This window comes from Lipophrys pholis (genome assembly GCF_963383615.2).
Source record: "Lipophrys pholis genome assembly, chromosome: 4".
Lineage (NCBI taxonomy): Eukaryota > Metazoa > Chordata > Actinopteri > Blenniiformes > Blenniidae > Lipophrys > Lipophrys pholis.
In genome coordinates this window covers 18,120,124-18,243,085 of record NC_137637.1, presented here as the reverse complement: position 1 = coordinate 18,243,085, position 122,962 = coordinate 18,120,124, and the positions used below count along the sequence as shown (strand labels likewise).

Sequence of the window (122,962 nt, the reverse complement as noted above, 5' to 3'; positions counted from 1 at the left end):
CAGATCTAGAGAACCTAAATAACAAAGCCTCAACTTATGCAAGCTGTATAAACACTGAGAAGAAGAAAACGGAGTGGGAATAGTCAGAGGAAACATTTGCAAAGCTACACAAGTCAACCTCACTGTTCATCAAAGCCATTTTCCTGACAGTTGAATAGAAATCTGCCATACAAACTTTACAAGACAGACATCTGCGCAATGTATACATGTAGATTTTTTTGGGGCCAGAAACAGACCCGATTCTTACGTTATCTATCACTGTAACTCATAAATGACTCCTTTTGTTTCAGGCATAATGCAGGATAGAGGTTAACTTGTGAATCAATCACACTGAGGTCGTTAAACAAAGCCTGGCCTCCCACTCCTCCACATACCATCATGATATGGCACATGCGTGCAGAGGAGTCATGTTTGATGAGTGGTAGCAGGACCCCACCCAGGGTCAGGACGCTGAATAGGAAAGTTGTAAAGAAGGGAATTCAGCCACAGTTGGGGAAACAGTGACACATTGTGTTGAGGTGCTGCACTGTGGGCTGACACTTAGAGGAGTAATTGATGTGACATTCAGACGTCACCGGAGAATGGAGAGGTACAATTAGTCATTTTTCTTTCTGCCTTGTTGTCCATCGACAAACAGAAGTTCATACTGTTTGAGTCATTATTACCACATGCATAGTGTCAATGATCACCTTCTCCAGATGTTACGGATTTCAATAATGATGCAAAAACCAAAAGCTCAAAATTGCTGAGTTGTCAATCAAGCAACGGTGCCCTATTCACTTAAATTGTTTGTCATTATTTATGAAATTATTTGCTTTTTCCAGGTACGCTTCCTCGAACAGCAGAACAAAATGCTTGAAACCAAGTGGAAACTCCTGCAGGAGCAGACCCCATCCCGCTCCAACATCGATTCCATGTTCGAAGCTTACATTGCCAACCTGCGTAAGCAGCTGGACAATTTGGGCCACGAAAAAATCAAACTGGAATCTGACCTGCATCACATGACAGGGCTGGTCGAGGACTTCAAAAACAAGTGAGTGGGGAGGAGGTTTGACTTGAAAGTACCTGTCAGTAACCCACTTTTCTAATTAAGTCACTACCGTTTAAATTCAAGTTAGGAGCACTGGGTGTCATCCTTCCAAAAAATGTAGGAAATGAACAAAACAATACAGAACATGCAATATTTGTAGTATTTGCAACATAGCAATTGTTGACATGACATGACAACCTTATAAAGTTAGATGATGCACATTTCTTTAGATTAAAGGTACATTTGATGGCACACAGCAAGATTTTAAATTTTTAAAATACATTTTTATTTCCCCAGGTATGAAGAAGAGATCACCAAGCGCAACGAGTGTGAGAACAACTTTGTCCTCCTAAAGAAGGTCTGTGCACATTTGCCAAGCAAATCTGAGATCTTGAAGCTATAATTACTGTTCTGAGCACAACGAGTCTACACAATGCCGTGTTTTATTATCCTCAGGGTTGGGCCTGTATATTCAACAGTAAGTGTTTTCAATGTTATCTTTTCACTGAAGGACACAGATGCAGCTTATATGGTCAAAGTGGAGTTGGAGGCCAAAGTGGATGGGCTCTCAGACGAAATTGAGTTCTTGAGGCAGCTCTACGACACGGTAATAACCTCATTTTGCTCATTGTGACATCAAAGCATCATGTTGATGAAAGAAGGCTCAACAACTTCATGATTTATTCTGCATTATCCTGCGTAGGAAATCAACGAGATCCAGAGCCAGATCAAGGACACTTCTGTTGTAGTTGAGATGGACAACAGCCGTGACCTTGACATGGACGCCATTGTTGCTGAAGTACGTGCCCAGTATGAAGACATCGCCAACAGGAGCAGAGCAGAAGCTGAGTCGTGGTATCAGAACAAGGTAGGTTGGGTTTTTGTTTCAATTGATACTGAAGTCTACTGAACTCCACTTTATTATCTGGCAAAACCATGACCTGTTTCATTACATTTAAAACAAACAATTTAGTGCATTTTCCCCACTCCCTGCATGTAATAATCTACCATCGTCTATCATCTGCTCTCTACTACAGACTCTTCCAGAATATTCCTTTTTACCGCCATTCTGTGTCAAAGTGAATATGGTTATTGTGAATCATCTGTTTTTTTTTTGTTTGGGTTATTTTCTTTTGCCATTTTTGTGATGCAAACAAATAAAATTAACCTGCCCAAAGTGCATAGCAAATAATATAGGTCAGCCACAGTATGTAAGAGAGAAGAAACAACTGAACATTACCTGCACTGTAATTTCTCATGTGAGTCTTCACTTTGCTTGTTCCAGTATGAAGAGATGCAGCAGTCAGCAGGGAGATATGGAGATGACCTGAAGTCAACCCGAGCTGAGATTGCTGACATGAATCGCAGAATAATGAGACTCCAGTCTGAAATTGACATGGTTAAAGCACAGGTGAGGATAAACGTTTAATTTTAACTAATCAAATATTTCCTCTTTCATTTGCTTGACTTGGATCGGGTATTCTGTGGGTACGCCTCCTCACTTCCTCTGCTTGTCTTCCTCCACTGTCAGAGAAACAGTCTGGAGGCTCAGATCACAGAGGCAGAGGAACGTGGTGAGCTGGCGGTGAAGGATGCCAAACTTCGCGTCAGAGACCTGGAGGAAGCTCTTCAGAGAGCCAAGCAGGACATGGCACTGCAAGTCCGCCAGTACCAGGAACTGATGAACGTGAAGCTGGCTCTGGACATTGAGATTGCGACTTACAAGAAACTGCTTGAAGGAGAGGAGAGCAGGTATACTGTCACTGTGAGAGCACGTGTGAGAGCACGTGTGCTGTCACACGTAACTTCAGTTTACACAACAATTCTTCATTTGCTTGTCCTTGCTTCCCTCTGTCGCCATCTGCAGGCTCGCCATTGGAATTAAGACCAATGTGACAAAGCATACTTGTAAGTTTTTGCTCCATCCATCCATCCATCCATCCATCCATCCATCCATCCATCCATCCATCCATCCATCCATCCATCCATCCATCCATCCATCCATCCTGAATCACCAGAGACAATCTGAACACGTACACGTGCACAGGGAGAACATTCAAACTCCTCATAAGACCTGCAAGTTGAGAAACAAACCACAGACAATCTCACAATGAGGTAATAGGACGGACCAATAAAGCACCAAGCCAGCCACTATAAACTTTAAAACTACCATTGGCAAGTTATTTAAAGCAGTACAAGACTTTGAGATGTTGTAGCTCATGCAAGATTTTATATACATAACAGTATATATAATAACAAAAATAGATACAATTGCTTCAGATTTCTCATAATAACTTTATGGTGTATCCCAGTGTGTCCAAAAATGACATGTTTGGGCCCCTCAAATAACAATAAATATATTGTTTAAGTATTTCCTTGAATGACATATGAAGGGTTAATGGGGATGTTTTCTCATAAAATATAAATAAATAATTTTGATCAACTTTGGAATACACACAGTTAGGGAACGGGCCCCTGACCTCATTAGATCATTGCGAGTTGTGTACACCTTCTTGTCATTCAGGAAAAATATAAAGGTCATTGATAAAACATTGTCTCCAGAAACCCGATTTATCACAATTTCCAGCCCACCGCTGCATGTCTAATTGTTAACTTCTTCCTCTGACTGTACAGCGATGAACTACAACACCTACGCCATGGAGAGCTCCCGCACCCCTGCTTTAATCAGCTGCACCTTTGATGGATACAAGGCTGGCAGTGGATCTATGTCTATTGTTGATGGACCGGCAGCGAAGAGCACCACTGTCACCAAGACCGAAACTGTGGTGATCAAGACCGAGGAGACGAAGGGGGATAAAGAGGAGGTGGAGAAGAAGGAGGGGCAGCAAGTAGCGACTGAGGATGCTGCTGGTGCTGCTGACAAGAAGGAGCAGGAGCAGGAGCAGGTGGAGGCCGAAGCTGTGGCTGAAGAGTGAGGGCCTCATCCTGCTCTTCTAATGAATGAAATAGTCCACCCTCTCACCATTATCCACTTCAAACTCGTGTTATTCATTCACAAGAGCTGTGAACACCTTTCCTGTTGAAGTGATGCTCATGTGTTTCTATAAAGTTAATGATCTCAAGAAAAAAACCCATGTGGACGTTGTCTGAGTCACTGCCAGCAAATTACCAATCAGTGCACCACACTTACTTGGCCAACAGATGGCAATGTTGTGTTGTATCTTTTTTCCTCTCATCGTACACGATTGACTGCAGCCCCATCCAATGAAGTGACCCTTTGAAGAAGAAAACTACTGCCATGCTGAACCTATTATGCTAAACATGCTGTATTTCATTAATGAATGGGAAGCAGTCACAAAAATCTTGCACCAGGAGAAACCTTGTTGTCGAGCCGCTGTTGGCAAACCGAGTGTGTTTGCGCAAGAATAAATCTTCAAACAGAAAATCACACAAGGACTCTGTTGTAGTTGATTGTGTAATGCTGTATTTTTATTTGAGTTTCTGGGTGTATTTCAGAAAAAGAATATATTTTTAACTTAATAGAAAAAAAACAATGATAGAAGATGACAGAAGAAAACATACAACAATGGAAGCGGTGGTAAAATAGAAAGTCACCTGAAGCTGCGAAAAATCCATTTCTTAGAGATTGTTTACATGCATACACAGAGAAGCTCTGTTTTTAGCAACGTTCAACAGAGCCTACATAATCAGCAGGCATGGATCTGGGCAAGAATAAAGTATGAAGGGGCAGCATGAACACACAAAGTCTCTAGGAATTTCTTTTTTTTGCTGATAACACTGTTTTCACTGTCACTTACTGGAGCTGGGTTGTTAGCTTTCTTTTCAAATTCAAGTGCACACATGCACGCACGCACGCACGCACACACACACACACACACACACATACACACACACACAAACACACACAGATGCAATCCTTTAGTGGGGAAACTGAATGAATTCAAAAAAAATATTTAAACTGGAGAGGGGTGAATGACTTTGGGGTGTTTCTTTTACATATTAATATTTTATTACAACAATAGGTGTAAGGACAGAGAAAAGACTAAGCTTATGTTTTTCAACCTTTGCGGTTCTGTAATATACACTGAACAAAAATATAAACACATTTGTTTTTGGTGTCATTTTTCATTTTCAACTCAAACATCTAAGCCTTTTTATCTGTACACAAAAGGCATATTTCTCTCACATATTGTTAACAAATGTGTCTAAATCTGTGTAAGTGGTCACTTCTCCTTGTTTGTGGCATATCGAGATACTGATTGGACAGCAAGTTTATTGCACAGGCGTGCACAAGGCTGGACACCATAATACTTCACACTAAAGTCTGAGGTGCCCCACCTATTAGGTGGATTGGTTATCTCAACAAAGTGCTCACCAACACAGATTTAGACATATTGGTGAACAATATTTGAGAGGAATAGGCCTTTTGTGTACGTAGAAAGGTTCTTAGATCTTTATAGCTCATGAAAAATGGGAGCAAAGACAAAAGTGTTGATTTTATTGGAAATCTATCAGAATGCGTTTTGGTTTTACCTCCTTTTGTTGCTTCACGAAACCGAAAGTCATGTAAATGGAATCACATATAAATGTAAGTCCGTTCAAACAAAATGTGAATAAGATTCAGATACAAAAGAAAAAATAATTTGACACTGGTTTAAAGATGGGAATGTGAATGTGTTAAAGTAAGATTTGAAAAGTGCCTGAGAAACAGGGGTTCTTTTTCTTTTTCTTTTTTTTTTTTCCGTGCTCTCAGTGGTTACTTAAGAGGCCTTTTGGGCCCATCCAGGCACAAGTTTGAACATGAGTTAAGCCTTGGGGGCGCCCCGCCCAGGGCCACCCAACCTTTCTACTTTTCTAGAAGTTGAAGACTGAAAAAAGTCACAAATACCACAATCCCACTCCACTTTAAATGTGTTGCTCTGACATACACGGGGACAAACTGGGACATGTTCAGGTTTAAAAGCTCCATCAGCCGACTGCGAGTAAACGATATTTCAGAGAGCACTTACAGTACGTACACAAAATTATGCTCACAGCACTATTTACTGTTAACAGCTGACTTGAAATGAATGAAAACTCTGGCTTATGAACTCCAGATGCTGGTGCTTCAGTCTAACTTTGCTGTAAGTCGATGCAGTAATCTCCTAGTCCAGACATATTGGATATTTTGGGATTTCGAAGCAAAGAGTTTGATAAAAGTTAAAAAGCCGTCAGTGGGCAAGTATTTTTCAAGTTTTGGAAATTTTGTACTTGATTAGAGTTACAGCCAATCTCTTGAAAAAAATAACCACGTGACACTCTGTTTGGGTTAATCAGAGCTCCTGCAAGCGGGATACAATTGTCAGCATGATGCAGAACCCGGTAAAACACTGGTCTTTAAAGAAACACATCTATTAACTAATGACATGAAGAATGCAGGTATTAATGGTAAATAGATTTACACTGTAAATCACTTTCACACACCGATGGAGGCGGCCGACATGGAAGATCCTCAATACAAGTGACCGCTCGACCAACTGAGCCACACCTGCTAACATTTATTTGGGGCCAAAAATAATTCAGGCTCACGTCAGCTAACACTAAAATAAACTGTTGGTAAATCTCATCAGATGCCTTACTTTCTAATGCAGTAATGGAAAATTCAGTGTTTGAAAATGTGTCATGATTTTTTTTTTATTGTAATCAAAGGAGAACTATTGGGAATGTCCTGAAAAATTGCAAAATACAATATTTCCTGTTTATCTGGAAATGAAAATAATGACAATTTGGCTTGTGATTGGAAGTTTTTATTTATGGGAAACAATGATTTTTGAGTTGTTTGTGGCAACTTCTCTGAAAACAATTTTTGCTTAACTTAAACAGAGGCGTGACATCAGACATGTAATTGACTTATGTCTGGGAACTAATGTGCCAGACCAAATGAAAAGGATCAATAATATATATAACAGAAAAATTGTAGAATCAAAACTGAAATGTACATAAAATGTATTATTTCATGCTTCGACTACAGTGGGTTGTGTCTGAAGTTACACAGTGAACATAGAGTTGATATAAGAGCCCAGTTCAAGCACCCATCACAACAAAAGCTGCCATTTATTACAGCTGAGACTTCTGAAGTGGCTTAAATTGCTCCTACCATTTGAAACCAAGATGCACCATGCATGCTGCCAAATTAGAAAAACATATATTGTTTCGTTTTGGCTTTTATTAATCAGATATGATTGCATTGTTTAGTTTGCATGCTCTGTTGTTATAGCGACAGTCTTCAAACAGCTTTATGTCACGTTTTCAGTATCTCATTGACTGGAGCTTGAACCTTTGGTGGTTGATTTAAATGATTTCTCCGTGCACAAACGTGACTGATTTTGAGGTCGAGATACTCCACTGAGACATCCCCATATTTGTCTTATGTTGTGTTAGGAATAGCCTTGCTTTTACCATTTCACACAGTTGTGTGAGGGCTTTCTGTGGAGTCCTCTGGCACCAGCAGCACCGCGCAGGCCCCAACCACCTGGTAGGACTATTGAACTTTTGCATCTTTGTTCCTGTTGGAACAGGACTCACTCTCTGTGCAAGGAGGCCACACTCATGCGGGCTACGGTCCTGAAGTGAGGCTGACACCCAATTTAGTCGTCCACTCTTATGTCGGGTTTGCTGCCGCAACAAATGCAGATATGTACCCGTGCCGGATTTTACCAGTGAATAGAGTGACAAGAAATATTCTCAACAAAAACAACACTATCAATACACAATGCATTTTCCACATGTGTGAGTGTGAGGAATGGGGCAAGAGGAAAAGAGAGCGAGAGAAAAAGAAACGCGGGTTGTTTTAACTGTGACTGATTGATAGCTCAGGGCTGACGCCAGGGTATGTACCCACAAGCACTAGTGTTATTTTCACGTTACGCAAGATCGACATTATACCTCTGTCTACCAGCGAGTGCTTTGATTCTCTGTTGAGTACATATGCTCGCACCTTAATGCAAAAAAAGAAAAGAAAAAAAAAGGAGTGAATAGTTTTGTCTTTGATTCATCCGGACCGGATGCCTGCAGGTAATTCTTTTAACACGGCGGCACCAGTAGCTTGTTGATCAAACAAAACAAAAAAAAAAAACAAAGAACAAAAATGGATTTGCACTACAAAATGAGAATAATGTGCACATACTGTACATGCCAGCCTGTTTCGAAGACTTATACATGTTTGCTGGCATTCCTTCACAACGTTTCACACAGGTCCATATTTTAATGTTGCTCTCCAATTTCCATGCAATATTGTCACACTTGCAGAAGAAACTTAAGTTGTGAGTTTTGCGTCGTCTTATGCATGCTCGCACAGATTTGAGCTTAACCTGCCTTTGGTGCACAACGGCATTAAAACTCATCTGACATCTATCCCGAGGTGGTGATTAATCGCCGTATAGTAAATGCCAAAAGAGACAAATGATGACTCCCTTAATGTCCCTCCAGTTGTTTCATGATTTAGTTTTGTAAACTGTCACATTTATTAGTTTTAGTAAAACTCTGCCGGTGGCAATAAAAAATATTGCTACATTAAGTAGTCTTATCCAGAATTAGTCTACACATGAAAAAGACAAGATTGACATGTGTTTTACACGGTGGGAAAAAAAAAAAAAAAAGGTCTTGTTTAACAGGTCTGAATTCCTCTGAGAGCTTTAGGTGGAGTTCACGGAGAGACTGGTGAAAAGAAAAGGTGTTAAAATTTTTAGATTCCTGGTGCAGGAGTGCCCTATTTCTTTTGTTAAAACCAAAGAATGCAACAAAAGCCATTGCTTCCCCAGGACGTCAGACTTGTCAGAAGTAACTTGCTGGGTTCAGTCTTTGACCAGTGCATCCGTCCATCTGTCCGTCCATAGACACCAACTAATATAGGCAATGGCAGGGTGCATCTGGTCACCGGTCCATCGTCACGCAGCAAAATACCCTCGACAGTTGAGGAATAAAATTATATTTTCTAAGCTCTGCACAGATTTAGTAGCCAAAGCTTCTTAGTTGCTCTGAATTGCAAGCAAGGGACTTTACTCAAAATGGGGCCATATTGGGTACAAAACCACTAGTTGCAGCAACTTTGATAAAGGTCAAGTTTTCCCTCTGACACACACACGCACGCACTTAACTAAGGATGTCCTGTACGCTATAGCACCTCTCTGAATCCTTCAAAGCATCTCCTGTCAGGTTTTTGACACGTCAACATAGCTAACTAGAGGTTTAACAATACTGCCATTTTCCACTCAAGCTGACTGACAAGGTTGTCAAGCCCTGCAGGGCGTCTGTCGAATAACTTTGAGGCACCCACCGGCTCGACCAATCAGGTGGCCAACATTTATCTAAGTTATGATCAGACAGAAAAAAAGCTGCCTAGCCCAAAGGCGAGACCGTCACAGCAACGGGTGTGTAGCTTTAAATTCTAAATGTCAAGCATCGTAGCTCCTGAGATCACTGATGATAGCAGCACAGTCTCATTACATTGTTTGTTTAATCTCATAATTAATCACCAATTAAAGATGTAACTTCTGTTATGATAAAGTTCAGCGCCCACCATTGGATGACACACGTGTAATACATGTGTGATTAGCTCTCAGGGTATGCCAGAGTTCTCTGTATTACTTATCGTGAGACACTTCAGGTGTGTGATTGTCCTGCAACTTTAATCTTTGATGGCCAGCGCTGATAGAAGGGCTGGTCCGTGTGCACTTTGCACTTTTTCACTGTCTGTGTTTGCAATTTTCACTACAAAGAATGTGTGGGTGTGTCACTAAATACTCATGGTCTGGGAGAAACTTTGGAATGGAAAAACACTTTAACATTCAGTGTTAGGTTTCGCCTTTCAAATTCAAACCTCCACATTTGTGATGCATTTAACAATGCATGTATAATACATGGCCACTGAGCATTCAACTATTGATTATTTCAGGAACATTTGTGCACCCCTAAAAATGTGGGAATTATCTTAACTTATAGTTTGGTGATCCCATTATGTTTTCTCTGACAATATTGTGAAAATAGCATGAAAATCAAACTGAAGATTTGTGACTTTCCTTGGAAAATTTGCAGGGTTCACATATTTTTACTTTGACAAGCATGTGTTAAAACTGAAGTTCAAAATGTCTGTACCTGAAAAAATGATTTAAAGCATGTTGTACATGAAGATTAACATCCAATAATTTTCCATACTGCTTTATCTGACTCAGGGCAGCAGGGGTCTGGAGCCGATCCCACCTGACAGTCTATCACAGGCAGTCGGACGGTCACGCACTGACATGGATGCCAACATGCCCTTTTACCTGCATCGTTATCGTCTCGCCTCCATAAAGGGCCAAACCATGTAAACCTCGTCGCTCACCTTTCCCACCAAACATTTATAGAGGTGAAATCATACAACATAGCTATTCTGAGCACCGTCCTGTGGACCTTCTACTTAGCAGCTATTCTTTTTCCTTTGACCAACCAGTCCACCTTTACATCTCCCACTGCTGATGATGGCCCTAAATAATTAAACTCCTCCTTTCCTTTCCGTCCATCGCACTATTACACTGCCCATCCCATTGACACCACACACACACACACACACACACACACACACACACACACACACACACACACACACACACACACACACACACACACACACACACACACAAAGTGTATATATTCCATCATTACCCTATTTGTGAATCAAGGCCCGACATCTGACTGAGCAGACTCAGCGGCTGATAAGCATCAAGCATCCTGTTGGCAGAATGTGTTTTATGAACACTTGGTTAATAATTTCCTACTATCAGAGGTTTCCTTCTCAAGGCGTGAGGTGAGCAACGTCTGTTGTTTTAATGACACATTCTTACTTTTCTCTCATTTGTTCAAACATGTCAGGATGCTGGTATGTGCCAAAACACCAGAACTGAAGAATAAATTAAGACACACACACACACACACACACACACACACACACACACACACACACACACACACACACACACACACACACACACACACACACACACACACACACACACACACACACACACACTCACACACAGAGTACAGTACAAGTGTCAATATGGTGGTTGCTAGGCATTGCTTTCATAATAACAGGAAACGGCTACATAAGAGTCTGAGAAAAAAAAAAGTATGTCAGCTGTCCTGAAATTCAATACTGTTTTTCAAATGTCAATTGTTTGAATCCGTAAAATGCCGCTTTGAATGTTAAAATATCCAAATAATGCATTCAGCGGTCAGTCAAACCTTAATAATATGCATGATAGGGATTCATCAACATATATTGTAAAACTGAGCTGCAAAGTCAAACAGGTTTCATCCCCTATAGAAGCCTTTCAGCAGTGAGTGTTGACTGAGCAGACAGTATGTCGCCGCACCCATTACAACTTCACCTGACAAATTCAGTTGGTTCTATTCCATTAAAGTGCACTTAAAAACAGATTCAGTTCTTATTTAAAAGCACATAAATAATGTTTGAGTTGGCCAAAGATCAGTGCATGACCTCTCTGGCATGCTGTGTAAAGTCACCATGAGGCCAGTGACAGCAGCACTGACTGATTGGGTGGGTGGTTTGCTAAGAATGTGTAAGAAACAGGCCTGCTTCAACAAGTTGTCTGTGTGACTGCCCAACACAACAGCCATATACTGCTCAGGATGAGAAGGTTGTACATGCGCGCACAAAATGCACTCTTTAAAAGAAGATGCTAGATCTGGGAGGATGTTGAGGGTATTGTTAAAATATGATCCTGCAGACTGGGGCAACAGTTGTTAAGCACAAAATAGAATTGGCATGCTCTCAGTATTAAAATGTGGCTGACCATAATGCAATTGTTGCAGAAAAGACTGAGCCAGATAGTTGCTCTTTTGCAGGACACATTGGGGGAGCCTGTGGCTCCGTTGGTAGAGTGGTCGTCTCTCAATCGAAAGTTTGCAGGTTCGATTCCCCATCTCCCCCTGTCCACATGTAGAAGTGTCCTTGAGCAAGACATTGAACCCCAAACTGCTCCCAATGGATGGATGGATTCGGCACCTTACATGTCGGCCGCCTCCGTTGGTATGTGAATGGATGAATGTGATTAACAGTGTAAAAGTGCTGTGGGGACTGCTCAAGCGGTGGAAAGGTGCTATATAAGTAAAACCCATTTCCATGTTATGTTTCCACTGCAGTGGAGCTGAAGTGCTTACAACCAAATACGATCCTGTTTACTCAGCGTTATTTCCAAGTGAAAACAGTTAACTTTCGTTAGGTTTAGGCTGTTTATTTACATAACAGTACTTTAAAACTGAGATCGTGGCACAGTTTTTAAAGGCTTCAAACACCATAATTTTTCTAGTAGGGAAAATGATTTACATGGGAAACTTTTCTGAAATGTGGGATTCTGCACGAGAGCACATTGGATGTAGTTGATTTTCTGCAAACACACTCGTAGAGCGGCAATCATAACAATGAGTAGCACAAACATGGGGCTGTTTGTGCTACTCAAATCTTGTATTTACCTTCTCTGCCTAAGTGTACATGCACTAAAACTGATCACACCCACAACATTGTCTGCTCGAATGCACTTGTAGTTTCATCACAAGGACACAAAATGAACTTGTGGCCTGGCAAGCATCTACAGCATTTGTAAATGTTTCTATTGTTCATGTGCATACCGTGATTGTTATCAAAACATTGCAGTGTGCGTGTGGGATTTTTCTGAAATGAAAAACCATTACTGTTTCACACACGTTGCTCTTCAAAGCTACACTGGAAATGCTATAATGCTGTTTTTTTTAGAGGAAATGAAGAAAAACCTTGGAGATGAACAATAAACTATGCAAAAGTGAGTTATACATTGTGGTGTACAGCTCAGCTTTATACTGAAAAACGTTAAAAAAAAAAAAAGCTGTGCTAGTTCCTCTGCAAGGAGTTCTTTGTTAGTTAACAGAGAATGTTTTAAATGCGGCAAAAGTCTTTGCTGGTATTCCATACCGTGACACACCATGATAGCTACAGATCTATGGATCAAAGCAGCTTCCTAATGTGTCACCTTAACATAACTGTGTGTCACTAGAGGAGGGATCTTGTGAAATTGTTATGGCACTTCAGTTGAGCTTTCAGATATTTGTGCTTTCACATCTCCTTATGAATGACTTGTATATTTGGACTTAAAAGATCAATACTTGCTTTAGCTTTGGTGTTGGATTTAGTTTGCATTCAAGAGCAAACATGCTTTTTTTGTGGCATGTTTGTATGCCTTCCAATTGTCAATGTTTCCACCTTAAACAGAATGGAAAATAGAAGCACCATTTTTTATGCAGAAGGTGTATAAAGGTGTAACTCCAGGAACAAAAAAATGAGTCTTGACCACAATCCACACCGATAAGAACCACAGACACACAACAATCTGAACTACAGCCCCATTTCAAATAAATGTTCACAGATCATTACATTTTCCAACTTGCACCTTTTTTCTAATTTTACCTGCGTAAAACTATTGAACTTCTATGGCTTTACCCAATTTTTCCCATTGATATATTCAATTTAGAATGTGTTTTCCTGTAGCGCCTCAATCTGTTTCAGAAATCCACTCACTCGTCACACGTCGTACAACCTGATCATTTAACGTCATAGACACAATTGCAGACGATCACTGCAGCACAACTGTTAATACAAACTCAGTAAACAGAGCAACTGTGGATGACATGATACTCTAGATGATATCATGGGAAAGCAGGTGTTTTCAAATAGAAAACTCTGTTGCTAAGTTTTTATTTGGCTAGACACCTTAGATGATCTTCCCTGTCTGACAATGAGTGAGTCATCCAGTCAGACTGTAGGCTGTACCAATGATCCCAAGGCTGATTATAGCTGTAGTCTCTCTCTCTCTCTCTCTCTCTCTCTCTCTCTCTCTCTCTCTCTCTCTCTCTCTCTCTCTCTCTCTCTCTCTCTCTGTGTGTGCAGACGCACATTACAAACAAGATACATCCCGTATGAACTGCAATTCATGTTGATTACTTTAACTGTGCAATGCAGCTGAGCTTGTTCGCTGCTCATAGATGTTCAGCAGATACTCTGTGAACATCTTCCTTACTAAATCATATTTATTGCAGGTTAACTGCATCCTCTATATCTGGCACTGACCAAACATTTCCTCCCGACTTGTCACAGCTGTTTTTTAAGGGCGGGTACCTTCTGCTGGTTTTAAAACTGTGAGGCCTTGAATAAGATCCAAAGCGACAACCCTTCCCTTTCCAGAAACAGACCTAAAACCTTATGGTGATGCCAAAACAACCATGGCAGGGGTGTGATGCTGTGTCCAAAGGCTTGGGATTTTATCTTTAGTGATCAATAGTCTCTTGATGACTAGTAAATAAGCTTAATAATACTCACCTGGGGTAGATTTAACTATACTGTAATCATGACCTGTTGATGATTACTATGGGAATAATTCAGGTGAGGGGTAATGCGTTGGTATGAGTTCTGGGTTTTTTTTTGTGCAGAGTTTGCATTATCTAAATGTGAATGTGTAGGTGACCTGTGTAGGAATGCTGTTTCCCTGAGAGAACAGTCCAAAAACATGCATCTGAGTTTAATTGTTGACTGTAAAATTGATTATAGGTATAAATGTGATATTGTTGGTTTTCTGTCTCTTTGTGTTCGCCCTGGAATCACAAAAAAGGATGGATGGATGGATGGATGGATGGATGGATGGATGGATGGATGGATGGATGGATGGATGGATGGATGGATAGATGCATGTAAGGATTCTTGAGATGAAAATACATGCTTATGAACTGATTAAGAGCACAGAAGCTAAATATTTGAGAGGTTCTGTGATTTTTCTCCATTGAGGTTTCAGAGTAATCCGTTTTTGTACTATTCTGTTTTGTTTGCATGTCTGTCCTTGTGTGCAGTATCAACTCATTGGATGACATTGTCTTTCTAACCTTTAAACTATCACATGCCAGAAATGTTTTTCCATGAAACCTAATGCGAGGGTGGATATCGAGACCATCGTAAAAGAAAAAGACAAAACAAAACACAAATTGTAGCACTGAAAATATAACTTGTTGGTGTATGCTGTGGTTTCTCAGTGATTGTGAAAAATAAGCAACTAGTTTTACAATCGCTCAAAGCCTGGGATGTTTTTTTTTTAGTTTTTTTTTTATGAGTGACAGTCACTATCTGCCTGCATGCTTGCAATGATTCATGACCAGCACACCAACAACACCTGCCTATTTTGACAAGAATGTGCCCCACCCAAAAACACAACAGTTATGAAGGGTCAACAATTTAACAGGATTGAGGAAAAAGAAAATGAAAAAAAAAGACCACAGGCATGTTGCATATAAAGTGGATGTACTGGGAGTGGCATTAACCCTTTAATTTGGAAAATAATCAATTGGCTAATGTTCGCTGACCACCCCAGTGGTATCAACTAAACTGGATGCTGTGAGTTAACTAATCAAGTAAATTTAAAACAAGCAACTAAAATAAGAGTAAATGCCCTAAAGGCAAAGGGAACTGGAGCTGTTGGTCGAGTTTTGTTCACCCAGAGGCAAAGATATAAAAACAGCAATGAAACTTGTGAAAAAAACCTGTTTTTGGTAAAAAACCTGCTTCAGTGGCCGCTGGGCGTTGTTACCACCACTCAACAACCACCTTCATTCTTCACCTGATGTGTTTAACAACCGGAAAGGTGTGTGACTTTTTGTGGTGAAAAAATCACCAGGATATTAAAAACATGTAAAGTCATAAATATTCAGATTGATTTTCTGACAGAGAATTCTTTCATCGTCTGCACTGCTTTAAGCCAATCAGGACCCTGGACGCACAGGTGCTGATTCCAGTTGACTGACGGCGATGGCAGGGTATATACTCCCTGTGCAAGTCTCCAGTCCATCACAGGGGAAACAGATCAGACAGACAACAACACGCACTCACATTTAGGTTTCTGTTTTAACTCCAGGAGAGAGACACAATAAGTTTAAGGTCACTGAATAACCTCAAACACTCGGTGGGTCTTCAGGGACACACACTGACAAACAAGCAAACAGCGCACTGAAACATCACAGACTGGACTCAAATCAGAGATTTTCCATTGTGAAACAAGACAATTAAAAAAAAAAAATATTTATTTGACACCTTAGTTTCACATTACCATCTCGCCAAGCTCTCAGAGAATCAGTGATCATTATAGGGGTCTTTTTTTTTGCATTTTAGTGACTATTGCCAGCCCTCCCTGAAGGTGAATGGTTGCACTGTATTATTGCTTACTCTGGACCAGGCAGGGTCGTGTCACAGCACAGATTGTATGGGTGTGTGTGTGTGTGCGTGTGTGTGTGTGTTTGCTGGGGCAGTGACATTCAAATGACATGGTTCTCAGCGCTTCATAGTTTATTGCCTCTTATAAAGATGTCACGAGAACGGACATGTGAATACTTGCTTCACTTTCATGCCATCAAAGGACCCCTTACCTGCAAAATAACATCCTCCAGTCTGAAGTCACACCTTTATTCATTTTCATACACTGGTTCTGAGAAAAATAATATAACTCAAGATGTCACGGTGTTGTGTACATGAAATAAACTTTCGATATTCACAGTCCATGCACAGACTGGCTTTCTTTCACCGTGTGCTCTCTGCATCAATGGATACGTTTAGTCTTCTACATGACTGCACAATTCAAATATTCAAGGTAAAGAAGAGCCTGACCAACCACACCTCAGACATTGTAAAGTGACCACACCCAGTTTACACATACTGCAGACGAATCAAAGGAAAATCAACATAGTAGTTTACACTGTTCCAGTGAATTCTTTTAATAAATCCACTCTCTTCTTTATCGTGGATCTTGTATTTGTCATCGTGTGTTCAAATTGTACTTCCTATGAGCTGATTAAACAGTCAGGTTTCCAAACGGTAACTAACCTGACTTTCACATTAAAAATGTCCTCTGATATTAATCTCTGATATGATTTGTTACTCTGTGAAGTATACAAAGTATTTATGAGAAGCCCTGACAAAGTGAATGATGATGGGATGGGTGAGCAATCAGAGAGCAAAGACTGGAGAATGTCAAAAGTAGTGTGGGGGGGGGGGGGGGGGGGGGGGGGGCTGGACACTTTATGCAGCTTTCACTCTTATGAGAATTATTTGTTTTATTCAGAAAAAAAAGTCTCCTTTAGGGCAGTCCACTTACACAACTTTCCCCAAACTGAAAAATAAATTAGAAGAGCTGTCAACCAAGTATCTGCAGCTTGCATTTCAAACAAAAACTTTTCAATGACAGTACCTCAAGGTATAAACTAGTTTTCTTCACCTAATTATTGAGCAACACACTGAGAATTTCATTGACATTCTGTGTGTTTTAGTGTTCAACTAGTATGTGCATATAAGTGCCAACGATTTGTAATAATTAACATTCCCATTAGAAATAATGCAAGTACATTAACAACTGGATGCAGCATTGTTCCTCACCGCATGAACTATTAACCCTAACCCATCCTGCATACTGACCCACATTGTCACATTTTCAAATTATAACTCAGAGACATATGCGTCACCATTCAACAACAGCAGCCTGATATAAAGTACACGTTTTCTCATAGGGAGTTGCTCCAGATTAGTCAGACTTGACCAAGCTGGAGCTTTTGAATTATGAGAGCAGTCGCCAATGCCTTTTCAAACAAGCACAGACAAAGCTTGTAACGATAGTGATCTATGTCAAGCCTTTTAGTCTTGTCATAGCAGCAGCAAGATTCTCATCTTTGCAGCGCCACAAAAACCACACTGCTCCTAATCCGTGTTTATGGAGCTTCTCAGTAATACTACTGTTTAAACCAAGTGCCAGTGCCTCGCCCTGCTTGCCTATCACCATTGTGTGGTCTGATTTATAACCCTCGTGTGGCAACCAACTATGCACACTGAGCTTTGCTGTTGAAATATGCCATGGCAAGAGACACATCCATGTGAAGGGCATAAATGTGTACATACATGACAGGTTAAAGGCATATTAAAAGGAGAAAATTTATGAGCTTCGTTGCTTTATGTCAGGTCATCTGTTCGAACTTCCCAGTCAGTGTTACTGGAACATAAATTTTGTCCAAATAGCTGCTGGACAGTGCAGATTGGAGCTTTAGAGTAAAGTTCCACACCAGGGTAGAAATTAAAGGCATGTCCATGTGAAAAGTTGGCGAAGAATGAAAAAGAATGCCGGCCTCACCTACACCAAAGGTGCAGAGGGGAGAAGACAAGTGTGTTAGTGTTTGGCTATGGAGAGAAGTGGGTGTGGTGTAGTGTGTCATGTACGAAAGGAGCCACTAAATCTGCAGTGAAAATCAGTGATTCATGCGTAAGATCATTTTCACCAGTGCAAGGTTAAAAATGGGGAAGCTTTATACCGTAAGTCTGCAGCACAAAAGTTGGTGAGACAACTTTCTGGCAGCATGGAAGCCTCTTTTAATATCTGTTATAACAAGATTTTAATGAGACGGCTCTGCCTGAGGCATTCACTTTGGTTGCTTTTGATAATACGCATTACTGATCATTTATCTCCGTGCGTTAAATCATGCTTGGCTCTTTAATGTTGACTTCCATACGAGTCATAAAGTACTAAAAGCTTCATATTCCGCTTGATATGCACAGCAGTGCACAAGTTGAAGTAAAAACATGTCAAAAATAAACTGTTATGTGACTCTATTAACACTGCAATAAAAAAAAAAAGGTTTATTATTGTCTCCTTGCTGGGCCTCATGTTGTTCTATGAAGCTGGCCCACTGGTAGATGCCTTGTTAATTAGGGTGGTCCAGATAGTCACCAACAGCATTCTAGCACAAAAACACAATGTATAGAGGTTTGGCTGGTGTCACCACCTTAATGCATTTTATCAAAAATGTTTTTACATTAACAGATGAATTCTTGTTAGGTTGGAAGCTCTCAGGCGGTCTGATTGGCCTCCTACCAATGGTGAGTTGAGTTAAATTATCATTTTGAGTGTGTGAGACCTGGGTTTCAATCCTGGTTGTTAAAGTTAAGGCAATCTGGCATAAGAACTAATCAAGGCCATGGGGATCTCTGCACAAAAAGAAAAGCTAGCAGCTACATATCATCAACATCTGAGCTGCCTGATTGGTTTTATCGGTAATGATAATTATGTTGGTTATTTTAGGCATATTTGGAATAGACAGTCGCTGCATTACTGAGTTTTTTTCACATCAACATCATGATTGCTCATTGAAAATTTAAAACATATAGTCAATTTCATTAAATTAACTGCAATAAGTCTCATAAATCCTTGGAGTTAGATGTGCACGACCACACCGTGGGCCACCAGTCCAGAGAATGAAGTTTGTGGCTCTCAAAACGATCATGGTTGAACATCCCTACTTATCGTGTCGTTTGAGCACAGTCCTGATCCCAGCATAAAGCCTCACAACGCCAACTAATGGTGTTGGCAACTAGATGGCAACTATTTATAAATGTAGATGATGACATCCTTCTCTGAATTGTACCTATTAGTTCGGCATAGTCAAGGATTCAGGATTAATGCGTTTCACTTAGAAACCAACGGACGAAAGTATTCAACTTTAGAGATACGATATCCTTATCCTAAAAGCAGGCAGTGGAGTTGCAGGTGCACTAATGCTGAATGCAAAGTCAGAGCATTTGCATATCAGACCATTTCAACCAGTTGTGGTAAAACTTGGTCAGTGTTTTTTTTTTTTTTCTTCCGGCTCTTAGGCTCGCATTTTATGGTTGATGACATTTCTTTATGTGCTTTCTAAAGTAGGATTTTAAAAAAGGAAGACAGAAATATGTAGATATATAATAAAATGTGTTGTAGAGATGAACAAGATTGAAAAGCTTAATGCAAGGCCTTAGATACATAACGTATTGACTGGTTTAAAATGAGAATGTTTGTCAGTGATGCTGATCCTGCTTTTTAATAGAAATGCACGTTATAATTGAGTGCCATATAGTCAAAAGGAAGCAGTATGTTGGTGACTTGTGCTGGGATAAAGAGCATTTTGAGACCACATCATAAATGCTTTCATAAGAATATAGCAACATACACAATGCACCTGAAAATTTTATGAAGAACATATTGGTTGAGCTGATCATAATCTAATCATTTTGAAAATTAAAATAAAACACCTGCAGAACTGCAAAAATAGTGCTGTGTTCCTTGCAGAAAAACTGATACCTTAGGGCCAATATAAAACTGGGAGTGTCTTATTATCCACCGCGGATTTAACTGCACCATTATAAATTTGAGGCGAGTCCTGCAGATTAAGTGGCATTTAGAAACAATATCAGGAAGTCCATGTAGTGAATGGCAGTTTGTTCAACAATAAAAACAACACTGTTATTATCCACTTGCTCAGTATTTGTCATGTCAAGCACAACACATTCTTTTTTGTTTCTGTTTTCATAATTTTCCACTGAATGTAGTTTTTGAGAAATATAATGTAGAATAACTTGCATAAAAAGTGCGACTTAAACGATAGTTTCCTTTAGAGTTTTTATTCATTTTTTGGCATTTAACAGTTTGAATACAAAAATACTCAGAAGTTAAGAAAGATTCAACAAAAGAAATGAATGTTTCAAGTAATTCTCTGAAAAGCCGTATGACTTAAAATTGTAGATTAATTCTGATTTAAGGTTTTAAGATGTTGGTTTTGAATGAGCTTTGTTTTCTTTTCCGAAATAAAAGTCAAGTAATTTGTTTTCTTATGTCAATGATTGCATAACATTGGGCTGAATACTTTTCTTTTCCTACTAATTTTCACTTCACTTCTTTGCTTTCTCTCACCACTTTCCTTGAGCCTGTCCTGTTGCAGGGTGTGTCAGGGCTTATCTGCTGACAATCCCTCCCTACCTGTTTTACAGGGTTGGCCACTCCTGTCATTCAGGCCCAGAGGCGTGTGGGCTGGGACGGAGGGGGCCAGCTTGACAGCAAAAGTGAGAGGACAGGTTCCTGCGGGTGAGGAAGATCCTCCCCCCTGCTCGGCCATAAAAGCAGGCAGAGTCGTCCAGTCAGACACTCAGAGGGACTCGGCTCTCCTTTTGAAGCTCACCTTCAGCTCTCTCCTGTTCTGCACACTCAACAATCCTCACCGCCACAAACAAAATGGAGAGAAAGGCAATGTCTGTGTCATACTCCGGCAGCCGCAGGTCTACTGGCCCAACATCCAGCTACGCCGTGAAGCGATCTGTCGGCTCCAGTGGTTTCGGTGCTGGTTTCGGTGCTGGTTTCAGCTCCGGTGCTGGCTACGGCTCTGGTTCCGTCTCTACCACTTACCGCCAGAGTGTTGGTAGTGGGTTCGGCGGTGGTTTTTCATCAGCCAGCCAAGGAGGCATGATGATGGGAGCACCCATCACAGCAGTCCAAGTCAACCAGAGCCTTCTGGCCCCTCTGAACCTGGAGATCGACCCATCCATCCAGGTCATCCGCACCCACGAGAAGGACCAGATCAAGACCCTCAACAACCGTTTCGCCTCATTCATTGACAAGGTTGGTTCCTGTGAGCTCTGCGTGACTCTCTGTCCAGTTTATTGCAGGCCTCTTTGTTATACGACACTAGCTGCACACACCTTCAGAAACTGTCATGAGTGTTCTCATCTGGGTTTGTGGTCGACAAAATCTACGTGTTGCTTTCGGGGAAAAAGCATTGCACAACACAGCAGTTTGCTTTGGAGTTAAATGAAAATGCTGATCAACGCCTACTGTATGAAGACACGTCTGTTTTATTGAGCTCAGCTGACACAGCAAAGCACTTGTGGCTCTTATCTCAGTGTGTTACACCAATTGAGAATAGAGAAGTTAAGCATGCAGCCAAACATAACAGCATCTTTACAGCACTCTCTCAGCTTGTATTTCACCCCAATATTAACCATACATGGCATTATTCCCACAGTGACTTTCAGATGCCTCACTTAGTAGACAGATGGAGTACAGGGAACTATCTGCTCTGTGCCCACACAGTCCAAAGTCTTACATTTGCACATTGCACCTATCACCTGGTGGTTAGAGGCAACATTGTGAAATACAGAGCTGTAAATCACCTTTTTTGGCTTGTAATTCTATAATTACAGTCTGCGCCAAACTATTCCGTGATTTCCTTTATGTGGAGCCTTATGTGGAGACTCTCAATACTATAACTTGGCACACAGACATACTCAACAAAGTACTCGTTTCATTATACTCCATTGCTTTGTCTCCTGTGGTTTATCTGCCACACCTAGTTTTTTTTTCTTTATGGCTGGAGAGACTGTGGCTTTCATAGCTCTAAAGAGCACACAGGATGAGTCATATCTAAATAGGAGACACAATAAATGAAAACGTTAACTCCACATCTGTATAGAGCAGGCTGTATAATCAAATTACAATGATATCTATTGTGCCATTAAAGGCAAAAAGGATGTATATTTCACATTTCAGTTTTACAACTGCTTTAGCATTTTGTCTGCGAAGAATTGATCATGAGTTGCATTTTTTTGTTCCTTGGGTGTGGCAGTTCAGAGAGATATGGAGCCATATACTCATCATGAAGCTAAGGTCGAGAGAAACCTAAAACCTGATAGCAGGAATGGCACACCCTTCAACTACTCTTTATATCAATTCTTCCCAGTTTCAAAAAGCTGATTTCTTTTTTTTAAAATAACACCTGAGATTAAGATGAGATCTTCCAAAATAAAAGGAAGTTTTATGGTCCATTTACTGAAGAACAACAACAAAAAAACAAACATTGTAAGTATACCATCTGACTCTTCTTTGACTTTGTTCCTCCTCAGGTTCGTTTCCTGGAGCAGCAGAACAAGATGCTGGAGACCAAATGGAATCTTCTGCAGGAACAGACCACCACCCGCTCCAACATCGACAGCATGTTCGAGGCTTACATCTCCAACCTCCGCAGACAGCTCGATGGGCTGGGTAATGAGAAGGTGAAGCTGGAGGGAGAGCTGAAGAACATGCAGGGCCTGGTGGAGGACTTCAAGATGAAGTAAGTCTTGTGGCACACAATGACTACTTTTAACAAATGCTGGAACATCTGTTGAGCATAATTTAAAAAAATAGAGCTGTGCTGATGTGTTGCTTGGGTTTTCAACAGATACGAAGATGAAATCAACAAGCGTGCAGGTGCCGAGAATGAGTTTGTGCTCCTGAAGAAGGTAAGACATTGCCAGAAAAGGCTCTTAAAAAAGATACCTGTATTTATTGTGGCAGGTTGTAACTTTTCTCAATGTTCCTTCCAGGATGTTGATGCTGCCTACATGAACAAGGTGGAGCTGGAGGCCAGGGTTGATGCGCTTCAGGATGAGATCAACTTCCTCAGGGCCATCTATGAGACTGTGAGTACACCGTTTAATGAGTGTACAGATTTTCTCAAATCATGAGAATAATGTGACTCAAACATGCATATCATCCAGACAATGTAGAATTCAGCTACCAAGCATGAATTGTAACCTGTTTAATATCAAACATTGGTTATGTAGGAGCTTCGTGAGCTGCAGGGCCAGATCAAAGATACTTCTGTCATCGTGGAGATGGACAACAGCCGTAACCTCGACATGGACTCCATCGTGGCTGAAGTGCGTGCTCAGTATGAAGACATTGCTGCCCGCAGCAAGGCCGAAGCAGAGGGCTGGTACAAACAGAAGGTGAGTACACCATGCTTCTCTGCACATCAGAAACACCTTTTCCAATCATGTTCTCAAAACACCATGTATTTTCCACGCAGTATGAGGAGATGCAGAGCTCTGCTGGACAGTACGGTGAAGACCTGCGCACTACCAAGGCTGAGATATCTGAGCTGAACCGTATGATTGCCCGTCTTCAGAATGAGATCGAGGCTGTTAAGGGACAGGTATATGTGAAAATCTCCTGACATGAAGCATATAACTGTTTGAAAGATGTTGAGATATTAAATCCTTCCTTATTCTCCACAGAGGGCCAACCTTGAATCCCAAATCGCAGAGGCCGAGGAGCGCGGTGAGATGGCAGTGAGGGACGCCAAGCTTCGCATCAAGGATCTGGAGGAGGCCCTGCAGAGAGCGAAGCAGGACATGGCCCGCCAGGTCCGCGAATACCAGGAGCTGATGAATGTCAAGCTGGCCCTGGACATTGAGATCGCCACCTACAGGAAACTGCTGGAAGGAGAAGAGTCCAGGTAAAAAAAGACTAAACACCCTGATGTCTTCATGCTGCAGTATTATTTGTCTGTAGTTTGAGCACTGATGTTTATCATTGCACATTTAGACTGGCCAGTGGAGGCGCCAACGCAACCATTCACGTGCAGCAGTCCAGTTGTAAGTTTTTACAATCGTCATCAAACACGATGCATTTAACCACGAGGGACTCAAAGACAAATGATAATCAATGTGTTTGTTTCTCAGCAGCGGGATTATCCAGCTCAGGTGGATACGGCTCCGGTGGATTCGGCTACGGTGGCGGCTTTTCTAGTGGTTCAATGACCAAGACTTCATTCTCAACATCCAGTTCCAGGAGAGGGTTTTAAGAAGGAGAGCCGTCCCTCTTTCCCTTCAGAAACTCTTGCATTTTGTCTGAATCTGATCCCTTTCATGGTGCTACACAAAACACTGTTCAAGAAGAGAGCTGAAAGTAATAATAAGACAAATGGAAATGTTTCTGTTTGTTCTGTGTAACAATTTATGAAGAGTTTCTGAAGGTAAGTGGCCTTAAACACATCAGGGCCAGGTCAGTTAGCGAGTCAAAATATATATATTTTCTCTGCACTGACATTCAACAATAAAAAATACAAAACAAAGGTTAAGACAGAGTGCTCAAACTTAACAGGGAACGTATTTGAAAGCCTGAGCTGTTGTTAACTTTTTTGCACTGTAGTCAGCAATTGAAGATGGTTTTGTTTGCATGGTCAGAATAATGCCACCCTGTGGAAGGCTGTGTTTTTACATTTGATTGCTGATGAGACTAAAAAAAGAGCAAGTCAGTGACCATATTGGATCACAGGAAATACAGACTATGGAGAAGTCTTTACATGTTTACAGTTGACATTTGAACTGATTGGCAATTGATTTGCTCTTTTGGATGTTCTGTTGAGTGCTTCCCTGTTTCGTTTAGCCTCCATTACCCTTGAAGCTGAAGCCAGATTTATTTTGACACATGAGAGTTGCAGCAGAGCACACAAAATAACTCTGAATAAAATGAACCTGAGAACCAAAATGATTGTGTCTCTGCCTCATTATTATTAGGTAAATGAAAAAAGTGAAGTCTTTGGAGGAATATTAACAGGAACATTTCCTGTCAGGCTTTCACATGGGGGCAGTGCTGTGCCACGATAGATACCCAGAGACATTCTCTTGCACCATGGTAGTGAATGTGACAGAAATGTGTTAATGATCAAAAGTAGATCATTAAAAAAAACAATATAAATCCTTTTTTGGACTACTTGTGTAACTTGTGTTTGGAAGGTTACTATCTCGGTTTGACACACCACATTCCCAGCATTGTGAGCTTGGCAGGGCTTATTTACACGGCAGCGGAGACTTACATCAGGACAAGCACAACGGCACAGGCATGCTTAACAAAGCTTCTGCAACCTGACTGCAAGTGTCTTTCATTAATTTGGATGCTAGAAGTCTTGACAGAAAAAGGGAGAATCATCTTAAGTGAGCATTTTGCTCAAAATAAAACCCCTGTTGGTCAGGTGAGGTATGACAGTAGTCATTTTTGTAATCAAAAAGCTCTCAAAGACAAATTAGGAGGAGTTTGTTAAGCCACATGTTAAGGAAATATAAGTCAAATTGTTAGACCTGTTTTATCCACGGAATCATGTCTGTGGGTCACTCTAACTGTAAATGACCCACAAGGAGAAGAATTAAACCCAATGAACTGAACAAACAAGGTCTGATCATTCAGCTAAACTATGACAACTCCAGATTGTACTTTGACTTGTTGTGTTAATAAGGTATGGCATAATAATAATAATCGTAAGTGAGCTTTACAAATTTAATAATAGATAGTTTGTATTGGCAGATGAAGAGGAAACTCCCTTTGTTCATTTTTGCCTGTGGCACAAAGTGCTGGCACAGTTCATACATTTAATAGGTATCTTGCTGACAGCGGGATTAAAGAGAGACAACCTCATGACAACAGCCACATTCCAAATGTTAAACTCATAATCATTCATGTTTTCTTCACACCAGTGGCGCTACTACTACTACTACTATTCAAACTATTACAGCGGATGCATCTCTTTGCCCTGAGGATGTCAGATGGAAATACCTCACCCTGTGGTTGTAAATGTGGCATTTGTTTTGCAGACAAGCAAGTCTCGACTGAAACACCACCCTATTATCAGTTGTACAAATCCAACACCTGTCTGCTCAGTCATCTTCTCCCCACTGAAACACAATGTCTGCCAGTGTGTAGCAGAACAACGAGCAGTAAATGTCACTGAGGACAATTAAGACACCTCTGACACAGGATGGTAGGCAGTAATGAAGATGTATCCACCACTGAGTGGGATTACATCTGTAATGTTCAGCTTGACAGCCCACCAGGGGCTCAAAGAATGGAAAAGAACTGGTTATTACATTCTTCAGAGAGATCGTACAGGTTGTGAGCGGTCTGTCTTTGAAGAGCACCAATGCCTCTATTGTTCTACAATTGTTCTTGCATGTGAGCATCACCAGACATTAAGCAAGTAAAACGCCTCTTTTATTCAAAACAACCACCTCACAAGCATAAGGAGCTACATTTATATATGATACAAAACTTTAAACTTTGTTATTATCAAAGTATCATATAGAAATAACAAAGATAAAAATTACCAAACCCATAGTAATGCACTAATAACTGATTACAAATCTCACAAAAGTGTATTTGCTGGCGCTTTTTATTCTCAACAGTAGCTATGAAGCTATTTGCAGGCCCCAATAAATATTAGTCTACCTTCATAAAACATGTTGGTAGTTTATGTCAAACTGACCAGAATAAGATAAAAGCACAACCATTTGATTTGTAACTTCCCATGTAACTTCAAGTGACCCCGATGAAAGAAATATTAACATTAGCCGAACACACTCAGTGCAAACAGCTCAGCTCACGAGTCATAATAACAGTACAGTAATAAAACTGTGCGTTCTTTATTGAGACATTCATAAGTGTTATGGCAGATGGATGAAATCAAACTAAGTTTTATCCACTAAGTTTTCAACAAATAATTGAAAATTGTATCAATCAAATATCAACATCAGTAACTTGCACAACACAGGTTATGAATATTGAACATATCCCTGCAGTTTATGGTTTAAAAGGTTATTTAGAGTTTAAAAGAAACTAACTGCAATGCGAGGAGCAGCAAAAACTCACCACAGACAACACAATCCCCAAAAATCCATCATTATTTTGCTCTGTAATGAAACACATTCAAATATTATTACCTCTGTCACATTCAGAGTGTTATTCGGGGCATTCGTTTAAATTTCACATATTGAAAGCAGCTTTCTTTGACAGTTGATGAGCACCTCTGAAATTACGTATAGCTTTCATTACCACAAGCAAATGTTTAATAATGACAAGGTCACTAAAATCAAAGTACCAATTGTTGGCACATACCATATAACTTGCAAAAGTTCAGATAAATCACAATAATTACGTGTCACTTGTGACACATGTAATTATGTACTTAGAAATTTAAAAAAAAATGCTGAAAAAGGACATCGTTTTACCACGAGGACAAAAGACAACTCCCTTCTGCTAACAGGAGGCTACTCCTTCAATGGAGAATAACCTTTGTTTTGATTTTCCTCCTGTGTGAGCAAGCATATTAATGAGCCATTGATTCCCCAACACTCCTGAGAAATTCTCAGGAGTGATTGAAAAGATTGACCTCAGTCTTAACCTGAGCTTGGCACCACAATCAATATACATTACACCTTCCACAAACCCCAACACCTCAGTCAATACGAATGAACAGAAGCAGCCACCGCTGGAAGCAGTGATGTGCGAGGTGCTGCATGTGATGTTGTACGGGTCAAATTACTTAGTGTCTCTGTCAGGTGGTAATGGAGGGGGAGTATTTTGTGTGTGTGTCATATACAGTGTCTGCTCTGGGGCCTTTTTGCTGTTTTTCGTTGAGGAAAGGTCACAATTAAAGTCAAAGCTTCCAAATTTGGACACAACTTTTGCATTACTTTGCTCCTTCTGTTATCATGTTGGATTTTTTTTTTATTGTGAAAAACATCAAATTGTGCTTGATTGGGAGTGTTCCGTTAAAGATGTGCATGTTTAACATTGTGTGGAAACTTAATATTGTCCACACGTGCAGTGAAAGCTGATCTACCAATGAGACCTACTGGGGATTTAGTCCATGAGACAGAAGATCACACACACTAACCATTCCGTGCATTTGCTTTCATGTATATGTAATATTAGGTGTGTGTACCACACCATGTGCAATGAGATATACTATGTCAGGAAATACTTGTGTTGTTTATTATTGTGTCAGTTTTTCATGTGTATGGACAAAGTGGTGCAAATCAGCCGAGCCTTTCGTAGAGATGCTGCTTTAACTGTGGTCAGACAAATTCAGCTGGCCAGTCTTTGTTTGGATATTTTATTATAAGATATTTTCGGTGTTGTTATTCAAACTTGGACTTTGTAGTCATTTATCTCTAAGATTTCTAAAAAATGTTGCCAAAGTCAGAAATAAAAAATTTTTTAATATAATTTTTGATAGCTTTTTCCACCAACACGTCAACGTCCACATTTTTGTGCTGGATGGGGCTCAACGCTCCAACCAGTCACTCCATCGTGAACTCAAGCAAACCAACACATGTGTGATAATGTTTCTTGTATAAACAGTGTGTAAAACAAACTAATTTAAATACTCCTGTTTGCGTGTCATGTAACTTGTTGAAAACACACCCAAACTGGAAGAACAAGTGCAGTGTGCAGTTTAGCTAAATTAGAGCCAAAGTAGAAGTAGTGATAATAAATGTAGGTTTTCTGTGTTTACACCCAGAGTTGTATGAATATGAAACCTGTAGCTCCTGAGACATATGTCAAGCCATTGCTCAATGCCAATATAGGGATTTTGCTGTTCCAATAGATAGGTAATCAAACATTAAATTATTCAGCATAATTGCTACAACTTACCACACCGAGAGTGCTCTATACAAGTGTTGAGTGTTGATAGTCACAGGAGAGGAAGATGTGGGCATTGACTCTTTCATATATCTTCTTAACTGTTGGTGATTTCTCAAATGACAAAAAACCACTGGATTAACTCCAGCATGGGCCACGCCACGCCACGCCACGCCACGCCACGCCATCTGATAGATTCTTCAGAAAATGTTGATGTCTGAACCCTGCAGTCTGGGGAATAGATGTCTTAACTGAGCTGGAGCTAACGAATTAGCTGAAGCAAAAACATTTGGAGTTGGTACCCCGGAGCCTGACCTCTGAAAAACTACCGTGTGAACCATCCAACAATCTCTCTCTACCTCTCTCTCTCTTTCTACCTCTACCTCGCTACCTCTATCTACCTCTCAGCCTCTCTACCTCTCTCTCGTCCCCTCCAAAAACCTCTCTTACAGCCTCTCTCAACCTTTCTCTCTCCAGGGTCTGTATCCCTACCCTCTATCTGAACCAGGGTCTGTATCCCTACCCTCTATCTGAACCAGGGCCTGTATCCCTACCCTCTATCTGAACCAGGGTCTGTATCCCTATCCTCTATCTGAACCAGGGCCTGTATCCCTACCCTCTATCTGAAGCAGGGTCTGCATCCCTACCCTGATCTGTCTGTCTGTCCCATCCTTTTCTCTCCTTTATCCTCACCCCAATTGGAATAGCAGAAAGCCGCCACCTCTGACTCTGGTTCTGCAAAGGTTTCTTCCTGTTATAGGGAGTTTTTCCTTTCCACTGTCGCTCATTTGAATTTGTCTCTTAAAAAACAAATAGAAATGACTGTGTTGTATTTGATGCTATATAAATAAAGTTGAATTGAATGTAAACTATTGCTTTTACCAAACTCCACTCATTACAAAAGCATTCAGTTTTCACACATGTCAAGAATGTCTTCTGTCACAATTATTTAGTTCTCGTATGATTGTGAAGAATCTATTCAGGTGGTACAGGAAAGTGGTACAGGTCAGGTAATACAGCTAATATGACATTTTGGACTAGATTCAAATTCTTGGATTCGCTCATATGAATTGAATATTACAGAGTTGCAAGAACTCTTTTAAACAAACTGAAATCAGTCTAATATCTTGCTAGTATATTATGATGAACTTCCTGAATCAGACTTTGTTTCTGGTACACAGACTTGAGCGAATAACCACAATTTTCTACAACATTATTCTGAGAAATAACTGAGAACATGGTTAAAAAGCCAAAATGCTTTTCAGAACGATCGTCTTTATTCTATCCAACTATTTTCTTCTTTATAGCAGGGTAAATAGAATAGAAATAGACAGCTTCAAAAACTCACATTCACACCTAGGAGCAATTTAGGATCACCAATGATGCTCAAATATATGAGATTGGACTGCGGCAGAAAACTGGAATACCCGAAGAATAAACAAACGTGGAAACTCCACACAGCATGCCCTGTCTTAAACCAAGGACCTTCTTGCTACAACACCACGTTACAGCTTGTCTTCAATCATATCTTATTTTGTAAATTAACTATATCTGGCCATCAGATGGGTCTAAATCAGCATATATGCAGTCTTCATTGTTTGTGTATTGTTTATTTGCATTATGTACAGTCCACTGCAGCTCATTGTGCACACAGATTGACCTTCACAAGGCAAACAATGCTGTCGATGTAAATCCGAATTTGCTTGTTAGTCATTATTCACTCATCGCATTTAATTAGTGCTAAATCATGCAATCAGTGACTCTGATTGTTTTGGTATTATGCTGTGTAACGCTTACAGTGAAGATTAAAGGTCGCATATTTGTCCCATCAGCACTGACAAAACAAAATCAAAACGAATTGCAAGGGGACCACAGCTATTATTCCTGGGAATTTTCAGCATCCCGAAGTAACTTAGTGAACACAATTGTTATTTCAATGTACCAAAAGCAAGGAAATATTTCAAATCTAGAAAGAAACAAATGCAAGAATGTCACATGGGAAATCTAAATTGAGTTGAGAGGAAGGCGTGATTAAATTGAAATTGATTTTTTGCTTCTAAATCTGTGACCTTAGGCATGTTATTCTGCTGTGTAGTTACAACAAGATGAGGTACGTGTGTAATGCCACAGTATATTTGCCCATGTTGTCCACAGCAGCTGATAAACGGGCAGCCTGGTGTGAGTGCTGCTGCAGCACGCCCTCCGGCTGATGTGTTGTAGCTCTTGTTCAGTGTTCAGACACTTCAGCACTTAAACAGGGGGACGATTTATAGTGATGTCAGCTGTGCTCCTGCAGCTTTGCCTTCACAAGAAATTTTTTTTTTTTTTTTTGAGGGACGCTGTTGTTATAGATATCCTTTGTTTCAAGTCAAGTTTGATAGATTTGCGCCACATTTGCATTTAAAACAATAAAATTAATCCCACCAACATGTTTTTGTTTTTTGTAATGGACATTTAAACAGTGGCAATCAATTCACACCACTTTCCATTCAGCTCTGTTTTGTTGCATGCTGAAAAAGGCTTACTCATTGCTTTATTGAGGCTTACCACAGAGCGTGCATTAAAGTAACTCAGTGAGTGTTTGCTTATGTGGCCTATAGAAATATTTCTTTTCTCCGCAGGCAATGCCTGGGTCCTTGGTGACAAGACGCTGCTGTGTTTGAGCGATGGTGCTGTGAGGCGGGACGGACTGACATGCGGAGACAGATTGCCTGTGCCAGGATGCCTACACCAACCTATTCAGCCGGCGGGAAATGATAGATGCCCGGACTAATTTTAAACTCTGTGAGCTAAATTTTTCTTACCGGATGCAGTGATGGGTAACTGGAGCACAGCTGGAGGGTCTTGATAAGACCTGCACTCACCTGCCTTTAATGCCCTTTCAACTGCAACACACTGAAGAAATGTGTAATAATGATCGATTGGTCGGCGAGTAAAGACTTGTTGGGGGCTGGATGGGTAGTTGTACACATCACCCGAGTTGTCCAGAAGTCAAGTTTTAACCTATATCAAAATTAATTACCGTTCTACTGTGTCCGTCTGTGCTGGGCTTGCATGTCTGCTGTGCATGGGATTTCTTTAGTACGCCAGTTTCCTGCCACTGTCTAGGGACATAATATTAGAGGGTTATTGGTGACTAAAAATAGCCCCTGGCTGGGAATGTGAGTTTGTGGTTGTCTGCTGCTTTGTGTCTGACCTGTGGAGGATACACCGTGCTTTCACTCATAAATCTCTACGATAGAGTACAGACCCCAAAGAGATTATGAGTGAATGGATGGATGGTTAAATAAATTCCTTCTTTTAATGCTCTTTTGAATTGTTTATCTGCAATACTTGAATTAATGAATTTTGTTGGATCCGTTTTAACCACATAAATTTACTGGGTTTTTTAAAACAGAAATTCTAATACAATATTGAAAAATTAATGGATTTTTCGACAGTTGGATTTGTGAATGGCCGCATTGTATCATTATTTACTCTAGACCAGGGAGGGTAGTGTCACACCTTTGTGTGTGTGTGTGTGTGTGTGTGTGTGTGTGTGTGTGTGTTTGGGGGGGGGGGGGGGGGGGGGGGGGGGGGATTGTAGAAGTAGTTTATGACCAACAGAAATGACTTTGTGCTTTAGTGACATTTTTTCTCGGATCAAAAACATCAATTGAAAACTGCACATTCTCTCTGATTTCAATTACCCTGTCTTCTGTTTTTTTTTTTAATGCACTGTTGTAAATATAAATGTATGACTGTACAGTGTCCTCGAGTGCCGAAAAAGGTACCTTCAAATAAAATTCATTACACTTATTACAAAAGATTTTTCTATATAAATGAACACAGAGTTTAGAATAAAAGACTGAAACACATTAAAGCGGGGTTATTTCAATCGTCTACACAGTGAAGGAGACAAGGACAGGAAGTGAAGACACCTGAAAGGAGATGTGACTTGTCAGGCGCAAAGCATAAACTAACCTCATACAGCTCATCTTAAAATTCATGCTTTCCAACAATGTGGTTTTATTCAAGAGGAAAATAAATCGGTTTTCAGAAAGTAACGTGTGTAGTTATGTGCAAGTTCAAAAGAAATTTTACATGAACTTTGTAAAACAACCCACAGATTATTTCTACTTCTGAAGATGATGTACTTATTTTCTAGAAAAGTTTACTTTTGCGTGTATTGCTATCAGCATCAGATTTCACTTCCATCAAGGATTTCCCAATACAAGTTTGTGTAGGAAAAAAGTTTTCAAAAGCAGTATCGACGTGATGGGCCTCGGGGCCTTGTGGAAAGTGGCTAAATGGGCTCATTTTCAGACAGATCAATGGGCTTACTGCTGCTGATTGGTGTCTTTGACTTTGCAATCTATTGCATGAAAATCTCTATTAGGACCTAAAGCAATAGTGGTAACAGCCTGTGCATAAGAATTGGACTTAGATGAAAGTAGTCAAGGAATGTATGCACTTCAAGCTTTTTGTCGGCTTTTAGTAGCTTTGCAAAATTGGGCACAAGAACTTACAAAAAGCAAAAGACTATAGGGACAAAAACAACAAACAGATAAATACACAACACAGTTTTGAATTGTAATTTTTTTTATTATTTGAGGTTTTATTTCTGGTACATTGGTACATATTCTGAGTTTGTCAATACTGTGAAACAACAGAAATAGTGAAGGTTAAGTAAAGTTTTTTACTGAGCAAAACCCTGAGCGCTACTCTCTGTGGCTGCTACCGATGGATCATTCTGTCAAAATTCCCCCAAGGGGGTTAATACAGTTGTTGAGATAAGAAAATAAAAATAAAAACCAAAGAAAACAGACGAGAACAAAATGCAATCAAATTATTTTTGTTGTACACTTTATTTGGTTGTCCTGAACACCTTATTTTCTGAAGGTATAATAATGTTTAAGATGCTTACTATTGTTGAGTCAAGTGATTTCACAGTGGAAGCATCTTGCGATTACTTTTTTTTTTAAATACTTAAACTTGTTACAATAGCATCTAGTGGTAAATGGGGATTTAGCCAATTCAACATTCAATGTGAAGCACTCAGGATCCTGTTAAATAGTTGTAGGAAGGGGTTACATTCAGATATGCCACTATTATCAATCCTCATTCCTGCTGGGGATTTCTTTCTTGGTTAAAATTAGTTACCCCCAGACTGGATTTTTAAAAAAATGATTCAATATAAGAAAAAGAGTCACAAACACAGTCTTTAGAACTGGAAATAAGGATTTTTGTGCATTTTGTGTGTTAATTACAATCACGATCATTCAGAGTTGCCGTTATTATTATTATTTTTTCAATTGATTCAGACCTTTGCATTATAGTTAAACTGTACAAAACCTTGTTGAAACCAAAGTCCTCAGTGTAGTTTATTGTGGTGATGGGGGATTCGCCCCACAGTGTGTGAGCAAAAACAGTCCCCACTGTTCATTGATTCACCCTGGTGATCAAGCTCTGCACTGCTCCTACCGTGTGTCTGATAACCACAGCTCAGCCTCCTGGCTAACCCACCCGCCAACAGCTGACGGGGAGTTTAAAAGAGACAAACGAGCGGTGACCTTATCAGGTAATTGATGTCCCATAGTGGATGTTGGGGAATGTTCCTGGGTTTTCATTTTCCCATCTGGCCACAGCAGAGCTGTTTTATGGCAGTGTATTGGAAAACCAATACATTAACACACCAATACACCAATAGCATTCATAATATTTTGGCGGAGCCGCTTCCTCCTTGGTTTATCCGTGACATCAGTCACACGTCAATGACGAGGTAGTCGATGTAGGAAAATATCCGAATTGGTACCACATACGATTGAGGCTTTGGCCATGGAATGGCGCTTTCAACAAACCACAAAACAGGTCGGACGTGGGTCACTTGTGAGTAAAAAAATCGGAATTAGGTCGCCTTTCCCTGCAGTGTGAACGAGGCCTTAGTATGCGCTGGTTTTCATAAGAACTCAGAGTATCAAAGTCTGTGTTCTTAAAGATGAGCTACTACAGTGGCTTGCAAAAATATTTATACCCCTTGACACTTTTTTCAGTTTTTCATGCGTAAACAAATTTGAAAAACATAATTTTCCTTTCACTTCAAAGTTAATCGGCAGGTTGTGTTGGTTTATCACATAAAATCCCAATAAAACACATTTACTTTTGTGTTTGGAATGTGACAAAACATGGAAAAGTTCAAAAGGTATGAATACTTTTGCAGTCCACTGTATAATCAATGCAAAACCAATAGAAACAAAGTTTTCAATATATTCTGTTTTTAGTGTCGGGTTCTATGTCATCTGCAAAAAGGATGAGAGTCACCCTAAAGGAGGACTTAAACAGTTGAAATTGAGTGATTGCTTTCTTTCTGTTCAAACAGAGAGACTCACACATGACTGATGGACTGAATGCAGCAACAAGACAAATTGTGATGGCCTAAATAACAAATTGTTTGTATAGTGAATAAGAGTGCCTGTTGCCTTGCGGTTTTATGTTTTATAGGGAGATTTTTTGGGTTTTCCTGCATTCAAAAATGCAATCATGCTATACATAGTCGCAGAGTGTATATTTGCACGTACTGAGCAAAATCAGCAGCATGTCAATTAGGATTAGGATGTCAATACATTTCATCAAATCAGATCAAATGGCTGTAATTGAGCTGCAGTATATTTAAATGCAAAGTGCTCAGGCAACTGGACAAAACATCTCACATTACCAGGACCATCTGGTATGGAGTATGGTAATCAATACGGAAATACAGAAGAAAGATTTTGTTTATGATAAGGTTTGGCAACAAAGTCTGGTTCCGTTCAGCCAAATTAGTTTTACCGTGTCATTGATGGATATTTGTCTTTGGGAAATGTAGTTGGTATTGTTTTGGTGACAGATGAATCTCCAACTTAAGTCATTTCCTCTTCTGCATTCTGAATATTACTATGAAAAATCTGCTGCAGTTTTCAATGTCTGCATTTTTTTTCTGTGTTTGCTTTTTAGGGATCTCAAGGGATCAATTCACCCACCTCTGGTAGCCCTATATGATCACATGAGCAGAAAATGGGGGAAAGCCCCTACAGGTTCCAAGTCCATCACAGAAACCAGAGTACTAAACAGTAGGACAAAGTAATGCCAAGTGCAGGACAGGCTTTGGCCAACAGTGGGAGGGGTCAATCATCAGGCACGCATCGCACAACCCCTAACCCACTGGAAGTGTGGCAAGCACAGCAAGACAACTGCATGTACCAGGTGAAAAACCATTTGTCCCCACAGGAGCACCCAAAGGGCAGCAAAGACTGCAGTGTGACTGACAAGTGGGAAAAGTAATAAGCACAACAATCTACCTGTGTGTCCTCTTAGAAATCCCTGAACGTGTCATTGCTCTGAGTGCCCAGCCAGAGCAGCCCTGACACCCTCTATCCTGGATGGCCTTGTTATGTGTGGCACTTGTGAATGCAGGAAAAAATTCTGGAAAACTTTGCCCTCAGTTAGCACTGTCTGCTTTTTGAGGACGGATCTTACCGGAGAAAATGAGAAAAACGACATCACATTGTGTGGTGCGAGTGGGGTTATGCACGACTAATAGGTTGTCAGTGTCGATCATATCAGCCCTGCTCCTGACCCTGGGTCAAACTCGAAAGCTTTACACAAAATATTGTCACCAAAGCTTTCACTGCAAGCTTTTAAGATTTACTCCGCTGCTGTCTGTAAGAAGCATTCTGGTTTTAACAATCTAAATTGAAAACTGCTGGAGGGGAAAATGATAGTGTGTCACAGGTGGGGAGGTGCCAGCGATGTAGGCGACCGTAAAGAGGCAGTGACAGGCCGATGTGTTGGAACCCATGAAGGAGAAATGATTGCCACGGTTAGGAGGAGACACACAAGGGGGGGGGGGGGGGGCACACAGCCTAAAACTTAACTATTCATGCTGATAAGACTTTTCGATAAGCTGATGCAGTTTCAGGAACAGACGATGCAGATGGACTATAAGGTTGTTTCGTGGTCATTGGTTCAAGTGAATGCCTTTAAGACCATGAAGAATGAGTAATCAAAGAGTGACAAAGGTAGGAGTTAAAGGAGTGCAGGGAATTCTTAGAAACCGTCAGGTGACTCGCTGTGTTATATAGGTAGGAGGACACCTAGTGGACAGGTGTTATATAACCCAGCAGCCAATTACAACACTTCTACTGCAGCAAATTCCATCCATTCGTTCCTGTTCTGTACTGCTTTATCCGACGAAAGCTCGCATCAATTCACTTCATATGCATGTTTTTAAACTCTGGAAGAAGACCTGGGAGAGACCTGGGTGGAATGCAAAATTGGATCCCTGCATGATAAGCTCAAAGCTTTTTTGGGTGTCCATTTTTCACAGTATTCACATATTCACTTTCAGCGGGTTATGGGTTGTGCGATGCTTGCACAAGTCTTAATCCCTGATGTATGTGTGAAATTGTGGTAATAAATGATTAAATAAATAAATAAATAAACTTCACATAAACTTTCTTTCTTTTTTGCTATGAGGAGAAAATGCTAACCACAGTTTCAGTCTTATTACAACACTGCTAATGGTGGACGGATGTTTCTTTTGTCTGGAAAGACATATTTGTGAATTAATGATTTATAAATGAAGCTCCTTCTACAATGACTTCTAGTCAGTTCAGTTAATGTGATCATTGTCAAAGAAAACCGACTGAGACTAAACACAATAAATATTGCATAGTGATGTTTAATTCTCGCTAAATATTGCATGAAGAACATAATTCTTTTTTGTCCGGCCTGCTTCTTCATGTCTACTACTACAAACAACACTCACATAATGCATGTATTCATTCAACTTTGTCTTGTAGTCATTACGAGAATTAGACAGTATATCAATATGTTTAAATTAAAGGGTTCTCAGTAAATTGTTCAACCATAGTTCAGATTATTTTGGCACTCCTTTCTTGGCTTTAGGGCTCACTGTGTGCATCCTGTCCTGGGAGTACACTGACCATCGGTGTTGGAGGGGATAGGCCAGAGTCTTCGATGATCCCAATGAGCTGAAACTGATTGAAGTGGGTAGAGAAGATGTGGAGGTTGTTTTAAGGGAAAAGGGGAATTCAGTGTTAAATTTTACACGTTACATTGATTTATTCTTCAACAGGGATGGGAATCAAAAACCGGATCTTGTTGAGAACCGGTTCTGACCGTTTCAATTCCTTGGAATCGTTTGCCAAATTTGCCAAACGATTCCCTCATTGACTGCAGTGGGCATGATTGATGTCGCCACACACCTTTGCAATAGCCGACGCAAGCTACACAACAGGAGAATTGAAAATGGAATCGGAATCCTAAAAACCTTATCAATTCCGATCCTTCATGTTCAACGATTAGATAAGTTTGAGCGATTTAACTGGCGTGTACCCATAGTACAACAAGGAAGAACAAAAGATTCAAGGGAACACATATCAATTATATATATTTTAATTTCACATGAAGTAGCGATGGTTATTTATGAAGGCGGTGCAGCTTGTGCCATTGATCAGAGGACGACAATCATGAATCTCTGTGACAAACCTTTGGTACCAGTAGTTCCAAATACTCTCATTAGAAGCTTGTTGATAAGACAAAAAAGATGAAGAAACAAAACAGAAAAAAAAGCATCACTGGAACAAAATAGTGTTGTCTCAGACGAGTTTTTCAGATCCACTGAGCTGCAGCGACCTGAGAGAACTGAAGGCTGCTCTGTGATCGGCTACAAATATAGAAAATCCATTTGTTCTCTGCCAACCACAGAACATCAGTCATACAGACATCCCAGTCTACCAGGAGTTCACAAGCCTCTGGCCAACTTTCACGGGGAGGTCTCGGATCAACGAAAGGTGTAAAAATAATTGCCCTTTTCTCCCCACTTGCTCTGTGCGCGCAGGCTTATGAGTGTGTGTATGAACTTGACCGTGGCCGTGAGTTGTTTTTGAAAATTTTAAAAAACTGAAAAAGTTGTTCAACAAGAAAATAATTTCACCTGAAGGGCAGCAGCTGGGTTAACTGTAGCAGCGGAATGGCCTCACTGCCCAGCAACTTTCTCTTCATTTCAAACCAAACCTTGTGGAGGCAACTTATATGGAGAAACGGCTCGTATATCAAATTATACCAGTACACAACATCGGGGAGCACTTAGATTACATCCCAAGTTTTACACAGGTTCTTCTTGCGTATTCATCGATTACTCCACCTTGCTGATGTATAATGACAGATGATTTGACTCACTTTATTCGCAATCTCAGGATTTCACCTTCACCACAATCTTTCTGATTGATAACGAATGTGTATTTCTTCATGGGTGAGTTCATTTTCATTAGCCTGAAAGCCGATACTGCATTCCAGAGGATGTGGGTCTGAAGGTCGGAGAAATCTGAATTGAACTATATTCACTTGCTCAGGTTGGGTGAACATGCTAAATGCACGCTGACACTCTCAGAGCATTCACGAGAATATTTTTGAAAGTGGCGGTGATATCTGAACTCCAGGGTCGGCCAAAAACTCAATGGAAGCAAGGTTTTTGTTCCCGTTCACTATCCGCTGTCGAACCTAATTATCCCGGCCAGGCAGGGTAAAGGTAATTTTTGCCCTGACTGATTTAGATTAATGCTGCTCTCCTTGCACGCCAGCTGCACACACTGGACTGCTGCTCGCCTGAATCCACCTCCTGCCACTTCGCATTGTACTGACAGCCGGAGAGCTCCCTCAATATTCAACAAATGGCAGCGTGACCAGGGGCTCATCTCTGAGGCTTATTAACAGGGGCAACACAGAGCACCCAAAGAATACAGTGCGTCTGATAAATAACCTTTAACTGAAAAAGACATCATTTTAATTGCCAGAGGATCGCTGTCCTTGACAAAAGGCCTCCTGCGGAATACAAATATCATGACATACTTCACAGTATCCCCGGCAAGCTGCTGTGATTTCAGAGCAATATTTATCATAGACAGGGAAGCTGTGGTTATATCTACTTGAAATCAAGTTACTGATATTGCTGACTCTATAAGATTTTGAGGATTAATTTGACATTTGAGGAAAAATGAGGAAAGTTTCTCTCTATGTATTGATTCAATGCACAGGCAATATCATTCATATGAACTGAATTCTTTTTCTTTTATATAAAGAGATAAAATCGGGGTGCAATCGTTAGATTTAATGTTACTACAGAAGGAAACCAGATGATCCTGCTGATAACCACCTGGGTAGTTTTGTTCTGAGGTGCTAAAATGATAAATTGACGTTACTTATAAAGCACAGTTTTAGCACTTCATTGAGCTTTATATGATCCATTACGTTCTACACACATTCTCATGCACACATTGTTAGTGATGCTGTCACACTTTTACACCACTGAACAACTTGGGGTTCAACGTCTTCCATGGAAAACTACCACATGTGGAGTACTGAACTACCAAGACAACCCACTTTACAACTGAGCACTACGGTTCAGTTGGTGGAAATCAAGCCACAGCTGAACTTGCATTTACTTAAACTTCCTTTTCAAATCAGTTTTGAGTCTGATTTCATATTTATTTCTGGCGCTCCATAAAAATGTATTAATGTGCTCAATTGGCGATACACACTGTTATGTTGACATAAGGTGAAATTGAAATTATTTCTTTCAGATCAACTGTTTTAGCTGTTCAGTCTACCATTTAATTAAATTTTATTTTCCCTTTCCTTCGATGAGAGATACCTTATTTAAATTCCATCAGACTGCACAATCCTACACCCTATGATCCCTTCTTCCACTCGTAATGGCCTTGTCTCCAGGCGGCTCAGCCTCCATTAGTGACACTGATTAACCCCGCGGTGACTGCCTGTTCCCGGCTTGATGGAGGAGGGCAGGCGATAGATCTGAGAACAGGCCAGCCAAGGAGAGAGGTACCTTGACTGGTCTTGTTAAAATGTATGAGGTTTATCACCTCTCGCTGAGGCTACTTCATCTGCTGGTTGAAACCAAGATGTACGGGAAAGCAACTGAATGAGATCTGATATTGGATTTTCACCAAGGAGCTCACTGGTTCGCCAATTAGATGTAATTTGAATGGGGGGCCTCTAATTTGTTCCCTCTGCAGCTGGAAGCAAGCACAAGTTGAACAGAAAATACAAAGAAGGTTGGGCTCTGGGGAAAGAGAAGCAGTCATTTTGATGGCTCTCCTTCAGAAAACATTCATGAGCGTGTGTATGCTTTTCATGCACAGGAAGATGAGAGTGCATTTGCTTTTATCTTGTTCCCACTAAGGCAAATATACTGATATAAATAACTTGAAATTCTGCCGTAGGCTTCTTTATTGCTGTCACAAGAATGCAAAATATAATTATAGGGATTACATTCATGTTTTGATAAAAACAGATGTGTTACTGGATTGTTTTGTTGGTTTTGGTGAATCATTTCCAGTGAGGGCTGCTGATAACATGCATGTGAAGTTAACTGGTGACTCTAAATTGTCCATTGCTATGAATGCATCTTTCACACTGCAACTCTGAGTTGGCTAAAGCAGTATAAAAAATGAATAGTATTTCCAGTGGGAACCATCATGTTTTGTATTGAAGCTCCAACCATGTGTGTGATTTTAGCAGTCTTACACTGACTGCACCATGTTGCTCTCTGAATTGGAGTTGATAACAACTATGTATTACTGTACACACGAATAACAGTGTTATCTTGTATATCATGTGTGCACCCTAGTGATGCCTTCAAGAAATGAATATACAAGGTGAACTGAAAATCAAGCAATAGTTTTGGAATAGGGGTCTGCTGTTTTTACCACTTTCAACCAAATTAAAATTCATCTGAAGCTGCAGAACCTTTTACCATAAAAAGCAATGATAACATAGCCTATAACGTTATTTATACAGTTTGGTTATATGTACAGAAACTGTATCTTACATTGCAAGTTTCATAACTATATTTATGATGGTAGACAATTTTTGTTTCTTTCTTTCGCCTTTGAAGCTATTTTCACTGATTTTAACCTTCTTTTGTGCCAAATTTAAGTTAAGTTGTTTTAGCCCTTATTTTTTTCTAGTTGTAGCCAATTTAACTCTTTGACTTATTTTTTAGCTGATATTAGCTTTTTCTTGTCTTTTTACTTTTTATTTTCTTGCTGTTACAATCTTTTTGATGGTTTTAAACTTGTTTTTAATATTTTTTTTTAAATTTCTTGCAATTCTAACCAAATCCTATGTTTTTCCTTGTACCATTAAAAAAAAAAAAAAGCTTTTAAAAGCTTTCACCCCTGAAAGCTTTTGACATATGGTTAAATCTGCCAAACGTTAGTTCACAAAAATGTGACAAATACAAAAAGTAGAGAACGAGACTAATACTCTGGTGAGAAGGAACTGAAACTGAAACACAAGGCTTACTACCTTTGAACTGAGGCTTTAAAACATGACTGGGTTAACAAAACCTCACAATACCTCACAGCTTATAAAAACAAATACAGTCTGGGGAGTCCTCTCCCACTGGTTTGCATTTTATAGCTTTTTGTTTGATGTCATTATCTTAAAAAAGTGAAGTGGTTGCTTTTTACATTTAGAAACGACTGCCTTGATCGAGGAGAGCAATTTATATCTCCCAAAAAGATTGAATTAGGTTGATCATTGAATTTGAACTTGTAAAGACTCTTTCAGTGAGAAGTCAGCGGTACACTCCTCAATTCTCAACAAAAACAGGATCCTCGGAGAGTGATCTGTCAATGTGATAATTTACATTTAGTACATTTATTCCAACTATTAAGAGAATGTTGCATTATTACACTTTTTTTTTAAATTCAGGTCAATTGAAGAAGAGTATATTTTATAGCTTGTTGTATAAAGATTCTTGTACACAGAGGTCAGAAGTCATGGTACCTGCTGCTTGGTAATACGTGAAATGGATTAGATAATTTATTTCATATGGTAAATGTGTTATATAGCAGAAGCAAGCATTCAGGATTTGCACAAATGCTACTGAATGACATGGCTGACATTACGACTCTGACCTCATATTTTATTTAAATTGGAAATGACACATCCAAGAAATCGGAAATTAAAGCAAAACTAATTTGTACAGCAAAATTAGTTTGTCCCCCGTTGTGTGGGTGACTCCTGCGCTTTTGGAAAACTATGTCATGAGACATTCAAAAGGAAGCTGTAATGAAAAAGTGGGAATTGTATCAGACAGAACAACACACCAGCAGGTACAGGGCAGCAGCATTGTCCTTTTTCATGCATCGTACAAATATCAAATTATTTTCTAATTTCACAGTTTGTGGAGGAGGGTTGAGCGTACAATAATTAAACAGTAAAAGGTGTTTCTACAGATATTATGTCTCTTTCACAAAGTTATTAAACAACAAGGGACTGTCATGGTCTCTAATACTGAAAGTAACCGTGGTACAGGTAACAAAAAACAAGAGAAGACAGTGATCTTGTGGCTTGGATCATTTGAATTAAAAACTTTGATGGTGTCATAATGTAAACTTTCCTTCTTATTCACTGAAACACTGCATGCTTGAAATACTCCAGTTGTGTGTCATTGATAAAGACAATGGCAGCAAGAGTGACCTGTTCGCTTGGGCTCAATCGGACATTACCGACAGTGTGAAATCCATCTACCGCCTGCTTCAGGTGATTGTTTTGCTCTCACATACGTCTCCTGTGGGGGATGTCTCAATAAGTTCAAGGTTGCGGCATAGGTGGACGCAGCACAGGCTTCTGCTTTCATCCGTCTTCGTCTTTCTTCACTCTCAAGGTTAAGTGGAGCAGGAATTTTGCATGACTCACCGAGGGTGACAGCCACAGCAGGTACTGTCTCCCCACTCTCATAAACATTAGACATGCTTGATGAAAAAAGGGATGATATGCCTGTCTGACAGCGCTCGTTCTACACCTGCAAATGACAGAGTTCGGATAAGACAGTGCATGTAGAGGTCACAGAGATCACTCAGGTAAGAGACCTTTAAAACTCTTCGGTCGTTCATTTCCATCAAAACTGTTGGACTCTTTAAAATCGAACACATTGGCCAGAATAAAGTAGTCCTCATGAGGGAGGGGTCAAGCGGGTAACACAATCTGAAAGTGGTTTAGTTGTTGCCATTTTATTGTATTTTTTTGTTGTTGTTGTATTTTTTATCGGTTTTTTTTTACTCATCACACCTCATGTTCATTATGTGTATTCATGTGAAGCATGTTGGTTCAGCTGTGGTTGTTTTTGAAGTGCTCTAGAAATAAAGTTGAGTTGAGTTGAGTTGAGAACATTCCAACTGGCCAAACTCGTTTTTCCAAACTATAGTAAATCATCCTTCAGGCTGGTACACTTCAATATTGAAATGTTATGAATTATTTTACCCCATTCATATTAACAAATTGTTTCCATGTGGCTAAACACACATGTGTTATAAGATTATAGTTTCTTTCATTATCTATTTATTTATTTGTTCAGAATGGTTTTTTCTTCCTTTCTCAACTTCTCATTTAAAAGACATGATACCTTGAGATAAGATGTTTTGATGTATAAAGAAAATCTAATTGAATTGCTTGTTCTCATTGTATGTTCCAGCTTTGCCATTTTTTTTAAAGGGAAACATCTCATGCTGGCCTGTGTTCGGTGTAGTATATTTGTCTTGTATTTTCTGAGATGCACTCACAGGAATTACATGCGGGGGAATTGAGAGGTGGAAGGTGTTGAAGCTCTCGAGAACTAGCCTGACTTTATTTTTATTTTTTTTATCTCAAATGAGCAGATCAGAGGACTGCTGATGGATTGCTGACTGTGTGTGAGAGATTTCAAATGTGCAGGGTGTATGCTTGGTAACGTGCTGTGGATGAGCACTTAACAAAAGAAAATCAGTCTGGTCTTTATGAGCAGGTTTTGGGTAATAATATTTAATTGACTCATAAATCTTTTTCAAAGCTCAGATTTTTTTTTAGCTTTTACAGATCTACTTTATACTAATGTAACATCTAATAACAATTACGGTACCTTTCTGCAAACTCAAGACTACGTGTGTGTGCGTGTGTGTGTGTGTGTGTGTGTGTGTGTGTGTGTGTGTGTGTGTGTGTGTGTGTGTGTGTGTGTGTGTGTGTGTGTGTCTTAATTTATTCTTCAGGTCTGGTGTTTTTCTTTTTGTGTTTTCTTGAATCTGCAGTTTACCTTTACTATGTTTTCTTTGTTTCTTTTTTTTGACTCAGCACTGTCTCCAGGATGTGAGTAGTCAATGAAACACAGCACCACAATGTGTATTAGCTATGAAATAGCAACACAAAACACAAAATCGAGTTTGGTGAAAGCTATCCAGTGGCACTGGATAATAGAAGACAAAAAAACAACAACCTGTAAGCAATACCAGGGGAAGATCCAAAGAACTTTATGGTGGAGTTCGGGAGTACCAGGGATTGAATTTGGCAGGTTACCAAAGATTCATAAAAAATGAAGGCTGCCATGTGGGTCCTTTCTTCAGAATTTGCAGAATAATTTGATTCTTTCTCTTTGTAAAGGGGGCGCACACGTCCTCTTAGTGTCATTGTTCACTTCCACATGTGGCCTTTCAGGGAATTACTGAGATTATTATTTCACAGTAATGGCAACGTTTCTTTTTCTATAGTGACGTATCTTATTATGCAACATTTGTTTTTCTTTTTCTTTCTTTCTTTCTTTCTTACTTTCTTTCCCAGACAATAAATCATACAGAAACATCCTCAAGGACATGGTAGGTTCCTCCTCAAATGACAAAAGTGTATTTTTTTTCTTGTATTCTCCTACGACAGCTAATTAAAATGTTTTTTTTTTAAAAGAAACAAGTTGAGTTTAAAGCTAGAGATTTATTGGAGATAAACTTTACATGAAAACTAATTAAAATTATAGAATAAACTATATTACAGGCACAGCACCATTGGGCCTATATATAATACCAACCACCTTACTTACACCTTTCTGTATTTTATATATTGCCTTGGTATAAAATGTGTTACTTGCCATGTGAACTGGTATGCTGTTTGTTAACCTCCTGCTTAGTTGAATGCATTTCACCTTGAACATATGAGAGCTGTCCGCTCTACTTTACGTGTGTTTTAAAATAAGATTATTTATTGTATTTTGTTTGAGCTACTGGTGAATTAGCGGCAATCGCACACTATACACAATATTTGTTCTCTCCAGTTTTCCCTCTCTCTTGCCTCCGTATTGCTGGGACTGAAGTGTATTGCTCCCTACAGTTTCAGAATTATTCATTTGCTGTTAGTTTCTCTTGTTAACAGTCAACACCTTTTTACATGAGAAGTTGTAACAATGCCTACAGATCGACCTGTGATTGAAGCCTTCATGTGAGAGAAGCAGAAACCTAAGAATTAGCTGTTTGGTATGCAGACAGACAGACTGTATTCCAATTGAAGTGTCACACTGTGATCCTCTGCGTCTAATCCGTGTTGTTCATGGTCACGACTGTGCAGGAATGTGCTTCTCATAGCAACCCAGTGATTAGGCTTTCTGAAACATCTTTGAATTGTATTCTTTGTCACGGTCTGACAAAGTCTCCAATTTAATCACACTTCGACTCAGGTCTGTGTTCTCACCTGTGGAATTCCTGAATGCTATCAGTACAGCACGGCTCCCACAACATGTCCGGAGACAATGAGCTACATCGGCAGGCGGAGCGCAGTCAGATTGTTAGTCATCTAACTGTCATTAATACCTTCATTTAATTTACTGGTTGTGTATTCATGCAGAGTATTGTCCCAGTGTGTATCATATTAACTGTAAAAACACAGTAGAACCAGATGTATTGCTTATTTAAACATATTCTAATGATAGCTGCTTTTTTTAATTTCAGAAAGTCAACAACTTTGCAAACTCTGCTCATGACCAGATGCTCTTTTTTTGTTCTTATGTTACACTTGAATTATATATAACTCCCTATTAATTACAAAACCTCAGTTCAAGTTTGGGGTTAGCAGCACCATTAAAGAGCCACAGTTGTTTAATTATGTATTTATTGTATCATAAAAGCAAAACCCATCGAAATGGTGTTTGTCATGATCATAAGATAAACTTCAGGTGGAACAACACTCATGGAGGAGAGTTGATTAAAGCTTGATTAAAGGTTTCAAGTGACTGAGCTCAATCAGTCTGTTTGAATTGAGTTGCTATTTAAATTTAAAATAATGATTGATTTTTTCCCCCCAAACACCATTCATACACCACTATATGGTTGTCTGGAGCTTGAACAACATTGACGTTATTCATCGAGGCCAGAGTTATGTGCAGAGTAATGCAATGTTGTAGTCCTAAACTTCTTTCGATTTTCTTGAGAAGTTTCCATAAGAACAAATGCTTCTTAATGCTCAAAAAACAAGCACACATACATTCAAAATGCAGTCAGGGATATTGAGTCAGTATCTCACCATACAGTTAGAGTCATACAGAACATGAAAATGAAGCTCTCCTCAGGTGCGATGCACCCTTCAGTGATTCCCAGCATTTCATCAATTTCCCCTGCTTTTTGTATGTTTGTCTGTATTTGTACCGCAGCACCATTTGTCACCATCATCTCTGTATCTGCTTTCTCTCAACCTTCTCCTCTCTCTCTTTCTCCAGCACCTCATCAATCTCTATTTTCCCGGATTATCACTGCCGTGCTGCGGCCCTCTCTTCGTTTGACCTCCCTCCTCTCTTTCAGCTTTGAGGCGCTCTGGTGTTCCCTGGAGAAAACAATTAGCGTGATGTTGTTTTAGAACTTTCAATGAACCAACCCTCCAATTCCTTACAGCATATTTGAGCATTTTATGGAAATAAACTAGTCACTCTTAATTGCACAAGAAAGAATACAGACTGTGTATTTTATTCTAAAGGTCTGTATAATGCAATTTCAGTATTCTCTATAGGAAGGAAACCTGTTTCAGCCCCTCAAATACATCTTGCAGATGTGCAGATTTGTACATAGACAGTAAGCAGTGACCTCCACATCATTCTCAGTCAACTTGAACATATGTTTAATCCAAACCAGGGTTTTGAGTTTAGGAGGAGGAGGGTTTTCCCCAGCCACCACCGTGCGATGGATCAGTAGCAGTGGCAGGTCATTACATACCTGGAAGTAGAGGCTAAACATAGAGTCAGCGCAGCAGCAGGCCTTTTGAAATGATTTCCCCCTCTGTTTTACCTCTCAACGCTCTTCATCTGTGCTAATGGTGTTGTCACAATGCTGGCGTTTTTATGGCCACCTATAGCACATTTCCAATGCATACATGCCGAGAAGGTCCTCATAACTCAGGCGCTGTGAGGTTCTTGCATACGGGGAGCATACATTAAGCACACAAGGATTGGAAGAGCAAGAGCAAATCCTTCAAGCAAAAGGGATTTTTCGTCAGCAGGTGACCCGAGGAGTATATTGCTGAGCTTCGTAGCATTGGGGGGATTGAAATGTATGGAGTTAAATGCATTAAGGTCTCCTGTAGAATTATGGACATGTGTATAGATAGATAGAGTTGCACATGCAGAATCCTGCCAATGCTTTCAGATGAGCACGAGAAGTATATTTTAGGAGAATCCTGAGGATAATATGAATGCAAAAATATATTTAGATTTTTCATAGAAATATCTTCACCTGAGCTGATGGTTTTTTTTTTCCCCTTTTACTTTCTTATCAGTATCTTTTTATATCTAGTTTGTCTTTTATTTATCCTTCATTCAGTCAGGAGAACCACACTGAGAATAATAATCTCTTTTACAAGTGTGTGATGAGGAGCTGGGGGGGGGGCTCAGGGTCTTGCTCAGGGACCCCCGGTGCATGTTTTTTGGACTGTGGGGGAAACCAGAGTACCCGGAGGAAACCTACACACACACGGGGGGAACATGCAAACTCCATAACATATTTATGCAATTACTGTAATAAAATTATATCTTATAAGTGCAATAGAATGGGGTAAAATTATGAAAAGGAGCTAAATTGATTAACATTTTGTAGGATGAATTTCTAACAAGCATCAGAAATTTGGTTTTAAATAAAAACTGACAGGAATCCATTTATCAGTCTTCTGTCTCTGAATATTCTCAAGAGCTTCTGTCAGACTTTTTATTTTTAAAGAATGTTGAAAGCAAAGATTTCCATCTCTGAAATCTATCCACCTTGTTGTCTATCTAAAGATCCTCCAGACCTTATGGGCCCACTGGTATGTAATCTTCCCAGTAGATGGTTGGTCTTTCTCCAGGTTGTGGTTGTCTGTGACCTGTGAAATTGTAACGGCATGTCCCCAAACTAGCGTCCTCATGAGGCAGCTCAAAATAGCTTTTATTGTTTTGAATCTCTGCTCTGCTCTGTTCTCCCTGATGGTCGAAGCCTCCTCTGATCCATCTTCATACTTACTGGGATGAAAAGTAAATGAAAGTGTTGTAAACTCCCTTCCATCTACCATCTGTGGTCCAAATCACAGTCGCTGGACACTGAGGTCATCCCCAACTGACTAGAGATGAAGGGAAGGTACAGCCTCTCAGGGCAAACACAAAGAGATAGACGACATTACACACGCTCACACTGGAAATTTAGAATTGTCGATTATTAATTGTGGCTTTGGAAGAAGTCACAGTTAATTTGGTGAAGCTGATCCTTTTAGCATTCACAATTTTCCTGATTTGCTTTGTTTGTTCTTTTGGAAAGTTTCTGTAAACCGTTCTCGGTTCCACAGAACATAGTTTATTCCTTTACATAGAAATCAAACAAACAAGTGATATATGTGTGTGTTTACTTTTTTCATCCGATCTTGGCGTGAAATGGTCCCACTGCAAGCTTAACACACCATTTATGTATTACAAAAAAGATTTCACTGTCTGGATGCTTGCTGTTCTCCTTCCTTCTATTCCCAGTGGTTCCACTTAGCAAATAGTGCACTATTTATTTTCATTATGCCCAGAAACTATTGTCTAAAATAAGTATCTTATTTCCGCTCCTATTTCTTTGTTTTCAATGTCTCCAAAACTGTGGTGAAATTGTTATTCATGTAATATTCTATCATCACTATATGTATAAAACCAAGTATGTAATATCCCTCTAAGGGTTCAAACCTGATAGTAAAGGAGAAACTACAGAATCACAGAAATTTGTATCTTTATTCATACTAATGCTTAAATCAGTTTTTTGGAGTAAATTAACCTCTGTTCTAAGCAGCCGTTGTGCTTTCATAGCTTACCAAATATAACTGAGCAGAGCTGGCTTGCTTGGCATATTAAGTGTTGTTGTCGTCACCTCTCAACAAGCTTGCAGATTGACCTGCTTTGTGGAATTTGCGTGTTAGGAGAACATGTTTGTTTGATTTTCTGCTGGTACCTTGGATTCCTCTCACAGTGCAAAACACTTGTTGAATTAATGTTTTATATAGACTGTGTGTGTGTGTGTGTGTGTGTGTGTGTGTGTGTGTGTGTGTGTGTGTGTGTGTGTGTGTGTGTGGTTGGTTGGTTGACTCTCTCTGTTTGCATTGTGACGGACTGCCGACATGTTCAGGATGTACCCTGTCAGATTGACTTCAGCCTCCAGCCACCTTAACATGCATAAAGCAGGTATGGATGGATGGATAATCATTAACATTCACCCTGAAGCACTTGGTTGTATTCCCCCGTTGTTGAATTTGAAGTCATTATATGAGTTTCGTTTTCTCAAGAGGTTGTCCTGCAGCTCAGTTCAATAATGTTGCATTACAGACACTTGGTTTTTTTGTTTGTTGGGAGAAAGGCAGATTTCAAATGAGGCAATGCCCTGCCTCTTTTCAGTTGTATCCTCGCTATAACGTTGAAATCATATTGATGGCTTCTCAGCCCTGCTGTTAAGCTGAATTCTTGATGGCTCGGTGGTCCACAGCAAAGCCCTTGTTGTTCATAAGATGCATTAATTTGCCAGAGGTGGTTTGGAGCAAGTGAGCGTGGCACATCGGCACAAACTGTAATAAAAATCCATCTGTTCGATTGACACTCTGCACTAATTTGCCTGAAGTGAAGCTCAACGTAAGCTCTTCTGGATGTGTCTATGAGTCTATGTACTTAGGTGGTTTTTGTGTGTGTGTGTGCATGTGTGTGTGTGTCTCTTTTGGGTCTCTTATACGGAGGTTCTACTTGTGTTTCTGTGAAATCAGAAGTATATACTTGTATTTTACCATTTCATCGCTGCTTCACATAAAAATTCAAGTGTTTCCATGAAGACTTTATATAAGAGAAACCCGCTGTAATGCTTCACATTGTGCTCACACTGTCATGTCAATCTACCAATAGGATTTCAGCTACTGTTAACACTCAGCGATGGGCCTCTCATCTCCTTTTTTGAGGCAGCAGCACTGTATAATGATGTTGTCATGACAACAGGGTACAGTGATGGAATTAAGTAGCTGGAGACACAAGCAAGTGCAAAATTGATTGACTCTGCATAATTCGCCCTGATCATGCGCTTTGTCTTTGGGAATGCTGATGAACATGGGAAAAGTCTCATCAGAATGCTGCAGGATCCTGCAGCCCCCTGAAAATCCTATCAACCAGCGGATTAACAACAGCATTTTTCTGCTGACCAAAGGCAGGTGCAACGCTATTATTCTTCACGTGCCTCATCGTACACTGCGATCCTCAAACATTCTCATAACGCAACAGTCACAGTTTGACATCTTAAATTAAAATAGAATAGATAGTATGTGATAGTAGCAAAAATGTATAGACATTAAGCTTATTGTGGGTGACTGTGAAAGTTGATACCATTGATTCGTAGGAGTGGTTTATGGTGAACTCTATATACAACACATGCAATGAATCATGCTCATGTGGTTAGACGCTGTCAGGACTTTACATTTCTTATGGTTTGTGGTTTGCTTTATGAGTGAAGCTGCGCTGAACAAGAAATATTTCCTTCCTGGTGAACAATTTCAAGTAACTTTACATTGTTTTTCTTTTCTTTTCTGTGAAATATGAAAAGAGTAGTATCCGCAATAGGCACACACTGCATCAAATTGTCTGAAAACAGACTACGTTATAACTGGCAACCCAGTGAAGCTAAAACAAATATCTTCCAGATGAAATATTGTCTTTCAGACAACTGACTTTATTAGGTTTTCTTCAAAGGTAATCCTCCCAGGAAAGTAACCACAGGAAAATAGGTTTAGAGTTGTGAGCTTCACTTGATTTGTTTGAGCAGCATGGCGATGGACATGATATTCCTAATTTTTTATTACGCGCCAACAAAGCAAAACCTGGCTTGATGATGAGACTGAAAGAAACAAACAACAGCAAATTTTGATGTTTTGAAAGAAAAACAAGCAACTATACTCCATTGTTTGCATTTTGTTTTAATGGAAAAAAATTTTTTAGCTTCTTATGAAGCCTATTTGGCATTAGAGCTGAATCAGTTTCCACATACAAAGTTTAGTATGTTTTCCTTAACAGTTTACATTTAATATAAAAGTATGATACCCTCAACACTTTTATAAAGTGTGGTTTCCTTGTTGATATTGTGCACACCGTGTATTTTACAAAATGTCGGCTCTTTTTTCAAGAGCTGACATTTGACATGGCAGATTGATATAACCAAATAAATTATTCTGATGTGGAATTATTGACTGCCTATGGTAATGCTGGGGGCTTTGAATTATTCCCAGAGGGGTCTTAATACCTTGTCAACGTTGCTTTGCTTGGCTGAACAAAACACTGGTCAGTCAGTTGGCTGCCAGTGAGCTGAAGTGGACTCTGAAAAAAAACAGACCCTGTGGTACTGATGAAAATTGGGAGAAGATTAAAAAGCAGTTGACTGCAATCTGTGCTCGCTCTTCTGAAATGCCAAAGGCTGCTGAGAGCGAGAGCTCGACTATTGCATCACCTCCTGTGTAAAATGCCGGCTCTAATGAGAGTGTATTAACACTGCACCGTTTAATAGCCAGAATAGATCTTGCTTGTCTTGCTCCCCACAGACCTGGAGGCATTGTGAGTCTCCTAAAGTCACATTTAGAGTAAGTGATCACAATGCTATTGACTGCTAAGTTATTCGCAGATAAAAAGCACTTATTAATCTGAACCAAACTGTAAATCATGTTCACATGGTACTATTCTTACTGATCGACACTCATTCATTTGCAGCAAAATTATTTGGACAACATTTTGCAGAGAATCTTCATCACCGCATTCGTCACCGGCAGACCCTGAACCATCTTTATGTGTTGCATGTCTCTGTCAAGCCACATTAGCCTCAGGAGGAAGGCGGTAAACAGAAAGGTGGTTAATGTGCTGCACCTGCTGCTGCTGCTGCCGGGATGCGAGCTGACATCTTTGCTTCTCAGCGCCAGCCACTTAAAGTTGTACCAGAAATGAACAGCAAAGATTTACTGGAGCGCAACGCCGCATCCGCTGAACCAAGAAATGGTGGCGAGATTCTTGCCATCGTATAATTTTTCCTGAACGGTCAGCGAGATGACAGGAAGAGACAGAGGAGGGAGGCTCGCCAACAATCTGCCTGGCTGGTGATGAATTCTGCAGAGTGTGAAAACACTTTCCTCCTATTGAGAACCAGCGTCATGGTGTAATGTTCGTGAAGGGCCTTGTCGAGACAAATCACATCGAGGCGGTTGGAGCGACAAACGATGTGTTTGACAGTTTCCAGTCTGCTGAGTTCGACAGCTGTAATGAGAAATGATTTGACCGCATAAAAACTCTGTGTTTCAAGTGATGGTAGTTTTCTGCTGAACATAGTCCACCTATAGGGCCAGGGAAGTTCAAGGTGAACGACACTCACATTAATGTATTCAACTTGTATTATTAAGTACTTTTCTGAGTACTCTTTCAGGTATGTACATTCACTACAGTTGAATCACGGGTATACGCCAACCATTTCAATTGATATCAAACTTAAGCAAACGTCCTACTTTATAGCGACTTGTTTCCAAAAACAAATAGCTATATTGCAATTTCAACATGATTTATAGTTTGATATGTATTTTAAACACAGATTTTTCAAACAGGTAAATAGATTCCAAAAACTGCTGTTGGCAATGAAATAAAACATGCAACAGTGAAACATTAACCAGCCAATTCTGAGTAGTAACATGAAAAGCTTTTTGTTTGTTTTATTGGATATCTTTTAAACAGTAACTCTATAACTGGATGCATTTTTCTGAACAATGTGTTAGAAGTTGTACTTTAGCACAAATGCTTATTTCTCTTTCCCCCTCTGATTATCATCAGGACACAAGAGTCCTACAACCGTTTTAGTAAAGTACATCCTGCACTTTCAATGCTGGGTAATGATTAGAGCACAAGGGTTCAGCCTTTTTCCCCTAAGTCAGTTTTCTCCTCCACTTGACCCCTGAGAAAGACGTTTCACTGAATGTAAGCTCCGCACGTCTTCATCAGCAACATTTGACTCTCAAATCAGCCTTCCATTTGAAAGCAGCGCTTGCACCACCTACATGCTGAAAAGCTTTTCCACCACAAAAGTGAGCGAGGAGAAGAAACCTTAGAAGTCAGGTCCCTGTACACTGTACGCTGTAAAGTCAGGGCTGCTCCTCGGTCAAAGGGAGGCCCTGACTTTAAATTTTCATCTCGAGTGTCTAATACGCTGATACATAGTTTCCAAGTGCTGGGAGCTCGGTTCAGTATTGATGAGAAGATGGCAGCAAGAATAAAAAGATATATTAGTATAAAATCTGTTAAATGAAGAACTGTTAGCAGAGCTGAGAATCCATTTGTTACAGGCAAACTGTCAGGAGACATAATAGATGTTGCTAATCAAGTCCAAATACAAGAGGGAGACTTTTTCACCACACAGAATCCAGTTTGTAAATGTGCGTGTGTGCGTGCATACATCTGCAGAACTACACCTACCCGTACATGTGATAGACTTGTGAGAGTCTTTTTTTTCTTTTTTTTTACTAGCAATATCACATCCAAAAATAAACTCATACAATTTGCACATCGGTGCCAATGTCATTCCAGAGACTGAAAATGAGGCCTCTTCAATATCTGCTTTATCAAAGTACAGGAACAACATGGAAACTCCACACAAATAGGCTCCCACATCTCTGAAGCACCCAGAGTGTAATGACAGAAACAGTCTGTCTTCTTTTCTGTCTGTGATGCTACTTTATTCAGAGAAAGCCAATGTATGCACTTAGAGAGCTACAGATTAAAATGCCTCAAGCAAAACCCAGAGGGGATCGTCCACAATGAGGCAAATCAATAAACCACAATGTGGTCCTATAACTTTAGTGAATGAAAATTTAATTGTGTACAAAGATAAAGAACCATGATGAGAAATTATTTTAATTTGAAGTTATATTGACCGTTTTGTTTATTTTATGTTATCATTTATGTGATCAATATTTTTGGGACAAATGCAGATTTTTTAAATTAAAATTTAATCTAAACCTTTTTTTTTATATATATATGACCAAGAAGAAAAAAAGGGGGGCTCATAATCTTTCTGAAGATTTAGTTTTTAAATATTCATGCAGGAAGAACTGGGCAAAACCATGGCAAAAGCTGGAATAGTAACACACACCGCATATAAGTGAAGCAACAAAGAAATGCAACCATCTGTGAACCTCATTGTACGACACCAGAGCCAATCTTAAACCGTAATCAGAGACATCGCCACAATTGTTCATTTTTCTCCTGAGACGGCCAGAATGTAACCGTGTGTAGCCTTGTTTAGTCCGAGGAAGTACGAGTGAAATAATATCAAAATGATTGCAAAGTGCTGCAATCACATAAGATAACAAGAATATGCAGAGGGGAAAAAAAAGAATGTACCCACACACCCAAACGTGGATTTAAGCACAACAAAGTCTAATGTGTCCCATTGGGACGAACAATTGTGCTCTACGTTCTCTGTCATTGCATCAATTTGCTCAGAGAGAGGAACACAGTCCTCCCTCATCTAGAAGCGGCAGGTAAAAGAAGCAGCTGAATGTGTCAAAGAGAGCTCAATAAATAATGGATGTCATGAAGCTTCTGTGGCGGCTGCCGGCTTTGAAATCCACTCTGCGGATGAGTCACAGTCCCAGTTTGCTCCCTTCATTTTACATTTAACTGGCCCTGTGCTATATAACCACCACCAGGCAACACACACACACACACACACACACACACACACACACACACACACACACACACACACACACACACACACACACACACACACACACACACACACACACACACACACACACACACACACACACACACACACACACACACACACACACACTCATGCACACACACACACCTCTCATCTCTGGTGAAAGCTGTCTGAGGTAGTTAGTGGTGGGGAGGTGCTGAGCTCAGAGCGACCAGGCAGGTGTTGTGTCCGTCTTCGGGTCTCACGTCTGCATGTATCAGCTTCAATTTCTCCCTCGGTACCACGGCTGGAGAGCAGGGTTGACACCCACAGCAGACAGCAGCAGAAAACCAGGAGCAAAAATAAGCAGTGCTTTGAACCTCATTGTTCGACTCGGCGCACAATGGAAATTGTGGGCTTTCTCAAAGACCTATGAGGTCAAGTGATTCCCGAGCTCCTCGAATGGTTCTGTTTGACCACACTCACATGAGGAGAGAGAAAGCTTTTAGCTGCAGACGTCCTAAATGTCTCAACACCAAAGAAAATCATTTTCCAGTATTGCTGACATCAACAGAAAACCGGAGGTGCCTCGTTACTAAATAGCTCATAAAAGTCAAAGTCTCCACAACCCCAATACAAAACACACAGTTAGAATGTGCTCAAACTCCATTTTTCATTCAACTTTTCATCCTCCTGACAGATAATCTAAAATGCATGCTGTGAGCTCTGTGTGTCGGCTCTGGAATGAATGGATCAAAGTTTCCAGGATAAATGGCTCACTTGCCATTGATAATATTTATTTACACTTTCAAATACATACGTATGTAACAGACTAAATGTGCAGGGATCATGTTCTTCTGAGAAAACCTGCTGACTGATCTTCTCTTTAGTCAGTACTTTCCCACAATACATTGCTTTGTCTTTTGTTTCTGAAAAAGGAAGCTGATTGAATTTTCCTCAACGTTAAAGACTGAACCCGCTTGATTCAGTCTGATCGATAAATATGTGGACATCAACACAATTTTCATAATTCTGGCTCTATGCACCACTGTGGTGATTTCAGTGTAAATGGTGAACGCTATGACAGTTACAACACATTAGTTTTGTTATTTCCACAAAGAAAATTCATGTTTGAATGGATTCTGCTCAGGTGATTGCATTTTGTTCGGCCTGCTTGCAATGAATTTGTTCTCAACTATTTATTGAAAAGTAAAAAATACAATCATTCAGAAAAATTCCTATTATTGGAGTTTCAGGACTCTATCATCAGCAACTTGTTTTGGATTAATCTGGCTATGCTGGTGTTTACTGTTATTGAGACGGAACTTTATTGGCACCGATCACTTATATTGATGGACGTTTCCATGAAGGCTTTACCTGAAGATATAATCTTATATTATGTTGAAGAGTTGATGATGAACACAATCAGCAAGCTGATTTGAAATGGGAGCTAAAATAACAATTAGGTCACAGATTCAAATGCTTATTCATATTTCCTATTACACCATGTTATTTACAATCTCCATATTCATAACCGGATCATTTGTTAGTTTGCATCACATTTTATGCCTCTTTTCTGATGTTTGTCTTTGCTTTTCTACCAAAAACAAGCTTTGACTGTGTCTTAAGTGGCATGTGAAGGACCCTGTTTTTCAGAATACTTGGTTCTAAGGAAGATGTCCGGGCCAACCACAGGTCTTCTTTAAGCTTAATGCCCATTACCTAGTGAGAGCAATAAAGCTTTAACAGTGCTGCCGGCTGTGAGACTCCAGCATTTTACTTTAAACTGGAGCTCTGGTGACACTCCTGCCTTTTCTCTCGAAAGGTCTCAGCTCACCATGTGCAGCAGCCAGTCACCATGTAGGCATGTGTTCTGAATGCTTGCACATTTAACCTTACAGCTGAATGACCTTTACAAAAAATAAAATAAAATAAAATAAAATAAAGGTATGGATAAACCATGAATCAAAAAACAGCCAAAAATATAGACATTTACAAATAAACAAACAAAAGAATAATACATTGATTCATTTAGCTAAACTTTTATAGCAAGTTGATTTTCCAATGTGATCCTATAAGAAACACAAATTCTTGAGCAATGAAGTGATTGTACAGATTCACTGAGGGGGGAAAAAAGCATCTCTTCATGATGAAACTGGGACCTTCCAGCTGGAAAAATAAAAAGTATTGTGTTGTGTCTGAGGTATTGTGTTGTCTGACTTCACTCATCTTGAGAAATGTGGACAAATACTTTATTTTGATCTTTTTGTTTTGTCATACTCATAACTATGACAACCCAATTGCCACTTTAGTGAAATAGAGTTTCTGTTTGTCATACTAAAGGTAATTATGATTGTTAGATATAATGAAAGGCTACAGATTACCAGCAGTACTTTCTCATTAAATGTGGTGACTTCCCACATTCTTTTGCTACTATTTCTGTTAAGACTGCCTGTGCAGCAAATGTAATTGAATCCCTCCTGAGCTTCATTTCATTCTTCTCTTTACTCAGGTGAAAATGTTGTAAAAAAGAAAAACTGTAGTTGTGTAAACTGGGAAATGGAATATTCCCAACTGATAAAGTTCCCCGTTCCCAGCAGCATGAAACAGCAATTAAAGTACAGCAAGTAATTTCGATATAAAAAAAAGTGCAACACATAAAACCTTACAATATTTATAGTGTAAATATTACTTACTGGGGGAAGTTAAAGTATTTCAGGGTGTTGCAGAAACGTTTCCGTGAGATCCCTCCGCCTAATTGACTCTCCGTATGAGCCGCTTCACCCCCTCCGCCGGGCGCAGCGCCTCCCACCGCACTAAGCGTCAGCAGCAGCGCCCCCCCCCCCCCCCCGCAGCTCCTCGGGCTGGGTGTCCGTCCGCTCCTCGCCGGTGTCGATGCGCTGCGCCTGATGTGACCGTTTCTCACAGCTGCTTGACGAACCGTCTGTCCGCGGCAATGGGGGCGTTTGGAGTGATGGTGAGGATCTTACAGTACGTCGGACTTTACGTTCAACTTAACGCGGCTCTGAACGACGCGCACGCGGAGGTGGATAATCACGTCTCTGGAAACGGTGAGTACTTTTAATCTTCTGCTTGTTTCTCGTTTCAGCGCAACATGGAGATTTTTATTTAATTCCATATTTTTTCCGATTGTTTTCCTAAGTGTTGAAGTGGAGTGTCTGGGTGGGGCTCTAATAATTTGATGGTGATGATTTAAACTTAATAGATTCTTTTTCTAATTATCGGCGACCATTCTTGTAGCAGATTACTGATTAAATATTTGATGGATTGAACTAGAATCTGACCCTTTTAATATGATTAATTATGTATTCAAGGAAAGTGATTAAATATATTGTAACATGGTTAATGGAGTAACGGGAGTTCTGATTATGAATGCCCCACTAAAGGAAACATACAACATGCTCTCCCCGGGTAGTGTCACTTGTTTTAAAGCTATGTTTATGAAGCAGTTGAATTATGCGGCCACACAGCAACTATACTGACTAAAGTGCCTTTGAGACAATTGATCAATTATCTCTGCTTAAAATCTTGTAACAAACATTACCCCCAGAATGAGAAGGCTTTTTAAATGTATGCTTTATGAAGCAATTATAACTCCACTATAACAAACTATGCAGTGTGTACAAGTGTGATTAAGATGTAGTCTGCATGGAAATTACAACATTGGTTGCCAATATAACTGCAGGGGTTAAGGAGGTAACATCAGCAAATGATTTAAAAATAAATGATTGAAATCCATCAGTTCATTAATTAATTCGATTCGTTTTGCAACTGAGTCACAGCGTCTGGCAAAAATGTGTGCCATCTTGTAGTAAATACAGCACAAGCTCCAGTTTGCAATGAGAAATTAGTTGACGCTGAAGTGTGGGATACAGTTTGGTATTGAAGCCTCCAGACTTAAATAGGCACTTCAGTGTAATATGCTTTGCAGAAATATAATATATTTCTTCTGAGAACTGTTGGTGCAATTCTGCTTCATTTTTGCTGCGTCAGGACATGAGGTATGATTGTTGCATCAATTGGATTTACTTCTGTGCTGGGGCATTTTTGTGTGGAGTTTCCATGTTATCCTTATGTAAGCTTGGATTCACTCCAGAGTCAACAGTGTCTTACAAACTCCCATCACAGAAACATTGGCTTCATTGGTTCTTCAAAATTTTCTATAGGTGCGAATATGGTGTGATTATCTTTCTTCCAGCTTTAACCATGCGACGGACTCCCGACCTGGAACCCTGACTTCTTTGTCTTTGATGCACAAGTCCAACAATGTAGTGATTTTACTCAGGAACAATGTGCAATTCTAAACATTCAGTCCAGATTAAGCTGAGGATTTGGCTTGATGTGCAGAGGAATGAAAACTGCTCAGACACGTCAAGCTGAAGTGAGCTGTGAGAACAAACTCAAGGATTTGCCCGGTCTGTGTTCTTGAGACAAATTACAGCCTGTGTAAGCACCCAAAGGAAAGAAACAAGCTCTGCTGCACTGTGTGCTTTTTGAAGAGGTGAGCAGCGGCTGGAGAAGGCCTGTTACTGTACAAACACACCTTTTCCATATTTCATATTTACGGCCGGGCGCCTCTTGGTGAAACACAATAACCCACAACCTGTCCGGTAGCAGGAGCTCAGTGCTTTTCAGGGGTTTGGGACTTCATAGGAAACCACTCCTGCTGTTGTGTGCTCAAATGTGCTTCGCTGTTATTAGACTGAATTATTGTTGGCTGATCAACGGTGTAAAAATGCCCCGTATTATATGGAGTGGTCATCATTATTCACCGCTGATGGCCCTTCACTGTATGAGAATGATCCTTGATCATAAATTACTGTATGAGACCAGCAGGATAATTGCAGTGTCTTCTAATTATTGGATGTTTGGGCAGAGAGTAATGATTGGTGGTAATAATAGCTTGAGAAATATGTGGGTGTACACAGGTAACTGGATGATTCAGACTCCGTTACATAACACCTCCCGCCTGCTTAGATGTAAATACTTCATAGGCTGCAGTATAAATCTTCACAAAATAAATCTTAACCCAGACTGCTCGTATTTTACCTTCCTCATGCAGCTGCATGCATAGATTTACTGTTATCTAATTGAATAGTGTGATAACCTCTACATTGTCTCACCAGCTGTCTTTTGGCTCTCTCTTTAGACACTTGGCTTCGGTTCGATCTCAATAAATGTGCAGCTATGTGCACCGGCTCTAAATGGATCGACTGTCCTGGACAGGTTGGGAAATCAATTAGTAGCATTTCTCCCACAGGGAATTAATTAAAATTGGCTGTAATCGTTGTGTACTCCTCTCCACTCTGTGCTTGAGACGGGCCGTAATGATGAAATGCCCGGAGGTATTTAACAAGGAAATGCTAGATTCAGAAAACAAAATAACGTTTTTCTTTTCCTTTAAGAGAACACCAGCTTCAGCATCACAAACTTGAAGTATGCTTTTGTAGTCCAATAATCCTCAGGAGATTTTTTTTTTTCCTTTTTTTAATCAAGCACTTTGATAAATTGCCCAAGCGGAGGGGAGCTGAGCCGTCACGCGGAGCGGAGAGGCTGGATTCACTGTTTTGGAGAGTGCTTGTTAGATTCGGCCCTGACTCATTTGTTTCTGATAAGTGCATCTGGCCTCTGCACCCCACTTTTCACTCACAGAAAAACCACAGAAAAAGATCAAATCACCTGCGACACACAAAGAAATATGCCGTGTGCGACGACGAACGATCTTGTTCGGTGGATCAGTAGCTTCGCCCGCATTGTCCACTACAAATGCCAGACTGTGGCTCTTTATCCGTCACAAGCGCGTGAAGGTCACGTCTCGGCAGTGAAGACAGAAACCAAACAACGATTACTGCTTCTGTGTCTCGTGTCGTCCCATAGAAGTTGCCGTGTGCCTTGGTGATGAAGCCACGCTCGGACTTTGCAATGTTGGTGCTCCTTGGCAGCGATCAGCCTGCTTCCCATTGTGAGTGGACCACTTTCACAGCGTGGGGGCGTGTACCAATTCATTAAAGCCTCCAAAGTGTCTGGGATCCTCTGCCAGTCCTCTGCTTGGTGTCCTCTTAATGAGGACGGCCAGCCCAGGCAGTTTGCATTGGCTTTCAATTTAATAGAGCCCTGACAGTGCAGGGTGGGAGAGGAGGGGGCAACAGATTGTACAGTCATGCTGTCACAGTGCAGGGTGCCGCTGGAAGCTCGGCAGGAGAGAGCAGGACAATGAGGGAGCAACCGAAGTGAAGACAGGAGACGGGACGTCTCCCCTCAGGTGCCAAGGGGTTGAAAATGTACTTGGCGAAAGGCGAAAGTAATTTTCTGTACGACTGTGTATTTATAGCAACCATTGCATTGTTTGACGCACGAGCTTTAAGAATAGAGACAAAACTCACAATTGTTGAATTATTTGAAGGATAACAATTGTGAAGTAACGCCTAATCTTATCACAAGCAACACAGCGACAAGTGTCACAGCTACAGGAAATGTTTTTGTGATTGTTGAGCTTGATTTTGATTGGGACGCATTGGTTCACGCCTTTAACTTGAGTCTGAAGGGGATCATGAGTTTGAATCCTGGTTCGAGGACACGACTTGCAAGACTTACTGTAACAATCTTTGTATAAAAGGGAGCAGCTGTAAAGACCATCATCATCATCATCATCATCATCATCATCATCATCATCATCATTATCATCACGTCGTCATCGTCATCAAGATGATTGTGAATTGTTCAATGAAATGTCACAAAGAATGAAAAACGATGTTTATTTTTCTCCCCAAATATGAAAACTCTCACAAATGTTTTTGATCAAACATAGAAATCTTTTTGGAGAATACGCTTAGCCAGTGAATCTGTTTCAGATATATAATGAAGACATTTGTGAAGTCTTTAAAGACAAAAAAAAAAGCCTTGTTTGTCAGGAATCTTGATATATACATTTTGCATTTATTTATAAAAGTCACATTGCAGTGTGAGGTGGGGATTGTCAGACAACGTGCTTTTTCAGTCAAGGGGAGTGGGGATGTACAGCTGCATGCAGCACTGTCACTGTATAAGCTCGCCTGGACCGATGCAAATTAAATTACATTTTAAAATAACTGCGTTGCATCACATTATTAGGGCACATCAGCTTCCATTGTTCCTCAAACCGAAGTGGAAATTGCCCAACTTTAATTCAGCTTTCTAAAAAAAAAAAAAATCTTGAGACCAGACACTTCATGCCAAGCAGGGGACTGCTGCACTTAACTGTTGTCTCACAGAAAACACAGACACTATCACTTAAAGGCTCTCAAGGGCACCGTAGTCAAATAGAACAAAAGTCTTGTCTTTCATCACCAGGAAGTCCAGATGGAGTACAGTGTGCAATCTCCAAAATGTCTTCAAGCGCGTGTGTTGTCAACAACTCGCACTACTTCATGCTGCCACATTCTGGGAGGAAACACAGAAATAGCCTCTGAGTCCTGTGTCCCAGGGGCTATGAAAAATTCACTCCGCAGGCCTAAAGCATCGGAGGCAACAGGCAGACAGCTGTTTGCTTGATTACCGGCTTCATTCTTATTTCATTATTTTTACTTTCCACCTTGAATTCAGAATGAAGGTCTCGCGGCAAACCATTATTTCCCCAAGGACATTTCTTTGTGTTTGCCCCCAAACTTATTCTGCTCCGAATACAGCAATATTGACTTTCTGGCAAATTCCCAGACCAGTTATTTTTGTTTATTGGTGTTTTTTCCACCCTCAGTTACAAGCTGTCAGTCGTGTAGTGGCTGTTCTGTATACAATTCTCTTGACACAGCAGTATTTGACTTACTTGTTACTGTAATTTAATTTGAAAGTGAAATATTGTCCTATTTTCAGTGGCATTAATTGAAAACAGTGAACCTCTGGACCTTAAAATAAAACCCAACTGTCTTCCATAAGTGTTTTATTTTCATACGTTCCCCAGCCCATCACAGCTCTCTGGTTTCACAAGCAGGATTAAAGCATTTTAAGATCAAGATAAATATCTGCAGCAGGTCTTTCTTATTGCAGCAGCTTCTTGTTGTTTTACCCACCGTTCCCTCAGGGCTTCCAGGATTATTAAACCCATTCATCACATTAGTGAAATACCCTTTCCCAGGGGGCGGTCTCTTCACAGGCGATTTGCATTCAGTCATGTCGGAGTTGTGATGTTAAGCTAAATTCCTATGTCTTAGTGTTTACTGTTTTATATATATATATACTGTATGTGTATGTATATATAGATTATATTTTATTATTTTTTATTATTTTATTTTATACATCTGGACGTAAATCATTTGGAGTTTTGGGTTAATGAACGTAGGCGTTTTACTCGTCCCTGTCATGCGGCACTCTTTCAAGTGAAAAATATTTGCACTTAACTTAGAGAAGGATGTCTTTAATTCTCCCAAATACCATCATTACAAAACCTCTCCTGCCGGAATAGACTGAGACATAGATGCAGTCTTGGAGTTTGAGTCAGAGTAGGCAAACCGTTTCTGTGCTCCTTGTCTGAGCCGGATCAATATTCATGGATATGAGGCTGTGGATCTATCTTTTATCTGGCTTCAGACTCTCTTTTGAAAGTGATCAATTCGTACAGTCAGACATTCCTTTTTCTGCCCTCAGAACTATTGTTTTCTTCCCTCTTAATACTCCTAAATTACAAATTTCACTCATGTCATGTTTCATGACATTTTGTTAATTCTGAATTTCAAAATTAACTGATAAGTGACATTTTAGGGAAAATCTATATTATTCTCCCTATTCTATTCTATTCTATTCTATTCTATTCTATTCTATTCTATTCTATTCTATTCTATTCATTAAAATGACTGAACCTGCCAAGGATACAAAATGGATAAAAGTTTTTAAAAAGACACATTTTACATGGATCAGTTATACCACAACTAAATGGGCAGAAACTTAAAGAGTCAACCGGATTGAGTTCCTTACTCATCTTCAACTAACGGCTCTCCTACAACAACATTCCAATTACACACACTGCCTCACTTTACAAAAAAAAAATATCGTAGCAAAGTGAGAATGTGCAGCGTCTCACTAGGATTGTCACCTGCACGCTTTGGTGGCGAATTCACAACGCTGTGGAAGTGGCATCTCAAGAATTCACTTGTAAATTGTTTCAGTCCCCACCTCTCTCAGTGTTTCTCATTTAATTAGTAGGCATGCCTTGTGTCCATTCATTTTGCTTCAACTAAAGGCTTTACTAACCCTAGCTAAGTAATAACCTCCACATGGTTTCTGGCCTGCTTCACCAGCTAGTTCGCACTCTCTCATTTACAATTTAAGTAATCCTCAGCTCACTGAGTCCCGGTCTTCTCTTTCTGGTTTTTCTCCGCTCCTTTTCATTACATGACAGCTGTCAGTTACGTTTTTACGGGTTGTTTAGTTCCAAAAATGACGCTACGAGCCTTTTACTAGCAGGTTGACGGAGCGGCTGAGATTGATAGAGAAACCTCCCTTTTGCTGGAAAAGGCAAAGTGAAAGACAACACAGAGACACTCATCATGGTGTGCAGGAACACTCGAAGATCAATAGCAGCTGGGGACGACCACAATAGGTGAGACACGAGATGCATGCTGTAGTAAGACGAGCCTGAAAATAAATAAAAAAAACTAGCACAACCAGTGTGAGTGTGAGTAATGCACATAAGCAAAGTGAGTGGCAAAAGTGTACATAAACATCTTTGCTGATTGAGGTCTCGACATCCCAAGGTCAAAATGAGTTCCTATACAGATTGACGTAGTGGGGATTGTTAACCAACAGACATAGAAATGGTGGATGAACAGCAGTTTAGGTTAATTGTGATATTTGCAGGGACTCGAAGAAACAGCAACATTGGGAAGACGAATCAATAAATCCTTAAGAAATGCAGGGCACAGAAATGGAAGGAAACATTGATGATGGTGTCGATCAGAAGACTCATGGCTTTAACCTCGATACTGAACAGTTGGAACATTATGAAGGTTAATCAAGTCCAACAATTGAGAGGAATATGCAATGACTGTTATGTCTTCGGTGAGAAAAGAGTTTGGAGTTTTGTTCTTCTCATGTGACATGCTGACAGCAAGACACATTTAGAATAACACAAGTCTTATCCTTTAATGGTTTTCGCAAAGAATAACAGAAGCTTCCGGAGGTGGTGACAAGCTTACCCTGCAAGTTTCTCTCTATCTCTCTCTTGCTCACACAAACTCACGCGCGTGGACAAGGAAAGATATGGGTGTCACACTTGCTTCTCATCCATGCTAATGAGCCCTCTGTAATTTAGTCATCCTCAAACAGCCCCAGCTCCTCAATAGCAGAGAAAGAGAGAGCGAGCGAGGATCGATGGATTGACCTCACACTGGCGCTCAGACAGGATTTATCCCTCTCATTTTGCCTGGGACCTGAAGTGAAAAAATATTTACCATCCCCACAAAAGCGCAGTCTCTTTAGGGCCTGAGCAATGTGTTTGCATTTTGTTTATATATTTGTGTTTCCCCGCCGCACTGTTTTCTTTCACTATTTTCTCCCCTTTTCATTTTTAATGAGTCTTCAGTGGCGAGCGAGCAGATGCCCCTGTGTTCTCATGGCCTCACTTCCATCATGGCTCTCTAAGCAATATAGAGGAAAAAATGCCTGGGAGGTTCATTTTAAAAATGCATGTACTGTACTTGCATCTTGAAACGAGGGTCCCCTGCCTCTGCTCAAATATGGTTCTGACAGGACTGCCTTTATGAAAATCTATACTTAGCCAAGGGTAAGCTATAGCTTTGTCAGCGAAATAGCCTCGTAAACTAGACAACCCATTGTGCTTCAGATTTCCCTGGAAGTCAATAGTCACTTTACAAATACACAGTTTTGTTTTTGTCTTTATTATAATGAAGAGTTAGACTCTATGTCGGGGTTTTTTCCTAACAATGTTACAGGATAGACTCCTACTGATGATACTACAGTTGAAGGGAAGAACGAGTTGGACGTTTGCTGAGAAACGCTTGTTAGGACGTGACGCCGGCTCAGCGCACACTGGCAGACGGTCTGTTTGGCAACAAGTCATTTCATACTGCTCTCTGAGCGGTAGGCTACAAAACCAACTAAAAAGCAATGTCATAACTGTCAGGTGGACAATAGAAATGTGTTAAAGGACCAGAGCTTAAAGAAGAGCACCAGTCCAGGTTCAATCCAAAAGATCCATTATAGAATCTATAGTATTTGTTTATTAGCTTGCGCACAAACAAATACATTTTAGGCAGCTAATACAAAAGTATTTGAAATGATAAAAAAAGAGAAAGAAATCTAGCCTAGTCAGAAATATCCTGTTGATTACCGTGCTCAGAGAAAAATGGCTTGACATTTACAAGTGAAGTATGAAAAAAGGCACCACAGGGTGTTAAGCACATAATAACTTCAAGGTGATGTGTTACAGCAGCAATAAGCAGTCCTGGGAGCTGCTTGATGTGCTGTTTCCTGAATTGTAATCAGTTACAAGTAAAATATCAGTTGTTAAATATATACATATTAATATAGAATAACCTATGCAAACACAACTCAAAGTTTTAGTTGATTTAATTGATTTCAACTCTGTAAGATATGTGAAATGTTTTCAGACAAACTATTGAAAGATTTTTGTGGGTAATGTCAGAAACATTACATAGTTGTAGAGTCACGCTGCACTTTCTTTTTTTTTTAGGTATAACTGTGCCTGAACAAAAATAGCTGATCCTCCCATCACATGGCAGAAACTTGATGTATTTAGTCATGTAGACATGGTCGAGATGAGCTGCTGAAATTCAAACTCAGCAATGCAATGAGGAAGAAAAGTGATCGGCCTGACTCTGAATGTCGGTACGCGATGGGAGGGGCTGAGTATTAGATAGATGATAGAACAAAATCAGGACCTCAAATAACCACTGGGTATTTCCAAGGCATTCAGAAAACCACATTTGACTGCACAACATGTTAAACCTAGAAGGTGAATCACAATTGGTCTCCACAGTCAAAATATCTCATTCCAATATAAGACATTTGAATCATGGCTATGCAGCTGACTAATCTGAAGCATATGTATGATCAATATGGATCAAAATCTCTGAGGGATGTTTCCACTGTCGAGTTGGTTCTATTTCATCGTGAACTAAGGCAGTTTTGAGAGCAACAGGGGGTCCAATATCAACGCGTACCAACATAAAGTGGTCAGTGAGGGTATATTGAACTAACAAATGAGTAAAATTACATTCTTGAAAATCACATCTCATCTGACAAGTTTTTTAATAGTGGCCATATAAAAACAAATGTAGCAGGAAAAACCACAATGTATATGTCCTTGTACTCGCTGTATTATTTGGTACACCATGTTCTGTTTAGCACAAACTCGTCATCACTGAAAAGCTGCAGTCCACTTGTGTATTCACAAATTATGTCTATAGCTTCTCATACTGTCCTCCTTCACAAAATAGACATCATCTTTGAATATGACATTGAATGATAGTATGTTTTGTAATACAGCTCTCATGAGGGATATGATTTCCCTTCCTGTCCTGTATGAAACACGTATGTGGTATTTAGTCACGTGTTTTTCTGTCATCATATGGATTTTTGGCTTTACCAGTTTGCTCAGATATTACTGTTTAGGCTTGTTCTTTAAAGAAAGAAGTTGTGAAATTTTGCAATAATTTGAGTTATGAGCATCCCTGTGGAGTTTGCTCACGATCTCAACTATTGAGCAGCTTTGCATTTTCCGCCACAAACATCAAAAAGGTAATGAACGTCAGTCAGGCATGAGACCTTTTTTGTGAAATAACAGCTCATAACCAAAACAACTCAGTTCTCGAGTACTGGAGCATATATTTTGTTTATTTTCTGTCTCAATTCCTCAAAACTCTCTGAATGAGATTTTTTTTTTTTTTTGTTGTTGACAGAAGGCGTGCTTGTCAAAATTTAATTATGACCACCAAATTACCATAATGTATAAAAATAAGCAGAGTAACTGCTTTGTGCGTACTGTCTTACTGGAGTTGGAGATTATTTGCATGCCTTTGTAGATTTCTTTTCCATAGAATAAATATTCTTTCTCATCCCTGTTCCTTCTCTAAATTTATGTTTATTTACCCCTTTGATTTCGACACTCATAATAAGGTTTTAAAACTGAATCCACCTCCTCTTCGCCCATTATCATCCATTATATATTACTTTATTCACTGCTTCATGACTCCGACTCTTTCCTCTCCATTTTTCCAGAGCCGCGTGCAATGTGATCACTGCTTTCTGTTTCTGTAATAAGTCCGTTTTTACAAGTACAGGTCATCAACCCACTGCCAAAATTCTGTTTAAGGGGCCAATTGGCCATTATTTCAGGGGTACAAATGATTAGGGGTCACAAAGACATGCAAACAGTCCCACCATGAATAAATACTTTGAGAGGTCTCTGATGTCAATCTGCATGAGAAATATTGTGAGAAAATTAAAAACAACACAACACATAAATAAATAAATACATGTCGCATCCATCTACATAGATTTCAGATTGAGGTAGATACACTAGCCACATAAAGAGTACTTTATTCAAGCCACAGGGCACCACACACCATGAGACACACAGAGAGGGTAATTCCCACAGGAGGCTGAACACCTGCCAGAGCCACTGGGCAAGTCTCCAGGAGATGTAGTGAGCCACTGTGAGAGCGCTGGAAGAATCTCTTCATGCCAGACAGCCGAGGGCCAACAGATACAGACTGCCCACTCCTCAAGAGAGAGAGAGAGAGAGAGACTACCTCATAGGGTATGAGTGAGAATGTGAGAATGAAAGGGCAATATAAAGCCAAAATGGCAGGGTTCAAGATGGAGACTGAGATTTGCAGGAGATGTTAGCGAGCTGGTAAGAGAGACGGCAGTGGGGAGACAAAAGCTAAGAAAGGATTTAAAGGAGGAAGAAAAAAGTGGAAAATTAAGGGAAGAAAATGCTGTGTTTGCAGAATTCAGGGTCTTATTGGCTGGCTTGGGAAATGGGAAAGAGCAGGAATTACCTTGCAGCTATAAGCTTGTCCTGCTGCAGCTCCGGACTCCCGGGTGTATGTGAGGACTCCCCATGCAGCTCTCTCCTTGACTTGACTTTGACTTCACACACAGTGGTTTTAACTGGCTGTGGAGGCTCAGCTAACATCATTAATTCTTCACCGGTTTTCCTTAAGCCTGTACTTCAGTTGTAAGTTGAGGAAGAGGGATATATTCCTGTTGGGTCGATTTTTTAGACGGACGCTTGTCAACGAAAGTTATGAAATTATAATCATTCCTCGAACGTATTCATAATATATATTTCTGCTTCTTCTTTGAGTGAGTACACACTATCTTGTGGCCTGAACTTGTAAGAAAATAAACTGGCTTTGGTTGGTTTACCAACAGCCACTGAGAGGACATTATGTCTGGTTTATTTCTCATTCAGCTCATTGTTTTATGGTATATTTCTATATTCACATTTAACAGAAATATTGCCTATTGAACCTTTAAGGAACCTCTATTGCTCAAAAAACTATGATGATAAATAAGATGGATGAACTTGTTTAAAGATTTGCTCAGCAGAGACACATGGATTTGCACACCTTTGTCCCTTCGGGAAGCTACTGACCAACCGATCTCCTCGGTCAGAGAGCCAGTAACCCGCCATGGCTGCCACTGCTCCCATGAACATGGACGTATAGACCATGTCTCCTTTGGCAGCGAGGGTGACCAGAGCACTGAGCAGCACCCCAAAAAACATCTGCTGCAGAACCTCCACCTCCCCATCCTGGATATCCTCAAACAGGCCTTTCTCCTGAACACCTGCAGCAGGCGGGACATGAGAGGAAGGAGGCAGCAGGTTTTATTTTGAATGACTTTAACTTTGTTCATGTATGCAACTGAAGTCATTTTGGATGATGACTCACTCGGCAGCTGCTTCCTCACACAAACACTGGACTTGCGGATGAATCCGTCAACACAGTCACATCGAAAAGAGCCTTCGGTGTTGATGCAAATCTCATGGAGACCCTGGCAGGCAAGCACGCGCTCGCTACATTCATCGATGTCTGAGCAAAACAAAGGCGTCCCATCAAATTTCACGAAGCATTTTTCACCTGCTGTACATAAAACTACCCTACATGTAATTACCTTAACACTTGGGCCCCATGAGTCTGTACCCAGGAGCACATTTCCAGCAGCGAGCTGGTCCACTGCCCATACAGCCTACACAGGCTATATCACGACCTGAGAACAAAGTGAACACTTTGATTATCAAATATCAATAAAATTGTCAATGGCTGTCAATCGTCACTGAGGGATTGTGCAGGGCGTTGAACTCAGACTCAGACTCATGTGATAAACGAACTCAAGAGTATGCAAGAAGCGACTTTTGAACATTCACGCGGAATGGAAATCATCTTGGAGAAGTGCAGAGCTCGGCTGGCCACCGTTTTTGAAGCAGAATCTGAAGACCAGAGACTCAAGGATGAGAGAAATCTGAAGTCGTCCTGACATGAAAACAAAAAACTTACCTACATTTGGATTCCTTCAGACGTCTAGACGCCGAAGGCAGGATTGTTTTTCTATTCCTCCTGGATGTGATTGTTAAAACAGAGGCTCTGCCCTTCCCCTGATATCTCCTCACACCCACCCCACTGGGAACTTGTCTCTGACCAGGACTATCGAGGCCGTCTTATGACAACAAATGCCGGACTGACACTGCAGAGATAAGCAAATCGTACTGCTTCACCGCCTCCGTTAGCGCCATCCCCCCCTCCACGCAGAAGCAGCTGGAGGAGGTGAGCGGCGCGCCTATGAGAAGCTGCGCGCTACCAAACCTAACCCAGCAGCGGCCTGCAACACTTCCCCTCCTATGCCCACATGTGCTTCTCTCAAAGATATGTTGTAATCTGTGTTGATGCTTTATATGTGCTTGAGGTGGGTTTTATTTCCTAATTACAAACTGTACTCCCTTATGCCCGGTTCACACGGCAGGGTAATTAGGCCGATTTTGGCCCCAATTCTCCCGTTCCGACAATCTTAAGGACACTCAGATCATCATAAGATAATCTTATCAGATATTCCTGCCGTGTGTGGTGTGTTAAGACGGCTCTCGTCTGCTCGGAAGGATGTCCGGACCGCTCCGATCTCAAATCGGGGATATTCAACATGTTGGATTGTTTTGGCCCGGGTTCTCATGGTGTGGGGTGTCCCCCGAGGGGAAAAAGAGCACGAACCTGTTGACTGTGATGCGTAGCCAATCAGAAACCGCCAACCATGCTCCCGTTGTCTCCACTTCTTCTTTGATTTCTTAACGGCCGATGGCTACTCCACTCCTTTGACCGGCGCCTCTTCTTTTTAAAACGCGTTTTTTCAGATGAAAACACACCACAAACGATCGCCAATCCATCCTCTTCGTCTGGAATCACATTTGATCTTGAGAGGTTTTGCGAGATTTCCCGTCTGATCCGTGGATGTTCACGAGGGAAATCGGTTCGTGGTGTGTTGATGTTGTGATGTGTGATGTGTGATGATGACTTGCTCCGTGCGGACGCGGATTGCTTTGTTATCCTGGAAGATTGTCCTGCTCTTAAGAAACACGTGCATCATCAGATGAAAGTGGATCATTATAGCAGCTGTGATTACAGTCTGCGGCGGCACAGAGAGAAGTAGTTAGCTCCACGGGGACCGATCCCACAAGATGTATCCCTCCGTGTAGCAGAAATCAGTGCAGAAACATTAACGGCTTTGTCTCAGTTTGCTTTCCACAAAAGTTGTACTTTGTGGCAGAAAGCTCTGAGCATTTCTTTTTGAATTCCCCTTTTTATAAATGTCTCAGTTTCTCATGTATCCTGAAAAGTTTGAGAAGTTGAAATGAAGATCAGACTTGCCTGCACATTTCTCTGTCTTCATTTGTGATGAACAGTTCAATTATTTTCAAAGTACAGTCCTTGTAAAATCTGCCTCCAATTATGCAGATAATTCAAAGCATTTTTTTTTTTTTACCTCTACCAGGTTCTTTATTCTTTATTTGCATAAACTGGCAATATTATTATTATTTTTTAACCAAGATGCTTTCGTTGGTCAATTTTCTCTGTTGATCGCACATCAGTTGATCACAGTGCAGCCGATATCCCAGCAGTCATCTATTTGTATGTGTTGCTTTCACTCTCAGAAAATTCATAAGTTTGGACAAATTTTTGCTGATTAAAATTAGTATTTCTATGATAGGGTATACGATTTGGATGTCCTCTGTGCTTTTCTGTGGTTGATTTAATAAACATGCATGTTGACAGATTTGACCATAGAGTGCATGTCTTTTCACTGTGTCAGTCTAAAAAGACAACAGGAAAAGTGGAGACTGAAATGTATTCTCATCTTTCATGTTATTGTTTTCAGCCTGAGAAGAATTTGAATACTAGAGGAGATCAAGCTGCATTGATCTGTATGACAGCCACTTATGAGAATCCCAACCATATAACCTGCTCCACAGTAACAGCATGGACTCTAAATTACGGAGGCATTTTGTCTTAGATTCTTCACTTGATGCCTGAGAAACCTGCAAAGCAGGTCTTTTGTCTGTCCATGTAATTGTAGTTTTCATTAGAGCAAATCCTGAAATCACTGAAATAATGTCTGTGTGTTGTATTTGCAGAGGACGGATGCCATATGAAGGAATTCACTTGGGGCCCTGCGACATAGTATTATCAGTGACTGTGTGAGACACAATGCTACATTATTGTCATTTATTCTGCAATATGTTTGGTACTGAGATAAGGCATCTGAGGCCACAAGGCACACAAACTGCATTTTCTAATACATCAGTCCTGTGAGAAAACGTATCTCTGCAGAGTTTACAATGCTCATTTTTTCAGGCTTTTGGAGGCCAGTAGTTTTACTGACCTCCTCGGAGTAAAACCTGTTTGTTTATCATGAAATCTAGCACATGTATTTCTGTGTTCCTTTAAAACATATCTTAACTGTGGTAATTGTTATGAAGGTGTGATTTGTGATGTGACGATGAAAATTTCATTTTCAAGGCACAATTGATTCATAAGTAATTATTCCAGTAAAAATATATGAGTGAACACTTTCAGACAAATATAAAAACATGTTATAATGGAAGAGCATTAGTGTTGCAGGCTTTATATATGAAGACTTATCCATATCCATCCATATCCTTTTCCATATATTACCTCATGTTAGATACAGTAACTTTTTAGCTTGAGCATGATGGCATTTACCACTCGGTATGAGGATGAATTTGAAGTTAATCGTGTGAGTTTCACTGAGGATGTTCAAGAAGTGTCAGCTGAACTTTTGTTTAAAAAAAAAAACATTGGTTTGACCCATTGTGTTTGTTGTGTTTTTCTGTTAATTTCATTCTCTATTCCTGTGTGGAGTAACGCTTCATAGGAGTTCCCTGTGGAATTAATAAAGTATTTCTGTTCTGTTCTATTCTATTCTATTCTATTCTATTCTATTCTATTCTATTCTATTCTATTCTGTTCTATTCTATTCTATTCTATTCTATTCTATTCTATTCTATTCTATTCTATTCTATTCTATTCCACTGATCCCTAAATGTTCTTCCTACATAGACGTCAGAGCATGTAGAACGGTCACAAACTGCAGGTATCAAAGCACTGATCCTGTGAAAATACATTGATGTTGCACATTAAATTAATACATGCATGAATACATGAACATTTACAAACCACTACAAACACAACTCCAACAGCAACCAAATGAATTACAAAGGCTCAAAATCGAAGTTGCACCATCGGCAGGCATGGGACTCCATCGATTTGGAGAGTACGAGGGTTTGTTGTAGAAGTAGAAGCTTAACAATAGACACATTTTTCTATTTAATGAATCATGTTCGTCAACCTTAAACAGTTTTGTAAATGTTTGCATGTAGACTATAGAATTCTTTCAGTACGATGTTTTCTAACCTTTCTCTTCCATGTGCCCTTCTTATATTCTTTCAAACGATCTTACATCATTTGTATTACAGGCAGCATGTGTGCTGATCCAATTCAGCTCTGTTCAGCATTTTCTATCGGTTTCCTTACTTTTCCATCTGTCTTTCTCGGCTCTTTCTTCTCAGCTCACCTGCCTCGGTTCACCTCTGCTCTTGTCCATCTTTTCTCACTTTTCCTCTTCTCCCTTCCTGGCCTTTTGAAGGGCTTTGTCCCTTCAGTACGTTTCTTCCTGACAAATGAGGCCACTGCCTGGCTCCATGCAGCAGTGCATCAAGGGCACGGCTCCCAAAGGCTCCTATCCTGTCCACCAACACCAAATCCCACTTTGCGGTGCCTTTCTTTCTCTTGATTCCTGTTCATCCTGGGATCATCGCTGCACAAAGCAGAGGGAATATCAATTGCAAATGCACTGACTGACATCTCCCTTTGTTCACCTGCTGCCTTTTCAGTGGGATTTCTGAGGGAGGATTAGTCAATTGAAGTACAAAATACAATATTACCTGATAGCTCAGGTGCTATATTCTGGTGTTGGCACTCTTTTTGAGGACTTACCAGCATTTTCATTTGAATGGGTCTCACATTTTACTTCCACACTTTCATCACTCGTATTTCTAGGAGCAGGTGGCTGCTTTTAGCAGAAAGACTGAGAGGATATAGGTGGTGAATTTGGTTAAACATTCACTGCTGAAAGAGCTGGATTTCTCCTCTGGTGACTGGTTATATAAAACCAATATTTTCATATAGCTTGAAAAAATAATGCCATAATAACCCCCCCAGCATACTGTGGGTGAGGGCAGGATACACCCTGGATAGGTCTCCAGTCTATCACAGGGCACACACACACACACATAGACAGACAACCACACACACTCAGATTCATACCTCGTCATAATTTAGCATCACAGACTGGGAGGGAACCGGAGTACCCGGAGGAGAACATGCAAACTCCACACAGAAAGGCCCTAAGCCGTACTTCACCCACGACCTTTATGCTGTGAGGCGAGCACGCTCACCACTGCGCAACCATGCTGCCCATCATATAATGTCTAAAAATAATTGCTGCTTCCTGCTGGTCCATATATATATCAGGGTCAGATTTCATGGTTTGGAAGCTCATACAATAAGTTGCAAAAAAGTGAATTGAATCTCATGTTGTCTCTTATTGGATTCTCACTCAAAGTCACTATACAGTGTTGTAATGAGTTATTCATTTAGCTTAGAATCATTACCAGATTGACCTTTTGCACCAGAACGTTAAGAAAAATTAAAATATTTTGCCACAAAGGTCTGTGTGGTGTTCACTTGATTTCACCCTTTAAACAACTCTTTAGGTAAAAATAAGTAATACTATAATCTTCTGAGTAATTAGAAAGATACTTGAGACAAAAATTCAAGATGAAATTAGTTTATTAAAATTAAAGATCAGCATTATGAAATACTTATTCTAGTTTCATTCTATGAGTAACAGTAAGTTTAAGGCTGTGTTATGCCAGTTTTTAATATATTAGTTTAACACCACAGGATTTTAAAGTTACTGATTAATCAACCATTTAGATGACGGTGCGTGATAAATGGGAATAATACATTTTACATGTGTAAACATGTTTTTTTTTTTAAACTCATTCATTGATTCATACATTTGTGCGACAGCTTCTCGTAGTCTTTTTTTAAAGAATAGAATAGAGTAGAGTAGAATAGAGCATTGCTCTAAATAGAATAAAAAGAAGAAAGTGAAATATCAAGACAGACAGGAAACAAATTAAGTAAATAATATTAAATATGAATATGTTCATGCCTTATGATGACTAAGCATGTTAAAGATTAAATTATTAGGAAACAGATCAAGCAGTATTAACTAATAGGAGTTATTTAGTCTTATGACCACAGCAAATAAGAATTTCCTGTGGTGCACTTTGATGGTATAATTCTGTTGCTGAAGGAGCTCCTGCTGTTGACCAAGACATCTTGGAGGGAGTGAAAACATCTCTCAGGATGAACCTCAGTTTGGACTGGATTTTTCTATGTTTTCCAACGTCTCCAGCAAAATGTAATTAGCAAACTTAAAAATCAACAAGTTGAGGAGTTTTCTTTGGTTTTGGAGCAGCTGGGGTTCAGTTGCACGCTCTAATGATCGTGTATCCGTCGCCAAGAATCTGAACCCTCCCAGTTACTTCTCAAGGTGTGTGAGCCTCTTGCATTACAGCTGTGACTATTGGTATGTGAGTGTGTATGAATGAGTGAGTGTGACAAATGGTGTAAAGCATGTTAGGACTCTTGGGAGTGGTAAAAGGTCCATTCCACATCCTAAAGCTCCTTTTTCTCTCTGTTTCACTTTGTCTTGCAGCGCTCTTCACTGAGGTCCCACACGACATCACGAAGAGCAGCGGGGAAGATGTGGAGATGGCCTGTTCCTTCCGCGGGGCGGGCTCTCCCTCTTACTCCCTTGAAATCCAGTGGTGGTACATCAAGGACGCCAGGGATTGGCAGGAAAAGTCCACACATATCACTAATAATGTAAGCTGCTGGAGGAAAAAGTTTTTTAAATATGGAAATATATTGCACTCACTTAAAACTCAGAGGAGTACATCTGCGGTTGCCAGGACAGATGGAAAGTTCAGCTGAGCTGGACTCAATTAAACAAGTTAAAATTGCCTGCTGTGAGCATTGAGTTTGCTCCAGACGTTGCATAGCGAAGTGAATGAAATAACATTTAGGCTAAATATAGCAACAACAAAAACAAAAAAACAGCTAATCTATTGTGCTAAAATCAAGTTGTTTTTTTTATCACTATAACTGACAGTGAGTTGAACATAGTTTGAAATACTTAGTTTTAACAGGAATAGACTTTATGAAAGTGGCATGATGGAGGAGTGGGTAATACAGCTGCAAATATCCAGGGTTAAACCCTTTGGTCGGGTTTGCATGTTCTCCTGAGTGAGTCTAAATCGGCTGTAGATGTTAATGTGTTTCTAATGTGATAGTTTAGGTTGTACCTTCCTTTTCAACCTGCTCCAGTCCACCACAGTTCTAAATGAAGTTGTTTTGACAACATGAATTACAAATGGTACAAAAAGTAATGGTTTTTTTTTTTGTTTAGCTTCAGTGACATTGAAATCATGACGAGTGATTTTAACGGTGGGAAAGCTGAATTGACGAAGAGCTGCTTGAGAATGTGCTTCTGCCTTGAACTTAAATGTAATCTTCATTATATAACTTGGTTCCCATATCAGATTCACCTTTATGATCCGTCTATCTTCGGAGGCGATCCCAGCTGATGCTGGTCTAAGGCAGATTCATCACAGAGAAACAGACACCCTCTCACACACTCACATTCACACCTATGGGCAGGGCAATTATCCTTAACTATTTGTTTTTGGACTGCTCAGACTGAACCTAAAGTGTACTGTATTTCAGTCCAAAAAAGGAAATGCAATATTAGCCAAGGCAGAAACCCTCTGACATGGAAAATGAAGGTATAATTGCTGATTAGCATTTGCCCGCACTGGGGAAACAGGTTGACTCGCTCCCATCACGGGGAAACTCGGGCTCCCCTGTTGTGCCTCAAGACACTATAATTGGCACTGAGGAAAAAAATAGCGAATTTTCCAAATCTCTTTCTGCCCCATGCATAATTCATATCGATGCCCAAAAGAATACCTCCCTGCCTCTGAATACCCGATCGCACACTCTCCGGCTTGGAGCTGCAGAGTCTGCGTGTACACAGACGTTTGAACGCACAGATGTTAGCTTGTGTACGCCCACGATCACAAGAGGGAAGCGGTAACGACAAGAGATCCAAAAAGGGATGCCTTTGTTGAAAAAAAGTAACAGTAAAACCTCATACGTGTTCATCCGTGTTGCTCCGCAGAGTATTTACAAGTTTTAGAAAAGCTTTCCTACTGCTAATGCTTCATTCCTGTTTGTGTGCAGGTCATACCCCAGGAGGAGACGTTCAAAGATGCAACCAAAATTAGTGTAAGTTTGATGTGGAACCAGCTGTGAAGCGGCTCAACGCAAAGTCTTATCCTCTAGGTTTTTCACACTTGATAAAAGATAAGCAAAATGTTATGGAAGCTTTTCTTTTTTGGGGGGGGATTGGTCCTTCATGAATTGTCAACCACAACAAAATAAAGGTGGAAGAAAGCACAGAACCAATTACACAAAGTATCTCTATGTTGTCCTGGTCTGACTTCTGTATTCATTTGAACTAAGAAGGTTCTACTTTTTGCTTATTTTGAAAACAGATTTCTAATGTATTGAGAATTTCAGTTTGCATTTGACTTACTTTACCCAAAATATCACGTTATCAACTTCCATCTCATCCAATGGAGAGAAAAGACATAAAATGGCATATTGTTGTTATGTTGTTATATTCAGATGGGAGAACTGAATTAACACTTTGATATCAGCGACAGCATTCACTATTAGTGGCGTAATATGAAAAAAAACAAAAAAAAAACCTGATTATGAATATCCAGACAATCCTTCCATCCAGAGAGTCTTTAAATCAAAATGTTTAAACATGTATTTTCTTCATTTTTGTTACTTCTAAGACTGTTCATTTGCCAAGTTTTCCTGACTTTAACTATGAACACACTGACTTTCCTCTTCACTAGGTGGTAAAAGTAGCCGGTAGCAACATCTCCCACAAGCTTCGTCTCTCCAGCGTCAAGCCATCAGACGAGGGCACGTACGAGTGTCGCGTCATTGACTACAGCGGCGCCGTAGTCCAGCGCCACCGTGTCCGGGCCTACCTCCGGGTGAAGTCTGACAGGAGTCCAGGATCAGATGACATGCAGCTGCAGGAAGCAGGGCAGCGGTCACGGGGGAGTCAGGCACACTCCGGCCAGCAGACAGAGGGCAGGGAACTGAGGAGGAGATCAGCTGGCAGCACCCAGGACTGTGACGAGAGCTGTGTGCTTTAGAGCAGAGCCTGTCCGCCTGCCTGCATGTTCACCACTTCTCTCTAGTGAGAGGTTCGTTCATCAGAGCACAACTTTGCCCTCGTTGTTTTAACATGAACCCAAACCTTTTGTGTTTCGTAGTTTGTTTCTGTCTCTTAATAGTGTTGTTAGATTCCGATGCTGCTCAACACCAAGAAGGGACGGTTTTGTTTTTATTTGTGTCTCTGTGGTTCTTTTTGCTTTAGGTTTATGCCAATGACAGTCAGGGTGTAATCATGAAAAAAGAAAATGATCCTTTACAGTATACCAGTTCCCTTATATTTGACGCCAGAAGGTGCAGTTTTTATGTCCATGTGCTGTCCATAGAATGACTAATTGTTCAATAGTTTTTCAATATTCTGAAAATCGTTCAGTGTGTTCATCATTCATGTAACTTTTGCTAAGAGAGAAAAAAAACCAACCTCTGTAACCAGGATTCCTTTTTTTCTGTTACAGTGTAAACGTTGACCTTTATCACATTGATATGTACATAAAGTTTTACTGTTATCACTAAATAAAGATATTCAGTGCTAATTTGCCAAATGATACTTGCATAACTCAGATGTAAATCACAGCAATTCTTTGCCGGCATTTTCTTGCCTTTTACATTACATTTTCTACACACTAATCAGGAGGAGCTCAGTCCCCCCCCCCCCCCCCATCTAGTCATCAATATTTCTTCTGTTCTAGAGTCATGTGAAATAATTGTGGCTTTTTGGAAGTTATGTTGCTATTCTATCATGTGATTCATTAATAGATTATATCATAATATATATCTGAGGGGAGCTGTTGATTCTTCGAAATGGCATTGTCATCATTCACGAGCTCCACGTCACTCCATGACTTAGAACGAATACTGAGTGACAGGACTTAAGTCTTTACAGCACATATTGTCTGTGAGCAAAGAAACTCATTTGTAACATATGTATGCCATCTTTGTTGGACCTTTCTAGGGAAATAAACAACTCTTAGTATGCTCAAAGTGTTTTATTTACTTCATTCTAATGGCATTGTATTGACATGGTTGTGGTTAGTGTGCCAGTGGATATTTTCTTTAGATATCTTGTAGCTTAAAGCAGCAGCATACACTGTTAAATAGTGCACTATAAAGAAAACTGGAATACCTTATCTCACAAATGTGAGGGCGTGTATGTAAGGCCTGTTTAAAATTGCGCAGTTGAAAGATTGTAGGGTGCTGCCAGCTACTGTTAAACACAGAAAGTACACCCTTTAAATCTCAGAGTTTATATAAGTGTCCAACAGAGGGCAGTACTCATCCAGTTTTCACAAGGAGTACCTCATTCGCAAATACTTTCAGGGGACTTTAGTTTGCTTTAGGTTCTAGATCGTGTATTATTGGATTGGGAATAGTAGTAGCTGCTGTTTGGGACAACACCAGCAAAACCGTGTTCAAAGACCAGTAGAGGATATTCAATTAAATGTAGTTTTATCTGCATCACGCCAGTGTTATCGTCTCACTTTACCTTCAACCAGAACACAAATAGAGGGAAAGGAATACCAACAATCCCACATTCAGTCGCGGCAACTTCCAGTAAGGAATTAGAGATTATATCTAAAAACAACAACAGGTCATCATTGCAGCTCTCTCTCTCTCTCTCTCTCTCTCTCTCTCTCTCTCTCTCTCTCTCTTTCTGACATTACTATGCTTGATTTTGGGTCTTCTTTTTCTCAATGTACAGTATAAACATGCATATCATTTAATGCAGGTGTGTAACGCTACTTACCCATCAGGTAATACCAGCAAGAAGTACAGGCAGTGTTTGTTAGGAATGGCATTCATGATCTCAACAAAATGAAGTGTGTGTGGGTTTACATGAAGACATAAGGATATGAACCAGACTACATTCACAGAAGATCCCTCTGACGTCACTGAAAGTTCCTCCAGAAACAGTGTGCAAGACTTTGAAAGCAAAGGGTGGTCACACCAAATATACAAAACATAAAATGTCTATTAACACACCAGACTAACAATACTCTACACCACTTAAAACACAATATAAAATGTGCACAAAGGACCTATTCACAAGTCTCACAAATGTGTGATGAAGACCAGTCCGAATGGTTCAAATTAATCTTGAACATTGCGTTTAATTAATGTTAATTAAAGCACTTGGTCATCAACGAAGAAAGTTTGATCACATGTATATATCATGCAAGGTTCACCAACATTTTCATGATATATACATGTGTTCAAAGTTACGTAAACGTTTAAATGTGTTCAGTGAAAACATGGGGTATTTTTTATTTGTTTTACGAATGACTTAGATGAGTAGATGAATGGATGGATGTTGTGTTGTCACACAACTTATACCAACTTTAAAACGGAGTCATTTTGGAGGCTACACAGGTACATTTTCTCAGCTTGGAAAAATCGATTGTTCCTCAAAGACTGCGGTCTGGGACAGATTTATAAGTGAGGTTGTACATTATACCAATGTTCTTGTTTTTATGGGATAGTGTCGCTTTAAACCAAGTTGGAACGCCTGCATCTTGTTACATGCTCTGATTACATGCTGCATGAAGAACCCACATCATCGCCTGAGTTTAATCCTGCAGGATCTTCTCAGCTGAGACGTGTGAGGCCCTCATAAGAAGTCTGGGCATGCAATACCCTCATACGGCTCTGGCATCATTCCTGTGCCGTGTGCATTTAAGTTATTTAGTACAAAGATTACTCCATATTTTGCGTAACAGCAAGTGGAGCAGGACAGCCTGACACGAGAAATTTAAATACTAATCTAGACAATGGTATATTTTCTGATCGCAAACAAGTTAAATGCTTTCACACACCGACAGCAGATGAAATATAGTTTGTGCATGGAATGGAAACACAGACGTTTGGAACAATAGTCATTAAAAATGAAGCATTTGGCTTTGTGCATTTAGTTACATCCATTTTATTTGTTGGACTTGTATAAACTAGTACATAGTACTTAATATACTTTCAAAACTGCTTAAAAATGCATGCATATGTCTGATTAGCCTCATTGAACAAATAACTTTACAATTTCACATTTTATTTGTGATAATGGCTCCACAGTCACAAATATACAAAGTGAGAAAAATATGAAAAGTGCGAAAATATTTGAACATAAAAGCAGTGAGAAAGCTTGTGCTGATTATTATTTGGCTTCATAGTTAAATAAAAGAGTAATATTATTGCCATTTAATGGGGCTGTACGATTAAAATCCTTTATTTCCCGATAATGACGTTTCTGTAGCCTTTGACATTACACAGCTTGTTACTGTCAAAATCGACCACCAGCTTTCTGAGTCCAGTCCGGGTGGGAGTGAAGTAAACTTTTGCCTTGGCCTCTTCCCCAGGTCCCACAGAGCAGGCCAACCTGTAAAATAAATATAAGGATATTTCTTTAATGGCAGCTGGAGGAGGGATTCATCACAATTGATAAACATTGAGATTATTTCATGGTATTTCCGACTATTTATGGAAATGCAGCAGATGGACGGCGGTTTAGAGGAGAAGGCGGGCCAAACATTGGTGATGGTCTTTAAAATGGCCCCACAGACACATTGTGAAGCAGCCACAAAATCAATGCTTCATTTATTTACAATCAACTGTTTCATTCCCCCCAACATGATTCTCAAAATAATATTAATAAGTGAAAACATCTAAGCAGTGGATTGTTCAACAAACACAAGCTTGAATGAGCTTGAAGAAGAAGTTTGTTAGCAAATAAAGTCTGACTAGGTTCAACTGACGTTTGAGAGAGGACTGAACCACACCGACCAAAGAGCTGCAAGGAGGCCAAACACAGGAGATGACTGACTTCAGAACATCATTATCAATAGTTGTTGGGTGATTTCTGCGCTGGTATAAATCCCACTTGCATTGTGTTGCATTCAGCCTGACACACTGCATAGCTGTGTGAGTCCTGTCCCAAAACTTAATCAAAGTTCAACAACAGATTTAATTTGAATTTTTGAGTTCAAAGTTAAAAAATTTAACAATTATCTCAGCTTCAATCCAGAATAAAGTCCAGGGAACTGCGCCACAAGCGTGAACACTGACTAGATGGAATGACTTCTCGTGAGGTAATGAAGCAACTTGTAAAAACCTCTCAGAGATGGAGTGTCCCCCGGTCAGGTTGGCCCCTTCGACGCTGAAGCAGCAGTTCTCCAGCGGCTCTGGCAGAGGGTTTTTGAGAGTGATCTCTGCAGCCAGTTTCCGATGCTCCTTCGGTTCACCCAGGATCTGGAGAACACAACCAACTTTGAGTAAGTGAATGCAAATATTACATTTTGTACCACAGTTTCAATAAGGACAAGCCTCTTTTATATTAATCAAGCACAAAAAGAGATTCATTTATTGAAACCTCCATAAGAGAATGAGGCAGTCCTTGTTGCAGCAACTTGCGATTATTTTTTTGGTTGTTTATCAGCTTTCAGTAGAGTTCAGTAACACTTTAAATTTCAGGTGAAAATGGCACAATGTGGGTATAGATTTTGAAGATTCTGTGTCGGCAATCTGCTTGTGTGAGTGCACTCTTTGTAGAAAGACACAGCCGTACATCTCCCAACACACAAGTACAAACCAGTGACGTGGATGTACTTGTAATAGTCTGATCGTTGGCCGTCCAGCAGAATATTTGCCAAGCGGTTATGTTATTTTGGCCCTCTAATGTAAGTGAGTTTTATGGTGCGACCATGGTACTCACTCTGACTCTGATTTGAGGATTCTCCAGAACAATATTTCTTGTCGCCAGCGTTGCCTCATCGGTTGTGTAGTCTAACGCAAGAGCTGCCAGGCGTATTAAATTATCGTCGGTGAGCTGGCTGCCGTACTTGGAGTAGTTCAACCTCAGGGGGACTCTTCTCTCTTAAAGCACAGATGAAATACAATTCAAACTCAGAAAGAAAAGTCAACAGATTCGCATAATCACTGCACGGTGACCTGGCTCACCTGCTCCTGGCGAGAGCTCCACATTGAGCAGGTCTTTGAAGCCGCAGTTTCCTCCCAGGAAGCCATTGTAAGACAGAGCACAGGATCCAAACACCAGCCGACACTTCTTCTCGCTTTGCGTGTTGTTCGTAACGACGACGAACACGTCAAAGTCACAGCCCTTGCTCATGTCTGACGACAGCTTGATGGCGAGGTGGAGGCCACGGTTCTCCTGCTGGTGGAGCAGCTTGTTTTGGTGCTCGGCCCGTTTAAAAGCCTCCCGCTCTTCATTAGATCCTGGAATTATCGAACAAACGCACAATGCACCAATCAACAGAAAGAACAGGAAACAGAAATGCCACATTAGTTTACTTTTCATGGGATATTATGAGTTAACAAATTGATCAACAAGGTGCGAAACATGGGTTTAGGATTTTTACCACATATTCATAAAAACCATATACTCTACTGTATGATCCATATACTCTGTATCTTAGTCAGCACTCATCTAAAAGTAACATGGTGATATTGCTCTACACCTAAATGGTAAAACGAAATGATTCTTTGCATCCAATTTCTAATATTAAAAGTCAGTTACTGAAATGTGTATGGATGTGTGAACTCGTGCTTGCTACCTTCAGGGTGCTTGTAGAGATGAGTGACGTCCTCTCGATCGTCACTGCCCACCTTCTTGGTGCTGATCTTCTGGCCCACTACACTGGTGGTGGTCACGTTCGACGTGCTGCCGTCTTTTTTCTTCATGAAAGTGACAACGTCGGCATTGACTTCGGCAAAGACGAAGGGAGCATCGTACTTGAACGAGAGTTCTCCTTCCTTGATGGCGTGGACAGGGACCGGCCCACAGCAGTACACCCCTGAGGAGGAGGGGTAACAAATAATGTGAGATCCACTTCAGTGAGTAATTCGGTTCGTTTAAATAGTAATAAATATTTTAATGAAAAGTGTTTTGTTTTTTTTACTTTCACTTTTCTCCTGAGGGGTGGGGTCGAAGGCCTGCCAGCCGTCAAACCCAGCTTTCAGGTCAGGCCGAGTCATCCAACTCTCTACCCAGCAGTGGTAATTCCTGGACACAGAATACAGAGCTCAGACTTGGTATTCACTACTTGGTATACTACTACTGCAAGCTGTTTTGCCTTTGTTAAAGCTACTAATATGCTGCTATTAAGTCTCTTGACTTAAACACTCACTATCTGATATATCCAGGGTGTGATTTGTAAAAGAAACCACAGGGGAAAGGAGATTCATGTCTTTTCCCTCCATTGTTTATTCTTTAGAATTATTATAAGAAATCATGAAAAACAAGTATCAAATTAAGTTTAAAGGTAATATAAGTTTGTTTGTTTTTTTAAACAAAAAACACATGTCTCCAACTAAATATAATGTAATGAACAGGATAATTTATAATAATATAAAATAGAGAATTGAGAACAATAATACGTTAACAAGTGTCCCCCTGGTCAAATAGCACCCGGAATAAATCTTTGATGCTTACGGTCGTTCAGAAATAATCTATTTGAATTGCTCCATTTACGATTGTGGTAAATTCCCGGGGGAACAGGTGCTATTGCAGCGTCAGTCAGGACTGACCAGATCATTTCTCTGGATTGAATGAGGGCTCCGTTCTCATCAATGTGGCGCTCGATCAGCAGGTTGCCGTTTGTGTCGTGGGCAGACAGGTAGTTGGTGATGACTCGACAAGGGATTCCCAGAGCTCTGGAAACTGAAGAAGTACACAAATCCCTTTTGGTGAATGCAATAAAGCAAAAGCAAAAAATGTTTGTGCGCTTTTGTTTTTGCCAATTCAAGCATGTTTGCCACCCAAGCTCCGCTCTATCTCACCTGAACAGCCCACTGCAGCAAACACCCAGCACTGTCCATAGCGAACGGGCTCACAGGCTTGTTTTTCCCAGTTGTGAAGAATCTCCACACTGCCCTTCCAGAGCAGAGGACTCACACCTCCTTCATAGCCATCTGTCCATCTTCCCAGCAGCACTCCTTTATCGTCATTACAGTTCACCTGCCAGGCAAAGGACAAGGTGAGTAAAAGACATTTTACCCATGGAGTACAATATTCTTCTGTTTACTTTTTCCAAATCGATGCAGAAAAGCAAGATAGATGAACATTTCAGGGATGGAGCAGACGAACCATAGCACTCAGTACTCGAGATACATAGATGGGATTTTTTCTTCCTGCGCAGTCTTTCCCAGGATTTCTCAGACATTTCGGATTCATATCCAGGATCTTCAGGCAAATGTCCAGAATTCCTCTTTCGAACTGTGTGACAATGAAGATGCATTGATGATGAGAAGTGTTGACAAATATAAACATGGAAACTACACAACCTTCACTCAAATGTTCATTCTGAATCTTTCAACAGATGCAAATTAGATGTTTAAAGTTTCCCTGCTGTAAAGCCTTAACAGCTGTCGGACTAATCCTCTGGCAGTGCCAGGCTCATCAGACTGCCATCACATGTGACAGAAAAATCTCTCTTCATCAGTCCTTCACTGTCCATGGTGAGATTTATTGTAAATATCTCTGGTGATTTCAGTGACTGAAATATATTTGCACACATGTGATAAATGGAGAGGTGCATTTTTTTCCCTGGCATCTGATAAGCTAGACAGGTGTGGCTTTAAAACTCCTAACCATAATAGCACAAAGCTCATCTGACTGACTTATGCTGAATGATGAAGTGAGGCTGTGTTGGTGTTGGTACCTGGCCAAAGTTCCAGGGCGTTGGGATGGGATGTTTGTAGTGCCCTCGAAAGATGATGCCATCCTGAGACAAGACATATTCTGCCAAATTCTGCTCGTTGTCCATATACACCACATCCGCTGTTTTCAAGAGAGATCACAGAATACCAGTTATTGTATCAATGCAGAACTTACCTGGATTCTAACCAAGAAGCTGTAATTTATTGGAAACTTCAAAAACCAAAACAGATTTTCTTTGCCCTCTCAAATCAAAAACATCTATAACTATATTAGTTTGCTGGATCACATTGATCTTTGACTGACTGATGATCTGAATGAAATTTGGCAACTGAAGGAATGGATAACATTTTATTTTCTCTGAGTTGCTAACCGAGGTGACGGCCAAGTTAACCCCTAATTCAGGGGTGTCAAACTCAGATCCTCGTGGGCCGCAGCCCTGCACGTTTTCAATGTCTCCCTCCCCTGAATGTCCTGATGGTTCATCATCACATTCAGCACAAAGCCAGATAACGAGCTGCTCATTGCAATCAGCTGTGTTGAAGCTGGGAGACATGCAAAACGTGCAGGGCTGCGGCCCTCGAGGCCTGGAGTTCGACACGTGTGCCCTAATTCAAACCATAAATCCTGCAGCATACGTATGTTTATTTGTATGTATGTGCACTTTCACCAAAAGCAGTTCAGGGCTCTACTTCAGACAGTACAGGGCCACAATAGTAAAGATGAAGACTACTTCAAGCTGTGAAGAGGAGATCTAGCTCAGTGAAATCAGGTTTGTTTAAAATACGATATGAACATTTTTATAGAAGATTGTATAATACCATGAGCAAGAAGCACAAAAGTCAATGTACATGAACAAAAAGATCAACACCTGCATGTGAAATGCTGCCGGTGCGAAATACAACCTCATGCAAGCAATGGAACTAAACTACCCTCCAATGTCTGATGCCCCCCTAAGGGCATCTGGTGTCAGTGATCCACCAAGGTGATCAATGGAGAAATTGATTAAAGGCAAGATCGCCCAGTTCTCATCAGTATTGCTTCAATCCTTACACAATTACTGCAATGACAAAATTTCAAACTACAGCTTTTACTTGCCAAGACCCTGTGGGAAATACTTGTTTTTAATTTAACAGCATCTGTGTTCAAAAACAAAGCCGGAGTACAGATTTAAAATCTGGTCAAGTAAACATACTTGGACCCTGCAGCAACTTTCTAAACTGTTGAACTGTTATATAAAAGCATTTGTATGATTGCACTAAACCGCTGAACAACTGCGCTCACTCCGATATGAAACATGATCGTCGAAGCAGTTTTAGCCCTAAATAGCTCCACTGCTCGGCAGCTTGACACACGGTCTGTTTACCCACCTGGGCACCAGGGGTTAAAGAGCAGGATGAACTCAATCCTCCCAGACTGCCCCAGGGTCAGCGTGTAGCGGCCTATAGGAGCGTCAGGGGCAGAGCAGACTGACAAGGCCACCATGTCTCCGGGGGGACTGAGTACGGCGGCGCTCCAGCAGGAGGTGTCGATGTTGGTGGAGAGACCAAAGGAGGCTCTGGTGCCATACTGCTCCGAGGGCTGAGGACCTGCATGCAATGACAGCTTAGCAAAACATTTGTCTCATGGGAATTTCACCAGCAGTTGCTAAATTTATTTGAAATCTTTGCGGAGTCCGTTCCCATGCGTGCATGGCATAGCTGGGTAACAGCAGCTGATTGTTTGGTCAGTTAGAAATCGTTGCTCAACTCTTTGACATCGCCCACTTAATACTGCCAAGCAAAATAAGTGCTCCGATTTCGAATGCCTTCTCTTTATGAAGTGAGATGACGGGCCTGTGGTGAATCCATTAAAATCTGCTTGACTTCTAACAGTTGATAACGTTATCTGTGATATACACACACTTTACTTTTGGCAGGCAACACTTCCTGTCAAAAAGAGTTGCAGTTGATGGCCTGCAACAGTTGTCTTATCACACTCTTCCTAAAAACGTTATCTAACTCTTAAATGAGGGGAAGTGCTGCATCATTGCCGGGGTTTGTATTATGAGGAAAAATATAGGATGATAATGTGTGACGTGCCCAACAATAACAGCTCAGTTCAGAGGCTCCTGCAGAAATATGTTCGATGGCTGATGGTTAATGATGGGAGCAGCGGCAGCTGAAGTAAGTTCAGTGTGAAAGGCAGTAGCAGAGGAAGCGGCCTTCTATTCCATAACACTGCTGCTCCTTTTCCTATTTCATCTTTGAAAATTACCCGTGGAAACAAGGTCAGCACTGTGCTCCTTACTTCCTGAATCAGAGGACAAAGGCACAATGCTTTTCCATCATCTTTAAGAAAGTTTTTTGTTTTTTTTAAATTTTCCAAGTATTTTATTCCAGATGTCACCACCTTTTTAAATCTGAGACCTTCTTCAAAAGTACCAATCGGTTACTGGGTGCGCACGTTCTAAGAAATAAACAGCTTAAGTCATGTTGTTTGTACTTACCATTGATATTAGAATGTACCCTGAAGGCATCACCTACTTAAGAATCCAATGAAAATGATTCAATAATGCTTCTGTAATAAAACTATTTCAAATTGAGAGTAAATCTAAATTACAGGATAGATAATGGGAAAAAAAATTGCAGTACCTGTTTCTGCCACACAGTCCAGAGCAGTGACTCCTGGCTGGTAGCTTCCTGAGCGAAGGTACAGGCTGATTGTAAACGGCTGTCCTCTCCTCACAATGAGACGATCTGCACCGTTGAGATCAGTGCGATGGTCGATGTTGTTGAACTCACACTCCAGGTTCCAACGGTCGATGTCCAGAGCTTTGAATAAAGGAAAAATATCTGGTTTTAGCATTAAAACAATCCAAGCCAACCACTGTCATGATGAGATAGATTTTTTATTGGGACATTTAGAATGAGTTTCTTGGAGCACATACAGCAGGTTTTCTATACTTGTCGGACATACAATAATTCAATAAACTAAGGAAATAGACATCTGTGTCTGAACGCAACAAAACATAAAAAGGAAAAGTCCATTACCGACAAATTAATTTTTCTAGGAAGATGAAAACTGTGGCCATTAAGTTTCAGGCTTGAATCACTTTTCAGCGTATCTTTTCTAAAAGTCTGATGCTTCACTTGTCCGTTTCATAATGACCTCATAAAGAGAAGAGCAAAATATTTGTGCAGGTTTATCCTGCCGCTACAGATGCGGGGGCCTGCAGGATGCTTAGTGATTTACTTTATGAGATTATTTTTGTTTGACAGGGTGTTTCGCATTGATTCAACTCAGAGTAAACAGAGTCAGACAGAAAGTCCCTCCCTGCACACTCCCACTGTTGTGAGTAAGAGAAACCCACCCTCTGATTTCCTGTTTGGAGGAAAAGTTAGGTGCCTCCTATGTCAATTATGTTTCTGCTGGAGTTCAACCAGCTATTGTGCTGCTTCATGTCGTGTCAGGAGGTTAGTGCGCTTCGTATGTAAGGCCTTGGCGTTAAGAAAAGTCAAAGTGAAGGCTGAGCAGAGAAAAATGTCTCCCTGCTGTTTTACACGAAGCCCATGGGGAATCATTCCTGGTCGTGGCTCTGATGTTTTACTGATGTTGGCCTCGGTCTTAGTCTGAACTGAACTGAATCAGCGTGGCATAGTGGAAAAGCTGGAAAATATAGTTCAAAACTTAAGAGGGCTTTACTGTTTAGTCCAGACAAACTCCCAAGTCAGTATCTCACGTTGGATCGGTATTAAATATTATTTATTGGTTTGCTGATTAACCGTAAAGCGAGGCGAGACTCTGAAGAGACGTCGCACCAGCTTAAATGTGAAAACAGTTACCAGGATCAATAGCATATGTAAGTTTGTGACCCCACACCTGCAGAAACAAGAAACCAATGATGCAACAGAAGACTGACATCATCCTTTCTGTATTGGTTTGTTTGGGCCCCGACAGCTCCATAACTGAATGGGAGGACTTTGCTCCCTGAACTGAAGAACAGGAGAATGTGCAGTTTAAGCTCAGACACTGAGGCATGCCAGATGTATGTGATATGTAAACCCAGAGGGAAGAGATTTCATTCTGTAGGGCGGCTGTGTACAATTACTTGTAGCAGTATTATAAAATGAAATCCCTGTGCCCCCGACCCCATCATTAGTCTCTTCATGCTTCACTCTCCCACGCTCTGCTCTCATCCCACCACCCCTGACCGGCACCACACCTGGAACGTCTCGGTCGCTCCACTGTGGCCGGCGTGAGCCTTGTAAGGAAATGTAAACAAATTAAGCCTGGTGACAACTGGCTAACAGCCTTCATGGTAAACACTGTTTTAAACCTGGAAAATATCTACACAAACATTCAGATGTAAAAGACCTTTTCAGAGTTTTTGGAGGTAACACCCATGCTGACCTCAGGTGTCCGGTCACAGGCACTTTCATTTTCAAATGAACACTTTGTACTTGTCACAGACGGGGGGAAATAGATGTCGATGATTTATGAGGATGCTATTTTTTCATACAAGGGTGGTGGTCTGATGATGTCCAACACCACTTCGGGCATTATTTGTAGCTCAAACAGACTGACTTTGACTCCATGAAAGTACACAGAGCAGTATACAGAATTGCAATAAAGACATCTTTTATTGAATAGATGTCACATTTCCAGTTAACAAGAAAGTGTTTCTTCAACATGCAATGCCGTTCTACTGGACACACTTAAGCAAACTATATACAGAGAGGTAAGTGTGTGTGTGTGTGTGTGTGTGTGTGTGTGTGTGTGTGTGTGTGTGTGTGTGTGTGTGTGTGTGTGTGTGTGTGTGTGTGTGTGTGTGTGTGTGTGTGTGTGTGTGTGTGCGCCTATAAAGAGAGCAGCAGTAAACTGTTGAAAGCTCCAGCTGCTCTCTGCTGCTATTATAAATGTTTCTGGTCTCAGAGCAACCAATCATATACTCAGACATTCCAGATTAGTCTATTTGGTTCCTCTAATCTAGTGTGCCGGTCTGCTAAAATGTGCAGTTAAACTGAGATAACGTTTAGACAGCATACCTGTGCTTGGTGACAGGGGATATGACTTTGTTTCCACATGCACTTTTCATATAATCTCTAATAGTCACATGTAATGTAACGTGAACATTTGCATTGAAAAAAAGTGTTGAAATACAGACTTCATGCAGAGCTAACTTCCGAAAATTAAAGATATAACCCATTTATTCCGAATGATATATGCGTAGGCTATTTATCTGCTACATTAACTATCAAATCTAAAAATAATACAAATCTACTTACATTGTGCCATGGCTCTTGCTGTGCTGTTTTCAGGAAATGTCCAGGTCTCGGGTTGAATATTGCCTCTGTCTGGCTGTGTGCTGCTCTGTGGTGTTTTATTTGTAGTCTGGTGGTAGGTGGGTGTGAACCTCCGACCCTCCCTCTTCTCTCCTCATGAAAGAAAAAAAAAAAAAAAAAACTGCGACCAGTACAGACAAGCGCTCCGCCGCGGCCCGGAGCGCGACACGCTCACTGCGCCGCTTCCGATGATTCATGACGCACTTTGCGTCAGAATCATTCACCAGAACTGTGATTATCCTGGTAGAGACGCTCGGCACAAGGTGGAGGAGAAGAGTTTCAACACGCAGTGGAATGATTTGGGCTTTCTGTGGAAATGACAAAGACCACGCGTGTGAGTAAGCTCTCTGTGGAAAATAACGTTCTGAGAAGACAAGATTCACCAAAACATATAGTGTGTAACGGTGTTGAACTGCACTTATCGCTTCAAATAACGGTGGCTATGAGGGACGACAGATGCCTGAAACAGTGGTGTCAAACACATTTTAGTTCAGAGGCCGCAGACAGCCCAATTTTATATCGAGTGGGCTGGAAAATAGAGCCAAAAGAACCTTGACATTTTTAAACTTTTTTAAATTTCTTTATGTTGCAAAGTATACCTCATACAAGTATCAATATTTTCACAAAACCAAAGAACTGTGATGCAAATAATGCAACAAAAAAAAAAAATGCATCACCAACATCTCAGCTCTGGTCTCACTGTTGGGTTGTGTCCACGACTCTTGACAAATGTCCTCATTTTGTTATTTTTTTTAATTAAATTTTTTTTAAATTAGTGTTTTTTTCTGAAATTTGTACAATTTGGTATGTGGTTGACGGCTGGACTGGGGCCTCTTGCTGGCCGGTTTTTGGCCCACAGGCCTTATGTTTGACACCCCTGGCCTATAAAAGGGATTTTTATTCAGATACTCTGAAAGTAGTACTGAGGTGGGTAGATCTTCATTATACACCTGCAGCTCAATGGTTGCTACTTATAGCTTATTCTATCATTTTGATTAGTCTCCATTACACTACATTACATTTTAGATTAGTCTAAAAACATGTCTGAATGGATGTCTGTTAGTAAAATTAATACTTGGTTCACTACACTTATTCCTTTTTTCATATTATGATTTCATGTGAAAACTGATAATTATAGGTAAATATAGAATACAGGTAAAAAACAACAACATACCTGTCCACAAACAAACTGATTTTATTGAGGTTATTGAGACATTGTTGACTTTTTGTTTCAACTTAGTTATGTAATTTAGCATTTTCTGGACTTATGGGTCAGTTGTTTCCTCTGATGAAATTCAGCATTGTGTTATTGACTTGATTGCCTTGACACTTTGACATGAAAGTTCGTAACCCAAAACCTGTACAAACATGAGGCTAAATGATGCATCATCCTTTCTGTCTACGCTTGTTTTCTTCTCTTTTTTAATCAGCTCGATAAAAGTTTCACAAGAAATTGTGATCAAAGAGGAATGAAATTCCTTCTCTGCATTTTAACCCATCATAATCATAGTTAACCTTAACTATACACCCCCTTCGGTGTACGTACTGCCACTGTGCAGTGTCCGAGGAGATGTGGGGTCAAGGGTGTTGCTCGGGAGATGTCAAAATTCTTTCTTTAAAGTTTGTTTTTTTTAGACTTAAACAAAAGAAGGTTGGAACTAAACTGTGAGGTCAGATGAATGTTCACATCACATTTTTTCCATATGTAGTGCCCAGCTGTGCTCCCTTATCTATGTTTTCCTGAAGCTAAACATTTGTGGTATGTTTATGCAGTTTTCTGATGATTACAAATGAGCTTTATCTGTTTTTAACAGTGTGGAACTCTTGCCAAGTATGCAAACGCATTTCTCAATCCTGGCCCGGGGATCCCATATATATAGGGTCCTGCGTGTTTCACTCCTTGTCATCCTTTGCTTTTACAAAATACAGTCTATCCATGCAATATAAATGCTCAACAAGCAAGGTGAGCCAGCAGATGGCTACATTGAGCTGAAAATAGCAAGACGCCTGAACACTGGTTTTATTTCAGACTTGATACAAAATAAAGTTGAAGGCGTCATTGTCTATTCCAACACAACAGCCAAATGTCATTATTCTTTCTTAGTCTTATTCCACACATAATATGTAATGTTGCTGTTTTCGGAGTTCTAAAAGCTCTACATGTGACTCATTTGTAATCCCAAGTTTATAATGCAGCTCACCCAAGCGTTTGGTGATTATAGTTTACTTGTATGAAACATTAAGACAGGCGTAGTTTGTCCTTGAAATACTGTGAAGGCGTCCACGTAAGTATGGATAAAGATCTTTTATCTATCCTAAAACAGGCACATTTCTTGTCATATGTATAATAGAGCCACACAGCCGTATTTCAGTCTTTACCAGCACTTGTTTTTGGCAGGTATTCAATTGCTGAGGCTATTCCACCAATAATACGGTATGCTGTGAAGGTGGACTGGCAAGTGCGTATCAAGAAAAGGAAAAGGAAGAAAGTATCCCCCTTTTCAGGATTTTGACCAGTGATAGTTCTGACCACTGATAGTGAATTTCACTGATTATCTCATCACGGTGGGATACAGCAAGCACCATTTTTTAATCATTCAAAGTTGATGTGTAAGTAGTGGTAGAATCAGCCAGGGTCTGGATTTAACAAAGTTTGACAAGGATGGGACAAAATGGATGAGAGAATCTTTAAACCTTCCGCCCTGTGAGGTGTTCCTGGTGTCTTGTGGCCAGTATCAGTCTCAGTGGTACAAGAAGGAGAAACTGCAGTGACAGGGTTGAGGGGGACAAAGAAAGGGCAAAGAAAAGGGAGGCCTGCACATTGTTTAGTCATAATGTTATGGCTGATCAGTGCATCTTCAATGTGCGTTCATAATACAAAGCATTTGCAGTATGAGATGTGTGGTAATAATTCCTAAGTAATATGTGCTGTGGGCAGCCAGGAAACGTTACGAATAATATCTGCATTATACAGGAAGTCAGGATTATTACACAAATCTGTAAAAAAAACAAGAAAAAACGACAAGACAAATTGTACTTTTGGGGCTACTAGTAAAGCGTTATGGTTTTGCTCTGTGGCAAGATAAAGCTTCGTCTCAACATGTCAGAAGCTTGATTTTAATTGTTGTTTTAGTGTCGTTGTGAAATGGAGTGGATAAATAAAGACACACAAAAGCCGCCATGCACTGGTACTGTGAATATTTTGTATTTCAAATTGAAAGCCAAACAACTGTTATGTCAGTCAATATTCATATCAGTCACACAGTTTACACAGAACTGTTAATAAATGGCAAACAGAAAGTAAATGGATCTTATTTTTCCAGAGTATACAAAATACACGAATGCAGTATCGTTTATCAGATTTTATAAAAAGACATCAAATTAAGAAATAATGGATGTAATTATGATTAAATTATTATTTATAACAGTGATTTTCAGATTAAAGTATAATTTAGCATTCGGTTGTAACGTCACATGAGCACACACACACACACACACACACACACACACACACACACACACACACACACACACACACACACACACACACACACACACACACACACACACACACACACACACACACACACACACACACAAACATCTCAAGCAGATTTACAGCACACTACATAAAGATGTGTCATTTGAATTTCAACGTTACATTAACCAGAGTTTACGCTGAGAATACAGTATAGTTAGAAGCAGCTATGTGACCAATTGTTTTAGTGTTGATATGAGCAAGTAGTCGTATTTACACTAGATTACAGTAAGAGCTGGAATAAAGGGATGTCTGTTGTAAAAATGGTTCCCTCCTCAGCATGGACATTTTTCTCACAGGTTTTGATGGCTTGCCTTCAGATCTGCAAAAAAAAAAGAAAAGAAAAGAGAATTGAAACCAAATTGTTCAACTATCCTTTGTTCAACAGAAAAGTTTGTCACTCGTTGCACAACTATTGCTGTGTTGTCTATTTGCGACTGGGTTTTTCATTTCATTTTCTTCACCTTGTTCTGTTTCTCGCAGGTCAAACTTCGGTGGACTTCCCAGCACTAGTGCTCTGAACCTGAGAGAAGCAGAAAAAACACCAGTCGGTTAATGTTCAGAGGAAGAGAACATTTGCCTAGAATTCTCTCTGGCACCTTTCCACCGGTCTGCTCCTCGGTCTGGTGTTCAGGTTTGGGATTGGACTCAGCAGGTACTTGTGTTTTTTCCGGCTGAATATTTGGCTTTTGGTACGCCGTACTGGATTCAGCTGGAAGAGCAGCCGCTGCCTCTTTAACAGTGATTACGGAGCCACAAACCGAGGAGCTGTCCTCCGACTCTCCTCCCACAGCAGACTGGTAGCTGTGACTGGAGCTGCTGAAGTTGCTGACGCTCTCGCCTGATGACTCGGAGCTGTCCACTGAGACAAGAGAGAAAAGTGCAGAGCTGGATAAATTCTGCGTCTATTCCAAAAATATTTGTTTTACTAAATAATAAGGAAAACAGGAAAGGCGAGACCATGATGACAGTAAAGCATGAGCAAAAACATTTTTTGGCACCAAGACAAATATATATACATATATATATATATAAATATAACACCCTGACATCTCCTTTCATTATCATTAATAAAAATTACCTAATATAAAGACATGTTTTGGATGCAGAAAGGGTGATATTTTATCTGTATTTTTTTTATAGAGCAGAATGATTGTGTGTGACTGTAAAAATATTTATGTGTTTCTTTATTTCTACACGCGTGTGCATATTGAGAGTTGTGTGTCTAATGAAAACTGAAAGTTTTTTGAAGTGCTTGGTCTGTGATCATGTTTGAAACGTTTACATCTCTGATCATATTGACACTCACACAGTAAATTTTGATTTCCATTGTCGTGGTCCAGGTCGTCCTCCTCCAGGGCTCCGGGGGGTGACACGTACCCTCCAGGGCCTCCGGAAACTACCCTGCGCTTCGGCCCGCACAAGTACACAAGGGAACCCCTGCCAGAGGAAGACGAGGAAGAGGAGCTGCTGCCCGAACCAACGGATTTTGGACGCCGTCCTGGGAGTTCGTTCTGTGAGCCACATGAGCCCCCGGAGGAGAGCACCTTGTTTTCTACAGTCAGAAGACGTTTGGTAAACAGAAAGGAAGTGAGGAGGGACAAAAACAAAGAGTGGTGCAACCTTGACAGTATCTACTGACAAACACCATACCTCTTCCCAGCAGTACATAGTTAATGGCTCTGTCACTGATAGCTGCTTCACTGGGCTGGATGTCCATGAAAGGCTTGTTTCCAATACCCAAGAACACTCTTTCCTGCATACGGACATCTAAAAAAAACCCACAAGGAATCATTTTGTCATATAAAGTTTGACTCTAATAAAGAAGCGAATACAACAATGCATAGAAATTCCAATCCATCAATGAATCCATTCCGTAATGGCTTTTAGACAACAACATGCAAAGCAAATTACTTCTCATAATAACTGACAAAATGTTAAAAGTAAAAGAATTTGCACAACGCACACACAGCCACACATACATATCTACGAGTGTATACATACATTGAAAATACACAAAATCAAATACCAAGAAAAATAATTAAAGGAGAGTGAACTACAGGCACATGTGCACACAAAAAAAATCAAAAAATGAAGGAATTATAGACATATCAGTAGTTTTGGAGCACATGTCATAAGGAATAACTTGAGGCAATCAAGTGAAAAGGCATAACTTTAACACACATCAATTGTCACTTCCAACTGAAACGTTTATTAACACATGAAACAAATCGAAAACCAAAGTTGCTCATCATTAATTAAATTCATAAACTTCAATTCTTCAATCTGCACTTTGCAGTCAAAAAAGGACATACATTTTATTTAACATTCTGCTTCTTGGAGATTTAACTTAAAGTGTCTCTAATCAGAGATCATGTTTGTCTGTGTTGCAGCCCTCTACCTCTGTTGTGTATCGCCTGCTCCCAAAGGATCCGCTCCAGATCTTTGGTCCAGGCCTCCTTCACCTCTCGGCTCACAGCCTGTAGCGTGTACGTGTCGTTGCTTTTCCTCTTCCTGAACCAGATCTCAAAACACTGGCCGCTTTCTCCAGTGTTTTGGGTCATGCCTACATCCGATGTCTAGATATGGAGGAAGGTAAAGTGGAAGCTGGTTTCAATTACAGGAAGCATTTTTATTTATTTTTTTTAATTGCACAAAAACTTACATGGGAATTCAGGATGACTGTAAGTAGGATTGGAAAAAACAGCATTTCACAAATGAGGTTAACTCTTTTATAGCAGAATATATACTGTCAGCTCAAAATACCGCAGATGGATTTAATAGTTCATTAAACCTACTCCAATTGTTTAAATACAATTGTGAATGTCTATCCTGCAGGCTTCGGTGGAATGTAATTGTTTTCCTTTAATTTAATCCTCACTATTTCTGTATCAGTGGGCAGTTGGACAGAAGAATCCAGTGGCATATTAATTATCCGTTACTCTCCTGTATGCGTGAGACCTGGAATGTTTCTCATGTTGGTAGAAAAAAATGTTTCAGCCAATCACAGCATCTGTAAGCTTGTATGAGATCTTGGTCAAGAGTTATTACCTTTCATTTTCAGGGCTGCTGGATTTACTGCATCTGGTTTAAATATTGGAGATTTTCCATGGTGTGTGCGTGTGCGTGTGCGTGTGTGTGTGTGTGTGTGTGTGTGTGTGTGTGTGTGTGTGTGTGTGTGTGTGTGTGTGTGTGTGTGTGTGTGTGTGTGTGTACTCCATATTTACCTTGAATGACTGTTTGTAGATGTAGGTGTCATTTCCTATATCGGTTTTTCTGGTCTTGCTGAAGAGAATGAGCTCTTGAAAGAGAAATATGTGGCGGAAGCATTTTCTCTTCCTGAATGTGACCAAGAACTCGTCCTGTCGTATCAGCTGCCCCTGCTCCTTCAGATTTACCTGCAGTGCACAAGAAGAACATTTACTGAAGGAGTCACGGTCATCTACAACATTTGTTACAACATTTTAGAGTTGAAATGTTGATAAAGAAACGTAAGACATTTAACAGATCAATGGGGATCAACATGTAACTTTGCTTATTTATCACTACATTACCGGGAGGACCTTATTAAAATTGTGAATTACCTCAGGTTTGACACGGACATAAAAAGGTTCTCAGTTTCAGCATTACTGGACCTGAGTGACTGTGTGTGGACATTAGGAAATGCAAACAGAGGACACAGAGTGGACTTTCTTTCATAGTTACACTGTTGACACACATTTATTCAAAAACGGTGTCTCCTGATGACTCAGAGCAAAATGATGCCTTTTTTAAATGTGCTTTAGAGAGTAAGCATTTAGATGGCAAACAACTTTTAGCCAGGAAAAATCTCAGGTTTTAGTAATTAGATCAAAGGTACAGAGAAAAAACAGAATTTTAAAATGCAGTTATTATATTTGTGTTCCTGTAAACTAATTTAAAAAGAAATTCAGTGTTATATTTGATCTCGAACTCAGCTCAGAGATGTTCCACAAAAATGTGTTTAAAGAACATTACCAAAGTATGTCAGTTTGAGTCATATTTCAACCTGCAGGACTGGTCATTGTAGTTCTCCTCTTTAAAGTCTCTAAAAAGAGCTTTGCACCATTACAGCTGTTGCAACATTCGCCTGCATGCCTGTTCACGAGGAACAGAAGAGACCACATCACACCAGATTTAAATTCTGTGCCTCGGCTGCCGATTAGTTTTAGAATGAATTTGAAAAGCTTTGAAAGCTCCCAATGGTTCTCAGTATTGGGCACGCAACTCTCTTTTCTGGCAATCTTGCTTGATTTGATGTTTCTATTTAATTGACACGGTTCCTTACATCACAGTGGTGAATGGCGTCCATGGCCAGGAGGTTGTTGCCATGTCGGAGCTGGAATTGAATGACTTCCAGGGCGGCCTTTACTTCAGCGATTTCTCTTATTTGTGTTGGGCCACACTCCTCCATCATGTCCTGCAGTAGGAGACTGTACTTGCTGATGCGCTGTATGGGCTTCAATAGGTACGACCACAGGTCCATTTTATCCCCCAGCGTCTGCTGCTTTTGCTGACACAGCAAAAAGTAGATCAAACAGTAACAATAAAAGGATGATGCAGCTGTCAGAACTGAAATATGAAATCATATAGTGGAATGTGTTGCTTATATGAGTTGAAAAGGTGAGATTTGTGGAGTATGACGTTGCAGCTTCCTGACCAAAGTAGGAAGTTCCTTTTTTTTTTTAATTTTTATCATCATTTGGTGAATCTGTGTGTGCTTGTTGGCCTCTCTGTTTTACCAATGTGAGGGACTGTCTACCTGTCCAGGATGTCCCCTTGCCTTTCACCTCTTGTCAGTGCGATTAGCTGCAGCTCCCAGCTTTGTGTAGTGTGTGATAAGAAATGAGTGGATGGAGAGTGAAGAAAAACCTTTGGTTCTCACCTTGAAAAAAGTCTGTCCGTGATTGATGAGGAGACTATCTGACTGTGGTTTGTTCTTGCTATAAAGGGCATACAAAGCAAAGCTCTCTCTCTAAAACAAACAGAACAAGTAAAAACCATTAGTCATCATAATGTCCATCAGGAGAAACTCTGATTCTGCAGTCTGCAAGTGAAAGGTGGGTCAACACTCCTACGACCAAAGCTTGGATTCCAGTGAATATGCTGAGTTCTCACATTGGAATTCTTAAAAGAAGAAAGCTTGGAAGTAGTAAATTACTGTGAGGAACCATCTGGAGTCGATAATGATCACTTATCTCTGTGGCTTAAAACAGGAACCGTGGCACAATTTACCCACCATCTGCTAACCATGGTTGCGTCATGGAATCAATAATGACTTAATTTTCTGAAATGGTTTCCCATTTTTTCACAATTAACTGAAAAAATATATCAAATTAGCAATATAGAATTGGAATTCCCCTTCAGCTTTAACCCGCCAAGCACTTTAGATGAACAAGTCAATTTCAAAACGGTGGCAAAAGCCCAAATGACACGTACATGACGTAGAAAGCAACGTCCCACTCTGAAGGGTTCACCAGAGCAGCTCTCCAACTCATCCTGGAAGTGGTGTCGATGAAAGTCGTGGAGTTTTTCTAAGTTACCAAAGATGCTTCCCCTCTGGCCCCTGAGGTCCTGCGGGACGTCGGCCCTCTCCAGCTCGGGAAAGTAGTGCTCCCGGACGTAGCCGAGAGCCTTTACATATTCCCTCTCCGTAGACAGCAACTCCTCCATGATCCTCCCTACTTTCCTGTGGCACGTGTTGGAAATGAAAAAGTGAGAATTAAATACTAAAAACGATTGAGCTCAGAACCCATCTATCTATGTTTGGATTTTCTTTACACGGCATTATGTCTTAACTGGTGTCATTGTTAGATATATTTAAATCAAAAAATTCACTGTACTAAAAACTTTAGATTACATCTGAGGTAGGTCGAATTACTTACGAAACATTGCTGCCATTGTTGTCTGTTGGTGTGAGTAATGTCCCTGGAGTCCTCACATCTTCAGGGCGCTGGGTGGAGACTGGACATCCTTCAGCCTCCGCTTCATTGCTGTCTCTCTTTGATGGGCATTTCACGTTTCCTGCCCATAAATTCTGGCTTGGGGAAGTGGACAGGTTTTGGACTGGGAGCAGATTTAGTTCCAGTGGTTGTTTCCTGCTCTGACAGTGTTTGTGACTTACAATCAAAGGTGTCAAGCCAGAGATGTTTATCAAATGAGAACTCGCATAAGAGCCCTCGCTCAGAGACCGACCCAAATGTTGATGCGATGGAACGTCTTCGCTGCCTTCTGTCGAATGAATGCTGCTCAGATCCGCTTCACTGTGGTGCTCTCTTGGCTTCTGCATGCTTTCAGGATGGCAGCTGCTGTATTGTTTGCACCAAAACATTCTTTTCTCATTTTCAGCTGATGTTTCAGGTAACTGAGGCTCTTTCATTCCTTTGTCACTGCTGCCTGTGAACTCAGCTCGTTGGTTGGGACTTACAACAGAGATGCTTTCCTTTGCACTTTCTGCAACATTGACTACCTCTGGTGGAGACGTTATCTCTGGCGGAGCGGAGCTTTCATCCTCCCCGACCTCACTACTTTTCTTATCCCGCTCCACTCCCCCACGTTCCCCCGAAGAGCTTGCAGCTGTGGGCTGCTGGATCTGGTCCTTATCAACGCGTCTTTTCTTCTTCTGCGTCTCCTCAAGACGGTGTCTGACTTCTTGGCACTGGACCCAGGCTGCATTCCACACTCTGGTTGCTCCCGAAGCCCCCGATCCCACACTGCAGACTTTAGCTTTCACAGCCTGAAAGTGCTGGGTGGAGAATTCACCACCTAATCTCTCCTCATACATTTGGAGTTTGCTTGGAGTCTGAACTGAGTAACACCCCTGCTCTACTTGCTCCACAAAACGACTACATTCTTGGGTCAGGGCAGACACCTGGACAGAGCAAGTCAGAGAAAAAAAATAGATTCAAGATTGTGGACGTAAAGGTTAATGTAAATCAGTCAAAATGATTTATAAAAAGAAACGTCAGAAGAGATGACAAAGTACAGAGCCCTGGCAAAAAACACTAACCTTTTGACAGAAGCTGTACACATGCACCAGTGTGTTCAGCTCTTTATATCTCTGTTCTGCCCGCAACATAAAGTCTTCTACATTGGATTTGAAAGTGCTGACTAAAGTCCGAAAAATATCGGTTGGCGGACTTGAGCCACTGGTGCCAACAATCCTCTCTGCCTCCGTCACAAGGGCGAGGGCATACTGCTTTTTCTCCTGAGGAAAATGAAAAAGTGTCAAGTCAAGTGTGTTTTCCTTTCCCGTTGGGCCTTTATGGCTAATACACAGAAAGCCAAATAAGACCAGCGTTTGCTTTTGTAATTTTGGAGTAATACCTTGGACTGAGTGAGAAACAGATGAAAGTGCTTTAAGACATTTTCAGTGCACACCAGGTTTTCCTCTGTTGTGTAAGAGGCCTTCAGTCCGTCTTCACCTTCTGCACTGAACCACATACCAGTCTGTAAGATAGAATGTGGGAATCAAGTCATTTTGTCTGATACTGTAGCATCTCTTATAAGTGAGAAATAGAAAAAGAGCTGACTAACTTTATGTAAATGTACAAAACTATATTATTACATTTAAGATGCTTAATCTTCAATTCTAGATTTCAGTGGTACCATGGTTATCTTGTTTTCCGTCTCTCGGAGTCTGAAGAGGAAGTCCAGGTGTTGCAGTGACTCATTGGATCTCATCACCAGTGTGTGGAGCTTCTCCTCAAATTGATTATACAAATGTGTCACAGACTCCAAAGCATCTCTGTGAAGAAAGAACCGCAATGTATTGTGAGAACTTTCAGTGGTACCTCTGTGCTCTGTCGACCACAATAGATGCAGATATTTTAGGAACTTTAATGCAGTTTGTGGTGCTGGATGACAATGTTTTCAGTTTACAATGTCAGTCCAGTTTTCAGGTACATGAGGTATTGAAGCAGGAGTTTTTTTTACCCTCCTGGGCCTACTATAACTGTGGCGTAGACTTGTCTCTGCAGCCCTCTAGTGGCATCTCTTGGTACTGGAACTTTTAACGTAGTTAATTAAGGTGAAAACAAAAGTACTGTTACTAATTGCTAAAGAACCTAAAGAACCTTTGGAGCAGGCTGTGTATGTGTTCTTGTTTAGTGGCCATGACTGACTCTTGAAATTCCAGTGATTGCAGAGTGAGACATACTGTCGGTGATGGGTAGAACAAAACCATCCATCCATCCATCCATCCATCCATCCATCCATCCATCCATCCATCCATCCGATGCCTATTCGCATTCAGGAACTATTTCTTCTTCCGCCCGTCATAGACACGTGAGTGAAGTCAGTGCATGGTGATGATTGCACGTCACACAAGTAGTAGTGTGTGGAAATGATTGTTGGATGAAAAATTTGTAAAAACACCTATTTTGTAAAGCTTTGTACTGTTGATCATAAATGGTAATTTGTATGGTAAATCCCATTGCTTTTGAGCTTCCACCGGTGTTTACACTGAGAGCGTAATTATAGTAGAGATCTTCCCATGGCTGTGCAAGTGAATACAAGCTCTGTGGGCTAGATTTACATGACTTTCAACTGCCTGTTGAATTTCTTTCACCTGTGAGAGAATATATGTCCCACACTGATAATAAGATCATGTCGAAAGTAATGACCCCTGGAAATTTTATGAGGGTCTTCCAAGCCTTCAATACAGATTTTAACATATACAACTCTCACTTCTTCTTTTTTTTTACACTTTCACCCTCTGTACAAATGTATTTAGGTGTAAATTGACAAGAATTAGACCCTGACTGCAATGTACTCTGGAATAAACAGTTGGTATCAAGCAGACCTGGATATCGTGAAGCCCATAGGCCAAACTGTCCCTGATCTGCCCCCAAAGGGTCTATAGAATCGATGAATAAAATGGAAATTACTGTACATGATGCATGCAATACAACTGAACATCCGACCGTCTTCGATAATGCTTTTTCCATCCCCACAAACGGGTGAATGCAGGTCGCCAGTTCATAATACGGTAAACATAGAGAGACAGGCATTCACATACATTCACATTCATACAGATTTTCAATTTAGGATCTCCAGTTCAATGGGTTGTGGGAGTAAACTGGAGTCCCTGGAGAAAACCTGCGTATGCACAGGGCGAACATGCAAACTCAGGGCAGAAAGGCCCGGCCGAGAGTGGAACCTCTGCTACCCAACAAAAGTTCGAACCCCTACACCACGTCAATACAACTATGCTCTTTTTTCCTTGGAGATGGTTGCTTTAGTATTTTATGTGTGCCATTGAAAGATGCACGGTAGTAAATGATTCGTTATGATACTTAACGTGTGTAATTGATGGCATGGCAATCCATAGTAGGGCGAGTTTTCATTGTGGCTCTCTTGGAAAACTTAATTTGCCATTCTTGCTTAATGGAGAATGTGAAATGGATTTGAACATATGTGCTGTATTGTACTCTATCTACATAATTGATATGGATGGAACACGTGACAGTAGGTCAGATATCTGGTACTGTACCTGTAGTCCTCAGATTGTGGGAATCTGAACTCCTCTCTCTTCATCCTGGCCAGTAAAGCTCCTCCCTCCCTTTGCAGTGTTACCAGTCTTGTGTCTTCCAACACCTCTTTCATTGAAACCTTCTGTTCCTGAATGCATCGCTGCACTTCCTGCAACAGCCAAAGCAACAGTGTCATCATGTAATACCATAGATTATATATGTCTCTGTGCAATCCTTTTCCAAATTAAACATGCGCTGACAATGCAGCATATTAATATGAATGTGTATGCATCACCTGGGCTGTATCCATTTGTCTTCTGCTGTCCACTTTCTTGATGGCCTTTTGCAACAAGCAGTCTGCCTCTCGCAGGTCAGTCAGGAAAGAAACCAGTCTCTGAAATGAGTTATAGTCACATCATGTAGGAAGAAGCTTCGTGGCGTGCAAAAAGAGCTCTCTCGGCAAAATCAAACGTATGTAGTTAGTTAGTCACTCTGTTAGTTACAATGTACAGCAGCCACTTATCAGGACGTTTTGTCTTTTTAATTAGCGCCTCTGTTTATTGGTTCTTTTAGTTCATTGACCCCTCCTGTTTCTGAAGGTTGCACATCACTTCAGTCACCTACAGTTTAAATTCTTGTGGTTAAATGCCCCAATGTGCAAAAATGTTGTGTACCAACTCACATTTGGCACAATGATGATTAATCAAAGATAAGATTGAGCTGTTTAGTTATGAGCACATTCGTGCGATGGACCAAGGCAGAGCCAAACAACATCAAAGGTCATGCATGTTTGGTGAGGGTGTGTGGGTAATGCACCATTTCCACTGTGGTTGAACAGCTTTCTCCTGAGACGCCAGAAAAAACCCCCAATACATAACGCTCTTATGGGGTTGCGTGATAGACACACATGGTATGAAATACGGCTGTACTGTGACGTTATTGCAATATGACCCGCAAAAAATAACAATGAACTAAATAATGTTGTATTTGTCCTTTTATGATTTCTATTTCCAAATAACAGTGGTAGTTCTATCCTTGAAACTAGTTTTGAAACTAACTGCTGAGTTTATAGTCATTTTCTGACCTGTACTTATTTCCACCAGATGTGGCATGAAATAGAAATATTGAGATAAGTTTGATCCGATGTCAACATTATTAGACAATTCACTCACTCTTTTGCAATAAATATATAGTAAATGTTGTTCATGATACATTTGTAGAATATCATGCATTTGTCGTGAACAGTCAGAGTTAAATTGTCGTACCCGATGGAACTGCAGCCAGTCTTTGTGACTATACATGAATGTCCCTCCGAGGTCAGAGGTCAGCTGGCAGGCTTCCACTGTCTTGTTCAGCGCTTTCGTAGTGGTCACCATGTCCATCTAATAGACAAAGAGTTGGTCAGAAAGGCAGAGTTGCACTCACCTGAAGCGTCGGATCAGATAGTGACTGAAAGTTGTGTTTCTGACCTGCAGACCTGGCTGTTTTTCAGGTCGTGGACATGTCTCTTTGTCCATCAACATGACAATACTGTGGACAGCATGGAGAGCTTGCTCCTGTAACAGGTATTTGCGTAAACATGTTAGAAATGGAGGGGGCTTCCTGTGTATTGATTTGATTGAAGTAGTATTATCTGTGAGATTCTATACTAAATACATTCTGTCTTCAACTAGACTTGTCTGTTTTTTTTCCCTCTGTCATGAAGAAGTCCTATTGCAATAGATCTACAGTATGTTTAAAACAGTGACTCAGCAATTTGAAGAATGTTTTGGATATGTGCCTGTGGGCTTGTTGGGTATACCTGAGCCATCAGCAGAGCTTTGTAGAGGTGAAGTGGAGGCGGCTTCTTCTTGGCATTTATGATCAGAGTCATTCCCAGCTCTCGAACGTCTTTCCTAGGAAAAAATGAAAAACAAAACAATAAATCATGACAGGCTGTATCATAGCTTATTCATTTCCTCATTTTAATGGTCACAGAATGCCAGATTTAAGATCTTTCAGAGTTGAACTACTTCATCTTATCTCCACTTCTCTTCATCTGTCATCTACACACTCACTTTGTAATTCTTTGCACATCCTTTTCTACATCTTTGACGCCTTCACACACCCTTCCTAATGACCCTTCTTCAGTTACAGCTGTGTGAAGCCACATCAGACCAGGCTGCTAATTCTGGCGAGACCCTGCATACCAGACAGCTGGCAGCCTGCCTGGCTGCACACTACTGTGGTGAGGCCCTTTGCATCAGGGCCCTATGAGGTCAAGTAGCTTTTTCGACTTCAAAGTTTCCTTTTGCTTTAGTGTAAACAAATGATCCTACACTAATAGCACCAGTGTTCTTTAGTACACCCCTGGGTGTTTGTGACCCAGCTTTTGGTCAGTATAGTCATTCTTATTTTATAGCCAGCTTATAATGAGGAATAAGAATTATTGCTTTATTTGTTGTAAAATAGTAGACTTATAAGCTGACACCCCATAAGGGAACACTAAATGTGGATGGAAAATGTTATGCTTTGTCTTTTTATACCCTGCTCTAAATTCTAGAAATACGTGAACGTGATAATGTGCTGCCCTCTTGTGGTTGAGTTATGTTTATGCATGTGAAAACACAGCAAAGCTCACAACATATCTTGAGACTGTACAACTAACAAACACCATATTCAAATTTTGTGAGAACAAAATGTGCATATTCTTCTCAATACCTCGGTATCGAGTGTAAGTAGAGTAGTAATTCACAAACAGTCTGTGCTGACACAAGAGGGGACATCCACTCCTTTCTGTCACCGTGGACCTCCACCACTGCCCTGCCGGTCCTGTCCCGGCTGCCTGAATGTGAACAGAACATAGAGCAGGAGCATTAATAAACTGCTTACAATAACTTCCAATTGTCATTAACTTTTGTTTTCTTTTATTCCTTTTTTTTTTTCCAAACAGAGACATTTGGTCATAGTCGCCTTCTAGTTGCCTCATTTCATTTGTGTCATTTACCTGGTAAACAAATAAGTCCCAGTTCAAGCAGACCAATGATTCTCCTAAAGTTACATTCTTCATTTTGTGGAGGCAGCTGAGTGTCGGGAGTTGAAGATGAAGGTAGCTTTACTTGTGGGGCAGGTGGCTTTTCTGTCTTCACGTTGAAGAGTTTGGAGCCGGTAGTTTCATCTCTACTGAACAGGAATTCTGTCAATAAATAGAAAACATTTTTTTCTTTTGAGAGCTCAGAAAATTGTATCACAGGAAAATGACAATGTGAACATTAAGAAAGAAAACATGTTTTTATGGCTTTTTTTTTTTTTTTTAACTCACGTGTTTTATGTTCCGTTGAAGCCCTTTGGCAATTTAATACCAATCGTGAGGATTAATTTGTTTAACCATTACTTTTAACAACTGCTTGTCTTTATGGACCCGCTCCACATACAGCCCCTAAACATTGGACATGGTTTCTGTAACTAAGCACAGCGCTGGCCTGGCTACTAAAGCCTGGGTTTGATTTTAGACATCCTAATAGGCATCCTCTGAGCTGACAAGGCCTCATCTGTTCTTTCTTTCTCTTTGCCACTTTAATAGTCCATGACAGGCATGTCGCCAGTCAAGATCTCGACTTGCCCCTCTGAGGGCATGTGGTTGCATGCCAGAGGGTTCAGAGGACAGGGGAACCTCCTCCTCGTATGTTATGCTGTCTCTCATCATTAGAAAAAAGGCTCAGCTTCATCTTTTCACCCAGTGGGTTAGGCCCTGTCCCTTGCACGGGGGTGCAGCATGATATTTCCGTTCACTCCCTTGATAATGGAAATGATGTGAATGGGGCCAAGAACTCAGACAGCAGTGGGAGAATCCCTGGAGGAAGATCGTGCTCAAACCTGATCTTTGACCCTTGAACTGTTATAACCTTTATAAAGAGTCTTTTTGAACTGCGACCCTCAGTGGAGCACACGCCCTCAAACATGCGAGGTCACGGTCGAGTTTCACTGTGTTTGGGTTAAAATGATCAGAGACCCATTTCTTTCCAAGCTGTGTATTAAACATGTCTATGCGTAATAATTATGCACAGATGTTTTTCGTTTGTGCATGGGATAACAGGATATCTAAAGACAATGAAAGACTGTCAAGAATATCTGGGTAGTTTACCTCTAAGTTGTGGACTCTGCTTACCTTTTTTGTGGCTCCTTTGTCTGTCCAGCTTTGGTGTCCCCTGAACCAGTAGTTCATCTCTCTTACAATGAATGAGGCTGGTGATGGTTTCAGGGCAGATATCACTGTGGCTTCTGTTGTTGAGTTTATAAAGAAGTGGACTTCCTAAAGCCGTCTCTGACACAGTGGACAAAGACCTTGTTTTCACTTTGTGTTTGCCTGATGGTTTCACAACCTCTCCCTTCTGTCGGGGTTTCACTTCACTGTCACAGGATGCAAGAGGCACATCTGTCACAGGATGTACACAGGCCGTATGCGGCGATTGCTGCGTAATACGTTTGGTCTGAACTCTGTGACCGTGGCTCAAACTGGGAGCTGATTTCAAATCAACACTTGTTTGTTTAACTGGGTTTTCTGATTCAGAGCTGATATGCGATTGAGATGCTGACTTTTGCGATGTTGCTTCACAGCAGAGTTTGTATTGGCAGGGTTCAATATTTAACATCAAGTGGTGAGAAAATGTTCCTGATTGGTCTTGTTGAGCTTCAGTTTCACCTTTGGAATCGGTTTCCCCTTCCTCAGACAGGCCTACCTCCTCTAAGGCAGCCAGGAGGTCCACACTCCCCCTCTCAAAAGCTACTGGGTTTTTCAGTGCTGCAAGGTAAGAATCTCTGTACCTACTTTTCAAGTCCTGATCTATGATCTCCTGTGAGAGTGGTTTCTGACTGCATGGTATACAAGGCTCTTCTTTATACTGCAGGGTCTGTCCACAAAAAGCACTACTCCCCGGTGGTACAGGTGGGGGGGGTCTGACAGGTTTGAACAAAAGTGAGTCAAGTGGATTTGGGTGGCAATCTTTTTGTTTTTCCTTCAACTCCTTCCCTTTGCCAATATCCACCAAGTCTACATAATCACCCTCAATCTCGTGGTAGTTATTACTGTCCCAGCTATTAGGAGAAACCCAACCCACAGGTTTGAGTAGCGGTTTAGGGCAGGATTTGGGGGCTCGTCTTTCATGATTCACTTTGACAAGCTTCGAAGAAGAGTCCGCAGCTCTCAAAGAGGCAGACATCCTGTCTTTAGCTGCAAAAACCATGGCTTCCAAGGGGAGGGTGGCGGAATGAAAATGGAAGGCACCTGAGAACTTCTTGGGCTCAGGGGGAGGTTCCCGACAACTTGGCATGATCTTAGGCTTGTCTAAAAACTCTGGAATTGCAATCTTAGCCCAAGGTAACTTGATTACTCCTTGGTCCGTGCAGAGCAAACAGCGCGACAGAGGAGTTCCTTGACGTCCTTCATTGATGTCTTGAAGCCAGTCTTCAGTGAACATGCAGGGGTAAGAGGTTTCAGGGATAGGGGTCTCCTCCACCTCTCGACATCCCTCCTCCAGAAGGCTTTTGAGGACAATGCGAGCGGCCTGGTCCCCAAAAGGTTCCACCTGTAGATAGAAGTCACCAGGACGCAACAGCAAAGGGTTGACAGGCGCTAACTGGATGACGGTCTTGTCATGAAGACACAGAGGCCAGCCTTCACAGCGGAAAACCACGTCGGAGAATCCAGCCTAGGAGAAAATCGCAACGAGTCCTGTTACAATATTACTTTTGTTATGGATTCAGTGCAGTTCATTTCGCTTCATTATGTGTCTCTGTGTGTTTGTTTGTCCTGTGATTTCAGACATCCTTAAGTAACTCACTGTACATGTAAATGATGCCTACCCAAAGCTTAAATTACTAATGCTGTATTTCACTCAAAACCTGTAAACTTTATTTGTTAATCTTGTACCTCAACTTCCTTTGTGTTCTTCACATTAAATGCCCTCAGTTCATAGTAACTCAACATTTTCAAGAATATTTTACACTGTTATTCTTGCCATGTCTGGATGTAGGTTGCTTGTCGGCCACACTCCAGTATTGCTTTGGCTCACTCTGAAGTGAATTATAAAATAAGAATTTTCAACCATTGTGAGATAGGTGGTTACACCTGTAGCTTTCACATAGGAAAGATGAGAAGGACAAGTGTAGCTGTATGTTGCTAAGTGTACCTTTTCTAAGAATTAATACTCACACATGCTGCCTGTTGGACGCTCTCCAGCAGGTGCTTGGATGGGATGAGGAAGTCCAGCAGGCACTGCAGAGCATCACCGTGATAACGCTCATCAATGGTGCGAAACAGCTGGCTGAGGACGATGGGCGCTGTGGCCTCGAAAGGTGGGAAGAGAGCCGACAAGGCGCTTTGTATGGACAAGTCCAAAGATTCTGGATTCTGGAAGACACAACAGCACAAAGGTCAGTGACAGGAGCCTTTCACAGATTCAGTAAATATTCCGTTGCACGGTCAGATTTCACCTTCTAAATAAAATCCATACATACATGTAACAGAACAAAAGCAGGTGAATTATAAGCATCATTGAACCATTTGTCAGGCAAGTGACTCTTACTGTTCATTTCTCCATATATTACAAATGATAATGATGGGTTAATTACAGAAGACATGAAAAAAAATTGTGTGTGGCAGGCACATTGAAATTGTTGCTCCATGTGTGAATTTTTTAGAATATGTTTTGGTAATGAAGATGAATGACACTCTTGTATTACACTTCTCACTTAATGAAATGAACACTGATGTGTTTTTTTCCCTTTATGTTGGAAAAGCACTTCTAAAGCCCTAATCTTAATCCCATTTTGTCTATATTAATCTTTCATTACAGGGTCAGACAAAAAAAAAAAAGCCTGCTGTCCTGTAAACCTGGTGTTGCAGTTTTTCTAGTTTTTAATGGCAGCCGTCCAACTTGCTTCATTGGACATCTGGTATTGTCATTCACAACCCTTTTCCTTCTGTTTTGACTAGAAATATTTATATACGTCAAGAAAGGTGAACACCATGAGTTCTGCCCTCAGAGGAATTCACTTATTTCTTGCTTCCTGTTTATGGCATGTCTTTGATGAAAGTTAGGTAGGTTTTACACTGACATGCTTGTTTGTTTGGTTTTTTGTGGGTTTTTAATCCAATGTACAGCTGAATGTATGAAAATTGTCACACTGTGTCACTGTAAAGGGGGGTGTCTACTTAGACACAACATGTTCATGATGATTCGATTAAATTAACATTTGGATGAATGACCCCAACATGAAAAGCTCCAAGCTTTTTTGGAGGTCCATTTTTTCATAATTTTGTGAAATTCATGCACAAATCAAAATCATTGTTATATATGTGAAATTGTGGAAAATAAATAAATAATTGAATGAATTAATGATCGAGAACAAAAATGACAAAACTTATTTTTTTAACTACACAATATTAATTTCAAATATCTTTAAAATAGTTAACTTCATACACAAAAAAAGTTTTTTGATATCTGGTTTTCTTCCTGAGTGCACCTGTGGATTAGTACATTATCTCTGGGCAATTAAAGGAGACATCTGTGAAGATAAAAAGGTATGAGCGGGTTCATGCAGAAGCTTTTCAACTCTTTTATGGAGGTGATTAAATCTTCCCCGCATGAGTCTCTGCAGCTTGTTTTATGTCTGGCCAAGACTTGCTTCATTTGAGCTGGTGTATCTGCAGTAAAGCCGGACTACAGCCTCTGGTCTAATTCAAAGCGACAAAAAAGCATATGGCTTCATCACAAATGTCCATGTATGGCACTGTACTGTGTGTTGGTTTTCACTTTATGTGCAAGTCTGCTTTTGGAAGTGTTTTTGAACGCCTGCATAGAAAAGCCACAAGCACCAGCTGTGCCACGGTCCAGCTCAACACATAGAATCTCTTCAGATAAATAGAGGGCATCTTTAAAGCAGTTTTGGTCCAACTTTAGGCATCATTTCGAGATGTGAGGGCCTGTCACTAAAGAGGAGTGGAACAGCCAGATATTTCCCAGCAATGCTGGGCACTCCAAATACTACACTTGTGTTGAAAGTAACGCATGAAAACTGAGGTCAGTTCAATGTGGGGGTCTTCATGTCAGTCAGCTTTAAAATGTGCGATGAATCCAGAGTTAGGTCCACTGAAGAAATGTCCAACAAGATACAATATGTGAGCATTTGAATCTCTGGTATTACAGTGAAAGAATGAGGACGCTAACATGTCGGTATGCTCACATCTCGGTCAGCTCAAAGGTTAAACTGGATTTATTCACATTCCTAAAATCAAGATTCTTTCTTTCGTTAAGTGGTTTCAAATCGTAGTTTAATCATGTGAAACAGACCAGATTATATTGGAGTTGGAAGAAACAAATGGTCAACATTTATTCAAATGAAACTAATGCAACAGGAAAATGATGAAACATTTAGTGATGCACGGTGTATGTAAATATTGAAGAAGAAGGACTTTGTGCTGTGATCACATTGAACAAGGTCTGGGCAGATATTCATGTAACCACATTAATATCTTGGATGTTGTTCAAGAATATTACAGGACTTACTTTTCTACATTTGTGACTTTTTAGAGTCTGTTAAAGAAAACATGAAACTAAATGTTTTTTATAATGTAGAAAGTGTCTCTTTTAGTTTTTTCCTTGACATGTGCAAATGTGATTTTCACAATCTTAAGAAAGGACAACGCCTCGGACCCTCCCAATGTTCTCTGGGGAACCCAAACCCATGACTGGTCCAAAACATGTTGCAAATGCTGCATGTGAGCAAGTTTAAACTAAATAGCACAAAATGTTTCACTGAGCATCAAACACACAACTAATACTTCACATAATGATTCACGTTATTCTAAATCAAATAGTCAGAAGAAGAAAAGGTGCAGTACACATGTTCAAGTTAGCAATGACAATACATACTTGACGCAACTTATGGATCTGAACAAGTCATTTGCTGATCACAGCAGGCCTGCTATTCATACAATCAGTTCTCAGTATCCTGCTGTGTTAATCTCTCAGCCCTACAAAGGCCTCAGTTTTTAGTCCCTTTCCTCATTTAGGTTGTTGGCCTTCAGAGACCAGCCCAGCCCTGGGTAAACACTGGAGCTGCAGCTTCAAAGACCTCATACTGGGACCGTTTAGCAGATGAGAATGCCTGTGAGCGCCTCGCACATAAAACACTTTGGGGAAATTGTTATTCAGTTCTCGCAGTTGTTTATGATTCACTTCTGTAAATCCTTCAAATATGTTTAAATAATGCAGTCAGGTAGAGTCTTGACTACATCGCACATTAAATTGACTTCATTCAAATGCTTGCGAACTGCTCTTTAACATGTCGGAAGGCGGGCTTACGTGATGCACCTGAACGCATCACTCAAAGCTGTCAGCTACGAAGCTGCGTTTTAACTTTTCAGCTGCACAGCCTATTTGTTTTCAGAAATACATTTGTGAAAACCATTTTTCTGTAGACCATATCTGTTGAGTTTGCGCTCTGGACAGCTGCCCACTTTGCCCACAGCAAAATCAGCCACTGCTTCTGTTTTTGTGTCAAATATACTTAAGAATCCTTCCAAATGTGTCAAATATACTATGAAATCCAATCCTTCAAATCAATAATGCTGAAAAAAATACACATGGACGAGTTGTCCGTTCACCTCACCAGACAGTATGGGATGTTGGATGTAAGTCAATATCAATAGTTGACCACTTGCAGTAATCTTCATCCATGTATACCTTGTGGTCATTTCATGTCCTCAGTAGAAAAGAATGCTTCCCTTTTCTGATTGCGCACATCTGTCACAATAGATCATGAAACGGAGAACTGAATACCTTTGAGGCACGCTCTTGAATGGTAATGCATCACAGCTGTTAAGACTGACTGCAGCCCTCTACTGTATTTCTCAGAGCGAACAGTAGACTTGAGGTCATTTCTAATAAAACTCAGCTCTGTTAAGTCACTGTACAGAGCTAGGATTATTTAATTGCTCCACTTTTGTTTAAATTAGTTCAGTCTGCCCCGACCCCCCCCCCCCCCCCCCCCCCCGTTTTTTTTAAACTTTGATCACTTTTTCACTATAATTCAACCCAATTTAGATTTCAGGATATTTCTGCAACAATGTCTTTCCAAAGTTGAGATCTAAATCTTTTTTGTCAGCCCAGGCTAAAACAGTAATAATTCTTCAGGAACAGAAGTCACCTTGGTGGGTGGTTTGACTCATGATAGTTTTGTCAGTGATACCCCCCTGACATTGATTTAGCGTAGCTCGGCTGCACCTTGTTCAAACAGCCAACTGAACTAAGGGAGGCTGACTGCTTGTGTTATGAGTCATTATATTTCTTATTATATTGCACTCAAACCCTTCCTGCATTGCTAAGTGGACTTCAATGAAGAAAACAGTCATATCTTACACAGAAGGTATTGGAGCTTTCATTGTTTTGATTGGCTTGTGATTTTAATGACATGACAAAAATGTCATACAAAAACACAAAGTGACATTGAAGCAGGCGAGAATGCTCTATGATGTAAAACTGCTGCTTTTACTCCCGAAGTGTGACTGCTTTGACGTGAACAGTGTGGTTCCTTTTCAGAAATTAATGTCAGAGACAAAGTTAAAGCTGTCAAGACATTGTAAATGCAGTGTACAGTAAAGAACATGTGAATACTTTTTGTTCTTCTGAACAGTTTATCTAGTTTGAAATCATGAGGTACACACTACCCACTAAAATGTATCTCTTGTTAAACTTCAGGCCCAATTGAACAAGGTCTGTTTGGACTCCAGCTATGCACACACCCCTTGGTGAATCCAAATAGTTGCCACCATGCCCACAGTTTGTCCAGATAATCCAGAGAAGATATTAGGCAAATAGTAAAGGTATAAGTATCACCTTCAAGCATTTACAATAAAAGCACCAGGTTTTGTAACACCAGTTAGCTATTTTCTACAATATCACCATAAATGTGCTTTAGAATGGTTTACATTTATCACTCACTTATATCTCTTGTCAATCTCTTTGCTTTACCTTCTCTATCGTACTTAGACTGGCACAAGTCAAGGAAAACCACAATAATGCACCTAATAGAATCTGTCTCTTTGAGGCAAACTTACAATGATGAATAAAGAGTTACTACTTTTTTATTAAAGGTATTTAACTCCCACAATCAACGAGTGAGAAACATTAGTTGGAGCTTAAATCCTGAACCTTTATCTTGGTCTGCTGTGACTGTTGCTTTTGATCAATGTCCAGTTGACCACATTCCTACACTGCCTCCTCTGCACATTCAAGACAAGGGGATTCCCTCTCTTCCCACTATTGTCCGGCTCAGCCTGTGATTTAACTCTAGAAAGGACTGCAGTCTCCACCAGCAATCTTTGTTTGGCTGAATTGGTATGCCAGCATGGACAAGAGGCATTTGTTGTGAGGCTACACTCTCCCTTTGTCTTGTCCACCATTTAGACCCCCTGAGGAGCTTTAGTATCAGGCGGATAATTGCAGGTTTCGCCTTATTGCCCGAGGCTGTGGCTGATGAAAGTCTTGGTCCAGATTTGAGCCACAGCACAAACAAACTGTCAAAATGTGTTTCTCACAATGTGTCAACAGCCACAAAGAATCAAAATAACGGTCAAAAGACAAATTGACCACATTGTGTTTGTAAAGAAGATTAACGTTTGAAAACTGACACTACTCTTGATGTGGCATGTCTAAAGGCTCTGCTGATGTCTTCAACATGACTGGTCATCACTCTGTTTTAAAATCCTCAGCACAAATGGACCATCAGTGCACCTTCAGGCAAAAAAACAAAAGAAACAAAGAATAAACTAAAGTGACAGTTATGTTAAACCCTGCCAGTAAGTCCTGAAGCTTGCTTGTATTCTCCATGTTCAGACTTGTAGAAGCATTCAAGCGCCACCAGCAACTCATCGCGGAAGAAATTCATAGCATAGACGCAGATGACTGTTGGTGTTTGGGACCAAATCAGATGAAACTTTTATCGTGGGAAGAAGAAAGACTAAAGATCTTCAGTGAGTTGTCAGACTGGTTTTGCACAGAAGCCACTAGTTGGACAGATGCACCTTGGAGTGATCTTAATCGACAGGTTTAGTCAGAGTCTCAGTCATATCATGATAAAAACGTCAAGCAGTGTCACCATTTTATACTGGGATTTCTCCTCAAACATCTAATGTCCTGGTGATGAGACCCTGGTATCTCAATATATGACCTACTCTGCTCTGATTTTCAGGTAAAAAAAAAAAAAAAAAGCAATACGTTGTCATCAAAGCTAACATCTGAGTCATTTCTCCCAGGAGTAAACGTCATGTTTGTGCGTTCATTTATTTTGTGATTCAGAAGACCTGCTTGTTCAGAAACTGAAGATTGCACATGAATAGTGTCACCTTTCTGGCTTGGACTTTTTTCCTGATCTTGTATGAGACCCACGAACCGACTAAAACCGGCTAATCTGTACAGGATGTGGCTCAGCTGAGATTTGATTTCACAAATTACTACAGCAAACAAGCTTACATCTTAAAGTTCTTCACACAATACTGCCTTTTAGTATCTTACAGGACAATGAACCAACTGTGTGTGAATCTACCTTAAATCTCTGTTGTCATCACAAACTCTGACTCACGTCTACAGTTAATGGCGACCGTGATATTGAAAAACCTGCCCTGAGACTTTACATGCATCCTTATCTGATTTAAGGAAACTGCTTTTTGGACGGTTGCCTGTCATATCACCACATGAGCCGACAGGTAAATGGTTAAAGAGGTTTTCCACTGATTGTTGGGGAAAACACACAGCGCTGTTTGCACTGCCAAGACACTCAGATAAAAGATTATTGTTCTATTGAACAATAGAAAACAAACATCACATGTAATGATTGAAACATTTCACATAGGTTTTTTTTTTTCCCTCCATAGCTGATTAATACATGAAATGATCCCATTGAAAATGAGGAATTAAAGCCTCTTGATCTGAGTTTATTCACTTTCTTTTTTACTCCTCAGAATAAATTGCCACTGTTTATATTTTTACTACAGCAAAACATTACAGGTGTTAACATTGCTTTACTTCTGATCCTGCAAAACAAACATGTGAAGTAGTGTACTGCAAATAACATGGATTCAGAGTCCATTAAACCATTGAGCCATGATAGATTTCTAAGTTACATCTGTCAGCATGTGCAAATGTTTATAGAGAGTGGAGTAAGTACGGACATCTGCTGCACTTCGTTCCTGAGGAATGCAACGTTTTCTATTCAGCGCAAGTAAACAGCAAACAGTAAATGATACACTGAGAACAACCCTTGAAACCTATACTGGCGAGCAAAACAGAGCTTTAACACATGAGACTGGATAGACACCCAGTCTGGGAAGGAAATGACAATGTTTTAACTCTTGGATTTCTACAGACAATGGATGCTGAAATGTGACTTGCAGACGGCCTATTCAGACGGCTTCCTCTCAAGACCTGGCTGTGGCTGTTTTGAAAATATATTGCGGAGCCTCTGTTGAGTTTGACCCACTTTTGTGATAGAGAGATAATAAACACATTCAGCATGGTTGACAGCTCCATGACAACTCTGAAGATTAACTTGCTGACTGAAGCAAAATGAAACTAATTTGTGTCATGCAGATGTCTACAATTAAGGAATGTGTGTGTGTGAGAGAGAGCGAGAGAGAGAGAGAGAGAGAGAGAGAGAGAGAGAGAGAGAGAGAGAGAGAGAGAGAGAGAGAGAGAGAGAGAGAGAGAGAGAGAGAGAGAGAGAGAGAGAGAGAGAGAGAGAGCTCTGTGACCCAGTAAAGTGAGGTCAGTATGTATACTGTAAACCATGTAGACTACACAGCATATCCAGAGTGTTTCACACACTCAACAAACTGAATACATATTTGGCACTGTGACCAACTGGAATATCAGCTCAGGAAGCCCAGATGTCAACTAGAGTTGGTATATAATTATCTGTGACTCCTTGGCTGTCTCTCAGTTACAGAGGAAAGCTGTTGTTTGTTCTCATCACTATTAGCAATGGTTTAAAAGAGTCCATAAGCTCGATGGCCCCAGTCCTGAAGTCTCTTGGAAAAATACACATTGTACCCTTCTACACATCATGGTCAAGCTGAACGTTAACATTTCAGTCAGTTACCGCCCAACCTGGATTGCAGAGGTGTGTAATTATGTTCCCAAGGGAAAAAACATAATAGAAAATTAAAAAACTTAGGACTACTGTGGAAAGCCAAGTCATATGTTCTCCTGAAATCTGTGACTATATATCAGTTTAATGGCAGTACATAAATAAACTGCTCTTGCTTGAAAAGAGTGATTCACTTTGAGCTCTTTCAACACAGGGTAAAGTTATGCCAACAAGCATGAACTATGCACGCTGAAAGAATAAAGCAGTCAACTTCAGAATCAAAGAAAAACATTTGCATTGCATGAAAAATGTCCACCAACTTTATTTTGATTCATCATTTTAACTTTCCAATTAACCTTTCAAAGAAAGGGTGAAGAGAAACCAATCAGCATGAGGTGTTTTTAGGCAGAATAAATGAAGTGAAATCAGCCTTCTGAACACAAACCATAAAAAAAACAAGAAACTACACCTCTGGTGGCCATGCAGCAGATAAAGCTACTTTCCTTTGCATGGGACTTTTGCATAGGACAGCAGTAATCTGAAATCTTTTTTTATTGTGAATGCTAAATCTACCATTATCCACTCCTCCCTCTTGTTTCCTAACTTTGCAAAGATGATAGAAACTGCAACCTTTATAAGTGACTGAATTTTAGTTTGAGCTCAGTGCAAATTCAAAACACAAGGGCATCTTGCTTTTAGGATTTACATGAGCTTTGAATGAACTTTGAATACTGCAATAGACACTGGGAAGATCACTGTGTTTACTGTACACCACTGTCAGGCCTCCAGAAGAAAGTGCTTGACCTTGCGAGTGAATAAGTGACTTAGTGTCCTTGTCATACAGTAACTAAGTGCCACAATGTGCAGCAGAAAGCCAGTGATCTGGGTTTTGTAATGTTACTAAGTGTTTACCCAGGAAATAAACTCAGGTTTGTGCACAGTGCGGTAATCTAATAATTTATACCCTGCAGGCCTGTGGCTGTCGATTGGGGTGGTCACTGAGGAAAACATCACTCATGCAAGAAGTAAAATAAACAGCTTGGGCCGTAAAAGTCAGTAAAACAAGTGTTGTTGTGGATGCGAAGGAGGAGCGTACAGTCGTGGCCATGGTGAGCAGCCAAGTCTGAACTTCTTTAAACATCCTTCCTTCCTGCTCCCGCTAAAGCCATCATTTATCTAACATGCTTGTGCAGATGTTATGGGTCTGACAGATTTCCATATAAAGAGAAGCAATGCATTCAGTGAAAAGTTAACTGAACCCTAAAGGTCTTGTCCAGCCCAAACTATGAAAGTTTAAAACACTCCAAATAACTTCTTATTATGGACAGTGTTTTTCGCTGCAGCAGCAACAAAGTCAGAAAAAGTTCAAAAAGGCCACGTCCTCCCCAAACACATCGTCAGCCTAACGTGTTTCCATCTTGTGCCTCACTTATCATTAATAACACTCGGTTGTGACCGGGATTAGACTCTCCAGTTGCAAAAATGCTCTGCTGTTTGAACTTATTAAAAAGCTGAATGCCGAAGTGAAGAATTCCATTATGTACACATGCAAAGTGCCCAAATAATTTATACACCAAAACACTCTCCTCTCAGTGAAGCATGTCTGCCATCCGCATCAATAGTCAGAGTGCTTGAAGATGAAACACAAAAGACACTGTGCCTCTCTGTGTCTCCGTCTTGCTCTTGTCAGTGTGCACACCCTCAAAAGACTTGAGATGCTGTGGGATGATTGGATGTATCTGTCCCACAAACTGTGCTCAGGATATCAACAAGGTTTATCATCTCTTTCACAAAAATAACTTTTTTACAGAATGAAAACAGAAAATGTTTATTATGCCACTTAAAGAAAATGTTGTCAGAAGGAAGATATGCTCTAAAAACTTGAGTTACACAGTCTGCAAAAACCACAGAAAACACACAAATCACTTGTTGAAGCCAGAAACTCACGCTCCCAGTTACTGGGTCAGTGGAGCACTTCAGTGCTTTGGACACAAAGCAGCAGTGCTGGAGGAAGAATGGCACAAAGGAGGGAAACATAGATGTTACTCTACCATGTTTGCAGGAGTTTCTTCTTTTCCAAGCCAGCAGTTTTTTCAGTTTTGCTCCCGATAATCATCTCTGGACAGCCTCCCTCGGCTCTGTGCTGAGCGACTTGCCATGTTTAGTACATCAACAATAGACGCTGGCTGAAGAACATCCACATGACAGTGAGTTGCCTTGACTGACAAGTAAATAAAGTCCGTTCCATTCTTCACAAACTTCCCACCAGTCTGAGTGTGCGGCACAGAACGACGCAAGTTGTCAAGCTGCCTGTTGATCCTTCAGCTTCTCTTTCACTTCTTCAGCAACTCAGTGTTTAGGGTGAGTGAGGGAGGGAGCGAGAGAAGGAAGGAGGGAAGGAGAGTGTGAGGGGGAGGAGAAAAGCGTTCCCTTTCAGAGGAAACCCCCTTGAGGCTTTTGAGAGTTTTTTTTGCTCCCTCTCTCTCTCTCTCTGTTACTCAAACACACAGACTTTATCACACACCCGAGCAAACCCACCGACACAATGTGGGACAAAAGGAGACACAAAGCGGCCACTAAGACCGACTGAATGTACAGTATATGTTACTGTAGGTAACCTAGAACTATAAAAAGTCCCACATCCTACTTTGTCTTGCATGTGCACATGCACACGCATGATCACACACAGATGGAGACATAATC

General features: G+C 40.5%; 5 protein-coding genes across 5 annotated transcripts in view; 3 read left to right on the top strand and 2 right to left on the bottom strand.

Moving 5' to 3' along the window:
- LOC308108230 (keratin, type II cytoskeletal 8-like) overlaps positions 1–4,753 on the top strand; it is a 5,781-nt gene extending 1,028 nt beyond the window's left edge. Inside the window, exons 2-9 of the mRNA XM_080461033.1 lie at positions 825–1,033; positions 1,328–1,388; positions 1,542–1,637; positions 1,734–1,898; positions 2,316–2,441; positions 2,562–2,782; positions 2,898–2,938; positions 3,665–4,753. Of these exons, the coding sequence (XP_080317159.1) occupies positions 825–1,033; positions 1,328–1,388; positions 1,542–1,637; positions 1,734–1,898; positions 2,316–2,441; positions 2,562–2,782; positions 2,898–2,938; positions 3,665–3,966 (1,221 nt within the window). The 3' untranslated portion in view covers positions 3,967–4,753. The remainder of the gene's footprint in view (positions 1–824; positions 1,034–1,327; positions 1,389–1,541; positions 1,638–1,733; positions 1,899–2,315; positions 2,442–2,561; positions 2,783–2,897; positions 2,939–3,664) is intronic.
- Positions 4,754–20,900: 16,147 nt separating this feature from the next.
- Positions 20,901–25,887, top strand: LOC308108233 (keratin, type II cytoskeletal 8-like). The gene is made up of 9 exons (XM_080461036.1): positions 20,901–21,525; positions 22,806–23,014; positions 23,123–23,183; positions 23,268–23,363; positions 23,508–23,672; positions 23,753–23,878; positions 23,961–24,181; positions 24,271–24,320; positions 24,408–25,887. Exons 1-9 carry the CDS (start codon positions 21,142–21,144, stop codon positions 24,527–24,529), a joined length of 1,434 nt encoding a protein of 477 aa, XP_080317162.1. The 5' UTR covers positions 20,901–21,141; the 3' UTR covers positions 24,530–25,887.
- Positions 25,888–59,051: 33,164 nt separating this feature from the next.
- On the top strand, positions 59,052–81,103 carry vstm2lb (V-set and transmembrane domain containing 2 like b). The gene is made up of 4 exons (XM_080462507.1): positions 59,052–59,260; positions 77,526–77,695; positions 79,112–79,156; positions 79,798–81,103. Exons 1-4 carry the CDS (start codon positions 59,146–59,148, stop codon positions 80,104–80,106), a joined length of 639 nt encoding a protein of 212 aa, XP_080318633.1. The 5' UTR covers positions 59,052–59,145; the 3' UTR covers positions 80,107–81,103.
- Positions 81,104–82,877: 1,774 nt separating this feature from the next.
- tgm2b (transglutaminase 2b) lies at positions 82,878–93,284 on the bottom strand. The gene is made up of 13 exons (XM_080462101.1): positions 93,050–93,284; positions 90,416–90,595; positions 89,153–89,371; positions 87,787–87,905; positions 87,213–87,341; positions 86,906–87,083; positions 86,654–86,786; positions 86,026–86,129; positions 85,681–85,920; positions 85,067–85,342; positions 84,822–84,982; positions 84,222–84,358; positions 82,878–83,489 (listed from the first exon to the last, which is right to left on the bottom strand). The coding sequence occupies exons 1-13, from the start codon at positions 93,057–93,059 to the stop codon at positions 83,339–83,341; spliced, it is 2,037 nt and encodes a 678-aa protein (XP_080318227.1). The 5' UTR covers positions 93,060–93,284; the 3' UTR covers positions 82,878–83,338.
- A 3,004-nt stretch (positions 93,285–96,288) lies between these two features.
- quob (quattro b) lies at positions 96,289–122,605 on the bottom strand. Its single transcript, XM_080461765.1, has 24 exons — positions 122,311–122,605; positions 112,326–112,523; positions 110,283–111,822; positions 109,122–109,310; positions 108,836–108,959; positions 107,937–108,030; positions 107,605–107,691; positions 107,401–107,517; positions 106,431–106,529; positions 106,156–106,304; positions 104,271–104,409; positions 103,989–104,111; positions 103,672–103,869; positions 102,548–103,533; positions 102,102–102,351; positions 101,548–101,637; positions 100,951–101,175; positions 99,872–100,042; positions 99,046–99,223; positions 98,298–98,414; positions 97,954–98,199; positions 97,244–97,506; positions 97,109–97,167; positions 96,289–96,966 (listed from the first exon to the last, which is right to left on the bottom strand). The coding sequence occupies exons 1-23, from the start codon at positions 122,311–122,313 to the stop codon at positions 97,129–97,131; spliced, it is 5,625 nt and encodes a 1,874-aa protein (XP_080317891.1). The 5' UTR covers positions 122,314–122,605; the 3' UTR covers positions 96,289–96,966; positions 97,109–97,128.
- Between the last annotated feature and the right edge of the window lie 357 nt (positions 122,606–122,962).

What these genes read in the sequence shown, in the direction of transcription:
- vstm2lb (XM_080462507.1), top strand. Translation starts at nt 59,146, where the DNA reads ATGGGGGCGTTTGGAGTGATGGTGAGGATCTTACAGTACGTCGGACTT. An exon ending in TAATCACGTCTCTGGAAACG is followed by an intron (nt 59,261 to 77,525) that starts GTGAGTACTTTT and finishes TTTGTCTTGCAG; the next exon opens with CGCTCTTCACTGAGGTCCCA. An exon ending in AAGATGCAACCAAAATTAGT is followed by an intron (nt 79,157 to 79,797) that starts GTAAGTTTGATG and finishes CCTCTTCACTAG; the next exon opens with GTGGTAAAAGTAGCCGGTAG.
- LOC308108233 (XM_080461036.1), top strand. Translation starts at nt 21,142, where the DNA reads ATGGAGAGAAAGGCAATGTCTGTGTCATACTCCGGCAGCCGCAGGTCT. An exon ending in GTGGAGGACTTCAAGATGAA is followed by an intron (nt 23,015 to 23,122) that starts GTAAGTCTTGTG and finishes GGTTTTCAACAG; the next exon opens with ATACGAAGATGAAATCAACA. An exon ending in AGTTTGTGCTCCTGAAGAAG is followed by an intron (nt 23,184 to 23,267) that starts GTAAGACATTGC and finishes TGTTCCTTCCAG; the next exon opens with GATGTTGATGCTGCCTACAT.
- quob (XM_080461765.1), bottom strand. An exon ending in TACTTACACTCGATACCGAG is followed by an intron (nt 108,031 to 108,835) that starts GTATTGAGAAGA and finishes ATTTTTTCCTAG; the next exon opens with GAAAGACGTTCGAGAGCTGG. An exon ending in AGGAGCAGACCGGTGGAAAG is followed by an intron (nt 97,168 to 97,243) that starts GTGCCAGAGAGA and finishes TGCTTCTCTCAG; the next exon opens with GTTCAGAGCACTAGTGCTGG.
- tgm2b (XM_080462101.1), bottom strand. An exon ending in GGACTGTGTGGCAGAAACAG is followed by an intron (nt 89,372 to 90,415) that starts GTACTGCAATTT and finishes CATTGCATGCAG; the next exon opens with GTCCTCAGCCCTCGGAGCAG. An exon ending in CAATCCAGAGAAATGATCTG is followed by an intron (nt 86,130 to 86,653) that starts GTCAGTCCTGAC and finishes TTCTGTGTCCAG; the next exon opens with GAATTACCACTGCTGGGTAG.